Source organism: Meleagris gallopavo, chromosome 14 (assembly GCF_905368555.1).
Source record: "Meleagris gallopavo chromosome 14, MGAL_WU_HG_1.1, whole genome shotgun sequence".
In the NCBI taxonomy this organism is placed as follows: Eukaryota; Metazoa; Chordata; class Aves; order Galliformes; family Phasianidae; genus Meleagris; species Meleagris gallopavo.
Window position 1 is genome coordinate 9,204,697 of NC_139417.1, and position 121,246 is coordinate 9,325,942.

General features: G+C 40.1%; 1 protein-coding gene across 3 annotated transcripts; it reads right to left on the bottom strand.

Moving 5' to 3' along the window:
* Positions 1 to 988: 988 nt before the first annotated feature.
* On the bottom strand, positions 989 to 115,955 carry EEFSEC (eukaryotic elongation factor, selenocysteine-tRNA specific). 3 transcript variants are annotated; one of them, XR_014886431.1, is made up of 8 exons: positions 115,616 to 115,955; positions 85,763 to 85,970; positions 82,919 to 83,015; positions 80,134 to 80,298; positions 53,296 to 53,934; positions 41,503 to 41,659; positions 2,474 to 2,590; positions 1,618 to 1,754 (listed from the first exon to the last, which is right to left on the bottom strand). XR_014886431.1 is itself a non-coding variant. In XM_031555571.2 (7 exons), the coding sequence occupies exons 1-7, from the start codon at positions 115,899 to 115,901 to the stop codon at positions 1,570 to 1,572; spliced, it is 1,737 nt and encodes a 578-aa protein (XP_031411431.2). In that variant the 5' UTR covers positions 115,902 to 115,955; the 3' UTR covers positions 989 to 1,569. The 3 variants fall into 3 exon arrangements, 2 of the variants coding, with proteins under 2 accessions (XP_031411431.2, XP_085092228.1); XM_031555571.2 differs by lacking the exon at positions 2,474 to 2,590 and having other exon boundaries at positions 989 to 1,754; XM_085236102.1 differs by lacking the exons at positions 1,618 to 1,754; positions 2,474 to 2,590 and adding an exon at positions 4,845 to 40,716.
* Positions 115,956 to 121,246: the final 5,291 nt, after the last annotated feature.

Below are 121,246 nucleotides of genomic sequence, written 5' to 3' on the forward strand. Positions count from 1 at the left end.
AGCCATAGCTGAAGTTGTCTGCCTAATTCCTCTGGGATCACAGTGAAAGCATACCCCATAATCTTATGGGATGTGCTAAAGCTTTGCTGGGACTCACTCAGCAGAAACTGTTTGGGATTATTCCACAAAGCACTAATTCTGTCCTGACTTAAAGGGGCACCATCAACCTAGTCTGAACACCTGACTTGCTCCGTCTCAATGCTATCCAGTTGTAAACACCTTCACACAATAACCGAGATTTTTGCCATGTGTCCACTTTGGTTACCTGAATATTAAAAGGAAATGAAAAAAGGGGAAAAATAGGATTATGTTAGTAAAATGGATTCACACCCAACAACGGGTATTTGATTAACAACACTGATAAACAAGCAAAATGATCCATTACCATTACTTTGCTCCACGTACAGCTAACTCACATTATCGCCCATGGCTGGCACCACTGAAGGTGGCCACAGGCTGCCATTTAACACCAACAAGTACTCATCCTGTTCAACATACAGGCACTAGTACCTTCTGTGCTGCCAGACCCAGAGTCCAATTTCTGTTCAAGATGTCCATCTCTGGGGAATTATTGTTAGTTTTTACATTATGGTGCTCTATGTTTTGTAAATTTTGTAAAAACAAAGAAGGGATACCACCAGTGTTCTCCTCCACATGAGCCTAGGACATGAAATTGAGAGGAAGAACTAAAGCAGCCATGAAATCCCTAAACAACTAATGGTTTCTAAAGCATCTTGGAGATATTCATTTTACAAGGTTTATGCTGCAATCTTCTATCATTATTTCAATGAAAGAAAGCCCCTGACTATTTCCAGAGGCAACTTTTTCTTTCAAACACCGAAGGCATTTTGGTTACAAAAAAAGAAAACAATTCCGGAGTAGGATTCAGCACAGAACCAGCAGGAGATTCAAAAAAAGCTATATAAAAAGTCACCAAAAATAGGTTCTGAGCCTTTGGAACAGCAGACAGAACAATTAAGACTCTCAGTTATACGCATCATTATGTTTAATATGAAAAACATTTCTAGATAGAAATCATCTATAACAAAGATCCATACCAACTCTCAGATAACATCTTACATAGTTGCAGCTGAAGGCATCTGAAATATCCATTCTAGGTTCCACCTATTATATCATGTGCTTTTTGTCCCTCGCTTCACTTGGGGAAGAAAACTTAGGCAAATCAGCTTCACTTTGTAAGTCGCATGAAATTTACATCTTGACTGCATTTAGATCAGTATTGGTGGCACACTTTCAGATTATGTGAAACCTTGAAACAATCCAGCAGAAAAGCACTGCTATTAGAATGCACGCCCCAACGCTGCCATTTGACAGGTGGCAGCCTTCTAGAGGCCATAAAGATTGACATCACTAAGATGGCAAGATAAGTAGATCTTAACTGAATAAAACCAGATCGCAGGGATCTCAGAAGTGGACACAGAGTCAGCAGGAGCTTCCAAGCTCTGCAAGGAAGGAACAGGTCTAATGCACTCAGGCAAGCAACACATTCCATCTGAATTCATTCCAGAGTCTGGTCTTTCTGGTGGGCTCAGAGGCCTCTTTGCTTTCTCAGGATTGAATCATTTTCTTCTGTGTGTCAAAGACATATCTTTTAAAAAGAAGAGTGATGGTAACAGGTTGAGCTGAATCATTCTTGCTGCTTTCATCCTCTTTGTTTGCATCCCCCTTCCCTGCCTTAGATTTTTTCTTGGAGGCAGCACTGAGAAGCATCTTGGTTTCTGGCTTCAGCCCACCTGTTAAAAAAAACACAAACAAACAAGGACATACATGACCAAAGAGATCAACTACACATTGCAGCGTGTCTGGAAAAAATGAACAGGCAACTTTACTTCTGAAATCAACCGAGGAAAATATGAAAATGCATCTGGTACAATAGGAAAGTTACATTCCTGTATCACGCTCCTGGACTACATTAAGTTACGTGACAAGAGAGGTGCTCAGACACAGTTCACACCAGCAGTACCCCAAATCCAGTGCAGTCTCTTCCGTGATCACCCCCAGACCCATTCATTCCCACACCCACGACCTGAAACTCATCTCCCTAAACTGGACCAAGGTTTTCAAGTATTAAGTACAGACCAAAATGTAACCAGGTCAGAATAACTTACCTGGTTGAGGTAAGCTTTCGCCCAGCAGACTTTCCCTATTATTTGCACACATTTCCCAGAGTTTCTTCTCGTTACTGAGAACATTTATAGAAATGTAGGTCACAAATGAAAAATAACAGCTAAATTACTGAAGTACACAGCCCTAAGACTAAGGTGCTTTAGTATCTTGAGTTTATTTCCCAGACCTGCCACTGGTTGCTTTTACTGAATGATGCTCTCCTTTCTATAGTTTGGCCTAAAGCGCAGCTCAGGGTTACAGCTCACTTCTTAAGGGAACTGGAATTAACCTGTGTAAGATTCTGGGATCTGAACTCCAAAAAATAAGCCTTTCCCCAGATACTCACGTGCAAACAAACATTTGTCTTTTCCCTCCTAAATGGATAGAGTTGATTTAAACTTTTATCTTTTCACTCGATGGCGTCATTTTAAAGAAAAGTAAGATGCAGGAACCTGAAGGAACACTGTAAAATAAGAGATGCGGCCGCTAAAAGACCACTCCTGAGGATCTGCCTCTTTAAAGCAGAAGATAGCACGCTCTTTGGGAGCGCATTCAGCACCACCTGAGCACACCGAGACGTGGTTTTCAGGCATCTGGCCAACTTCAGTTCAGGTATTTTTAACCCGCGGTGTCACATAACCTTATCTCAAACACTTAATCGGCTTCTCTCCCCTCGTACTGAAATTCAGATGCGGATTCTCATATCACAGCATGACAAAAAGCTCGAGATGCTTATGATTTGCTGGAGACAGGAGGTCTACGCTCGCAGGTGATCAGCTCTGCTCCAGACACGCAGAGCACTTCCAGCTGGCTGCGGGGACACGGCTCCACAGCCTGGGCACTTACCCTGCAGGGCAGCAGCTAACTGCTCCAACAGCATCCCACCCACACTGAGGGAAGGTGGGAAGCAGGCAAGCACTGAAGCACCACCAGGGAGCTGCCCGTTTGCATTTCATAAAGACGGCTTCTGAGAGCAGCCCTGCAGCACAGCCACGTGGGGATCTGCAGAGTCTCTCAAAAAAAAGGACCCAAAAAACCCCACAGGACAGCACAAAAGAAAAGCAACACAATGCAAGTGACTCGAAGTACGACTTACAGTAAGGCTGCAGAAGGCCAACATTGGGAAGAACTGACATTGTCCTGTGGGGTCTTGTATCCTGCAGCCAAGTCAGCAGCAGATTTCTCTTTTCAGATGGTACACAAAAAAGCAATGATTGTTTCATTGTGGAAATAATTGAGATGGTTTTTCCTTGATGGTTGAGAACTTTGATAATAACCATTTTGCATGTGTAAGGTTCAATTAATCAAACTAGATAATATGATGTGGCTTGAGCACATTTATTATTTGGTTTTATTACACTGTATAGTCATGTTTGATGCAGCTGCTTCAATTTTTTTTTTTAATTGGACGCTTTCATATAAATCCCATTAATATCATTAGCCTTACCACCGCTCCATCTTCATTACACAAAATTATTTATCATTACACGAAGAGCAACATAGTTCCTATTTGAGAAGCTCAAACAACACCTTGGGTGCTGCTAGAAAAAAACAGCAACAGTCAGAACTAAGCAAAACGGAACAAAAACAGCATAAGGAGTGAACCCTTACTGTCCTAATCTCTACCTTTGCAGGTACATTTTCTACTGCTTTGACCAACCTCACCGCAGTGTCCCTGAGCAGTATCTCCTCCACTTTCCCAAGATGACCATTAACTTTTTTTGGACAAAAACACTGCATTTTGCTTGCTGGTTTCCCTTTCCGGGTCTTGTTATTGCTGTATTGCTGTTACTGGCACAGTGCTGTTTAAGAAAGATGTTTAACTCTAAATCCTCTCAGTGAGAGGCACTTTAAATTAATTAAAGCAAACAAATTCTAAAACGCTTCAATTCATGTTAGCGGGCTTTGCGACACTAATTTCCAAAAACATTAATTGATGGAAAGGAGAAAGGAAGGGAGGAGGTGAGACATTGACACGGCAGCCTGGGGTTTCTCTTTTGGGTGCATGGAGCTGAGTACCTGCTGCTGTTGAGATCCCCCATGGGCTGAGCATCTGCATCCCAGTGCTCAGCACAGCCACTCGAGTGGATAAATGAGGAATCCCACGCTGGAAAAAAAAATCCATTTCCAAGAAGATCAGCATACGCTGTGTGTGGAACTGCATCGGGGAAAACACGTAAAGCCACGTGATCTCACCTCCTGCAAGCCATCACCTCAACTTCCAAACGTGAGGAAGTAAAAGTACCCCACCTACAGCTGTTAACACCCAGTTGGATTTGAACACAATATTCCGGGCAAGAAGTTTACAAAAGAAATGGAAGAACGCAGTGGTTCCTATGAGCGAAATTATGGGCTGGCAGCCAAAGGCAGCTCAGGTATTATTAAATTCACAAGGTATCTAAATTACCTAATCAGATCCCACGGCCCTCATTCTGCAAACAGATTAGGTGGCTGGCATCCCACCTAACAAACGGCGTTCTCTGTTTTCCTGCCGCGGTGCCAGGAGGTCTCGGGGCTGGCGAGGCTGTGCACAAAGGAGCAGGCAGTGGCAGACAGGCGCTGTAATCGCGGGCTCATCTGCCTCCGCGCGTCTCTCGCGTTACACACAATGCACGCTTTGCATTTTACAAAACCAAGGAAATGAAGGGAAATATATCTGTCACCAAAGAAGACATCAGACCTTTAATAGCTGAAATGACGGATATTTTTAGATGGAGGTCTAGTTTAACTTACTTACATTAAGGGTCTAATCTCTGCTGAACAATGGCTGTGTTAGCTTGAATACATAGTGAGAAATCTGTTCCATTAATTAAGTGCTGCCTGTACTACTCGGATTCGTAGCAAATGTTAATAGATTTTTTTTTCTTCCTGTGTTGGACAATTACTTTATTTTGCCAAGTTGCTAATGGATTAAATTGAAAAGGCCCGCGTGTTAAGAAAGACTTCAGCTTCAAAGTTCTAAGAAATGCCTCGCATACAACAGTGGGAAATACCTATATATTAGTATTATTAATGGGCAGTCCTCAGAGGCATAGAAAATATCTGAAAGCTTAGCAAATTCATTCCCACCCATCGTAACCATGTCTGTAACAAGAAGCGCCCAGGTCTTATGTAAAATATACTCATAGCATCAGCTAACGCACATTAGATACAATATCTGCAGGAAAATAATTTAATGCTGCATGCTTTTAGTTTTAACTGTTAGTAATAATTACTAAATAAGACCACAGACTCTGATCCTTAGTCTCAGCACAGTCTCAGAGATTGCTCTAAACAGAGGTATTCACAAAACGTACATTTTTAAAACTCAAATGAAAAGCAACGCCACACCAGGAAAATGTTTTCCAAGTTTAAGAACAATTCCACATGCAAAAAACACAAGATAAAGACAATATTTTAAACAGTTTTTGCAAATAAAAGCAAATTTCCTAATGATTAGCAGTATCTTACATTCAAACACTTCACCGTGCTCTGGAGCTCTGCTGTTATTCTGGTATAGCCTGATATAGTTTCAATGGAAACACACAGATTTTAGCAATTCAGTGTAAATTTCACATTGTTTATAAATACTGGCTATCAATTTTTGACTTTCTCTTTTTCTTACGTCTTAAGCGAAGACAGCCTTATCTATGCAAGTTTTAAGGTTTCTCTAATGCTTCACATTCTCTTTACATTAAAGTTGCCCAGACCTCCCTGTAACGGAGGATATATGGTGACAACCACCTCGTGCTGACACCCAAGGTCCCCACTCTGTGCCCAGGGGACCACCTCTACACCTGGTTGCTGGCAGCGTCAGCCAGAACACAAACCACAGCCAATGCATACGAAACTTAACAGCCACAGGCACCAAGGTTTACTTGTGCTTTGTTTTTACCACTGCTGCTTCAGTTCAGCAGAAAGCTGGTGCATTCCCATTCCTTTTTCTAATCCAACTGCAGGTTGAGGTACCATTGCTGTGTTTTTCCCCTATGTATATTTTTATTTCCTTGTCATTTACAAGCTTAATACTAGTTTCCTTTTGTGTTATTTCCTCACTACACATTCTCCTTCACTTCACGTGAGCATAGCTTATAAAGGCCATCCTTTTTTCCCCTTTGCCCCTTCTGCTCCTTGAAAGGACCTCCAAGAGTGACCTCAGCTATTTCTCTTAACATCCAGCTCCTTCTGCTGACCCCCAATTCAGCACTTCAGCAGTTGCATCTCTTTCCTTTTTCAACTTTAATCTTCAGATTTCCCATCTCCAAATTTCTACTTCCTACTTCCACAGATCATCTTCTCTCTTTAATATTCAAGAATAGTCCCACCTCCTTCAAAAATAAAGAAATACTTGAATGGAAGATTCTGAAGGCAGAATGCTAGGCCCACTGTGGATGAGAAGCCAGATAATAACAACTCCTTGTAGCCCTGCCAGAACAGAAGTAATTTTTAAGCGACTGATAAACGCATCATTGAAAACAGGTGCAATAATAAAGGTACTGGGCATGCTCTCCCGCACAGCCAAGAAGAATAATTTATTTCACTGAACAGCTCCCATCTCAGATGCACAGAGGTAGAAAAAAGCTAAGTGCACTGGTTAGTGCTAAGGAACACGAAGGCATTAGCTAGCATGGATGACTGCAGTTTTCTTACAGAACTGAGAACTGTAATGGTAAAAATATATATATTAAAAGATTTCAAGCCTCCTGATTCGTGAAAAGTTGGCTTCCCTATCAAAATGAAGAAACCATCCCATTGACAGCAATATGAAAATCAGTCAGTGCATCTCAGTAAGTACCAGCAGTGGTACTTGCCATGCTTTGCTGGGAAGGCGTTGGCCCAGAGAAAACTCACGATTCTTAGGGAAAAGGCTGAAGCTGTATCAGTAGCTATCTCTGAAATGGAAAATATTCCAGTATGCACTCACTGTTAAAAAAAAAAAATATCCTAGACTGTTCTTGCTGTTATTTGCAAACCTCCCATCCATCCAGGAACACTGAGCCAACCTTGTTTCTCACTTTTGGAAAGAAAATACCTAATTTCCTTCCTTCTACCACTGCAGCCGAAGACAAGAACTTGCAATTTCTTGTCTCCTGTCAACATTCAATGTTAAAAATTGACAGAAAATCAGAGAACAAGTTAGCATAGCACACAGCACAAGTCAAAAATAATTTTCAGTCAAGGCAAACGTAACCTTTTATTATGACAAGCAGACATTTTTCTTTCTTCCTGAGGGAAGTAAAGAAAAGAGCAAAACTTGAAAGAGGCAAAGGTTTGGGGATAATCCTCCCTCACAATGGATTTTGTAACAGCCGGTCTTCACAATTTCAGGATTTCCTTAACTGGAATCCTCAGAGCCTGAGCCCTCATTACACCGTTAAGGAGTGTGTGCCTGCCCCAACGCTCCTGCTAACAGGGAGTACAAAACGCAGATGACCTGAAAATCAGAAAAGATCAGAGCCTCAGGTGGGGGTCAGTCGGCTGTGCTGGGGATGGAACAGACCGGGCTCCCATCGAGCTTAATGCAGTGACTGACCACTGAAAGGAAAACTTTCTGCTGGTACTGTGGAACTTTAGAATCCAGTAAAAACACATATTTGTTTTTTCTTTTCTTGCAACTGTATTTACACCTTAAAATCCCACTTCTTTCCTATGTTCTAAACCAAAGAGGGGTAGAAGGTTCAAGCAATGCAGCACTTGTATCAGTATCAGATTCGGATTACCTTTAAAAGTAGGAAAGAGGTATATTCTGTTTCCAGCAAATGAAGGGAAGTACCAGTGATACAAAAATTGCCTCTTGGAATCCTACAAAACACTAAGCAAGCACACAGGTGTTCTTCACCTAGTTCCAAAGCATTTCAGCACTGCTACAAAACACATCAGTGATCTGCAGCCTATAAACATAGAAAGCTCGTGCAATTATCCCTAAAGTAATTATCTGCTGTTTTGAATAAAAAGGAGAAGGACACACACACACACAAAAAAAATAATAATCAGAGGATCAATTTACCCAAATCCTTCCTCTTAAACTTTTCTTTACAGTCAGACAGAAAAGACAATAGAAACGTCATATCTCTTTGCCTGAATTCTTCATATTACATTAGCAGAAAATCAGAGTTGCTACCCAGCAAAGATATCCAATACTCTAACTTCTCATTTTATTGCAACCAAGGTGGCCATTTTTCTTCATCGGTATCCAGCTAAGAAAACTTGAGCTGGTCAGGAAGAGGACATCTTTCTAAGCCTTCCAAGAACAACACTACTATATTGCTCTGCCCGTAAATCCTGTATTAGGAACATCAGATATGCCACATCAAGACTAGTAGACTAGATTAGTGGCAATCTAGAGGCTGCTGGCCCTAACAGAAAGGACAAGCATCCCATCTGCTTGTCATTAATATATGGTGCTTCAGAAAAAGCAGGGATGAAAACTGGGTCCTAAACTAATTAGAGCCCAGAACCAGGCAGGAATTCTCTACCTGACGTCAGAGTCAGCACCCATCAGCCCAGCTAATCAAAAGGTTTGAGCAGAGTGATCCTATTGGAGCTGGTCTGCTCTACTCCTAAGCATTAATCAGCATGATAACAACTGTAATACAATCACCTAGACAATTTTGATGTAATAGTAGACCATCACTCAAGAAACAAGGGATATTCCTGCTGCCACCCTCAGGAGCTCAGGATTTGAACTTCAATTACATCCACAGATCAGGCAACAAATTTTGCTTATGTAAATCCCTTCACAATTCTCCAGTAATTCTCTTTTGAATTCACACCTTTTCCAACATCTCATCAGCTCTCTTCAGAAACATTCTGCTGGGGTTTCAAACTTCAGGATAGATCCACTTTTCTCTTTTGGCTGGTACAGGATCTGTTATTATCATCTTGCCTGGCTTGTGAATATTAACAGAAAAACAGCATGAAGGTGGACAGGGAGAGCATCAGCTTCCAAGGAGAACAGAAAGTGCACTCCCTCCTTCCAAACAGGAATTAAACTAGTGCCTTGGGATCTACACAAAATATCTGTGTTCACTGTGTGATGACAAAGATCTGAAAGTCTTACAGCCATTTCAAGCAGCATACTGCTCATGTACTGCCCAAACTCTGCTGTGTCAGCCTGCAGAACCATCCCTGAAGGTTTTGCCTGGTGGGCTCTGGATGGAAATCCTTAACTACCAAAACCTTTTCCCATAAATTAGGGAACAGCTGCCCTGTGCCACATCCCAGATGGCTGCAGTTCAGTGCTGAACTGACTTGAGTCTTGTGTATCAATTTAAGTTTATACAGGCTTTTGGACTAAGAAACATTATTGTAAGAAGTGATAATCTAGAAATAACATGGATTTCATTATGGGCTCCTACTTAGTAGGGAAAGAGCTAATCTTCCTTGATGAGGAAGACAGAAGCTGTTTTAATTCGAGAGGCTGACCTAAGTGAAGCTGGGGCCAAAGCTGTATTTGGAAAACTCTCACGTCAGTTGGACACAGCCCTTTCAAGCTCAGTGCCAGCTCCACACAATGGCTTGAGCTGCGCTCTCCGGCAGCCCTTAAAGGCACATTTTGTATCTTGGCTTTTGCTGCAAGCAATCAAGAAAGAATGCAAGAAAACAAAACTGTTTCCCAAGCACTGTTTGCTGGTGCCATAATTAATATAATCAAACAATTCCACAAATTGCTTCCAATTGCTGGCGTCACTTTCATGTGCAGAGCCAAGCTTTCAAAGAAGGGCCCTTCTTGTCCTACATCCTTACACTGGTAACCCTTGCTTCACACAATAGTAAACAAGCCCTCGCTAAATAGTACAGGGTAATTTGTACTGTAATAGGTCCCCAAGGCACCATGGACACAATTTGAAACGCCATCTAATTTTTCTTTTTAATTAAAAAAGCAGTTACTATATTTAAGCACCAACACAAAAAAGTTCAGAGGGGACGGTCTGGAGTTTCCCACAGCTCTCTGGGACTTTTCTCAAGGTCAGGAAGAGTTTTATAGGCTCCATTGGTACAGATTTTTTTCGTTAATTAGTCTGCCATACCCTCTGCATGAAGTCAGCGTATTGATTTTCAGTCTGATATTCTTTGTATTGCTAAACAGAGCTCAAGCTCCAGTGACACACAGAATCTATCAGCAACCGAACGGTTATCAATACCATCCGTCCCCATACATACCTTGACTGTCTCTCCCTTTCCATCATCCCACACTTGCTATCCACACTGAGGACACTCAATGTACTGCAGTGCTGAGAGCACGTATCGTTCATTTTGTTTTATGTCTCCCATTTTACAGCAAGATGCTCAGGCTATATTACCCATTTCGCAAATCTACATCGTGTAACTGTATTTTCACCTGTTTTTTTTTTTGTCAAAATCTATGACAAATGATTACTGTCACCTGAAGCCATGGTGCACCATACATATACCCAGTCTATCATAGCCTTGCTTCACAATCACTTCATTAAGTACGCAGACCCAAACACACTTTAGAAGCCTACTTGCAGTTCCCACTGTGAGTTTTCCAAAACACATCCTACCCCAACATACTCTTCCGCCCCGAAGCCCTAAAAAGTAGCCCTAAATTGCAGTGACACTTGGGATCTTCATTTCTTGGCTAGCTGGCCATACTGCAACACACATCAGTTGAGAATACAAACCTGAGCTTGTCTTACAAGGCCGGCGTGTATTTCAGTTGCAGTTACACTGCATGTCAGCAACATTTGTTGGCTAAACCCTTCTAGGGCAATCTCCTAAAGAAGTCTTCACAATTCACGTTCCTGGAACATAGCCATGGTTTATATGCATCCTGCTATTTGTTGTTTCTGTTTGCCAAACATTAACACAGGGTACATCAGAGACTCCAAGGCACTGCAATTACAAGGTCTTGGCTGTGCAAATTACATGTACACACACCACGGGAACCAACTCGCAGGAGCTACAGGACAGCCACCATGGTAATCTTTTGATCTTCACACTGTCCCATTAGCCTCAGGGAGAGGATTTTCAAAGTAATATTCACAGCAGTTATATATGTACTTTCAGAGCATTAACAAGGCTGCAATTATGTCAGCTAATTACTAGATCAGCAATTATTCATAAACTGTTTTCACTGGATGGTCACTCAAAGTCCATGCAGTCACTGAGATCACGTCCAAGTGCTACTTCAGCCACTGCCTCAGCATGCCAGCTGGAAGAGCTCTCCCATAAAGAGGGAACAGGCAGAGCTGGTTATGTTATTGATAATGTGCTTTTAGTCTACACATTCCTCAAACTCCCTGAAACAAAATAAAGGCTGCCTTGAGTGCATGGGAAATGCCCAGCACAGAGCAAGAACAGCTGTGAAAAAACTGAAGTAATAAGAATATTAAATTATTAATACAAATATATGTAATGGGAATTTACACAGGCTCCTGGTTCAATTCAACAATTTAAAAATTACAGGTAGGTCAGCATTAATATCCATGACCATTCAAAACACTCCAAGAGAGAAGTGCCTTAAAATCACAGTTACTTGGACCAGGAGGGGAGGAAGTTTGCTTGTTTTTAGAATTGAGCATTCCCTCTAGGAACAACAGGCATTTGGTGCTCTGCAGTTGTTGGGGATCAGGACTCTGCTAAAGCAGAGCTGACCTCATGATAGATTCCATTTTATCAAAGGGAACTCACCCTCTCTTTCAGAGAATCTCAGCCCCCCAGGATTACATGAGCGCAATAAACACTGACAGTTAAACAGCCATACTGGACTGTAATGTGTCCTTCATTGCTCACTACTCAGCATGGCGTACTTTTGTTCTTGCACACAGCTTTGTGTTCCCTTGCATGACTCCTGGCAGGAATACTTAGTATAAAGTCACGATCTCCAGTGGCACTTTTACATAGCCAGCTTGACAAGAAATCTCTTTCATCAGATCCCATCACTAATTTGATTCACAGGAGTCTGGATATTCATGTATTCTGCTGTACATACAGCCCTGCCAGCACTGTCCATTCTCATCACACGGCTCCAGCTACTAGGCCTGGGGACCAGGCACATCCATGTCACTGGACCGATATGAAGTATTCAGCCAGGATGTGAGAGAGGGAAAGAAACACACAGACATCCACACAACAAATGACATCTGGGACACTGTAGTCCAAGACACACTTTAACAAGTTTAGTCCTTGCTAATTAAATATTCAAGTCAGGGGGGAGAAAAATCTCCAAAATGTCCTAAAGAATACAGCCACATTATCTAGAAGTAGTTCAAGGAACAAGTAGGAAGGGAACTTCCCTAATTCTAAAATCCACGGAGCATCAAGCTAAATTTATCTGAGGTGTGGGAGCTCTTGGGTCAGAGTCAGGCAGCGGTGCCCCAGAAGACAGTTATTATCAGTACCCTGGTTCCTACAAAACAGTAAATAAACAAGATGAACAACACTCATGCTCTGAAACAAAATATGTTCTGAATCCAACACAGGGGACTAAAATCCCATCCACGCAGTGAAAAGGCAACAACTACAGTAACACCACCAATACAGAATTTCCGAGAGCAGCCTTCAAAAAGGCACACAGTGTGGAAAAAGTTCAGGTTAGCAGATGTGACAGAATCAAAGGCAATTCATTACAAAGCAGCTTCAGACCGCAGTGCCAGATCTGCAGCCGGGCTGTAATCCTCCCATCTTGATGTGCACGAGGCACCCGAGAAGCCCACTAAGCTGGACCAACTCCGCCGACTTATCCCAGGCATCTGCTGCTCGTGCGGGTCCAGAGTTTAAGTTGGTGATATTCATCTTCCCCTGGGCTGCCTTTATAAAGCAATCCTAAACAATGGGACTTCAGAATAAAGAATAAAACATTTAATTTTTGTGGGCCTCTTTTTTTTTTTTTTTTAAACTTCTAGGCAAGGGCCTTTAATGCGATTAGAAGGGGGAGGGGGATTGGATAGCAGCTTTTTTCTTTTTTTATGTTATGTATATTGTGTGTAAACAAATATGCAATTTGCTTTAAAAAGATAAGGTGATTAAATTTTTATCGGGCTTGTACTCTGTTGTCACCACAACAAAGAGAATTAGGAGGAGGAAAGAAAGGCCTTTTTATTTGAATTATGCTCTTACCAGAGGTTCTCTACAGCACAGCTGTAAAGCCACTCAATGTTCTCCAAACAGGCCCTTTGATTGCATTTTATTCAACTTGTTTGCATTTGGAGCAATCGAAAGGAAAAGAACGCTCCACATTTTGATGTCTTAATGTTCCTTAATACCTTCTTTAATTTATATTAAGCTTCTTAACTAGGGTGATGAATTCTTCAAAAACAATAAAGACCTAGCGCAGAAATCTCTCACACACCATGAAAATTGAAATTATAATGTATTCATGGCTTTTTTTGTTATTAAAAAAAACATTATTTAGAAGAAAGATTTTAAAGCAGAGAAAAAAATCCTGAAGTTGCACGAAAATTACTTGATCCACAGAAACAGATGAAAGTTCAAACTAATTATTACAAGGGAAATAAAATGTTGTCTGAGGTGGAATAGAAGAAATAGTATGAGAACGTTGGGTTATTGTGAAGTTTTTAGTCTTTTAATAACCTATAAATTCCTTCTCCACAACTTCCTACAAAAAAGAACTCTGGAATATGTTTAGTTTTGTTTTACCAAGGCCAATTTGACGATTTTTCTTTTTCTTATTCCCAGTTTTCTTCCCTAAAACAGCTCTTCAGGTTCACATCCCATGGTGCATTTTCCCTCCAGCCGTCCTTCACAGTCTGCCATCACCAACAGCTCACACCGAGACTGGTGATGGCCAACAGGGCACTGCAACTCCCACAGACACAGCAGCTTCAGGGGGCACACGGTCACTAGATGAGGTTCCCAGGAACACCATTCACAGGTGGATCATCCTCCAACGGAGCCCAGATGAGGAAAGCTGACCACAGCTAGGAATTCTGTAAGCAGAGCCTGGTGCCAGGAGGCACACTGCGGTGATGGGTGTGTGGGCACCACTGAGTGATGAACGAGCTTCCAAAGAGGCATTCAAAATATCCCTGAACTAACACGTTACTAAAAGAAAACATATTTTCATCTGGATTTGCATATTGTTATTTTCTGTTAACATTCACTGACTGCTCACCTCCTTTCCCGAAGTCACATTTTTAAGCAAGTCTCCAAATGCAAATCTTGTGATGAAGCCTGCTCCATTTACAAAATGCTCGTGAAAAAGCTCGCCCAGCTGTCCCAGTAAACAACGGGCCACAACGATTAAAGCAAATCATAAAACAACACAGTGTGCTGCACTGACTACGAAGTAAAACAATACTGATCTTAATCTAATCCAAACGGACCGTGGGTGAAAACAACACCTCCCTGTCCTGAACAGGGTCACACCATGCAGGCACAGAAGCATCAAACCCAACAGTTTAAGAGTGCAGATAGATGACTACAGCAAAACTGAAGTACTGAGAAACAGCAGACTGTCAAAGGCAGCAGGGCTTTGTAAGGTAGCTCTCTACAAAGGGATTTACATCACCACCCCCTACCACAGCATCAGGTCTTCTTCACATACATCTGCCCTACAACTAATCCCTGCTTTTGCAGCAAACAGAGCAATGCCAAAATGGAAAATAAGTGCAGGGCAATATTAATCTTTTAAACTGCTATGTCTAACGTGTCCCACCTATTCCAAAACTTTGCATTTTCGTAAGTACATAATTTGCATGTGCAACACAGTATGTAACCACTTAGAAGCCTTAGTGGTTGTATCTATGAGAGTTTGTGCCTTTAAGCAGAAATGATTCATGAATTTTAATTTGTTTTAAATGTTGAAAAATTCCATCCAAGTAAATTGAGTCAACAAGCCAGCAAAGGATGAAGACATGGATCTGCTTTTTATTTAAAAGAAACTCAAGTCTATACATTTCTTAGTCACCCACAAATCCTCCAGCAGTGAAAAAATACTTTACAATAACTAAGTCTCCTACATTTGTTCTAATTAAGACACTCTGCTTCTCCCCCTTCAGCACATGCTAGTTGAGCAACACTGAGCCTTACCCGATTTTCTTTGTGTTATGTATCTACTACTATTTTAAAGCGTTCTTAGGGAATTGAGTCAGTCAAAGATCCCGCGGTTTACCAAAAGTGAACAAGATTTGCAGAACAAGAACTTTGCATAAGCTGCTTCAGCATCATGAATCTCAAAAACATGGGAAGTCATCACCCTGCCCTCCAAATGAAGGCATTTAAAACAAATATTAGCATTATTTTTGAAGGCATAACTGTTATTTGTATTTACTTTCTCAGTATCAACAGTCTCAGTTCAAGTTCTTAATGCTTTTTTTCCCCCCCCTCAGAAATTACAAAGCCCAGAAATAAACCTTTGAATCCCAAATTAATGTTGTTTAAAAGCTATTTTACAGTACTTGTGCTCCAAATAAACAGCAACACAAAGTTCTACACAGCTACACAGTGATACGTTTATAGAGAAGCTGACATACTAAGTCAGACCTTAACTGAGATAGCAGAAGTTGCAGAGATAGTGACAGATGGAGCACACAGTAACAACTGAATACATCCATCCATGCCACAGCAATACTTCCATTTTTCTAGGCAAGCACCCAAGGGCTGGGTTTCCTTCCTCAGCACACTCCTCCTGGGGCACAGACTGTTCTAAAAGCTAGTGAAATAAAACAAAATGCAGGTACAGCTCCTGTCCAAGACTATGGGAAGCTGATTTAAAGCTTGAAGCAGATTAGTGCTCCTGAGCCATCCCCCAAAAAAGATTCTGCTCTTCTTTTTGCACTTTCCAGCCACTGACATTGCTTGGGCATAAGATGTAGGCAGTTTACAAAGCTCAGAAGTAGAAATTATCAACTGTCCTCATGTCAGGTGACTGGCTACAGGAAAAAAGTTACAGCTGCTTAACTGAAGATTCCTACCAGCAGTGCCAACCTGCTTCAGTGCCTGGGTCCATAGCTGGAAGTGCGAGGGGAAAGGTCCACCACTTGTATTTCAATCAGCTCTGTGGACTGCTGACCTTCCCCAAGAGCCAATGCACACTGCCAAAACACCAACTCATCTTGCACTGCAAACTTCCCCCAAAAACTTGGTGTTTCCAAAGAGTACAGCATAATGCAGCACTGAACGAGAGGAACGTTAAATTATAGAAGATGCAATACGACCAGCCAAAAAACACAAACAAGTTAAAAATAAATTAACCCCATTACCACAACCCCAAAGGCAGCATCTTGTACGATGAGTGCTGATTTCATTAAGCTTGGGTTCCAGTACAGTCCATTTCAGGAGCAAGAGTTCCCACGCTTCAAAATTTATTTTCCTTGACAAGTAACTGCTAAACACGTGCCTTATGCTAACAACGTTTGTGATATACTATGTTATTCAGTGACAACACAGAGATACAGCTTAACCTATTAACCTGAATTACCTGCAAATGACCCCAACAAAGCATGGAATATCTTTCACCCACTTGTCCTGACAGAGGTTTTCCTCTGATGTTGGACTTTTTGAAGGGGAACAGAGTGGAGATGAGACAAATTCACATTAAGTTTTCTCCGAAACTTATTCTGCATTTTCCTACAAGCTCCTCCTGCTCACTTCATGATTCTACTCCAGTCAGCTCTGTACTTCAGCCTACACAGAGGCCCAATAAAAGGAAACAGTGTCCCTTTGAATACCCATCTGCAACTGTGTTCCCTATTCAGCCCCCTGCCTCAGGGTTACAACTCCACCAGCCCTGACTCCCCAGCTATAACCTCAAGTGTTCCTGATGTCTCCACTTATCGTTGGGGACAGAGCTGATCAACTGCAGGTTCTGTGACTGCAACCAAGAAGCCATTTACGATCCCAACAGCTGGTAATGATTTTGCAGCAGAATCATGTCAAATCTGTGGTTCAAATTCACTCTCCTTTTGCAGAGGGGGAAAACAACCAGTTGGGGAAAAAAGAAAAAAAAGAAAAAGAAAAGGGAAAGACTGGGAAAGCATCATGGAAAAAACATTAGCAGCATAGGAACCACTGTAGCACCCTAAGCCAAGCCTGAGGTCCTGTCTTACTCAGGTTCCTTCCTTAACAAAGGATGCTGGAGGAGGAGGAACTGTGCAGTGCATGACAACATCAAGCCACGTTCTCCTATCAGAGATCTATGCTCCATGCAGACAGCAGCATGAGGCAGAACTACCTCAGGTGCCTGCATAGGTCAGCATGCCCACCCCACACTTCATTAGGCTAGCTCAGTCTTCACAGGGCTAAAAAGAAGCAGCCAGCATTCCCTCATCATCTTTATTGAGGATGAGAGAACTCCAAGTGTTCACAAACTGTTTGTTTTACATGCAGTTCATTGAGGCTGCTGATCTACAGTAAGTTTACATTAACGTTTACACTGCTGGAATTCATGCTCTAGTAAAAACTAAGCGAGGAAAGGAAAAGCTGGGTCTCTGTAAAACATACCAGATGCTGCTCCCTTCCAAACAGGTTCCAACAACATGTCCTAGAGAGCTGTTCTCAAGATGGCTGTCCTTTTTCCCTTTGAAGGAAGGTCTTCCCCATGGTCTTCTGTGCCAAGAGTCTGGCTCTTGGAAGGAACGCGGATACCTCACCTGAAACTCACGAGTGGTTGGAACAATGGCAGCACCTTGACTCCCTCTCAAGCAGAAATCAGCCTTTGGATCTTAAGTGAACATATTTAAGACCACATGGTATCCATGTCTACTGCAGGCACAACAAAAATCAGTTTGCAAACAGGAATTATTGAGTCTTTTTTCCCTGCGTTGGGCAAAAACATATAAGTAAGGAGAGGTAAGTCAAAAGTGAGAAGTACAGAGCAACTCTTACTTTCAGGATTTGGTTTCATGCGTACACGCATCTTTCATCTACCAACACCGCTTCCCTAGAAGAGACAGCAGAGGATACGAGTATCCAGATGAGAGCTGCTAGACTTCCAACTCCAAAGTATACTTCTAGTTAATTTCATGGGAACAAAAGAAAAACAGCCATAACATTAGAAGAAGACTGTGCTGACTTCTAATGGAAGTTAGTTTGTACTTCACAATCTAAAATTATAATGGACAGACCGCTCTATTCCCACCTTTTATTCAGTCCTATTTTACTACTCCAAATATATACTACCTAAATTTGTATACTCTTTAACAGTAGTTAATCTTCAATTAAAATACCTAGAGCAGAAACTTAGATAACTGGTTTAAAAGGTAAAAGCTTATTGACAAAAACGTATTCTTCATATTGCCTTTTTTTTTTTAATTCTGCATATTAAAAATGTCATTTTTGTGACTTGAAAAAAAAAATCTTCAGGAATAATGAAGGCTAACAAAAGACTGAAGAGCAGTAATTTAAAAAGCTCCATATGTAGCATCCTGATTACTGTATCTGTCCCCTTTCCATAACGAAGGGAGAAGTCACCAAACTGCCGCCTGTCCTTTCTGGTGACAAGGAAGGGCGAAGAGGACAGAGCGCGTTCAAGGCATCATCCTTCAGGCTGTAGGAAAGAACTAGAAGCCTCCTGCAGCACAGTATGTGGGTGTCAGTGTCCGGCACTTTCTTGGAATACGGTAACCCCAGCTCTGGTGGTCCCTTGCACATGTACTTAATTTGGGAACAGCTGGGTTCAAAAGTTTATCCTCACTTTTTGACCTGCAAAGGTTTAGCGTGTGGGCTGCACAGGAGTGTGCACATCATACCACACAAGCTGAAGATGTGCAGCCACAATACACACTGTGTTTACGTGTATGGTTCTGCACACAGAACACACTGCACTTATTTTAAAATAACATAATACTCTTCAGCTTGCATTGGACCAATGTGCATTTTATGCATGGTCAGCCTTCCCAACTCAAACATGGTGAGACTGCATTTTAAAATTCAGTAAGCTTCTGGAACAGTCTGGCATAATTTCAAAAGGGCACATTAATGAAAGAATTTGTTAATTGCAATACTACTTACTTTGATTCAACATACTTCTTAGAAAAATACAATCACCAAACTCACAAGCCTGACCAGATTAACGTCACCTACAAGCTCATCACTGGTATACCTGAGTAACAGATACAGTGGCCAGAGAGTCGTATTTATAGCTTTACATCACTGTCACAATGAGCTGAAAACAGGAGTGAAGTAAGAGATGCCAGGAGACCTGAAAGCACAAGAGAGCTTCTTGGTATTGGTGAAGGTTGTGAATTTATAGCACATTTGTGATAGGGTTTGAACATTCCAGCAACCACTATGACTGAGATAAATGGCAACTCATTAATCCATGGAAATGTGACAGTACAGTTGAGAGCAACAGTTTTCACTGCACTTGTGTTATTCTGCAATCTTGAATCGATTGTTTACAGAGGCTCTTCACTTGTGCTGATAGCAATAAGTGCTCCACGTACCAGTGAATCTTCCATTCGTAACATGCAGCATGTATGAAATAGTGGATTGTTTTATTTAAAAGATAAAAGCAGCACACAATGGATAAATATTCCACAAACGGAAAATAATTTTTCAAATGAAACAAGCACTTTGTTGATAAAAGTTGTAATTTTCAGTCAGAATTACACAACAGGACTTTTATTACAAATCAGCTCCAAATACAACACGGGAAAAACACTGTGTGTAACACAAATCAAGTAAAGTGCGTAGGCATAATGGCACAGAAAATAAAAGCTTCTTAACAGAGGAGCCCATACATCAGCAACTGAAACTGTAAATTAAAACACAGGACGGTGCCCGGAGGGAAAACTCTGCACAAAGACACTACAGATGGCCGGTCTATGAAGACCAGACTACTTGGCCAATGCCAAAAAACGCAAGCCTCCCTTCAAAAGTTGCAGGGACAAAAAGTGAAAAGTTAATGATCAGAGCGATTGTGCATTTCAAACTTTCTTACAACCTAAAAACCAGTATGGCTTTCCATGGACATTTTCAGTTTTCAACAGAAATGTTTTACACAATGCATTAACTTCAGATTCGATCCCTCAAAAGGTGAAAAACAATGGCAAAAACTTCAAGAAAATGAAAATTGTATTTTCATTGTCATACAGTAGTTGCATGTAGTGTCACAAAGGAAACACTTGTGAATGGCTTTAATTCCAGTGCAGAATACCCAACTACTTTTTCTTTTTAAACAATAAATAACTGGAATGTTTTACTAAAGAAGAGAAATAAAATAAAATTCACTGAGCAATAAAAGGACAATGAGAGAAGAATAGGCTCTCCAATGCCATGCAAGCCTCAGGGCTGAGGGCTCTATGCAGGGAAGACCACCGCTTGCCGCTACGCGTGGCAGGGACAGCACATCTATTCTCTCATAAGTAAACTGGATTCTGCTTGCTTTTTTATGCATAAATCTGGAGAGACTCTAGGCATTCAACGATTGAAATGAGAATACAATTGAACCAGTAACCGTTGGTTATTTCAATGAAAAATTGAGGAACAAATACTGCCTTAGTGATGCCCAAAAATTGCAATATAACATGCTCTCGAGGCATTAAAGCCTATGGGCAGACATTTGGGTTGAGAGTTAAGAAACCTAGACCTAGTAAAAGTTTTATGTAACTTATTACTTCATAAATTTTGAAAGTTTGAATTTTGTTTCAATGCTCCATGTACAAAAAAGGGTTGAGAATGCAGCAATTCTCTATGCAGTATCTTGAAATATACGGTCCTTTCTTGTTAAGTTACATAACATCATTAAGTTTGGAGAGTACCACTGTTGATAAAACTGCCAGTTCCTTTTAATTTCATGTTTAAACAACTCAACTGAGGTCTGAAGATTGTGATTTATTTCCAATTCTATTTTCTTTTAAAAAGACTTTTCTTGGAAATGTAATTCATGAGTTCAGTGTTTCATCAAATATGCTTTTGTTAAGTGCTGTTGAACAGGCACATTACTCAAGGTCACAAACTTTAAGTCAAATCACAAGCAACTCCTGTCTGTTTTCTGTGGCTTCCATGCCTACCACAAAAGGCTAATTATTTTACAACAAAACTTGAGAAGTGTATTTTCTCCCCTAGAGCTGTATTTGTTCATTGTTTCAGAAAGTTTTGTGTTCCCAGAGCATGAATACATGTCTGCAGTTCATATTTTCCCACCAAAACCACAGGGCTAGATCCATCCACATACCATCAAGAATAGTCACGTTGAAGGTAAATTACATACTTTAGCAGCATTAACTTATAATCAATGGCAAATTTAAACCACAGTGAAAGAAAACAGAGTTCAAAAGTCAATTAAGAATCAGAAGCATCTCTTAATTTGCCTAAGCTGTAGGTCTTCCGAGGTTACTGGTTAAAAAAACCAAAAAACAACAAACTCTAAGTTCTTCATAATTGTTCAAGAAAAATACAAGTAATGCCTACTACCAATTTTGGTACTTGTAACCTTATTACAGCAGGGTTTGGACCATTCTGTCCTTAGAAAATAATTCACCTCTCTGTACCCATTTCTTCAACAACCTATACATAATAGTGAGAGAAAAAAAAAATCTCCTTTTTTTGCCTGATTTTGGAAAGATTCTATAAGCAGCTCTGGTCCGTGTACATTTGCTATTCCAATACTTCTCTTAAATTGTTCAAAAGACACAATTCTACCACAGTTTTTTTTTAAACCTCAATAGAAGTAATATCAATGTAAAATAGGATGTGACATGAGCCAACAACTGCCACTTTCAATGCATTAAGCGTTAGAAACAACCTTTTAGGCTTTTAACCAAAAAAGACAAAACCAAAGCCAACCATCACCATGCAGCCTTCACTTGCAGCACGCAGGGATGAATTGATGAAGCAGGCCCAGGTCAGAGTAGGCAGCACCAGTGCCCTACACTCTCATAGGTCATGAACCTATGAGACTTTACAGCATCTCCTAAGGCTGGAGCAAGCTCTGCTGCTGGTAGGAAGGCACTGACAAGCAGAAGCAACACTGGAGCAGAATAGCATACTTATTTCTTATTAGGATACTTGAAAAATACACACAAGCCCTGATGTGCGTACAGACACACTAACAAAAGGACACGCTCTTCAGAATGTCTTTGTTAGTACAGTTCTACAAGATACTCTTCCCTTATAAAGCCAAAGACCAAATGTCACAAATGGCACCAGAGAACCAGAACTCCTCAGTCCTCAGTCACTGCACTGCCACAGACCTGCTGGCACTTTAATCCCTCTGCATCTCTTCTCTACGTCTTTGGAACATGGACAATATCTTAATTCACTGGGTAAATGGAGTAGATGAACTTCCACCTGCTTGTGAGAAGTTCAGGCGCTAGCAAGAAGACTAGTGCTACAATATATCTGGGAAAAGGACTTGAGACAATTGCTAGCCATTACATTCACACTTAGGTAAGGAATACAATAATAAAATTCACATACAAATATCAAAAATTCAAAGAACTCTACATGCAATTCCAGAACCGGACAGTCTTTTGCAAAAAGCCATGCTTTACCCCCTTTGCCTCATATTGAGATAGACACAGAGTCTGGTAAATTGAGTACTTAGTTTTTCCACACCTGTGGGTTTTTGTTGTTTTTTTTTTTTTCCCCTCATTTGTTTTTCTATTTTTAATTTATGTAACATTTGCAGAAAAACAGTTTCACAGTAGTTTCCTCATCTAAACAACAGATTAGATGGCTAGGAGTGGTGAGGATCTAAATGTCTAGAGAGCTGTGATGATTATGTCAGTTCCATTTTTAGCACAACTTCCAAAACATGCTGACAAAAATGACAGAAATCATAGAAATACAGGAACAAAAGTCTCAGGGCATTGTTTCTTACCAAAATAGACATTTCTATTTTTAGGAATAAAAACAAACCAGAATATTAATTGCTGTACAGTGTCTCGCCTGGAAAGGGGAGTTTCCAGACTATGCAAGACTTGTGAACCTCACCCAAAAACAAAGAAAAATGGGATCTGAAGTTCTTAAAAATCGGTTAAAACCAAGTGACTCCGTTAAAGGAGTTAGAAGTTTGTTCTAGTTCCCACACTAATGCAGTCTAGTCTTTCCCCAAAGCTCCAAAGCCCACTGTTACTTCCTAGCACATGCTCTCTTCTACAGATACAAGTGTAGGGCCAGTCCTCGCACTGTGTAGAAAGAGCCTTATTCCCTGAAAAACTTGAGATAAGAAAGAAGTTGCTATATATAATCTCCTATGACAGAAACTTCTTGTTTGGGAAAATCAGTGATCAAAAGTAGCATCATCATATACACCCAAGTAAATGAAAAAAATAAAGACTACATTTTGCATTTGGCAATTACAAACATGCCCAGAGAAACAAACATGGGGCATGAGCAACTGCACTGGGACAAAAAGAGCCAGTAATGGGGAATACCGTGTCAGATGATAAAAAGTCATATAGATAATAAAAAAATCCACTTTCCAAGATCTGGAAATTATGTGGATCATACACAGCTCTCTCAAACAGCAGCCAAAAATGTACTCGTAGTCTCAGGTCAGCGTTTAGCAAAAGCCCACAATGAAATTCATGAAACCTCTTTGGACACAAAGCAGTGAAATCAAAAAGCATGGATGTTCAAATTGCAACTCGGTCTTCCTGCAAGCACTACACACAGCATTCCTTTGTATAACCTTGGCTGCAAGCCCACTGGTTTCACCACTGAATGCGGAGACGCACTGTAAAGCTTTTATATTTGTGGAAGCATGTTGAGAAACTGCCTGAGAAGTGCCAGCACATCTGAAATGCCACCAGGCTGTACCATCTTCAAACCACATGCCACATTAAGGAGAGATTAATAATTAAGATGGGAATAAAACAGGTCTAACGAGCCCAACTGAATAAAGGAAATAAAATTATAACTACTGCAACCTCTCTCCTTTCACAATGACCAAATACGGTGCACTGGATCAGCTTTCAGCTCTGTGCAAGGCCGGGGGGAAGGGGAAAGGCTCATTTAACAGTTGGTCCCATTTAGCTATACAGAGCTGGAAGGAGGCAAAAGGGTAGTAATTTAGTGATGAAGAAACTCCAAAGACCACGAAAAGCATGGTAGCCTCCTGAGATGGGGTTTGCCAAAAGGCTATTTTGGGGACGGATAGGGCTACAAAGCTGCTATTAAGCTTCAATCCTTAAAATAAGCCCATAAACTCAGAAAATATTTATCTGGAAGGGTGGCAGCCCAATAAAAGTTTTATGAATGTTTTAAAGCTGCCCTGTCAAGGGGCTGGCCACTCAGTCACCTCCCTCCCTCCCAAAAAACAACACATGCAAGAAAGCGGGCCCGTGTGTCAGGTTCCCAAGCAGGAATAGCAGGACAGCCTGACAAACGGCCTCCTGCAATCCTGCACAGAGGCTCACAGCACACAGGCCTCACTGCCTCCACCATGGGGAGCAGGGCCTCCACCCCAGCAGGGAATAGGATCCTCTGGAAGCCATCGCCTGGGCCTCTCAGGGACCTTCTCCTCTGTAGCCATCACCTGTTGGGAAGGTCAGCATACATCAATAAGGGACATCACAGAGAAACAAGAAAAATCCCTCAGAGGTGGACAGCAGGACAGAGGTGAAGGAATAGGGAAAGCCCACTCTGCACTTCCATGCTTCTCATTATTGTTAACACTTAGGGCTGTACACTGAAAAAGGAAAATCAAGCTGATGCCACGCAGGTAAAAATGCTAACTTGGTTTAAGAAGATACAATTCATTTGTTAAACTGTACGTGAAGCCTGGCAATTCCAGACAGAAGAGAGATGCTGTTTCTTCCTCTTGCTACACATTTTCTCCTTTCCAGTGTTCCCATAATTACCAAGTCTAAAATCCCATTCAAAGCTAGACTGGAGCAAATTTGGCACTTCCTCAAAATCCAAGGGAGACAGCCATCCGAAGTGCCTCCTTTCATTTTGTCACATAATACATACATGAACTTGAAAAAGTTGAGCAGAAATTAACCAGCCAACTCCTAACCACCCCAGGCTTGTGGCAGAATGAGCCACCCACCCTGAATCATGGAATCAGTAAGACTGGAAAAGACCTAAGATCACCTAAGTCCAACTGTCCACTTCCCATCAATACTCCCCACTAACCACGTTCCTCAGCAATACGTCTCTTGACGTTTCTTGAACACCTCCAGGATGCTAACATGACCATAGTAACAGCAGCTCCCTGGGCAGCTCCTAATACTCAACCTGAACTTCCCTGGTGCAGCCTGAGGCTGAGGTGTGATGCCCACATACACAACAGAGCACATGCAGACTTCCCTGGGCCACAGTGGAGATGTATGGCTGTGGCCAGTCCAGGGGATGGTTGGCAAGACAGATGTTTCCTGTCAGTGTGATGTTTGCACTGTCACAGATATATTTTTTTTAATGTATTGTGTTATTCCAGCTATCTTAGTGAATTGCCCATCTTGTAAAATTCTTTTAATTATGTTATTTTCTTCTTATCTGCATTATCTAAAATTATTTATAGTATTATCATCTTAGTTTCAAACACTGGTTATAAACACTGCTGCAGACGTTATTAGGTGGGGATCCATATACATACATACACACACAAAGACATACAATTTACTTTACAACCGCCCTGAAATGCTGTAACATGATTTTGTTTTCTCAACTTGCTTTTCCACCAAAAAGACTAGACTGAGAAGATCCAATCTGCCTTCCCCTGGGATCCCTAAGCAGCAATCTTCCCCCGATGGCACAGCACTGTCCTGTACTTGAAGCCTTGTTGGCTGCTTCTTTCTGGGGGAGCAGCAGAGTCGCTGAGCCAGAGTTTGGCAGGAGTAAGTGCTCTGTTAGATTAAATTTCAGCATAATGTTCTCGATAGGAATCGGAGCACCATCCCTAAAGTGCAACGGGAGGGTAAAACGCCAACCATCAAGACGGATGGTTTGTTTTTATTTTTATAGAGATTTTCTAAACCTCAACTTTCACCTCTTAGCCCCCACCCCCTCCTGTTCTCAGTCACCTCCAATCGCTCATCTGTCTGCTTCATTTAATAGAAACCTATATTTCCTTGCTAATGGATGCATTTGGCTAAGAAGATAATCTCTTTGTGTTCGCTTCAGTTGTCACATTCCTGTTATCATATTAATACTGATTAAATACAAAACCCGAAGTTTAAGTCAGACCCCACACATTATTTAAAAGCGACAAGACGTTCATATTTTGGCACTTTGAAAACCTCAGCCAGCATGGAAGTGGCCTCCCACTCCAAACACCTCCTCACTTTTGAGCCAGAATACCACCCATATGGATTTTTACAGGACAGGATACTTTAATAGTGACTTCCTATTTGAGATCAGTGAACAAAGTTCAGGTTTCCTGGAAAGCTCTAGGACTAATACAAACCTCTCCCAGGAAAAGTGACACCGCAGGTCAAGCAGCATGACTCCGGGGGTCACAAGACAGGAATGGTCAGCACAGATCTTAGTGGCCTCCAAAACATCCAGTGACAACAGCCCCCATTTGTGCCTCAGTTCCCCCAAGTTGTACGTGAGCATATTTCACAGTGAGGCTAGTTTTAATGTCTGTTTTGGTTCTTCATGACTACATACCCGTGGCACAACAGAAAAACAAAGTACAAATTGCCAGGCATCACATCAGCCAAAAGCAATTCAACAAAGACAGGGATTTAAGACATCTTTGTAATATATCACATGCATAAAAGCATATTTCCAACCCCGAGCAAAGTCATCCTCAAATTCTAGACAGCTCTACACATCAGAACTATGAAGGGTGCTCTGAAAGTAATGCCTCTTATTATATTGGTGGGATGGCAGCAGAGGCTGAACATTCCCACCAATATTCCATTATATTGTATTGCTATGGAACAGATGGCAGCAGAAGAGCAGTCTGGTAAAATGGTGATTGACACTGGAGTGCATATGAAGCAAAGGAGGGTAACTGAATTCCTCCACGTGGGAAAAAATGGCACCCACTGATGTGCTTGCTGAATGTTTATGGAGACCAAACAGTGGATGTGAACACAGTGAGGCAGTGGGTGGTGAACGTCAGCAGTAGTGACATGGGTCACCTCTGCTGGTGCAGAGGGTTTTTTCCTTTACAAGCACAACATGCAGGCTTTTGTTCATTGCTGGTGAAAACATATACCACTGATGGTAGTGACTATGTTGAAAAAGAATGCTTTGTGGATGAGAATTTGCTGCATCAAATAGTGTTATTATGCTCTTTGGATCTGTTGCAGTTTCCATGGAAATAAATAAGAGGTACTACTTTCAGAGCAATTTACATATAGTGCAGCAGAACTCAGTCAAATTCCCTTCTCACTTCTCATACAACAGTCACCAATCTCTGTAGAAGGAGGCTGAAATGGGAAAGCTACTGAAATGAACAAGTGAAATGTAGGGTCTAACTCATAGCACTATTCAACATGTAACCATCACTTACTTTTTAAATAAAAGGTAGTAACATGGCTACTTATTTATTATTTAGGATTTATCTCCCTTAATTTAAGAACTACCATTGCCAAGTGAACAGAAGCAAAAATCAGACAACTTCAAAGTTCTGGTGAAATGAGGTATATATTTTGCTGTTTTTCAAAACTGCAATTCACTAAGAGCCTAAGTTACATGCACTACTAATTTTTGTGTGCAAATGTCAAATCTATGTAAGCACATTAATTAGTCACATGCACTACACGTGCAAAGTATTTCTGAGTTACTGAAGGCAGACTCACAGTGTTCCACTCCCTCCAGTTACATCCACTGTTCCTAGAGACCAGGTACAATTACAGATGCTCCACTCAGCCCACACCCTTCTGAAGAAGGGACGCAACACCTCCTGAACAACTCTGGAGCAGATGAGGTTATACCATGGTCAGGAAAGCTCCCCTGAGATGTCAAGAAGGCTAACCTAACCTTCTGAGATCCGTACAAACAAACAATTGAACATGGAGAGCCTTGAACCGAGGGACTGCTGTTTACCTAACCCCTGAACTGCAAGAGACATCAATCCCTGCCTTATTAAAGAAATGCGGACGCTAGCCAGGCATGCCTGCTTGATCAGCTCTCTCCTGTTCACAGCTTCTCCGGGGTCGGAGGAAGTTCCAACAGGCCCTGGTCCATAAATAAAATCCTTCTGGCTGGCGATAACTAAATTGTATTAAGACTGGCTCAGACAGCTTCAATTAGAAATAATCGACAGGGGTGGACTGAAATACCCTGTATCAATTTGCTTACAGCTGGTCTTCTCCTTTTCCATCTCCAACAAATTTTAACTACCTGATTCAATGAAAGCAGCAGGGAATACATAACATGCTTCCACATACTATGTATGTAATCCACGTGCACATGTTCTGAAATCAAAGGCACTTCAGATAATATATGAATAAAAGCTTGAAGTAAAGAAAGTCAACAGGTCTCAAACTGGAAATTCCCAACTATCAGCAAGCAGAATCTGGGCATTTCAGATTCTGAACGCATATCCTTCCTCCACGAGCATTTCTCTTTATTTAAGGCTCAGGAATCATCATTCAAGTATATTGCAAATCTCTGCTTCCTTTATGAAAATTAGAGAAAGTTATTCAATCAAATTAATTTGCAACAGAAAACTCTATAACAACCTCTTTATGAATACCACTATTAAGATCTACAGCTTTATTAAAGACATTTAAAATCTTTATGTTAAGCTACCTGCATTTTTTTCCCCAAAATCCGAAATAAAATTGCTTTTTCCCCCACACTTTTTAAGACATGCGACCTAAATGAGAATCACTCCTGCTTTTGTTCCAGCATGTTTACTCTGAAACTTAGTAATATATTTAAAAATACCAGCAAAATGTATGATGATCAACTGAACAGAAATAGTCAAGTTATTTTATTTTCACAGGTGTAAGAAATTAACGAGATTTTGGCAGGTAGTAAAAAGATATAAATATCTTATTATTCGCTCCAAAATCTTTTATTTCTATTTGGCCATCATCATGGCTGAGTCAATAGAAAAGTGTTCTGAAAATATTCAAATTTTTAAAAAAGAAAAAGGGAAACAGAAAGGCAGAGGCTGAGTCATTAACTCAAACTTAAGTTTCACTCAAAGTAACAAATAAAACCAGCAGCAATTTACTGAATAAATTTAGTTTTTCCAAGCCACTTGGCATTGTCTCCACTTTGCTGATGCCTATACAACCTGCACAGCTTTTCATAGACAAAATCCACAGATGTGGCTCAAGTTCTCCTTAAACTTCCCTTTTACAATAAGGCTGCATGGACATACTGAGGTTGTTCACCTCCAGCTCAAAACAGGAGCCATAACTCAGCATTCAGCCTCTGAAGTGCACACAGCAAAGATCCGGAGCGTGGAACACGTGCTGTGGGGCAGAAAGCACAGCTAAGAGGAGCTGCACCTATTTGAAATTGGTGCTTATTAGAAAAGGCAGACTCCCCTTTCACATACTTATTCAAAATTAATTATTCAATTAACATGACAATCTTTTTTTTTTTTTTTTTCCTTTTTTTTTTTTTTTTTCCCTCCTGTCCTTCTGAACAGTTCTGGAGCAACAGTTAACACCTTTTTTCCTCCCCCCATCAATCAGAATGTCAATCCTGCCCTGAATGTGCACAAACTCAATACAAAAAAAAAAACCCACCATATCACAGGACTAAAACCAATTACATTATGTCCTCAAAATATTTACTTAGAGCATAACAAGGAAAACATGAAGAAAAAGTATGGAAAAAAGTCAGGGATCAGGGAACCAGGCATCCATTTCCACACCAGCTCCAAAGGGACTATAATCTCCGTACATCTTCTCAGGAGCTACTTGTCAGAACAGTCGATTGTAATGAGCCATGAAAAGAAAATCTCCAGTTCATGACATACAGCCTGCTTCTGTCAGCGGGAACTCTCATTTTTTAGCACATTTTCAGTCCTTGAAAACGTCTTCTTTCCCTTGTGCCAGTACTGCTGCACCTGGCACACTCTGCTTGGCATAGCCCATGTTACCATTATGCTAGCTTGAAAAGATAATTCATTGCAATCAAAAAACAAATGCATATTCTTCATGTTGTATTCATATTGCTACACCAATCCTGATGAGCTGATACTTTACAACTGCACAAACGGTCCCCAGCCTAACGCATCCATACATTAACTGGTCAAAATTGAGAAAGGGAATGTTATTCTTATTTCACAGACTGAAAACTGAGAAAGTAAACAAATGCATTCAGAAGTAAATACGTAGCTGGCAGCAAAGCCATGTACTGAATTAAAAATCCTTAGGTGCACAGCAAAAGACTGCACCACACAAACAATGTTGTTCATTTATATACAAAGACAATTTTGGATGAAACAACAAAGTAATTGAGGGGCTGGCACAGCTCCATTTTCTTGGTTTAGGGTTCTATAGTTGTCAATATATTTATTTCATAAAAACAAAAACCAGCTGAGGTTGTTCAGGGCTGCGTGGGCAAGGACAGCTGGCACAGGGAAGGATTGCTGGAGTCAGAAGAGATACGTAGCCAAATAATGAGGGAATTGGGTGGGAAAGGGAGCAAGTACAGAGAGACGGGGGTAACAAAAAAAAAAATGGAATTGTGTAGCTAATCAGCTGCAACAGCAAGGAACAGGTTCTCTGAATTACCAAATCATCTTGATTTCCTAACCTGGAAGAGTTGGAGGACCAAGAGGAAGAGGGGCAGAGGGATTCGAGGGCTCAAAGGTTTAAGAAGCTGTTATGATAAAAACCCCAGTACAAACATATGCAACATGGAATTTTTGTGATTGAAGTTACAAGCTCAGATATTAGAAGAAAGGCTTTTCTAGGCAGGATGATGGTTTTTCTTCTTTATGTATACCTTTTATTCCAGCTTGAAGGACTTTCCACAGCTTTTTAATGGAATAATACTGTAGTTGGAGGCAGGAAATGCTTCTGTCACTTATGCAGAGTATTACACAAAATCATGTTGCAGCAGACCCCCCATCAAAGCAAGTCTGTTGAAGCTCCAGTTATTTCCCATTCTTTATTAAACACTGAAATCTCTTTGTGAAAACACAAACCAAAGGACTGCTTTACACAGTCTTCCTTGAAATCAATGCACACTATTAAAAAAAGCTATTTCTTGTCCCCAGCCTCAAAACACGGATCAGCCTCGTAAGGTTAGCGTCCTTGTCACATGCCAGTTCCCATATCCACTAAGCACCGGCCACTGTTCCAAGTCAGCACTTCAAATAGCCTACAATCTGCAAACCACAAAGCTCCAGGAAGCCCTCGTGGTGTGTTTTTACTCAGACTTCAAATAGATATTGGAACAAACACTTGTGGAAAGGGAAGGTGAAAGGCCCAAGGGACAAACGATCAAAATCGAGTAAATAAGCACAAACACTCTACAGAATGGTAAAGAAATTTCATTCTAAGAGAGCGTGTGAATGCATGATCTATCCTTGTGGAGATATTTAGCAGGATCAAAGTTAAGTTATGTAAATATTCGGAATACATGCATTTTCCACTGCAAAGCTGTGAGTGAGGACTAACACCCAGAGATGGTAGCATCCTAACTTGCACATGAGAAAACAGAAAAAGATGAGGAAAATAATTCCCCCTTTAATAGTGAATAGGCTACAGCCCTGGGAATACAAGCTGGCTCTCATGGATTTCACAAGTGGAAGAGCTCCTGGAGATACCTGGTCACTTGAGGAAGGGCAGAAGGAGTTCCTCATGAGCAGCTTGTCAGGAAAATCCCATGTGCTGCCTGGGCACAGAGGGTTGCACAGTTGCCTCACTTGTACTTGTAACCCTCCAAAACTAAACTCCATGTTAGGCATCTCAAAAAGCAGGGGCAGCAATTATAAAATGTGCAAGTCTCCAACGTGTTTTGGGGGCATCATTCTGAAAGTCTTGGGATTTTGGCAGTCCTCTGTATGGACACTAGTCCTGTAACTGAACCCCCAGGGATCCTCTGTATTGCTCACATTCAGCTGCTCTGACATCAACTGAGTTCCAGGGAGGTTGGGGAGCCACCATGAGATGTGGCACTGAGGGATGCGGTCAGTGGGCATGGCAGGGGTGGGCTGGGGTTGGACTTAGTGATCTTAGTGGTTTTCTCCAACCTTAAAATGCTATGATTCTTAGTGAGAAAAAGGGCTTTTTTCCTCCCACTGCTGCACTTATCTGAGCAGCAGTGAACTTCTATCAAAGTTAACATCAGAAATGCTAATTTTACTTCCATCAGACACAGACATTTAGTTACATTTTTGAAGAAAACGTGTCTGGTCCCTTCAGTATGTTTTCTAAGGCATCCACTGAAGCATCCCAAATCTGCACTGCAAAGCATAAGGGTTCCTAAGCTGAACTAGATGAGAATTCAACTAAAAATGGCTATTTCCACTTGCTCAGGAGATGATATAAGATATCACAGGATTCTTTTATTATTATTTATTGGTGCCCTAAGGTTGCCTAGCCAAGCTGTACACTTAATAATAAAAAAAAAAACAGTAAGCTATTCTTAAGAGTAAAATGTTTTTACACTTGAAATTACAGTAAAAGAGTATTGAAACTGCAAAATGAAACACCTAAGGAGGACAACAAAAAAAAAAAAACCAACAGAAAATAACACACTACCTGCTCTTGTGCATCTAGTATGCCACCAAATGAGACTTCGGCAGTATTTCATCAAAGTAAGAGCCATTGTGTTGTTCCATGCCATGGTCTAATATGAATTGTTTGCAACTTTGGCAGTGTAAGTCCAGCAAAGTCAAAATTAAGTGCAGAACTGATTTATACAGAACAGTATATTTGGTCTGCAGTGACTATAGCAAGGCTTCTCCATTTCAACAGTACAAAATCTTAGATGACAGTGCTGCTAAAATTTTCCAACTTAAATATAGCTTCATTCAGCAGTTGTCCATTTATGGAACTTAACAACTATTAGACAAGCTAAATAGGATAGGATTCCTTTTAGAGGGGAAATCAACTTAGTCATTTCTGAGTTTGAATATTTAATTTTGGCAGCCTTCAACACGATCATTTTCTCCACTTTTTTCTTTGAAAAACGTAACCTACTGCAAAAGAACTCCATGAACAGAGGGTTCCCTCAGCATACTAAGCAAGGCTCATGACAGCCAGATATTGGCATACATCAGCAATATGAAGCAGAAAGATAGTAGATAATTTGGAGAAGGTCACTGGATAGATTAGTGGCAATGCGGTGGCAAGCAGGAGCTCAGAACACAGCAGCTGGCTCAGCTACATCAATTACAGATGCATCCTGCCAATGATCTAGACTATGCAATAGAGTCCAAGTAGCTTGCAGTTGCTTTCGTAATTATTCAAGGACCAGCAAAGTAGAAGCCATAAATACTCAAGTTGCTTTTCTCCCAGGGAATACAATTGTCCACAATAGCTACATCCCCCAAAATAATAAAGCCTGGATTAACTGGGAAGACTTGTGACCACAAGAGACCCTACACAGAAGTAAGGTTATAACAAGCAGCAGCACTACCAGCTCTCAGTTTTACCACAAATCTCAAGATATGTGTACTTCTTTTGAAATCCCTAACCACATGCAATGGAGTGCAAATCTCAGTTTAAGTTAAGTATCAAGCTCTTGTGGCTTAGGAGAATCTCATATATATGACTTGAGCTTATCTAAGAAAAGAAATAATCTTTACCTAATTTCTTTTTCTTTTTTAATCATTCATCGGAGGCTTACCATTATGAGTACTTTGGACAGCTGACTACCAGTGTCATTGCCAACTGAAATAACAACTGCTCAGTTTCAGAATACTTGTAAAACCTCACAATGTGGGGAGTGCTTGGGAGATGTCTAACTGATCTACATTTTATCCTCAAATTAAGATAAACAAATTCAACTATAGCGCCCTTCTATTTTGCAATGGGATTTTTCCAGTAACATCACTAGAGTATCTACAGGTCAGAAACAAATCCTTTCTCCCTTGCACATCACTACAAAAAAGTCTGAAACTGCTGGCAGAAATATTTGATAGCAATAGATGGTGTTACTGGCATAAGACCTCGGAGACCAAGAAAGATGGGCAAGATGGACAGCAGAAGTAAACTGGAATAAAGAACAGAGGGATGGGAGAGACAGCAAAGAATATTACCAAAAAAAAAAAATCAAAAAGTAAATGGAGACTGGATAGAGATCTGCAGATAATCAGAGAGGAAAACAAATGTATACAGGTAATCTCCAAGGATTAAAAAAATACAGTAATTCCAAGTGGCTCATGTCCTATAAAGATAACCATTCTGTGGTCAAACAAATGCCATCTACTGGAGTTTTTTTTCTTATTAGGATTTCCCCCCCCATCAATCACAGAAATGTTACATTTACAGCAGGACTTCAATGAGGTGCAAAAAGTAAAGGCACTGATTACTCAAGGAGAAAAAACAGCACATGTCAAAAGGTCAATTGCTAAGCATCACCCAAACACAGCAACATTTTACTTGTTTCTTAAGTGTAGGGAATGCAATTGCACAACTGGAGCTTGTATCAGAATGCCTGTGCACAGAGAGTAATGAAAATACTTTTTCTTTAAATCTAGTTTAAAAGTCACAAAGTAAAATGCTTAATATCATCTTTTGAAAGCAATTTTCTTTGAGACAACACCTACATCTTTACTGCTTTCAGAATACAAGCTGAAGGGTCACAAATGCACGTTTTGCATAAAAAAAACCTAAAATTGAAGCTGGGCTTGCTTGTTTGCTAAGCTCACACCAGTGCAAGTGTAAGATGCTTTGTCAGTCAGGGCAGGAAACAGGATTCCAGCCACACTACTCCTTAGCTTGATTTCAGGATTGGTCACCGAGCAGTGCTACTTTTTCCTAAAGACCACTAACAGTGCTGCCTTCAAGAAGAATCTGATGGTCAAAGCCATAAATAGCGGAGAAGGGGGGAAAATTGCTCCATTTCACTCTTTTCAGTTACGTTGCAAGACTAGCCTTTGGGATACTCAACACAGGGGCTTATACTGGACCTGGGCCTTTTTCTTCCCCAGAAGCGCTCGTATTGATAACTTACCCATACCTGATAATTTCATCATCAGTACCTGCAGGATCCCAGGAGATCAACCTGCTGAGTATACACTCCAATGGCAATTTAATACTCAAAGATGAGCCCAAACTTCCCCTGGGCGCCCTATTTATGCTAACGTACAATTACCAACTAACATCTCAAACCAATACTGCAATCAACAAATCACCTTTCAAAGCTCTATGATAAGTCTGTAATGACTGAATTTTAAGACAAGATCAAGATCTACTGATATTGCCTTCAAAGAAGCAGGCACTTAGTTAATAAATTAACACTCCCTTGACTTCTGTTTTCATTCAGAAGGAATGTGCACAAATCTTGACTTTGATTCTGCAAAAACCACTTAAAGGTCAATAAATCTGGACATCCAACACTGGAGGTCAATGTGGGCTTGCAGGCTGTCACTGCTTACAAGGTAGGGTTGATTCCATCAGCCCAACCTATTATACAAATGCAAACTCCCAGCTCCTATGTGGTCACCAAGACTTTACACTGCTACAGTTTAATCCGCTCAAGAGAGGATCATGCAGGGAAGTGATGCTTCCCTGGCAGCAATCCTCTCCCAGCCTCTGCCCATGCTGCACCAGCCAACTCCCACAAAAAGGAAAGACGGAGATTTATGCTTGAAGTACCCCTTAAGGATTTTAGGTTTTGTTTGTTTTAGAGAGTAGGAGAAGAGAGACTGTGAAAGAACAAGCAGAGCTAATCTCTAGCTTTTAAATAAAACACAGCTACACAGATTTCTTTGCCCTTGGGCTTTTGTTTTTCCTCTCGACTAAAATCCTGCTCAGTCTCACCTGATACTGACAGGGATGGCAACCCACCAGACCCTTGCAGCCAACATTTTTTTTTTCTTTTATTAAAAGAGGAGCCAGGCTGGGCAAGCGTGGACATTAAATGTACCTAAATTTCATTTGGCCTAAGAGAAGAAGATTATCCTATTTTAATGCAACACAAGCAAAGAATTCCAAATGTCAAGATCTCCCACAATAAAAAAAAAAGTATGCTGCTTAGTGACAGGATGTTTAATTATTCTCAGTGCAAAGAAAAGCCTTAGCTTTTTTGGAGTAGCTTAGCCTACTCCACTCCTGTTGATGTCAGTAAGGACTGCCCTCCATATCACAAAGCTGGGAAATGACATTTACTTACAGTTGACTACTTAAAGCTTCTTTCCAAAAACTATTTAAAAGCAGGAACTGCAATAACACTCCACAAGGGCCAGGTGCATAGGTGTGCTGAGAGCTACCTGAAGTGAGAAAACACCGCCATGAAAAAAAATACATAAAAGCACAACACAATTGAGATATTTCTTAAAGTGAAAATATGGGAAAATGCATTGTATGCATTGTTTTCCTGTTGCCTTTTTCCATCTTGGCACAATTCCCGTTTCCCTAATATTATTTAGCCTCTACCTGATTTCATTAAGTGGAATATTGAAAAAACAAACTGATTTGAGTCCAACTTTTCAACTCATGTTTTTCAACCAGAACTAAAACTTTGCAGAGCAGAGCTGCTGAGCTGCAGTTCTGACACCAAAACTTTCCTCTGACATTAACTACTTCAGAAGGTAGCATGGGATCATATCCAGTGACCCCAGCATTCAGCAAAATGGAAAGACACTAAACTACAAATACTATTCTCTGCGATACACCAAGGGGGAAACATTAGCATTTCTGCCCCTACTTCCACATAAGAGTATGATGGATTCTCAAGACAAGACATTGGTTTATTACCATTTACACCAGCACTGCAGGACCCCAGAACCATCATGCCTCTGGAATTCAGAAACACATCCATACTATTACTGCACACTGATAGCACATCCAACTCTTCCACCAAGGCAAACAACAGAAACAGTGGGAAAAAAAACTCATTCTCTCATATACAATAAGACAAATGAAAGGCAGAAAAGTTTTTTACAACAAAAGACATGGTCACTAACAGGTTTGTCTTCACCTGTTATAAGAAACTTAAAACCACTATTGTCACGTACAGGTAAGAACAGCAAAGTAAAAAAAAACTTGTATTCTAATTTTCTCATTCATATCTCTTCCTAGGAAAGTGTGCATTTTATTATATTTAAATTTGCTCAATTCAAAACTGCATTCAGCTCTTATGAATTTCTTTGATATGCACTGCTTCTTTCACATTAAGAAATAACGCAGCTTAACTCATTTCATGTACGGCAATTTTCACTGCATTGAGTCAGAGAGAGAGACACGAACTGGAGCCAAACACTGCAGTGCATCAGAAAGGCAAACGGTTTACTGGCACCTAGACAGTAGGGACAGACAGACAGACAGAGACCTATACCTGAGATATCACATATTCCAGTAGACTGAAGTCACTACATTTTACAACAATTAAACACAAGACAAACACAACTTGTCAGAACGAACAAAATGAGCATATCTGGAGACAATCTTTTTAAAAGATGTCGTGAGGCTTATCCAACCACATTATGATTTTGCAGACCAAGCAGAGTTTTACAGGGTCAGTTCCTGGGTGAGAGACAGTTAAACAAAATCCACAATTAGCAATAAGTTATTCAAACCATTCAGTGAGCTTTCTTCAGAATTCATCTAATGGCATGACATTCCTAGGTGCAACATATGTTGAAATAAGTGTATTTCAAAGTATGTTTTGCTAGCTTTTGTATTCCTTAGCATACCTAAGCATATAGCTCCTGCCTCTCCAAACTTGTTCTTGATCTCAAAGGTGAACAATGCTTTTCACTCATTTACCTTGACTGTATAATGAAGGGCTCCCATTTACAAATAAAACAGCTGCCACATATCACCCACCTCAGTAAGAACCTCATAAATAGCTCACTTTTATACACAAACACACGTACTAGCATTACTTACAGAGCACGGTGCTTTACATTTGCTTTTAAATTGTTTGTTTTTTAAGCAGCTTGTTAAACTAGACAAAAATCTCTTGTTAGTTTAGAAATTATGTCTCTCTCTTTATGTACTTGATCACACAACTGGTCTGGAAAGCAAGCGTCTCCCTGTCGACTGGCATGCCTTAGAAGTTATCTCACAGTTAGAACACTGACAGCCCTACAGAATGGCAGGTCTGCCAGCAAACACAGGAGGAGAATAACAAACAAAAACAAACAAGCAGTAAAAAATCCACAACACAACAAGGAACAACCAGATGCTGCTGCTAAGAGTCTCTTCATTCAGGTAGTAGTAGAACACAACATAAGTTATATCTTTTCATTGAGGTAATAGAAGCGTGTCCCAATAAGACCAGAAACCAGCTGAAAAAAAAATATATTGTTCTACTTCCCACCATCTTCTTGTTTGTGTTTTACCATGAAACAGGCACTAGCAAACATCCAGGCTTATTTACACAAGTACTCTCCAAGTAAAACATTATCTTCCTCTGCTGAGATAATTTGGCAGTGCAAGAAATATCAGTCAAGTGACATCTCTCAACAGTCAAGTTACTCTGTGCTTTGTTTTATTTCATGTTTTCAGCTTTACTTCTACCTCCCTGGACCACCCTACGGGATTTCTCTTCACTGTGTTCTTCAAATACTTGCAGATAACCGTATCTCCCACTTAGAAATCATTTAGCCAAGTTTCATGCATTTCTTTTCATCTTCTTTCCCCCATAAATCAATCCCTTCAACCTCTTCAGGATTCTTGCTGCTCTTCCCTGAACTTCCTCCAAACTGCTGACATCTTTCAGAGACTGAGGAACTTCCAGTTGCATGCTGTACTCTAGATGTGCTTTTTGTGCTCTGCAGAAAGACAGTTAAGCCTTTTCAAGAAATATTAATGCCTCAACTCTGGAATAAGTCTAAATCAGATTTCATAACATTTTAATAGTACAAATAGCAATTATTCCCATTTTACAGAAAAGCAGAGAAGTATCCTAATCACTGCTGCGCACAAGCGGTGCCAGAATAAGAAACTGAGCTGCGCTCTGCCATTCCCAGCTGTGAGGTCTGCCAAGTTTCAGCCCACAGATGACGTAACACAGCGTTCCCAAGCTCTGATCCACAAGCAAACATAAGCGGTGCCCAAGGGACAAGGAACAACACCAAGGGCCAACGCGTCCCTCACAAGTGGGCACCAATGGGACCGGAGCAGCTCCCCAAGGTGCCACGCTGTACTGCCACCTCAAGCCAACAGGGCACAGCTTTCTGATGCATCTATCTGATTTTGATTGCTTTGTTTCTAAAAGCAGCCCCCAGCTGCCATGAGGTTAACTCCCTGAACAAGCTCTTCAATTCCAGAGGTTAAGGCTAGTTTTAAAGACAAGACGGACCAGACTGCGGCAATTCAAGGCAGTTTCCAACTTGCACGTTTCTTTCCCTTCCCTCCCACTCCCCGACACACATTTGTGAAAGGACTGCAGAGAAATAAGTTCAGAACAACTGGAAGGAGCTCTTCACAAAAGCAGTGTGTAACAGACTATGAAGGGAGGCACAGCCGAAGGATGAGGGAGAGGGAAGAACTGGACCAGTTAAATTTAATAAGACTCGAAAACCCACAAACAGGATGCAGACACATTAAAAAAGCAACACTGACCTAACAATGGAATGTGAACTGCAGTTGACTTAAACAGCATCACAGCAACAGCCCTCCCCCTACACACATCCCTGTAACTCTTAAAGAAACAGTTATTTAAACCCTTCCAAATTTTGTTTTCTCCCGTTAGGCTTGAGTTCATATGATCTTATTGCCTCTTCCTTCCAGATAGCAAAGTACCCATATTTGACCCAAACTGCAGAAAAGCAAGCTAAGTTGTATTATTCTGCCCATCTTACTGAGGTGTTAATTCTAGCATCCTGTCTGCACATCGATGGTTTGCTGTTAAATGCCAGAAAAGTACAACCATGTTTAGATATGAACACCTTGGCGAAAGGTATCGTTTCTTCCTACTCCATAGGCAGAGCAAAATTCTGTAACGCTGTGTACAATTTTCTTAACATGACTGCTGATTTGCAACTCCAGTTCCTGCTCACCATCCACAAAGATGACAGCCACAAGAGTCCTTTTTAGGCTTCTCCCTTTCTCACGAAGAATAGTTTCACCAAAATACGAAAATGCCACTGTAAATGGCATCCTCCCATTGTTCTTCTCTTTCAGTACATTTATGTCTTCAGGGGAGAGAAGCTACTAAGAACACCACTACGCTTTTTAAAGAAAAACTTCAGCTTGAATCCCTGTCAGTGTTAAGGTCACTTGCACATCATTTCACCACCTGACTGAAAGTAGGAAGCTCAACGAACGCTTAAATGCTTTTCCATATTAGAAAACCCAAAACATACATATGCTAGGCATAGCCTCTTTCTTTAAACATGCAGTGTGCCTGTTAATTAGGCTTACAAAACTATTTGGAAAGTCTAGCACTTGGTGACAAAGCTACTACTACAGATAGGTTAGAAAACAGGAGTCTTCACCTAGTCAGAAATTCTTATTTCCAAGGCAAAAGAAAGGAAATTTGCTCGGAGTCAAAATTAGCACATTTACATCAATCTGAAGTTAAACTTTAAATATTCCATCTTTAGAAAGAAATCAGTTTTCTCTGCAGATCAACTGTTATGCGACTGTTTGGTGCCACAGAACAACACAATTTCTTTTTTCCAGTTGTACAGCAGAATAATTTTGTCCATCTCTCTAAAAAGGGTGGTAGATTAACAGCAACGAAGGGCTGCAAATATGAGAGAAATTAAGTGTTACTAGTATATTTAAAACCATATCCCATGATTTGAGTTAAATGCAGCCCCTATTATTACCTGTTGAAAAGGTTTGGAGCCATTTTTTCTACTAAGAAAATAGTAACGACACTTAAACTCCAGCACCCATCATTTCTGATGCTCTAAGCTAAGGAGGCATAAATCCTTGCTGCAACTCACCAAGTATGAAAAAATACAGTACTGTGTAATACCATAAAACTAGATGCAATAAAAAAAACAAACCTCAAGATCTCTAAAAACTCATTTATCAAAGCACTTGTAGTTTTTGCTTGAAGGGAAGATGGACAACAACATGCAGAATGAAATTGAGTTAAGTAACTTGCGTCCAGTACGCTCTGTTTAATAAGTATCTACAGGTAAAAATGATTGCAAGTTTGTTTTCCTTTATTTGCTCAGAAGGGCTGTGGAGAAAGTTATACAATATATTAAGAGAAGAGAGATTTCTAAAATCCATTTTGGGCAGAGCATGATTTCCACGTTACTGACACTTAAAGAAGTCATTTTGAGACCTGAGTTTATTCATACGCAGACGTGCCTGCTGGCCACTGAGTCTCATAACGCAAGTCATAGTCCCCAGCACTTAATTAGAGGTGGTAAAATCCACCTCAAACAGTGATCCAGCTGGTTTGGAGATGATGCCACAGAATTTCAAGGAACTATTGGAGACATTCCGGCTTAAAATATGAAAAAATCCTCTATACTTGACATAGATTAGAGCATATCAGTTAATGAGCACCTACCTGGAATTCGGATTTTAAATTTACCACTCTGTCCAAAACCTCCATCTATTATTCCTTCTTCTCCTGTAGATAGTTTGACTTTTAAACCCACAAAAATCTGGATGTTTGTTTCCTTTTTAAACAACGAACGACCAATCACACTGTAATCATCAATCACCTGCAAAAGAAAAGAGCATTATGAATTTACAATCTGAAGTGACAAGAAAAATTAACGTATGAGATACACTGGTGACTTCCATTGCCCTGCCCTTGGAAAGCCATTTATCCCCAAATGAATAAAAAACTCTAATGACTCATCTGAACTGCTGAGTTTAAGATAATTAGCGTCCAAAAGTAGAGAAGACTATGTGCATTCACGTATTTCTGCTTTTACCTCCTTCCTTTTCATACAGGAAGACTAAAACATGCATCAGAACATGCTCTAAAGGTCAGTCAACTAAAATCTTTCCTGCTTTGAAACCCTTCTGTAAAAGTCACTTAAGTACCTACGCTCACAAAAAGTTTATTCCATTACTTATCCTAGAGCTAAATACATTATCTCCTACATAAGCATTTCTCTCTCTTAGCTCCAGAACTGCATTCCAACAGCCACACTTTAAACTAAATGACAATTACTTAGAATTTCTAAATACAGCCTTTTAAATATTCACCTTTATGCACCCATTGATCTGTTAAAGTAAAAACCTTATGACCATTGTATCCGATTTTAATTTCAAGGTTTGTGACCCAGTGGGAAGAACCATTCCAAGCCTGGATTCTTAATTAAGCTATCAGGAACAAGAGGCAGCAAGGTTGGCAGGTGAGGCAAGATAAACAGCCCTCCCTAAGGCATTACCAAGTATAAGGTGCAGCCAAGTGAGCCTAATCCCGTAGGTGTGAATATCCTTGTATACCTAATGTCTGGAGTTACTGTACCTCAGAGCAGCAGCAAGAACCTTTATTTACTTATCAAAAGAAATAAGAATGTATTGCTTAAATCTCCTCATGATTATTTCTTTTTGGTAGCAATAGTTGCTGCTCTTCCTCAGATCTTAGGAGTAACTTCCACCCGCAGGGCAGGCACGGGCCGGGAGCTGCCTGCAGCCCTTCTCTCACCCCGATAAGGGAAGCACAGAGCTCTGCTTCCAGCAGCCAGAGCCATTCGGTGCCTCAATGCCCACTGCCTGATGTGCACCAGGGGGTTCTGGTTCCTCTTCTTTTGGTATCTCCCTGCTCCAAAATACTTTGTGAACCCGTAGCAGTACTATCACCGCTTGGCAACCTCTGGCTTAAATTTGAAACAGAACAATGTCTTTTCCTTAAGCGACCAGTGGAGGTAGCGGGAGATAAGCTTCAGGCATGCTGGCCTTTCTTTGGGTCTGAAGCAGCAGACTATCAGAAGCTGTTCATTCCAACCTGAAGCTGCACTTACATTCTCAAAACATTCATCCTTTTTCTATTGTATAAGCTGGTCCAATCAAAATACTATTTCTTCCTATTCTACTTTTGTTCCTACAACAAGGATCCGAGACCCGAACACCCCCCCCGCAGGCTATGTACTTCTTCCCTTGTGTTTCAGCCTCTCACATTCCACCCATACACCCACTATTTCGGTTGCTCTCCCTCACAATGGCCTGGGAGTCCAACTTCAGACAATTTAAACATATTTTACTTTTCCAGGAGTGCTTCAAACTTACTTTTAACTTAATTGAAAACCTGTATGGCTTAGAGAACAATTGTACTCTGCCAGCATGGTTTGGTTCAGCAAAGCTGTCCTAAGAACTGAGCAACCCCTTACAAACGTGTGCTACAGGCATCAAGGACTTCCAAGTAAAGCAGCAGTGATAACCACAATCAACACAATTTTTTTTTTTTAAGCACCTTTTCTTCCCCATAAGGAGATGTGATTTTATGGCACATACCCCTCCTTTGCCAATCGTTCACCTTCTGCCTGTATTCCCATTATTCTCTGAACATCTACATTTGCCATCAGAAGATGAATCTCCTTAGCAGTGCTTAGCAACTGTTGGAATAAAACCTTCACAGGCTGAAGACAGCCCCACACATGAAGTACAACAGTGCCCCAGCCCCAAATCAGCCTGTCACCGATTTACCCCTGAAGACAACTTAGAGACAGATTGCTGACACAAGAGCTATGGTAGTTAATCAGTCTTTGCAGTAAAATCAATCGGTAAAGGGGTACAGCCTGGAAGTAACTGCTGCAAAGGAAACCTCATTTATCTCAAACTTTACGACAATTTTACAAAAATAATAGAAAAAAATAGTTTTTAGTCTTCATTTGTTAAAAGCCACAGAAAGGTGTGTCGTTCTCTCCAGTTGAAACTCACCACTTCCAATTACTTTACCAGCAATTTACCTCGGATCACTGGATTTTAAGTTAATCCCCTCTGAGTTTTCAGAGCATCTACAGCAGCAACCACTCTGCCTGTTAGCTGAATGGCCTTTTGGGAGATCTCTGCCTCTCTCTCAAACACTTTTTTGTTATAAAATATTATTAACTTAAAAAGCCAAGCGCCGCAAAGACAGTAAGGGATATGCAGTCTGCTCCGAAGCAGCAGCAAGGGGCCTAGCAATGAGGGCAGACTAATTTTATTAACTTCAGGGAAACTTCAAAAAGCTTTAGGGCTTTAATGCCAGACAGAGACGACCCCGAAAGTCAGTTTAAGTGCTGCATAAACAAAGGATTAGGGCAAGAAAAAGCTGAAGGCTCCTTGCATTTCTTGTTTATATTGTCATATGACCTAGTGGGAGTGGGAGAGGGCTGCCTCTCTGACTTTAATCCCCCGTGGTGTACAGTGGCGTTTCAGTTCACTGACCTACATTACGATAATATTTTTATAAATTTATGGGCAGAGGTGCAGCATCAAACTCACTTAAGGACTTTAGAAAAAGAAAAGGGGTAGGAGGGAAGAGAAATACCCAGAAGAGAACATTTTCTGGCTGGTGTAGTCTCCCCCTCTCCCTTAGGTTAGATCAGCAGCTTAGAGAGGGATTTCAAGTTCAAAGGGAACGTCTCTGTTACTCTTGTTTTATGGCTTAGACCAGAGGACACAATAGCACTGAGTTTATGAAATATCCCTTCCCACTTGGCTTTTGTGTTTGCAAGAGAAAAGTAAATAGCACTTTATAACCATAGGTGAAGTATGTGCATCTCTGGCATGTAACACTTTTGCTAATACCAAGAAGTTCACCGAAAAAATAAAGCACCTCCTCACACTCCCCACCAAGCAGGACTTACACTGCAGTATACTGCCTGCAAAACTGCAGTTAACGTTACATCTGTCAGCACAGCGTGAATCACAGCATAACAGTAAGGACAAATAACGATGGGATTTCCCTTCGAGCAAGGATAGGGAGCTATACTGCCTACCCTGTTAAACCACCATTTTAAAGAAAACTAACTACTGTCCTCCGAACACCCTCTAAACAATCCATATTTTGCGTGAGAGTAACTCCATGTCTTAATACAACTGAGAAAAAATACGGGGATCAGAACCAAAGCACACGCCTGCAAAGGGAACAGCCCTGTGCCAGAGTGAACTGGGAAATAAAGATTTGAGACAGAAAAAGTAAAATATTGTTCATATAATATAAACATATAGAAATAGCTAGAAAAAGATGGAACAAGAATAAGCTTAAGTTAAATCAGAAAAGATTATACTGCTTTCAATCAGATAGCAAAAGAAAATTATTTAAAAGTGATAAAAACAGGTCTGATGAAACTTAGTAAATTGAAAACATTATCCATTGAAACCAAAGCATAAAACAGGAATGGAAAAAGAACAAAGAATGTAAGATTAAATCCGAAAATACCAGGTAGTATTACATTTTGTTCTTTAGAAGAAGTACACTTGAGACATCTTCATCATGATCAGTAACAGCTCATTAGTTACTAGAACACTTTCAGAACACTTTCCATTTCTGCATAGACACAGGAATGTTTTGGAGGCTGCAAAATTCCTGTTCTCCCTCTTTAAAACGTGGGTTTGTGTGTTTAGGGAACACGGCTGCACATGAGGCCGGAAAAGGGCAAAGCTGAAAGGAACTGACAGGATTTCAGTGACGACTGAGTTTGCAGCTTTTTTTAATTCTCCAAAGACTGTTTTTGCTTTTAGTTCTTTACCAAGACCTAGGTGAAGGACTTGGCACAAATAAAGATTTGGTCAGTTACGTTGTTTCCTCAAGAGCTTACATCAGCGTGAAAGAATTAGAGGCTTTTCTTTCTGGAATTCCCTCTGGCACCACAGGCCTGTAGTTGTGTGCAGGGCTCCCTCTGAAGACCTTCTTCTCATCATCTTCCAAGCAAACAAACTAAGCTTCTGCCTTTGAACATGCATCCAGGATGCATGAGAAGAAAAGTTCAGCTCCTTCAACGCTTCACGTCTCATTACTGCTGCTTTAACAGAGCAGGAACCCACCACAGGGCCATTAGCTTTGGCTTTCAGATGTTTGCCCCTTCTCTCCAAAGCCAATGTTTCTTGGATGCAAGAGATATCTTCCTTTCTTTGCCTTTTTTTCTCTGTAGAAGTGCAACAGCATTTGAGAATTTCTAAGAGCCAAAAACAAACAAACAAAAAAACCACCCCCCCCAAAAAAACACACACCCTTGCTTTTCCCAAACATTCTCCCATCACTGTAACCTGGTTAAAAGCAGTACAGTAGTAAAAAGGATTCTTCATTATTGAGCCATGTAAACAAGGCCTGACTGAACTTTAAAGCTCCGTGCATACCAGTTCAAGTCTCCAGGCATGCACAGGTAGAAACAGAGCACTAATATGCTTATGTACACCTTCACAGTGCAAATTTCATTCAACTCTATTTAGATTTCTGAAAGGTAGAATTCCAGCAAGCCACAGGTGCTGAATTCCCAGCATGGCCTAGTTAAGAACACATTCATTTTACCAAGAGAAGAAAACAGCTGACAGCATGATTTTAAGGTTCACAACAACCTGCACTGTTTCCTTTATGTAAGAAACGACAACATCTTCTGGGAGGGAAAGAAGAGGTCTACATTGCTCAGGATTTCCAGCCCCAGAGAAAACAGCTCTGTCTGGAAGTTATGATAAAACTGAAAACCTGTAATGCTCACAGACCAAGCAGGGAAGGGGTGAGCTGTTGTGCAGAAGTCCTGACCCTGGCTTGCAGGAAGGCCAAAGTAGTCTCCCGGCCCATGCTTCTGATCAACCAGAAAGACTCATGATATCATCACAACAGAAGACCCTCAGGCAGCTTTCTTCACCTATTTAGTAAAGTTCTGTGGTCTTAAACACTCAAAAAGAAATATCAGACACAGCAAAGTTCTCTTTGGACAATGCATGACTCCAGTGCACAGCAGCAGATCAACAGGCATGATGACAGTAATTTGAATTGTTTGTAAAGGAAACTGTCTAGATATGACTTGGGGAGGTCGACAAGAACCAAGAAGAGGTTTACAAACTCCTCACTGGAAATGAAGTGGGACAGGACAACAAAAGTCTGCCCAGAGCAACCAGAGGCAAGAGAGAGGGCAGACATACCCCCGCAAAGACACCACACAGATGTACATGTGTCCCAAGTCTGTCCTCTCTCCTTATGCCCCCAACCTGCATACGAGCCCCCTGCCCAAGCCCAGCATCTGCCACCATGCTTGGAGAGGCTTCCTCCTGATGTCTGGTTAACAGCCTACAGCACTGAGCTGTACGAATCTGTGCTACGCTGCTGACTACCTCCAGTCCTAATGAAGGCATACAGTAGAGGGATTGTTACAGTTCAGGAATACATGGTTTTAGTTTCACTTTACCTTTTGACTTTTAAAAATGCCTAGGAAATCACATTTATATAAAACTTAAGTTATTTAAGTTGCAGAATTGGGCACTTAAGTTAAGAAATGCCAGATGTCCATACAGTCTTACTCCTGTCCCTCTTTGATACGGCCCACTACACAGTCTTCACATGACCACATCCAAAAACCCCCGCCTTATTAAGAACACAGTGCGGAGACTCAGGGGAACAGAATTAATGTTGCATAGGCAACTGTAAATCTGGTATTTCCTAACTTTTAAGTGCTTTCAAGTGATTTCGCAACCTAAGTAACATTCTAAATTTATTTTCGTATCCAATAAATAAAATGGTGCATTGGTTGCCTTGCTGACAAACCGATTCCCCCACAGGTGACTCTTACACAACCTCAGAAAAATCAAGACCAGCTGTCCATACACTTGCAAGACCCAAAAGCATGTCTGCATTTTAAATTTAATAATATAAATAACAAGCTTAGGTGTTACTCAAACCTTGCAAAATTATACTAGCCAGTCATGTGGAGCACGCCATTCTTTCTTTGGTGAGTGAACAAAATAGCAAGATTATGTATGAGTAAGCAAGCAGATTCTATGACTTAACTGGTACACTTATGACAAATTTATTAAACTCTATTAATCTATACATTGTGTCAATCTAATATCAACTCTTGGTGCTATTTAATGGAGATGGTACCTCTGCTTAAAGAGCATACAGTCCTCCCTTTCCCCACTCAGCTTCACAAAATCTCTTACTCAAAACCAGAACACGAGCCAATAAATAAATGCATCTTTTATATAACTATTTATATACCTACAGTGCGTTTTAACTAGTGAATGTGCTGTGCACTTTTATTCACCTGATTGCCTTCATCTCTGTATTATTACTGTATTTAGCATACCATCAGCAGCCAAGCAGAACCAAACAAACTCATGTTCAGACTTCAAAGCAGGAAAAATATTAATTGTGGCGTCTGCATGTTTACAGTAGATGGAGTGGCATCCACCATTTCTCCCGGTTGGACTCACAGAGGTTCTGCAGCTAGCCCAGCTCACTGCCCGCAGGCAGCACCCAATTCATTTTCACTGTTCAATTTGGTCCTTGCTACGCTCTGCAGGCAGGTATGGCACAGATAGATCAGACACCCACATTCTCTTTTTACAAAGTGCCATTGCCTGGCTGCTGGAGTGTTTTACTCACTATCCTGCTAGAACTACAGCACAGCTGTAAGTAAATAACGGCTGAAGCATTAGCCCTAGTAAACCAAAGAAATGGCCTTTGTCTAGAAATAAGTTGGATATAAAGAATCAAAGTACCTGAGCAGACAAAATGTACTTTTCTTCAATCTGAGCAGCACTGAAACCATGCAACAGAAAGCGCAAGGAACTGTATTTCTGTGACAAAGACTTCACGTGCAAGGCGTGGGCACAACTTTGTGAAACATTCTGCTATTACTGATACCTGCAAAGTACTTGGTGAAAAAAAGCACTACTTTTTTTCTCTCACATGACCTCCTCCTTGGGAATCTTCCCAGACAGGGATACTCTGCTTTACTCTCTCCGAGCAAAGTCATTCTCCCCAGCGTGTGGCCTCATTCCCTCAGCAACCCACACTGGACATTCCCCCTTCATTCATGGTCGAGTTTATTTTTCCTCCTTCAAAAGTCAAAGTGTGTGGCTGAGCTACTATCAACTTGACACGTACTTGGTAAATTTTATGTTGGTATTTGCACTCACAAAAAACCATATGGAATTAGAGAAAATACTGCTGCTAACTGTTAAAGCAAAGTTTAAAAATGCCATTTTCACAACTGCTCCATTTCAAGATGTCTGCTTGGGAATACCAACTTGATAAATAGTCTGGGTCATTGCTAGTAGTCAACAAATTCAAATGTTTCCTGCAGCTGCTCACCAGTACTCATCTCCAGTCTCACCCATTCTTCAGGAAGGCCAGAATATCTGCTAAGTGATGCCAATGAAACCTTTCAGGTGACCACTCACTACAGTGTTCTCTGACACAGCTCTTGTTATTCTACTGTAAGAAGAGGAGAGATGCCAGCACTATTAAAAGATAACCTTTTTATCTTCCATTCAGATGCTCTGTCACCCTGATAAAAATCTCAGTAACCTACCGTGCTTTCACATCCCACTCCTGCAACAATACTTTTCTCCCTGGGGACAGATGTTTAGATCTCACCAATATTCAGACAATTAGCAACAGCTTGTTATGAAGCAATAAGTGACCTGTGCAGCCCATGAGAACAAGTTCAGTAAAGTCACTATCCAGCAAGCACAAAATTTCGGAACACCACAGATGTGAATAAAAACCACAACAGCCCATGGCGGTGACACATGAAAGGAAATTGCTGAAGAAACAACTCTATTACCTTCAAGTAAGCAAAGCCTGAAAGCAAGGCAGATAATGAGTAAAAGCACATGAAATTTTTTAAATACACAGAATTCATTCTTCTTAATGTCAGATAATATTCAAAAAACTATCTTTAGGAAGGAAAAGACCATTCCCAAAGAAAAACATGGTTATGTTCAAAATGGGAAACAATCACAGCTGAGGTATGCTTTTACTTTCCTTTACCGGGCTTAAAAGTGCAGTTTGTGCTCTACAAACAAGGCAGAGTTTTCCTTCTCCTTTTGTTTCTTGCACAGAGCTACAGATTTACGAGCATCCTCCACAATAAGACCCTGCGACAGCCATCCTAAGATAAATCCTGCTTGTGCAAACACTTCTGAAAACAGGCAGAATTTCTGAGTCACACAGGAAAGCACGATGCATTTCTAAAGTTCACCTTTCAGCCGAAGCTCACTGCATTCAACCTGCATATCCAGGGAAGCCAGAGAGCAAATAACACGATAAACACAAAGGGTTTATCCCAGGAACTGAGTAACAGCTCCGTGACTCACACTGGAATTAAGCTGTGATGCCTCACAGAAACAAAGTTCAGAGAGGGAGATATTTCAGAGTCAGTTAGGATGAATAGAAGCCTCCTTCCCCTGTAGAACTGAGCACCCAACCAGGATCAGCAGTTGCTGTTAACCCTCATTAATTCCTTGTCTGCCTCTGGGGGCTGCTGGCCTGCTGCAGTTCCCCAAGCCCACCCCACAACCACCATTCCAAGGGACAAACTTTCTCAGCACATCATCTGCTAATTATTTTTGCCAAGCCTCTCACATCACTGTCCTTAAACTAATGCTGCTGTTTGCAATAGCACTTTCAGCCCTGTGTCTTACTTTAAGTAAGTACAAGCCAGCTGTTGCCAGCCTAGCACTTTTTCCTATTTAAAGTACATCTGTCAGCCAAAGTTCTGCAAAGTTGCCCATTGGGCAGGTGTCTGCTCCCACAGCCACAGAAGCACCCAACGAATCGGAGTAAGAACAAGAACCAACCACAGCTGCCTGATTTCTCCCGAGTCAATCAGCTGACTCCAATCCCAGCAGTGGGCAGGGGGCTGCAGACCCCATGGAGCAGCTGGGAGGCACTGCCCACTCCCCTCTCTCACAGCCTCTCAGGCAGCCATGCCACAGCACATTTTTCCCAGCAGCATTCTCTGGAGGAGTTGACTTCTCATGAAGGTAATGTGTAATTTTTAGTTTTACATTTTTAATGCCTCCCCAGGGAAGGTGTGTGGGGAGGAAGGCTTCCCTGCTCAACAGAGAGAATGAAATTTTCCTGCATCAGTGCCAAGAATAGACACCCTAAATTCAGCGATCCTAATCTCCAGCCATCCAGCAGCCATTCAGCAGCAGGGTGGGCCCAGCTGATTCAGATTTTCTATTAGCTAGTGACTTTGTGTACTAAAAAAAGTCGCTGTACCACCCAATTGTTCCCACTGCTCTCTGCTCACGAAAGCACAGACATTAGAGGAGCTACCACAAGTGCCCTCAGTACCTCCCCAGCACGCCTCGGTAACCGGCACAGCCCTCTCCCCACTAGCCCTCCCCAGTCCCTGCATGCCCCTGAATTTCCAGCACCAGTTTTTGTCTGTTGCCCTGTTGTGCAAGAGGGGAAACACCTCCAAGCTGAGCAGTAGCACAGGAGCCAGAACCTGAGAACAAACCCAACCCACAGACAGACAGATGGCTTGGTGGCAGCTACCCAAACACACCATCTGTCAGTATTCATACAGACTGACAGGGGCCCATATGCAGGGAATACCATGCAACACTTAAGGAAAGGATAAGGTAACCTCCAAAGCTCTTTAAAGGGCAAGGGAAGATAATGGGATCATTCACTGTACTCAGTAAATTACTGTCTTGGCAAAATATTCAACCTACATTCACTAGTTACTTTATCAACATGAAATTCACATATGAATAATCAGATTGTTATTCTACTATTTACACACCAAAATCAATAGCAGAAGTAACCGATAAAGGATTTGAAGATTACGCAAAAAAAGAAAGCCACTGAAAGCACATGACCAAGGCTAAGTGCAAAGCCAGTAAATTCACAGCACAAGTTTTGCACTCCCTTATACACGTGTCTTACTTAGGAGCAAAAATAAAGAAAGAAGCTGAGACTGGTTCATTTCAGTTAAACAAGAACCAGACAGCATGTGCCTCCATGGTCACACCAACTTTTGTTCCTATTCATATTCCCAAAGAGAAACAACAGCACTTGGTAAGCCAGGTCTCTCTGGATATTGGTAGCATGGTCTGAGCACATTTTTAGTAGAGATGAAGGGAAATGTTTCATGAGTTCAGATTAGAGCAATCAGAATAATAAAAAGAAAAATGAGTAGAATTGAGATCCAGACATTTACATTTGGTCTTTCTTCTCTGCAGCTCAGAGGACAGACTACCTGCAATTTGGTGTTCTAGTTCAGTATCACCAGCCAAAGAGAAAGGTAGCCAGCCATTTTGAACGGGGGAAATACAATACAGCTAACACAAAGAGTAACTACTGATTCTGGCATCTCTTACAACCCATCTTAACAAATAAAAGATTCTAGAAAGTTACAGATTCCCTCCTCTGCTAGCTACTTTTCTAGTGACAAGATTAGCATCCAAAAAGAAATGGTTTTGGAATTTTGACAATGAAGTCTTCTCATTCATTTGAGAAGAATGGCCTCTGAAATCAGCAGTGGAAACACGAAGGAGTAACTGTGCTTGAAAAAGCAAAAACACAGATTCCTCTGAGAGAGAGGGAGGGAAACATACATAGCCTATTTAATTAATATAGCAAAGCATTTAGAAAAACGAACCTCGCTAATACAAAATCATGCTGAGAAGGAACATGATTTATTTTTACTGTTATATTAGTAAAACAAACATAAAAGTACTCAAAGAAGTCTGCACTATAAATTGCAAATGTGATAAGCTATGTTGACAATTGTTTAGTCTCCTATAGCAAAGTAAGGACAGACCTTATTCAATACTCAAAACAGTTTCAATGGAATTTTGAAAAGAAGCAGTGAGATTGCCAAATGTTTTGTTCAAATAATCGGATTTGGATTAGGAAAATAAAAATTAATAGGTTCTTACCCAGAAGTTAATAAAACACCTGGAATACTAACTAATCAAGTAAAAATTTGCTAAAATTTTCATCAGTTATTTTCATCTAGGGGTAAGCAATTAAGTTATTTATATAGGCAGATGTATTTACATGTAGCATATATATTTTCAATGTACTGCTAACTGTGTTAAAAAAAAAAAATCAGTGGAAAAGTGGAGGCTTTGTCAAGTGGGACAAGAACAACAAGCTGACCCACTTAGGAAGGCACACAAACAAGGCAAGTTTGCAGGAAGAACATAATGGCTAGACCATCAAATGGATCAATGAAAAAACAATATCAAATTACTTGGTGCTGTACTGACCTAAATAAATTTGTCAGTCTTGAGAAATCATCTCCAACTCTTTGGAAACAGGAAATACATAATACACTAGGTATATAAACGTAAGAAAATGGTACAATCTCGACTATAATAATGAAAATTCCCCAGCACATCAATATATGAACAAAGATTCCCCTCTCCAATGAACAGCATTGAAAGGACAGCTTACCCTCTCTACTTGTCCTTCTTTGTGCTTTTGTTTGTACACTTTCAGCTTTGGAAGGAAAGTCTCTGCGTAGTTCTTGTCTTCCGTGCCTTGGAGCAGCACCCCATGGAACGCCAGCCTGCAGGTATTTGCATGAATATCCGTATCCAGCTTGGAGCCGATCACAAGGCACAGCTCAGGGCAAGTGACAGGTTTTTCAAACTCTAGCAAAGCCCACTGTTGTTTTGGCAGCTGGACTTCTGATTGACCATTTTCTTTATTCTCCTCTGAAGGCTTTGAGTCATTGGACAAATACTCCTCTTGATAAAGATAGTCTTTATCAAAGTCAAAAGCATTTTCTTGAATTTCTTCATTGAAGTCAGCAGGAGCCGGACTGAAAAACATCACTCTTCCCATGACTGTTTCATGACCAACTGTGATATGAAACTTAGCCTTTGTCTGAAGCGCTCCTCGAAAATACTGGATTTTCTTCAGGGAAATTATTGCAGCATGGATGGTGTGAAGTGATTCTGGGGTACAGATCAGGCCTCGTTCCAGTAGTTTGGGATCAAACTGGGTCACACAGATACCTACTCTGTCACCCTGCATGGCGTATGTCACAGGAGTATGGAACATCTGCATAGACTTGACTTTCTTTGTCACCTGTCAATGAAAGAAAGAAAATGAAATAGAATTGCACACGAGCACATCACAAGCATAAAGCCACATGTCACACCATTCTCACTTCTAAGGAGATTGCCCTTCTGGAAGAATCCAAAATTCAAAACTTAGGAAGTGAACAGACTGAGAATATGCCTCTATCGATCATTTAAAAATACTCAGAATTTGAGCCTCTTAATGTATTTTATGAGTGTTTCTGCCCATCAAACTCTAGAATTATCATGACTGCAATTATTTGTTCCATCTCTGCTGCCACACCTACACACTATCTACTCTCACCACAGGCTTACTTAACGTATTCTCCCCTTAAGCATCTATACCAGCAAAAACACAGCAGTACTGTATCTAGCACATATCTGCCTCACTGCTTTCTCATTCCTTCCACAAAATCCTTTTCAGTCACTTTTTTTTGACTTGGTTAAAAACCATCAAGTGCTCAGAAAAAAGTGGTTTTCCTCAGTGTTTGTACAACACTGAGCACCATTACATGTTGTAAAGTATCACATCAAAATAATCAGTAATACAAGCATCTAAGACTGCATAGCCCATTCAATTCTAGACATTACAAAAAAGAAAAAAGGAAGAGAGTTTTCCTGCAAATATCTGTGTGTTTATAAATTAGGTTTGCATCACCTGCCACTAAAATCTGGGGTTCCATCTGTGATGATTCTTTATATGAAAAGTACACTATTGTCCACTGATTGAAATGATTAAAATATCTGTCTATACTAAAATCTAATAAGCTTGCTATTCTATTCTTTATTTAAAGGAGTTCTTCAGCATAAAAATGGAATCAGCTTTTAAAGGTCAGTCTTGGCTCTAATCAATCAGACTGGGGCAATTTAGTTTAACAAGACTTCATTTTGGCTTCTCTTTCACTTCTGCAAACCATTCTTCAAGAATTTCTCTGGTCTGTGTGAAACCAAATGTTTTTCTTCTGATAATTTGCCTACGTTGCCACCTGTTGCATTCCTACTAATGGATGTTGGATAGGTAACCACTCTGCCTGAAGTTCCTACATTAGATAGCAAGCTTTCAATACTGAAATGGTATTTTTGGCAACAAAAAAAAATACTTTTCTCCTAAATAAACATCAAGTACTTGGATAACAGCCTTCAGCACAGAAAAGTTACACACATCATTTGTGAAGGGCTGAAACCTCAAAATTCAGATCCAAGAACTGAATTCTCCATGGGAATGCTCTGTTCCAGAGATCATTTCTGTAGTGTTTTTTGTCAATATACAATAGATTTTATTGTGAATATGCACAGAACAGAATTGGTAGCAGATCTCCACTTTCAGTATCATTTTCTTTTCTGCTCTCTTCCCTTTTGACAGATATGGAATTGGTACTAAGAAAAGCTTTACTCCAAATGCTACTGTGCAATTCTCAGCGTTCAAGCCATTATTATGTCTTACTCAGCTGTAACTATTCCCAAATCAGTCCTCAACCACTGCGTGCCCCTTAGCAATCCATCTTTTAATCCTTGCACATTGCTTTATTTTCTATTCCTGAAAGTCAGAGTCCAAAATAGACGAGCAGCAATGCAGAGAACTCCAAATTAACGATTTAAGGATAAAACTCAGCAGATCTGGGCTTCATTCTCAGTATGCCGCACAACTTTAAGGACCTCATTTAGGTTAGACTACTCAGAACAGCCTAGAAAAGTTATTAACCATAGAATTATTTACTGTCTGGATAATACTGAAAATCTCCACTTCTTCACATCTTTGCCTTGGATGCAGTGTCTCAGTAGAAATGGTTTTTCACCTTTTCCTTTTTCTGCAAAGTCTGCCAACCCAATATGAAGGGCACAAATATTTGGCTTCCCAACATCACCGAAATAAGCAACATTAAGAGAAGACTGTAGAACAGAAGGAAGAAAAAGAGTAATCGGGGAACTAATTGCAGGAACTTAGATCAAAGTAGAGTAGATGAAAAGTTTATTGGCTGAACTATAATATTTTTTAGCTGGAATATAAAAGCTCTCAAAAGTAGCTAGGAAAAAGTGGTCAAAAACAACGTACAGAAAGTTTTGTTTCTTTTTTAAAAATAATCTAGCAGATATACAGCTTCTGGAAACATTGGTAATACCAGAAATAATTATTAAGGATTTATTTAGAAAAAAAGGATATTGTAAATATATGGTTCAAAAAAAAATAAGCAAATCCAACAGTACTGAAACTTCCATATGAAAAAACACCAGACCAAACAATATGGAAAGACCGTGTTGTATGTGATAACACTGATGATTAAACTTTCCATCTTCAACAACCATGGACGGAGTGAATAAACAATAAACCAACACAGACTACAGAACCTTCTATCCCTCCAAAAGGAACTGAAATACCAGAGATCTACAGTGTCTTCTAGCTTGAATGTAAACAGAAAGATTCTTCTTCTTTGTGAACATTCTGGTTTATACTACTACTTTTTAGAAACATTTCAACACTTCGGTGAGTAGCTAAAATGTTACTGAAAACATTTGTTGGTCTCTGAAATAACCTTTATATATCCATAATCATGTTATTAGAAATTAATGAAAGATATTAACAACACCTGTGTTTAAAAACAACCCACAGATGTACATATATACTCAGGAGAAATCTTAGCTTTAAATTCAAAGAACAGGCATCTATGGAACATTCCTCAAACATGTTATGCCTACACACTTCCTTACATTAATGCAAATGATTAGGATACATGCGTTTTGATGTGCAACTCAAAAATAACAACCACAATTAATAAGTAACCTTAGAATATTCATTTCATGTGATTAAGCCTTTACAGAAAGTTTTAATTCTCAGCTATGGCTTAGAAAGGTGGCTCGTATCAGAACCAGTCTCCTTCTTCCATGTCTCTGCTGAACCACATTAAAAGGGGAATAAATGTCTTGTCTTTCCCATGACAAACACCTGCTGCCATTCCTACACACAGTGGACTACAATACAGGAGCATTTTCCAGAGCTCTCTAAAGCTTCAGCAGTGTGGTTCCCCTGAACACATTTGCTGATGGTTCACTTAGCACAAACTCCAACACAAAACCAAGAAAAGTTTTGGATCCTGACTAATTCTTTCAGAAAATGGCACCTGAAATAAAAATCACTGAGAATTTTTAGAAGAATGTAATGCAAAGCTTTTCCTCCAACCCCAAACTGATGATCTGTGCTCACCCAACACAGTAAGCATGCTCCCAACCCTTGCTAGACTCACCCAGAACTTAAACACATCATTTCTTTATACCTGGGTCCAGTTTGCAGGCAAGTCTGGCCATCCTCTGACACACCAGGAGACAAGTACTGCATTATTCAACCTAGAGAAAATCAGCTGTTTGTATTGACTATGCCTACTCTCTTGCAATCTGAGTAATCAGCCCATCAATATTTGTTTTTAAAAGCATTCGGTTTTTCCTTTATATTCAGCATCTAACATTCCTATACATGTTAGAGGATGGAAGAAAAGAATGGTAAGAACCATTCTTCTTCCTTTATTTCTTACTCACTCTCAATACTAGAATCAACTGGGGAAAGGGTCATATAGCACAGTATAAGTTTCAAGAGTATAATGCATAAAGGAATTAAAATCCGAGCAAAACAAGGTGATTTCAGGGAGAGGTTAGCGCACACAAGACCTGATTTGGAATTGCATCTCCTCCAAAAGGTCAGACTCAGAAGCAGCAGCAAAGTGAATTGCTGAGTTGATCTGCAACCACTGGATCAAATCACAGCAGCTCTACATCAGCAGCTTCGTGTTTTCTAAGCACATAATGAACAATATCGAGCATAACTCCACAGTGATAGACCTTAGTGGATACAAACAATGTAGGTAAACATGGAATCGATTACATCTCATCACTTAGATCAAAAGCCACATGTAGAAATCTTATATTTAGTGAATTTAGTTTACCTTTCATTTTTGTTGTTATTTTAAATTTGTATAATCACTTTAACATTCTTAAAACATCACATAAAGGACTATAAAAAGGATGAGGGAGAAGAAGCTCATGTGTTCAAATGCAGTTAAAAAAAAAAAAGCAAAACAGAAAGACTACCCAAAGTTCAGCCCTTGCGATAAACAAACACATTCAATGTAAAAGAATCTGTTACTTGAAGACCAAAGCAAAAGCCCACTAAGATTTTCAGAGCAGTTCAGTAGACTAATAGAAAACAAGATACAGGAAAAAGTCCGCTAATGACTTTTCTGCAATATATCAGAGCTTCTTTTCCTTTATTTATCCATCTTGCATTAAGTTATCAGCCACATGCCATTGCTCCTAGCTTCTTCAGATAAGAACCTAGTCATCCTGCTGCCTCCCAGTGCTGCAAGTGCATCTTTCTGATACTAAAGATACAGCAATCCATATTTCCCTGAAATACTGATGAAAAAGTGCAAAGTTGCAACAGTTAGCATCCATATTCTAGTAGAGAAAAGACAGGATTAAAAAGCAGTGTTTATAAAAGGAGTATGATGTCCATATCACAAAAAGGGACCCCAGCTCAAGAGCAGAGATCTCCAGCTCATTGCTTTATAATTGAAGGATGACCATCCACAGAGTCCTACAGATGGGTGTGCAGTGTTTTAGGTAAGGCAAACCACTCCTGCTTGAGAAGCACCAAAAGGATCCCTGGGCTGAGTACAGGACAGCAGCAACAAGCATTCAAAAATAAAAAAATAAAAAATAAAAATCACAATTCAAGGCCCTCACACTACTCCATGCACATCCTCCTCCTAAATCAATGTTTTAAAAAACAATGATATACTTTCTTAATGTTCTGAGTCTTTGAGGTTCATGTCACAAACGAATAAGCATCAAGAGTCCCACAGATCTTCAGCCAGGACTTCAGAAAAGCTGAAAGGTAAGAAAGGTATTGAGAGTTGTCAGTAGCACATTGCTGAACAACAATAACAGACACTGCTCCATGATCAGGCTGTGGAAAGCCATCTATTCCAAGTCAACATCCCCATGGCAGCTAGGACCAACTGCAAACAGCAGCAGCCTTGATAAGAAATAATTCCAAGACATGCAGATGTCACCCAGATGCTGTGACTCAGTAACATCTTTCTGAAAGGTCTGGAATATTTCTAGAACCTACTTTTTGTCTGTAGCCTCACTTTGGCTCCAAGAAAGAAACATCTTTTTCTTCCACATGCTATATATTTCACATGCAATGGTTCTTTTGCCTAAATTCTTAACTGAAGTTTTAAGTGCACCACTAAACGATCGCTGTGGTACTTATGTAATGCCACACACATGCTATCAGATTTTATTTAATATACTCCTCCTCCTGTTAAAATAACTCCACAGCCTGAGTAGCCTGCACTGCAGTATAGGAATAAAGCAGTATAAAAGGGGATGGGAAAACCTCCTCAGCTTAATTCCTTTCACAGCATCTAAAATATGTCCATACACTCAGTAAATAAAGATGCGGGTCAATGATCATACTCTCACGCTGCTCTGCTTTAATGTTATATTTTTAAATTAAATTACATGCATGTTATATTAATTCAGACAATCACAAATCAAAAATTAGCAAGTGTCAAGATTAAAATTTGGCACACGATGTTAAGCGACCTTTTGTGCGTAGGCATTCTCCTGTAGCTTTTGAGCATATGATCTCAAACTTTTTCAGAGCTTGATCTATCCAGTGCACAGGCTGAATGAAGCTCACTGAGTAAGAAACTGTCCTCCATTTCTTTTCTTCTGACTGGACGGCCCTGAATTTATTATTTGCTGTAAACTATCAAACCCATACTGTGCTGTATGCATTCCATCTTCCTGCAATATTTGTTTAATAAAGTTCAGTCAGCATCTCACCCTTGTGATATAACATGGCATTGCCTCTCACCTGCAAATAGAAAATTTCACCGCATCATTTCTCATGGTCTTAATTCTCAAGAAAAAAAACACAGTGTGCAGTTTTTGAAAGCAGAAGGCTGATTTTTCAAAGTATTTAGCATTTCATAGCATTTTCAGGCAAAATAGCATTGTAACAGCCATATGGGACTGGACTTTAGGCAGGGAAGCGATCCCCATGCTCCACGGATGTGACAAAGGAACAAGCGGTCAGATGTCTAATGTACATCCTCTCACCTAAAGAAGACCAAGACCTCTCAAAGGTTGTAACAAAAAAAAAAAAGAAAAGGAATATTAAGATGCCAAGTAACCTTAACTGTAAGCAGCACTGCGTGTGCAGGCAGTCACTCAGATAGCAAGGTATGCATTTTAAGAGTATATACAGTGCTATTGAATTTAGCCATTAAGTATCTACACAAAGAACATCAGACTCATAGTAAAACTGTAGCATGGAATAAGCTTAAAATTTACATACCAATTAAAATTTCTGCAACTTATCAAAATATATTTCAATAAATATTTTTCAAAGACAAAAAATCCAAGAAGAACTCAAGAACAGTACAAAATGATAGGTTAAAAGAAAGGCCGTCTGGAATTTTCTTCCAACAAAATGAAGTGAATTCTTTTTTCTCCTCCAAATAGATTTTGGTTTAGAACAATAATAATACTTTTATCTGAAGACTTCAAAGTCACATGCAAAAGAATATATCACAGTAAACACAGGGTTGAAGGTTTTATAGAAGAGCTTCCACTGGGATTTTTTTCCCTTCTTCTTTAAAAGAAATTTGTTTACTGCCAGACTTTGAAAAGCATAAAAGGGGGAAACTATAGGCTAAAGAAGTAAAACTTTTACGTGTAAGGAACATTTGGAGCTTTGTGAGAAGGCTGGTTTTGGTAGAATGTGTGACATATAGCCCAATGTGAGTAATATTATATCTCAAATAAAAATCAGCCCATGAATATACATAATCCAAAAGGTAATTCTCCCAATCTCTGAAATGTAATGGAGCCACTCTAGATCACTGAGGCATGAATATTTACCGTATTCAGGCTTTACTGCTCTCGATCTGGGTTCAATTTTGCAAATTAAAACGAAGGCTCTGTGGATAGAGAGATTAAAGAAGAGCATCCCAAAGCCTGCCTGTTTCCTTGGTGTGGTAGCAGTGATCTGGTTACCCTTCTGTTAGGTTATTTCTTTTTACTTAATGGAGTAGGTCAAAAGCAATTGCGAGTGGAAAGAGGAGGTCATTATTAGGTCACAACCTTGGAGTTAAAGGCTCACTAAAGAAAACAAACACAAAGTGAACATAAAGCTGAATTTAAAAATAAAACCTGTAATGAAAAATAATATTTTCAGGTCTTTTCACTTCTGTTTTGACAGGTTAAGTGAAAAAAAGTAGAACAAGGTCATTTTTTGTGAACAAAATTCTCCTGTCCCTCCTCTAAAATAAGTTTGCTTATAGAAGAGTGATTTACACAAAATGAAACAAAAGTAATGAATAATTACTAACGGATCTGGTAGGCTCCATTAATTGTGGCAAACGCTAGTACAAGTCATGGAGTTAGTGTATTTTCCTCTGAACTACTTGGAATGGAAACAACAGCACTCTAGTGCAATGCACCAACAGACGAGCAACAAGTACGCACATCTAACAAATCAAATGACATGGTTCCACTCCCAGTGAATTCCTTGTACTAATTACAATCAAAACAAAGGCTACCTCTGCTATGTGAAGAAGAAAAGAAATTAATTACTATTTGTAAAAGTGGTTTTTGCAAAAAAATCCTTTTTAGTTTGCGAAATTAAAAACAATTGGTGTACAAAATCTTTATGCTTTTCCTTGAGAAAGGAATTTTAGGCGGTAAATTTTAAAGAGCTGGACTGCAAATCAGTTTCTAATCCAAGACAGTAACAGTGATTAAGATTAGATGAGTAAACTTATATTGCATATTGTATACTTTCAAAATCTGAGCATTTGAATCTCCAGTAAAGAACAAATGCTTTATCCCTGCCACCTCAGCAAACAATTCTAAGCTATTCAAGGAAGAAAGCAGTGCAAAGTTTGGCACAGCAAAATCAAATCCTAATGCATAGATGCATGGCAAAAACAAAAGTCAGGTTTCCAGTAGTGATCCTGATGAACCCATCCATATGTAGCTGTGGTAAGAAAGGGGACAGAAAGACAGAAATGTAAGGGAAAGATGGCATGGAGGAGATGAAGTGACCATTTTATCTTATGACATTGGAAATTAAGCCAAAACACAGTGGTGCTTTGCTAGCAAAACCAGCATCAAAGCATGTGGAGGTGCCACGCGCTTACAAAATAACAATTCACAGTTTTTTTGCACCTCTGAGCTACATCCTGGTACCAAAGGGTTACTGTACTTTGAAATCTCTACCAACGGCCTTACTAAACATTTAATATTTTTCTTTCTGCTTTCTTAAAGGCCCCAGATGTGTTCTTGCAGATCAAAAGAGACCAACTTATAAAGTTAAACGAAATGAAGGGCTTTTGTTCCTAGGCATCGTTGCTGAACTAATTATTCCTAGATGTTGTTTAATGAAATAGTGGTGCTATATATTAAAACATTTAACAGGATGAGTTGCATGAGTTATAGGAAAGGTCTGATCTGGGATTATAAATTTAAGTTTTTCTTCAAAGGAGATGAAACAAACTATTCACAACTCCCCAGTACTTTCTGTCACAGGAAGACTGAAATAAAGGAACCCAAAAATGTATGAAAGCTGAAATATCATTCTACATATTTACCCTTCCTTGAATGATAGAGAGCAAAAGATGGGGGAGTTGAAAGAACCCCCGAGATTCTTTGAGGTGGGGAAATGAAGATCTAAGTTATCCTGTTTATTCCCTGAATGCTACAAAGCACAAGTTAAAGTAAATATTGGTAAAGTCTTGGAAGAAACTTCATTTCAGAAGTACCCACGCAAAACAAGAAAGGACCCCCATCATAAACTCCTGTGTTCAAAACAAACTGCTACAGAGCAATTCAGCATTCTTATAAACAGGAAAAAAAGGCAAAGAGAGAGAGAGTGAAGGCAAAGGACTATCCTAACAACCAATTATTAAAATTTTATATTATACTGTACATTTATTATTAGAACTGGATTTTTTTTTTTTTTTAATAGCACCCAACCATGCCATATCTTTGACAAAATGTTTATTTAATCCTCCATTTACCTCTGAGAGAAGCAAGAGAGACTAGAGATCCCTGAGGACTTCTCAGGCTAAGAAGGCAGCTTTGCAGAACCATGGCTCTTACACATTCAGACAATAAACACTTCGCTTCCCTACGGATAGTCTCTCCTGTGTTTGTATTTTACAGCCTGACACCGGCCAGCCCAACACTTGACACCTAATTAACAGGCCTAGGAGCTGGAGGTCCCTATATTGATCACACTAAATGGGATTAGTGTGAAATAAAAAGTTCAAAGGGTCTTGACCAAACTTCACCACAGCCCAGCTGTGACAGCTGCTACGAATTTGTGCATCCAGAGCCCCACGTTTTTATTAAGGGGTCCAGCCCACGAGAGCAGGCCGCAGCCTACGAGATCACGAAGGTTCACCGAACAATGTCAGGCTCTGTACTGAGGACTAAAATCCCCCTGCTTGTTTGCATAGATCTTTTTGATTAACTCCTGAAAAGGGTCCCTCACCTCTGATACAACAAGCTTTTACAACAGACGTGAAGTTGTGACTTCTTTGCCTCTCAAGGATTTGTTAGCTTGCTACAGGAAAGCTGTCCAACTTCAGAAAATCTAGGTTTGAATATAAAAGAAGTAATTCTGGTACATGCTGCAAAGCACACTTAGGATATTTTGACAGTGACAGTCAGGAGGCTGTCAAATGGATTCAAATGACAGAACTCCAAACTATTATCTTTTAAACACGCTTCTTACTCACCTAGGCCTTTCAGTTGTGATCAGGTGAATAAATATTTCTGTATTTTACACCTCACACCTCAGCATGGTGTAACAAGCAGATGTGCAGTGCCACCAAGGCATGGTCAGCGTACAGCAAGATTCTCTGGGATAGTGTCCTGTTTGCTATTTGGGGTAAATAAACCAAATGGTTTTCTTTTTGTTGCTTATTTTATTCATAGATTCACTGTGTCAAGATTTTATTATTATTACATATGTATTTTTTCATCCTCAAGGAATAACTACTCATCGAACTTACGTATCAAGGAAATAGACAACACAAGAGCCAGCACACAAGGACTTCTGACAGCAGATCACTGCCAAAGACAGAAGCTTGGTTAAATTAAGGGAGGAACTAAAGCCTATGAGAGAGGGGACTTAACACCAGCATGTAATGGTATTTACACTTACAGAGGAAATAAACCTTTTAGCATTTTATACAGTCCTAGGGCACACCAAAACCAGCTTTTCTTGCTTTTTCTCTTCTCTATGCATGCATCTCTTCTACTACATTTCTTTCCTGGAGCCACTTTTCACTTCCATCTTTGGGTTTTGCATTTGCTCTACATCCTGCTGAGAAAGCCTTCAGTGACATGGCCAATGGTATTTTGATGTACTGCAACCAGGCCTCAGAGTTAACTCTGCAAGAATTGAGGAAGGCTTCCCATGTCCCTGTCTGCAGAGCTGGGGCTGTAACACTGCAAAAAGCTGGAATCTTTTCTTTTTAAATTAAAGCTGAAGTTACAGGTAATCCAAGAGGCGCAGAACAGAAGAAATTCTTTAAGATGACGAAGCAGTCCAAAGGAAGCTTACCAACCTTAACAACCAGTTTTTGTTTTTCCCCTTCCGTATTCACTATATTCTTTAAGATTTTTTTTTTTTTGAAACAGTATCTTTTAAAAGTTCCAGATTTTAGTAGTATTCCTCTACAATCAGATCTCCTCCACAGCTTTTTCCACAGTAATTATGAGCTTCCAAAGCTTCCATCAACCAAAATTCTGGGACTAAGTTGCTTCCTAAATAGTGCAAAACCTCATAACCACTTTCTCTCTTGATGCATTACGTGTTATACCTTCCCAGTTTTAAACAATTGAGAAATACTTAAGAGTACATCTCCCACAAGTACTATGGAGATAATACCTCTGGAAAAAAGTACAAATTACAAGTATGCCATTAGGTCTGCTTTCTGCTAAAAGTATAGGCAAGACAACTGGTATCAGAAAAGTATTTTCAAAGACAACAAAAGCAAGAACTCTCAACTGAAAACACACCTTGCTGTAACACCACAAAGTCTCTGCTGCCTTTCAGTGTCCCTGCTAAGCAGACCCCACTTCACCAGCCACTACATCTACCAACTGGTCTTCATTAGCCAAAGCATTCTCTCAAAAATCAAAACAGCATTTGCTCTTATCTTTGACAGCAACATGACACAGAGGATATCAGCCTTTATCTCAGCACAAATCACTGCTAACGTTGGACTGTATATCCAGAAGGCTCGCTTTAATACAGCAATATGCACTGTCTTCCTATGTCATGAATTTATGTGGCCTTTATTTCAAAAACACATTGAAATTCTTCCACAGTACATATGGACATAAAAGATACCCATCAGCGCAAGAAGATTTGGTGACTTGCAATTTTAGGACACTGGACTAAGATAAAACATAGAACTATATGGTGCATCTCTGAGTTGAATGACTTCTTTCGCACAACTGATATGGCTTGAATAAGATATGGTTTTATTGGAAGAGACTGTTCTCCTTAAGTAAAGGTATCTAATGTATGACTGGAAAGGCCCGCAGTAAGTTAGGATTGAATCCAAAACTAGGAACTGATCACAGCACTCAAAAGAAAAACTTCTATGTTAGAAACTCCTACTATAACCAGCGGCAATCAGAGAAAATTGAGCACCAGCTTGCGGGTACAACGGGCTGAAGCTTTATTGCTATGTCTCGACAGGAGGAGTGGGATAAGGATAATTTAAGCATAGATGAGGACAAGAGGGAATAAGAAATTAAGAAAAGCCTTTTACCTTGCTCAGTAATCCAAGTAATCCAAGTTTCCAAAGTTACTGGTTGCTCCGGACTAGAGACCTAGCTTCAAGGATCATCAAAGCAAAGAGGAGGAGAAAGTACGTGCAATATTTAACTATATATATATATAATATATATATTCTGTATTCTATGTAGCATGTATACCTTCCCATATTCTTTCAGATGTACAGATTAAGTGTACAAATTTTTTAAATGAAACTTAGTGGTTTGATGAAACTGCCACCACTGATCACTAAAACCTTTTTTCATCTTTTCTAAAAAGTAAAACAATACTGAGCCACTACAGTACAGCTCAGTTTTACTGTTTCTTGTTCTCGCATATATATCCTTTGGGTATCATTTTATAACTATAGCAGATTTTTTTCTGTTCTTTTCCAGCAAAGGGCAGGTACCACTTAGTGCTTCAGGTTTTTATTTTAGTCAAGTGGGATACATGACATACTGTTTGGAAAACAGTTCAACCCCTTACTTCCCCAAATACACTATTCAAAACCCCAAAAGGATGTTAATATTTTTCAAAAGCATTGGGTTAGCCTATTAGAATATCAAGCCTGACATGTTATCTAAGGCAAAAGCTTATTTCAATTGCTTCAGTGGAAAAACATGAAACCTCAGTACCTTACCAACTGCACAATAATGAAAATGATGTTGTAATGAATTCCAACCTAACCCTCAATAGTAGGTTCCAATTACTGTGCTCAGAGGAAAAGTAGAAATATTGACAAAATATAACACAGTTTCACTGATTAACTGGTGAACAATGCTGCAGAAAACCTTACACAGATATAACTCCACAAAGAAAATCAGGTTCCCACTTATCTTTTTAAGCTTTTTTGGTTCCCAGTATACAAAGGAGTGAACTCTCCCGCTGCACAGAAACACGGCTCAGAAAAGAGGATGCTGCTATGAGGTTTAGCAGTGCTGCTGTATGTTTCAGTAGAAGCATTATTAAACATAGTGGGCTTTGTGGTTTAATATATGTCAAGACAAGTAATTTTTCTACAAGCCTTTGGCTCCATCTGCTGACTTTAATATTAAAAAATAATTGATGAGACTGAAGGCATTTATACTTTCAAAACACAAAGTCTTCTACATTTTGGTAAGTGCAGTTCTAAAGGTACAACACAGAACAGCTCAAGTGTTTGGTCCAGAAATTTTATCAGTTAAAAAAGAAACAGCGAGGAACCAGCTTTGAAAAGGTACCTGAGCAAGCCCAGGATGCACAAGAGGTAAACGAATGTTTGTTTTGAAGACTGTGGGATTGGATCTAAGCAACAGGTACATATCTGGATATTTGTAACTGAATCACCCAACAATTAAGTCCAAAAAGAGTAAAGAACTTTACCACAACCATGGTGAAAGCTCACTGGAGACATTTGCTCAACACCTGCCTGGGCAGATTTGGACTTCTCCTGTTTTCATCGAGCCATCTGCTTCACAGAAACTAAAGCTTGCTGTATTTACGAATAAAAATATGATAAATTCCTCTGAAGGTTCAAAAGCCCCAGTACTTGCCTGTTCCAGCACTGATGCATTTTTCATTATTGCAGAATTCTGATTGTTATCAGAGTGTTACAAACTCCAGCTAGATAGAATTTACACGCACACACACACAGCGTACATGAGAAATAGATTTAATATGCTCTTAAATATAGCAGGGAGAAGTCAGACATAATTGTAACTGGATAAGGGGAGACGGGGGGGAGTTAAAGCCTTCACAAGCATCAAAAAGAGTCACTTCAACACTACGCATACAAAGTTTCAATACTTCGTAGACTTTTTATCTTTAAATAAAACCTTCCTGATTAACATGAACACTGAGCTCTGATGGCTGCAAATGGTACCATGTGGTACCAAGGATAACCAGCAGCTACAGAAATCTGCTTTTTCCCATTTCAGTCCTAACTGAACAAAAAAAACCCAACACTCCTAACTCGGAAGACCTATGCCCTCTCAGGAGTGCTTCCCTCTTATTATTAGTGATGCAGCCATCTCACACAAAATCCCACTAAACTTGCTAGATGTGGTGAAAGGTTTTATTGTATTATTCATGCCTTCTGAGTCCAGCAACCAAAATCTTAATATTTCATTTACAGGCAGATTAAACAACAGATAAAACCCAGTATTGTTGCTAATAGGAGAGGTGGGAGGGGAATTAACACAAAATGAAGCTAACTCCATTAAAGCAGAATCTGAACCAAAACCTAAAGCTAACTCTATCACAAAAGGTGAAGGAAACTCATGTTTATAGCTTTTCCTATATACAGGGATGTATATATATACTTTTATATAAATATTTATATAAAATAATATTTTTATATATATACACACACACATGAATATATATTCACACACATATACTATTAAATATTATATTAAATATTTTCTGAAAATATTAGAAATAAACACCTCCCACATAGCTTACACGCCACAGGTACGGCAGTTTCCAGCAAGCTTTTTTAATGCTATTAAATTCTTACAGTTTTCCTCACCAGAGCTGAGACTAAAGCTACAGAATCCATTACAAGTGCCCGCGTTTAAAAACTGACAGCAAAACAGATGAATTAAAAATCTGAATAAAGGCTCCCAAGAAGTGTCCACAGCATATGAAACATTAGGAAGACAAAAGAGTCATTTTTACATGGTCATTTTCAAATATAGACATGGGCCCAACAAGTTCCAAAAGATACCTGTGCTAAGGTTAACTTTGGGAAAATTCTCGCATCACACACCTAGAGATTTAGACATATTAATGTTAAAAAACTTAAAAATATAGTCACATTTAAACTTAAAAACAACATTGTTTTGATTTTCAACATGCTGGGAAATAGAAAACAAACATGCATATTGTAGAGCATTGTGCATAATTATAAAAAAATTAAATCACATCACTGTATTCTGCTGAAGCCTAGCCACGTCCTGACTCAAGTAAAAAGCACCAGCTGGTGACACTGCAGCTAGATGAAACCGAATAAAGAAAAGGCAGGTTTAAAACTTCACTGCTGAACTAATCACCTTGCCCAGCAGGGAGAATAACTGAATGCAGAACAGAACGCAGTACAGATTTATGGAGTTAACTCAGCACGTCAGATAACTCCAACATCACAGACTTTAACTCAGTCCACCACAGACTGCAAATATCTAATGCCTGTTTTTACAACTGTTTATAATGTATACGTCAGCTGAATTTTCTGCTGTGAGTTACACCATAACCAGAAAGTTATGCTTAAATGTTAACGTCTTTTTTTTCCCCTTTTCAATCTGACATAGATGCTTTGCCCATCTCTTCTTGTACCTGAACCTTTAAAACATGAGCAACATTAAAGTAAACACAACCCAATAGATGAAAATTGGAATTTCCCTTATGAAAAAAATTGATCATGTTTTTGCTTTTTTCTTAATCAAATTACAACAGAAAGCTTGTATACAGCAGGGGGAACAACCCCAAAACAAATTAAAAACCCAAACTAAAACAGTTCTATCCCATGGATAGAACCCTTGCCTTCACATTCTCATTTCTATGTTTTAAATAGTGTTGTTACAAAGCTCTTTAGCTTCCTCCCAATAACATCCATCCTTTAAAGAAAAAAAAAAAAAAAGAAAACAACACAGGAAGCCACATTGATGGAAACATCATTAATTTTTCTGGGAATCCACAAAGTGAAAAACATTCAGCTTTGACATGTTTTAAAGATAATATATAAGCTGAGACAACTGAAGACAACTGTCTTCCTTCAATATTTTCTTGCTAATCCCATTAGCTCTAAATGCTTTCTACTATTCCAAAACAAATCTGAAGCTTGCAGCAAAGATATTTTTTTCAGAGTGATCTCATAGAAGACCACGATTTATCTGCATACAGTAAAGCACGTTTGGATGTAGAAGCCTAATAACACAAGCAACAAGTTTGGGTGGGCAGTATAAGTGAAAAGCAGAGATGGCATAGAAGTGGTAAGAAGGACTTGAAAGCAATGAGAGCTGCTCTAATTCCTAACGCTTGCTGCAAGGAGGAAGAACAGACATCTTGATTCTTACCATCTTGGACATTTCCATCATTTTCCTACTACTTAGGGAACCACATGCCTGAGAAATATTAATATATCAGAACAAATTACATTAAACTTCAACCTTATGTAGCATCTCAAGGTCACTTTAAGCCTCTTGGGAGGGCTCCAAGCAAGGTAGGACCCCACCACATCACAGAACTTCCGTCACCCACAAGAGATTAAAGACAACCCAAGTTACCTAAGGCAAACACAAATACTTAATAGGCTCCTCTAGAGCCCCAGCAATCAAGGAGCATTTCATAACACTGGAACGAAACATAATTGGTTACATTCAGTAGAAACAACTGTTTCCCCTCAAACAAGGGCATTGAGTCAACAATAGAAAATCTGAAATAGCAACACCAGTACCTTGTGCAAAGCACTGTTCTTTGTCAATCACTACACACCTTCAGCTCTCTTCTAAAACACACACAGGGCAAAACAGTTCAGGTTGGGATTTTGTGTTTTAGTATTGTACAAAGACTTGTGTGCTACTTATATTAAATTAACAAGTGTCACGTCGTGCTGACTGAAGAGCAAACTGCATTTACTGTAGCCTTACTGGGCATTTATTTCAATCTTGTATAAAAATTCATATTTTCAATATTCCTTATAAAATCCTCTTTTCTGTGGTTCCACGTTTGAGTGTGGTATACCTGCATATTCCTCATTCACTAAAGACTTCAAATTATTGTCAAGTAATCTTTACAAGTAGGATCAGTGTCTTCTAGACAAAGCAAACAGCACATGAATAATACCCACCTCTCAAAACTGAACTGAGTTTTAATAGCATATTTTCTTCCTAAGCTATCATTTAACGTGTTGCAGTCCCACATACTAGGACACATAAGACAGAAACAGCTCTTCCAGGAATGATGAGAAGTCTATTGAAATTACTTACATAGTGAATATGATATTAAGAAAAAGTAAATAGAACATACTGATTGAAATGGAAAAAAAAAAAAAAGCCAACAAAACCAAACTGTGTGGTCATATGAGTATTGGTGAAAGAGCAAAGAAACTTCAAAAGCTGAAGGTTTACACTGATCTTAAGTGACAAAAAAAAAAAACAAACACCAAAACGTTGGCATAATTTTCAGTACTTCTATCCCTTTTTCACTGAAGAAAAGATATTGATGTCTCCACACGTAACAGGATCCTTATTTCCAATGAGTTAATCCGTTCTAATTGCTGATTTCTACTACCTGAACTAAACTAGCAATAACACCATCTCCAGCATTCCTTGGCAGGATCTGTTACTCACCATGCACATGTATTTAAAAAAATAAAAAATAAAACAAGTTATCTACATAGAAAACAGGTCAACTATTGGAGCTATGGATGAAAGCTTTCACAAAGGCCTTCTAGGTTATGTCCACAATTCATGTATTTAAAGATGTACTAGTTACTGTGACTCCTTAAAAAAAAAATGTTATTTGACCTTCTCATGATTCCTTCAGTGTGAAACATTTATATTTGATTATTTACTCTTTAGAAGAGGAAGAGAAACCAACCAAGTTTTACTGCACACGCTTTCCAGCTAATCTTTATAACCAAGATCCTGAGAGTTTGTAGTTTTCATTCCAGCAAGCTGCAAATGAAAATCTGTATCTAGGCTTTTGTATCGTGTTCATCACAGTACTATCTGGGCAGCACATATAATTATATTATTCCAGCAGATACTGCAAATATTGGCTTTCTCCAGTATTACTTTTTCTTTCAAAGTGCATGGACTATTACAATTTAGTATTATGAGAATGCCAAAGAGATGTCTTACATTTATTTTCAACAATACGTGTTATTGTCACAAGACAACAGATTCATCTGATGAGCTGAACAAATGTTTAAAGAGCAAAGTCAATTCTCATGCAATTTTCACAGCAATAACAGAATATGATTTACTCTTCTGAAGGAGGAGGAAATCTGCAATCTCAGGAAGACAGTACAAGGCAAGAAATCCATAGGACTTCCTATAGTGTAATAACATTTCATGTTACGTCTTTGGCTGGGATAGAGTTAATTTTTTTTCATGGAGACTCACATGATGTTGTACTGTGGATTTCTGATGAAAATAGTGGTGATAACACTGATGGTTCAGTTGCTGCAGAGCAGGCCTTACACAGAGCCAAGGACTTTTCAGCTTCTCACACTGCCACAACAGCAAGGAGCTGGGAGGGGACACAGCAGCAGGACAGCTGTCCCAAACTGGCAACAGGGATGTTTCATATCATGTGGCATCATGCTCAGCAATAAGAACTGGGGGAAAGTAGGAGGACGAGGGGACATTTGGAGTGATGGTGTCTGATTTCCCAAGAAACCACTATGCATAGTGAGCCCTGCTTACCTGAGGTGGCTGAACACCTGCCTGCCAATGGGAAGGAGTGAATTAATCGCTTGATTTGCTTGGACACACAGCTCCATCTCAACCCATGAATCCTCACATCTATACATTTCCAATTCTCTCCCCCATCCCACCTGGAGAGAGTGAGCAAGGCTGGGTGGTGCTTAGCTGCCAGCTGGATTCCATCACACTTCATCAAGAAAACACTCTGATGATAGACATGTTAGATTCCTGGGTACTAACTCCCCAGCCCATATTGTTCTATCTGTAGGTCAAATCTAGCAGAAGTTTACCTTCAAGGGCATTGGTTAAGTCAGATTTTCAATACTCAAATCCACTTTTTTTTGGTCACTGTTCAGATCTGATGACAACTTCACAACACACAGAGCATGATTACTTAACACAGCATTGCTGAGTAGCTCTACTTCTTAACAACCCGATCAAATGAGGAATTGCACCGTATATGGATGACCAAGGAAGAACAAAAAGTGACATTCCTTCCATCAATTCTGGTTACTGAAATTCTGCCAAAGCCTCCAGCACTGGAAATTAAAAATTTAAAACATGACAGTTACTCCATGCTTTTACTAAGTCTTCTCCAACTAAAGTGACATTTGCAGCAGGAACTCCAGGTGAAAGCTATGTTTCCCACGCAGGAGGTTACCTTTCCCACTACTACTCAAGCATTCCAATAGAACTACTGCTCAAACAAAATACGTACATGCATGTGTGGGTCTGTTTTCAATTGAATTGCACAGAGAACAATTCTATTCGATAAATTAAGAGAAATAAAGTTAATGACCCAGCAGAAGCAATGCTTAAGCAAAGACATATGTAAACAGAACAATCATTCCTTGCTTTAAAAAGTTACTAAAAGCTTTAAACAAAAAGGCATTTGGATTTTAGTTTGTGATTGCTAGCATCACGTCCATTAACTTATTTTCAAACTAACCTTGAACTCCAGGGTACACAAACACCAGAACACAACACCTGATCATTGGACTAGCAACTGTTACACAGGAAACATCCTACAAAGTCCCATGATAAAAGCAGGTTTTTATTAGTTACATCCCAGACTGAAGCCATCTTAATGCCTTCCTCCTCCTGTACACAGCTTACAGGACATTGCTTAGAGCTTTGGACAGCTGCAGGGCTTCTTTTTAACAGAAAATAAAAGACTTTAGTCCTAGGATCAACAGCTGGCATATCCTTTAGAGGAAGTACTGGAACTTACTCGTTCATCATCAGAAACTGCTCTTTAAAAAAAAAAAAAAAAAGCGTTCACTATTTATTCACATCTCATCAGACTCCAACTGAGGACAGGTGAGAAACCTTGGGACGGCGTTTTTGAACTCGTTTCCATCAACCTTGATTGGTATTGGTTTCAGACAGAGCAGTGAGAAAAAGGATGGGGGAAAAAAAAAGGTTTCCTCAAGCAGTGGTGAAAGTGGAAAAGATCAGTGATCCTAAAGAACAAACAGATTGGAAAAGACAACAATGAGATGGAAATTAGTTGGGGAAAAAAAGGAGAATAAGTATGTGAAGGAAGTTAAAGCAGTAAATCTAAATGTCAGGTACCATCTTAAAAGCTGAGACATTCAGTTTTCTTTTTGACTTTGTTCTATGGTCGCAAACCTGCACATTTGTTCCATATTTAGCTGAGCTGAAACTGATTCACTCACTAACACGGTATACAAGAACCTATTCCATTTCTGCAATCGTGGCACTTCTGTATTTGGACGCCGAGCTTTTGCCACAGATCCAGCAACTCAGTACATGGATAACCCCCGGAAAGATGCAAAATACTGACCAGAGATGGCACAGTAGCCAGCTGGGCTCATACCACCCACTAGTGAAACGAGTGCACCGCAGTGCCAAGATCAACCTCAGGAAAGTTCGACCTGGATAGTTTTCCTTGCAGTCTGTGGGTTTCCTCTTATTCAGTTCAGTTACTTTCCTGCCTTGTATTCCTATAACAGCATTTTTAAGCCTTTTTCTGAGCTTTTTAAATTTTTTTGAGACAAATGGCCTACTAAAATTTGAACAGAAGAAACAAAATTTGATTTACCCAAGAAAATGAGTCATGGTACCCAAGGACAAACGTAAGGTTCACCTACTCAGACACAGCCAAGACAATCCTATATTTCATTTTCATTTTGAATCCCACTGAAGGGAATACCAGTTTTATGACAGTAGTAGATCTCTACACTTTCCAACTACTAAGGTAAAATTATCTGTGTGGTGGTAGCACGAGCACCGCACTTTAAATCATGTCATCAGTTAACCACAACCAGTCAACACTGCAGATATTCCGTAACAAGCAATTAGCATCACAGAAATACTGCAGAACTTAGATATCAGAAAACAGCACTGTTTTCATCAAGGCTGCACTTTCTTGTGAATCCCAATCATTTGCAGACGTTGTAGGTGGACAGATGCAACATGAGTTCATTCTTTTTCAGCTCCATTGGAGGAAGAAACACAAATAACTTCCCGGATAATTTTTCCTCGTACATTAGAAGGCAATCTGCAGCCAAACTGTATTTATCTGGCAGGGAGCACAGGGTACAATCTAGACCCTCCACCAAGAAAAACTGTGCTGAAAATGAGTTTCAGTACTTGAAGAGTTAATTGGCCAACAATGACCAGGCCACTTTCCTGCCTACAGAGATCACATTAGACACACAAGCTCCAAAAATACAGTGCGTGGTTTGGATTAGCGCTGCTCAGGTTGGCTGCTCTCCCTCTGGCTGCCTTCCCTTCTGCTCTGACAAAACTGAAAAAATAAAAATTAAACCCCATGATATGCACCCAATTCCCTCTGTTATGTCTTATCCCTGGTCCTGAATAGAATATGCCTGACACAAAGTCCTGATCTTACTCTCTCATTTTACTATACTCATACTATACTCAATAAAAATCACAAGAGATATGAGCTACTGTACTTCACTATTGAGTAGTTAAAGAATAGATAGATACAAGTCTCTCTTTAGGCATTTTCAAAGCCTGAGGTTCATTACGAATTTTTCTTTCACAATTAAAATGCATTCCTTTCTTTTAGGGTGTTGTCCCTTTCCTTTTGTTTGCTGTTTTTTTTTTTTTTTTTTTTTTTTTAAGTTTAAATAATGATAAACAGCAAAACATTATAAAAATATACATTGAAAATGAGGGAACTGATCTTTAAAAGAGCTCAGCATCTGCTCTTTCTATTCTCTCAAGAGATCAAGCCAAGAAGATTTGAGAAGTTTTTATTGCCAGATCTAAATTTTATTCCACAGGCACCGGATCAGGTCTTTAATCCTTTACTTAACCACAAAGAACTGTGCTGAGGAGTTTAATTCTTCCAAAACAACTGATAATATCCTTAAACGTCAAAAGAATACTTTCCAATATAAGCCAAATCCCGCATGTTTTGCTTTCAAGTAAATGCCACAGCAGACACAAAACCAGTAGGATTCACTCTGATCTTTTCTAGGAAAGGAGAAAATCTCCAACAAACACAATCCATGCTTTAGAAGTGCCAGACAATTAAAGAAACAGTTCAATACTTGTACTGAATTAAATTGCATGTATAACATTATGTGTATGTTTAATTTATTGATTTAGGATTTGAGATTCTTATATTTTATTACCCACATATTTTAATATGTATTACAAACTGCCTTCTCACCAGGAGAGAATTTTACAAGTTACATTTCATTCTTTCCCCCCAGATACTTGCAGATTTTTCTGAACTGCCCTTCCCCACAGCATTTCAATGAGAAGGAAAGTTGGCTGAGAAGTTTAACAGAACAAAAATAAGTTATAGCCAAGTTTCAAGGGAAAAAACGGAGTGGAAATTGAGACATTTCACACCATCAGAGAAACTCTGTTCCAGAATAGGTTCCCAAGAACAGTGAAATAAAACAAGTAGCTCTCATTAACTTATTGCATTATTTGACACAACCGCTACGTAGTTAGTGAACTGCATTCAGTGACAAGGTACTTTTCTATCAAAACTTTGAGGAAGGGGAATGGAAGAGATTTTACAAACAAGCCACGTCCAAGGCGAGGCTTCTCACCTCACATCTTAAAGGCCAGTTCTGGCCTCACTGTGTAAGCAAGGAAAATCCCAGAAGCCTCAGAAGAAGCAGGTACACAAACAGAAGTCACATACATTTAACAGAAAACACAACAGTGGCTCCTACTTGCAGTATGAAATGAAAGACAATCAAGGTATCATGAACTTTGGATGAGGTATGCTTTGAGGGCTGCAGAATAGAAGATGAAAGTAGTAAACACACACCTAAAATGTCACCACGAAATTTTACATACATGCATCTTTGTGATACTATTCAGTGGCTTTTGAACCAACCTCATTTTCTGAGATTTAAATACTGGAATGCGTTCTCTGACAAGACTTCAATAGCGCAACTCTGTATGATCTTGCAAAAAAAAAAAAAAAAGTCCTTAAATACATTGACATTAGAAGACCTCTGCTCATTGAGCTTTAATATGTAGATGTAGTAAGAACTAGTTTCAGTTAGGCTGAAGTAATAAAAAAAAGCTGAAGTAGTAAAAAAAGCTGAATTATCTTTTACAGTTTGAATAACTATGGTGGTTTAGCTATTTGAGTTATTTTATCAGACACGGGAGAACTTCTTTGTTGGTTGGGCCATAAAGCTACAGAACATCTGCCAGAAAACGGACCAATGTTATTTCGCCAACAAAGAAACTTGAAAAGATCTTTTCGTATCATAGAAGCATATGAAGCCATGAAGCTATTCCAAGTATCACACTTGGAAAATGATACTTCTTACAAGTTCATAAAGTCAGTAGAGTCTGACAGCAGACAGGCCCTTGTGAAGACAAGATCTACTACTGGCTTATACTGATACTCATTTACCACAAGATTTGACTAGAAAACAGAAACAAGTGTCTCATTTTGTTCATACTTGATATCTCAGGTGACCTCTTAAAAGTATATCAAAGTACCAAAACACCTGGATGACAGATCTCCAGCTACAGAGGAGCACTTCATAAACATTCTTGCCACTTTTGAGAAATAGTACAGCAATGGTGCAAAAATGAGGGACTGAAGGTTGGACTCAGCATGAACATTCCTCTTCCTGTTAATGGTAACAGCTCAGTCACACCTAGCAGATCAGAAATCTGACATCAAAGATGCACATCTGAGATGCACCTCCCAAGGACAGTCCTTTACTGGCAGCCCACAATTTTATTACACAAGAAATAACCTTGTATTCTATTAAGCCAGACACATTATTCAGCTGCAGTGCACAGCAAAAATCCCCAAATGATCCCCTACAGATAGGCACCAATCATTTACCAGTAAACTCAGCTCCTTAGTTGTCAAATCACTCACAAACTTCTGACAAAAGGCATTACAAAATGGCAGCACACTTTACTTTCATATATGTTCCAGTGAAGCTGTTAACATTCACGACACGCAGCCTGGATCAACTTGCAATAACACTAATCACTAATTACATTAAACAGAACAGATGGAAACTTGAATATAAAGTAGAAAGCAAGTTTTTGCTACTTAGAATTCCCAGGAATAAAAAAAAAGTGGTTTTGTACCTAGCTCCCACATACATGCTTTGTGACTGCTACATACCTATGGCAGCCAATCACAGCTAAGACAACACTGAATTAACACTTTCAGGATATAACCAACTGATCAAGATGCAATTCTCTTGCTTTTAAGCAAGCATTCCTACAAACTGACTTCAGCCTACCTCCCTGACTTAGATCCATTTACTGTGAACGTGCACCCCCAACTCCTCACTTACTTCAATTTGACCTCTTCTACAATTTATCACAACTTCTTGTTGTGATTCTTATTTCCTAATCTGGAACCTCAACTCTTTAAAGGAATACTAGCATATGACCATCTGTTTTATGCAGTCTTCTAGTACTTTTATCAAGCCTATGACTGCACAGTCCAAAACTAGAATCACTAACACTGGGCAGAAAGAAAACTACATCCCACTCATTTTACATTACTTTTCACACACATTTTTATTCCTTTAAGACAATCAGTAAGAACAAAAGTCTCAGGTTTTGTCTCTTTTGCATTTGTTTTGTGTTGGCTTTTTACATGGCTCCCTTTCTAAAGCTTCTATTGTTCTTTTCAACTGTAAGGAAGACAAAGATTCTTCCCCCCCAGCTGAAAAGAACTCTTTCCTTTTTCAATTAATGAATGCTACAAAATACACAAACTCACAAACTACGTTCATTAAACACAGTATACATAGCTCAGTATTTTCAAATCTATGAGTAAAATAGAGATCTATCAGTAAAATAAAATGAATCTGTATTGCAAAAAAAAAAACAACCCATACCTTAATATTTAACTCCAGGAAGTTTTATAAAAGAGAAATAAAAATGTCGTAACTTGTTACAGTTTATAAACTGGAAGACTGTAGACATTGAAAGACCACTGAAGTAATCTTAATGGACGTTCAGAATTCTGCCAGCACTGTGTTTTTGCTGCAGAAATCCTGGGTTCATGCTCTTCAAGGTGGATTTCAAGCGCTAGTGCGCAAATACTACTAACTCAATCGGATAGTGAACTGTTTGCTGTGTCAAAGCTTTTTGCCAAACACACATATATAATTTTTCTTTTTTGCTGTATGGATAATCAACCCCAGATGGCAATTTACATAGGCAACAGCATAAAGGAATCCATGCACTGCTGGTGCTCTCAGCCTCAATCAGAGCAAGCACGGGCGTTTGAGAATGTCACTGTTTATTTTTAATTGCTGTGTCCCTCCTTTGTGCAGGTTCAAGCGGTCAAAGATGTCGAAGTCCATTAGTAGAACTGGAAGATGATGCCACTTCATTTGGTGAGAGGGTTCCTCAAATTTAAAAAGCAGATGGTTTGTAATGTCCCTAAATGCCCAGTGGGCACCAGCTGTCAATCTCAGTTACCATAGGGTCAGGGCAAAAAAAGGTCAGAGAGAGTCATAAACCACAATGTGTTGTGAAATGTGCTTCCTCCATTACGTTGTAGGCCTGAGAAAGGTTTGACCTTTCATAGGTATCCTAACCTAACTCTGCATGATGCTAGCAGGGGTAAGTACAACACACAATTCAAACTTACAAAAGTTGCTTCCTTTAACTGTGCCTTGGTTACCTGCACACCATGAACGGTCACATTCACAAACTGCTCATGGCAAAAAGCAAAATCCTGCTCACCACTATTATCACTGAGATGCATGGCACGTCTGCTATTTCACACAGGGCAGTGGAAGGATAAGTTCATCTACAGCAACTGAAAATAACAAACTTTTAGGCAAACTGCTAATGCTATGAGAATCGAATAATCTGCCCTTTTTCTGTCAAAGACTCCTTTATCTGCTAACTTAGGCTTTCACTTCTCTAGAAATAAACAACTTACCTGTTGTTACTAAGCCTACTGACTCTCTTATAAATCCAACTACAGCAAGTAGCAGCTCTTCCAGAACATGCTGACATCAATTAAACTCCCCAGCAAACAAAGAGAATGTGCATCAAGCATTTGGATGCCCTCTTCTTGTCATTTCCTTCACTTGCATACATCTCAGGGAGCCCACCTAGTCAGACTCCTTTGCAAGCCTTCTCATTGATGCATGTCTCAAATAAACATAACCTCACCTAAACCTCGTTTAGTCCTTCAGCACATCCCATCTTGGAAATGTGCTCACTTTGCTTTCCTGAAGTTGAAAATCTAACACACTAATCTAAGACAGCCTTCTTTCTTCTTCATTCAACTAAAATAGAGCAGGTGGCTTCACTGGCTGTGTTAACTAAAAAAAAATCTCCAAGTCTCTCACTATTATTAGCTCAGGTTATATTTGAGTATCAGAAAAATAATGGAAGAATTTCAGATTGGAGAACACAATCTTCTTTGTTGAGCACCTCTTTCTATTAGGAAAATTGAGGGGAGTGAGAGACTCACCTTCAGGGCAGGAATCTCCACATTGTCACCAAGGCTAACAGAGCCAGAAAGAATAGTCCCTGTCATCACCGTGCCTTGACCCTTGATAGAGAAGCAGTGGTCGACTGCCATAAGGAAGTGTCCCGAGGGGTCTCTCGATGGCAGGTAAGCCTGAGACTTCAGGACCTGAATAAAAGATAAAAGCAGAACCATGCCTGGGTAAAAAGCCATGACAGCCATACAGCAAAAGGAAGGCAAGCGGATGATTGATTGAACAGGCTTGCAGCTTTACTGACTTCAAGCATCTCCCAATAAGCTCAGAACACACCAATGTCAAATTAATAGTGCGTGCCATAGAGGAGATGCACAATTAGCAGCAGGAACAGTTCGATTTTCTGCCTTAGAAAGATTTGGTGCTGCACATTTAGCTTGGTTAGCAAAACTGTGCTGGCAACAAAGTTGCTGCCAAACTCAATATAGACACTGCAGCAAAGTAAATCAAAAAAACAACTCTGTACCCTTGTCTTCCCCCTTCCCATGTGTCCCAAAGTACAGGTTCATAGTGCATTTTGCTACTTCAGCTTTTTTGATTTAGTGCAAATTAACTTATGTAAAGATACTAGTGCCCCATCCCTGCCTCCCTCCCAGAAAAAACTATTACATTCAGATAAGTTCTCTAAGTCAATTTCCCTTTCAGATTTATGTTAACATTTCATGGAGGATCAAGCCACTAAGAAAAATAGCTAAACATTTTTTACGGAAATTCTCCAAGTTCGGGATTTCTTTTTTTGCTGACGAATAACTTTCTTAAAATACATCATCATAGATATCAGACGTTAATGATAGAAGTGCAGTCACATACTAACAGTGGTTCAGAGGAGCTGGTTCATCTCTGCCTCTGTTACAATATTCGCATATAGACTTGGCACTGCTTTCAATGTCTGTTTTTAAGGTCAAAATCTGTAGGTTAAGTCAGAGTCTTAATGGCAGAACAATGGAGAGGGAACCTCATCAGTGAGACAAAGGGCAATTCCCTGAAGCTCAATGGCAAGGCTCCCATAGCATTTGCCAGCTCTACTAATACCTCCCAATGTTTATTCACAGAAGAGATGACAATTCTGGAACAAGCCGAACCCCTCATCTACCTCAAACAGCACTCCTAACCATCCTGCCCTTCCTTGTATAAACTACACGTCAAATAACATATAATCCATTTTTCTGAAAGCCTCAAGAATTATTCTCACAAAAAATAGAAATTCAGCACTGCTAGAACTAATGATACCTCTGAAGCATTAGCTTACTTTACAACCTTCTCTTGGTCACATGCATTTGATATAGTGCTAGTTTCACCATTAAACAGCTTTTTCCATCTATCTTTTTTCTATCTCATTCAGTTTTAAGACAAACCCAAGCGATGCATTTTATCTTTTCCAGAAGCACAAGGCATACAGTAAACAAGTCACAGCATCACAAAGAAAGATGGTTTCATTCTAAGGGCAGGTGGGGCTGCTCCAGGAAACAGATTTTACAGTTACTAATGCCACAACCTCCACATATCGTCATGTTCCTACAAATGAAACTTGCCACAGGTAATCATTGGTTGTATACCTCAGATGGTTCAAATGGAAACCTCAAACCTTGGTAAGCACTCACAATTGCAATCAAAATTGGCAAGCACGTCCCAGAAGAGTTCCTAGCTGCTTTAAATTTGGCAAGCAGTATTAGTAAACTCATTGGACTTAACTCCTCTATCCCTCAGCATCCCAATCTAAATTCAGATCAGTCACCTCTGCACTTCCTATAGGTCTTTTGGAAGTAAATTAACTATTTGCCAAGTGTTCAAATCATCACTGATAAGTGCCAAAGAAAAGTCCAGAAGGAAATTAATTATTCTAACTGCAGAGCAGCATTTGAATGGAGTTATGAAGCCACACAGAGAATAATGAGAATTAAAACAAAATGCTGACTGTCTCCTCAGGAGTTCAGTTCTGTCTGTCCTCCACAATGAGGCAGGGGTTGTTTAGAATAAAGGATCACACACTTAAACCTCTACCGTAGCACTCGTGTGAAGGAAGGAGACACTCAGCTATGCATGATTTCTGAGTGAACAAATTCAAACTTTGTTATTTTCCTAACTGCGGTGCATAGGAAAAGGCAATGGCAGATAACCAGCTCTAAATTACCAAAAAAGAGTGATAGCTATAACCTAGTTAAAGAACAAAAGTTTTGCTTACTCATCCCAAGGATAGGATGCCAAATACTTCAAAAGGATGGATCCTTCAGGTAGAGAACCTTCCGTGGAGGCACCCAGCCCTTAAATGAGGCTTAGGGAGCCCTTAAATGAGGTTTAGGGAGGCAGTTGCACAGGTGAATTGCTTTCATCTGTGCTCTCAGGGCTGGCTGTGTTCCTTCCTCAGGTGCTCAATCATTGGTTCAGGTCATGACTTAGCAATTCCCATACATGGTGTAATTCGAAAATAACACCTAGCAATGATTAGGCAGAATTTTAAAGCAATTTTTATTTATTATGCTTTGTAATTCCTGGCAACTTTAAAACACTTCACCATGTGTGACAGTGGCTTCTTAAGACAGCTATCCAAAGAATTTGAGGTTAGAAAAGAAGATCCATTTTTGGGGCACAGATCTGTAACTCTTCCACTCACTGGAAGGAATCCTGATGAGTTAAGTCCCACCAAACAGACATTAAGGCAGTACTTCTTCAGTCCTAGATACTAGTACAGTGTCACTTCAAAAGATTTAAAGATGCTCAAGCACATTTTACAGCATTAAGTTCTTCAGCAGGTACCTCAATTAATTCAGAAACACCAAGTGGATTCTCAGACTCTGGAGCTTCCGGTCCACCAGGCTTTGCTGCAACGGCAACAATAGGGCACCCAGAGAATCTGAAAGAGAGAAAGACTCCCAAATTAGACCACAGATCTCTCACGTCTGTAAACCAGACTGTGAAGGCAAAGCTACTGTCTGAGAATCTAATTTATCTGTTCTTCCCTCTTAGTGAATAACGGGCAGTTTTATTTTATTTTTTTTAACTACTGGAATTTGTGCTAACGAACTTCACCATCAAATCTTTAACTATGTTCAGCATTAGGCACAGATTCAACTTTTGAGTGACACTGAAAGCAAGACATCATTTCTGAAGCAAGGACGTATTACCCAGTTTTATCATAGTGGTTCTGAATTCAATCTAGCTTACCTGGAGACCAGCTCAGTTTTCAACTTTCACTAGAACAATTACAGTCCTGGCTGTACAGTCATAACCTTCCAACCAGGAGCCAAATGCAAGATGGCACGATATCTACCTGAGTGTGCAGACAGTCTGTAAGATTTGCAGACAGTGGAAAGGTCCATTTCTACTGAAATGAAAATTTATAAAACAATCTCAAACATGCAAAGCTTCTGAAAAGAGCAGCACAGCTGACCCCACTTTAGCTTTTCTCTTGCACTGAATTTTATTCTTCAAGCCCTTAATATTCAGCAGCTGCTTTGTTATTTTTTAAAGTCTGCTGACTGAATTTGTGACATTTGCTCCCTATAGAACACAACCTATAGTTCAGCTGATGTGATAGCTTGCATTGCCTACATTTTGGACAGAGAAATCAGATTGTAAGTCAGGTTATTACTGCATTTTTTCAAAATTCAGGATTAACCACATTAAATACACATATTTGTTCAAGTAATGGAACAATAATCAACAGTAAAAATAAAAATAAGAATTGCTTGGCTCTGAAAGATGATTCTGATTCAATACATTCAGACCAAAAGTCGTGAGTGCTGTCAACCTTGTGATTCTCCTTCACCCCAAATCATAGATTTCATCTCAAAAAGGGAATGAACTACAGTAAAGAAAAAACACTAAATTCTGTACAGTGAGCTCATTTAGTAGCAAAAGAGAATCCAGTACATTTTCTCTGCAGCATCTGGAAACAAAGGGTAAAAAAATGTGCACGGAAAATTTCTGTGATTAACCAGTGAGACTTTCAGAACTCTTATTTTCGTGGAAATTCTTTAGGACAACATATTACAATAAATAAAGATTTATGTGGAACCAAATGCTTCACTCTGTTTCCCCTATGCCAGAATAAACTGAAGTAATCATATGCTGACATTGGAGGTACTTCCAAATATGATTAGGACCTACTAAAATTGTCACTCCACAACACGGATTTCTTGTCAGCAGTGTTTAGACCCGGTTGAACAAAGACACAAGATAGCACATGCCAGAACTTACAATTAAATAGAAATTCCATTTGTAGGAACACTTTGCATTTACTTACAGTATCACAAGATTAGGTCAAATTTTCAAATTACAACAAGTTACTTTCCTCTGCCTATAATAATAATCAGCAAGTGAACTAGTCCTGGAAAACACCCTATTGACAAGTGTCTGTAGTTCTGAGGCAGCTGTCAGATGGTCTCAGCATGCGCCCTGCTGTTCAAAGTAGTTTAGAAATACAAAAACAGTTAAGCATGTGTTTGGAAGTTTAAAGATGAGTGGAAAGGAGGCTGTCAAGAAACAAAATGTGCCCAACATACAATGCAATAGGCACTTTGCAATCAGCCCAGGGTAGCAAGCATCATAAAGCACAGATTGCTCTTGCAAAAAAGGAATGTTAGTTATGGGAACAATACACAGGCACATCCGATTGAAGAGCATTTCTACGATCCAGAGTTCAAATGAATAATTAAAACATCACGACAGACCAGTTCTCTCCATGTGGAAGCACAGCTGTTGTTATCAACTGATGTACATCCTTGTTTTAAAAGAGAGATGGCAGAAAGGACCTCGCAGTTAACATGTCCCATACTTCAAAAACTCACTTTCCCTTCATTTCTGAGTCTGCTCATTTTCAAGACATACCTGTGGGACTCATCTGTACTTCATTCCCTCAATTCTCAAAATCAAAATGTGACCTCCAAGCTATGAACCTTGGAGTCATAATGTCCCCTCACAACCCTGGACAAAGTAAGCTCTGCTTCTATTTGTATAAACCACTAAATTGTGTAACCACTCTAAGAGTTTCTGTTTTATTGTCCCACTTCATAACAGCTACATTTTCAATTGCAAATCTCCCTGCACTTTGTTCATTATTTTCCTCAATTAATTTATGCACAAAGACTGAAATACCAATCCAGCCAGTCACACTGCATTACAGGAAACTTCAGGAACACTGTCAATCAGATTCTTGTCCATCCTGATCTGTCCCAGGTAGAAGCTGCCTTTATTTCCCTACTTAGGGCAATCGCATCTTTCACCTTGGGTTAAGGAAAAGCTCTAAGTCTTTCTTGTCATTAAAGTAGAAAAAGAATTCTGGAAAATAACAAAATTTACAAGCTCACGAACTAAGAAGTTCTCCTTCATCCAGACTTTCTGGCTTGGTTTTATGCAATCTGAATTCAAAGCAGTCCTTTAAACTGAAAAGTTTAATCGCACTAAGAAATTTCTATGTACATGATACTTCCAAATCCAGGGCCGAGTTTGAATTTCTGGTAATCTTTCCACTCTTCTCCTCATCTACATCTATGACTCATCTAAAGGAGCCAGACAGATGAATTCAGAAAAATGTTGGAAGTGAAATGTGGTTAAAGTATTTATGTTACAAGTTAACTGTTAATGTGACTGTTAACTTACTTTGTATTTTCCAAGGTCTTCTGCATTTTCTTAGTCATCTTCTCAATGGCACTTTGTCTCTTGGCCTCTGGAAGGAGATCTATTTTGTTCAGAACTACCACCATCTTCTGGCAGGCAATCTGCCCGATCACCAAGCACTCCGCTGACTGCGTCTGCATCCCCTTTGTCACGTCGATGACAAGCATCATCAGATCGATAATCTGGGCACCTGGAGAAGAATTCACAGTCAGAACTGCAGCAGCATAAAGAGGCTCGGCATCATTTTCTCAAATAGCTTCCATAAAAACTGTCTGGATATGTACACGTGCCCAGAATTATGAACAAAGTACAAATTAATGCAAGCATCGAATGCCTGGCTGTGTTTGAAAATAGGACTTAAGGAATGTAAGCCCTTATATACTCCTATCAGATTATAAAAATATTCTAGCCTATGATTGTTTACATGTTCCCCTACATTAACAGTGCAAAGACACTATTGCTGCATTTAAAAATAAGGGTCAGATTTACTACAAATCAAAGGAAATTCATAAAAGCCTTCAATATGAAGAAGAGCTGATTTAAACCCTTCGATACATCAGCATTCACTCCCAGTTCATTTCTACATCAGCGAAAAGCATATTTCATATCACAGCCATAAACAGAACAGATTCTTAGATCTGCTTTACCTGAAAAAACTCCTAAATTTCAGGCTACTTTTACCAATTGTGCTCATGGATTATTTTTTAAATATTGTTTTCATGAGCTTTTTAACCTCTGACTAAAGCAACTCAAATTTCATGAATTTAACTTCATTTTCAAGGAGCTTTTGGTGAGTGTTGGGCCTCCACTAATAGCATTCAGGAACTGCCTCACTCCAGGGAACTGAAATACTCTGAACAACCAAAACGAAGCTGCAACAACTTCAGTGTAAGAAAGTTTAAGTATGAAGCAGAAAAAGAAATGTAAAGCCGAACTATCAGGAAGTTATGTTAGTCAAAAAACACCCAACACATTAAGAAATGTAGTAGAAGAAATCATGTAAAACTGCAGCATTTGGAACATAAGTGCTTTTAATATTTGTCTCAAGCTTTTGATCAGAAGAACACGAGATCGATGCGACGGTTCCTTGTTCTTTTGCCCTCTCCAACCCACTTTATTTTTTTCCCAGTCTTTATAATGGCAGTCACAACAGCTACCCTTGTTTCTAGTTCCCATGAACTCTTGGGATAGGAAATCATTCTGAGGCTGAAGTGCATGGGTGAACGAGTGGGTGGGAACGACGACAAGAAAAAAGTTATGGTTACAAAATGACTATTTTCAACCTACCGAAGCTTTCATCTTGGAATAATGAATGCTAAATGTAAATAATGGATGCCTCAGAGGGCTGGCTGGCTTACGATGACATCTGCAAAGCTCCTGCACAACTTTTCAGCAGCCATTGCAAAGAACTCTCCAAGACAAACTGAAGATAAAGTTTATCTCTTCAAAAGTATTTGTATTTTCATTGTTTCAAGAATGCTATTAATTTAGAACTCGCTTAAATTATAACAGCTCTCACCAGGGCTGCACGAAAGGCTGGGATGTTCCACGCCACGCTGAAGCACAGAGCTGGAGAACAGCAAACAAGGGGAACCAACAGCATGAAAATTGTTCAAGTGGAACAAAACACCAAACAATCAGCATGCACGCACTGCTGTGAGCGTATCCAGCAGGGGTTGGGTTTTTTGTATGTAAAACTTAATGCCCATGTTCTGTATTAAAACTACTCCGCATGGTAATTCTTCCTGCACAGATGACACCTTTAAAAATGAAAGGGAGTTAATAACTAAAATCAAACCATGAAGTTAAATAACATTAATACCATAAAAAGACAGCTCATTCGTTCAGTGAAATAACAATATTGCAGCTTAAGTTTTAGCTAAGCCTTATGACTGCTAGGGCATGGCACTCTGTGCTCTGTAATGAAGTCAAAGCAACCAGATCTGATTCTGGTCCTGCAAAGGGAGGCTCGTGTGATGCATTATGTATGGTGCAATATCTCTTCCCTCCAACAGGAGACAAAATCTGTACTGAAGCTGTTACATGCAGTTTCAGTACAAGGGCCCCTTTATCTTGAAACACTAAATTAACTGCTTTGAATACATTTGTTACAAAGCAAATACTTGTAATTGCTGTATTTATGAATCTATTAGTAACACTTGAAAAGAGCGACAAAACTCATCAGCCCTGTTGCTAGAGGGTCAAGAATGTCTACCTCGGGGCATTTCACAGCAAAGAAAAGATGAACACAGGAAAAATAACTGCACAGCCCATGGAGAAACTCCAAAACCACCAGAAAATGCATCAAGACACTCAGCATGAAAGCACATTACAGCCAAGGAAACAGCAACATACTCAAACTAGCAAGTATATGGCTTAGTACAGCTATTGTGAATTTTGTTTTAGTCTATAACCCATTTCCTTAGTCGCCCTTCATCCATGCATAATAGTTCATTAAACACTTAAAAGTGAAGTAACCCAGGGAGATCAAAACAAAGTATATGGGGATTCTTGGGGGCAAAGTCCCTAATGGTGAAAGTTAACAAATCACTTAAAGGAAGGTGACAAAGCCACAGCCTCAGCACGCATATAACCTCTCCAGAGCATCAAATACCTCGTTCAGAACAGCTTTTCCTTTAGGATGTAAATAATTATAGGAGACGCCTACAATATGTTTTAATTAAATTGCAAATATGAAGTTCTCTTTCAGACTATTAAATCAACTTACCACCATGTTGGATTTTGGTCAAGAAAAGGAACAATGCTCCTGAAGAATAAGATAAGAATAAGCAGAAGATTGAACTAAGAAAAGCTACAGTAAGAATGGATTATATAAATGTGTTGTTGTGTATACAATCTGACTTGGAACGACCTTTTAATTGAAGCTTAAAAACATTACAGCCATACCAAGTAGAGGCTCCACAACTGAGAAGAATAAAACAAGGTGATGGTATCACGCCATAAACCTGCACTATCTGACCACAGAAGGCCTGCCATGGGTCCTGTGTGTCAAATGGAACTACAAGGAAATGAAGCACATTCTCTCTCAAAGCAGGACAGAATATCAGCCTACACTGTCAAGATGAAGAACAGTCATTGCTTCCATACCGAGCCCTCAAAGCAGGCAAGCAGGACTGGAAATAAACCTGACTGAAGGAGAGATGCATGCAAAGGATGAGTCTGCATACTAGGAAGCACAGCAATAAGAGAATCTTCATTGCACTGAAGTAGGTGACATAGAATCTACAATTCAGCTGAATTACGGTATTCAAATGACCTCCCCTATAGGAAGAAAAACCAGACACGTGTTTCATCCATGAAAGTGGTGTTGAAGAGCATTAAGGAAGACAGTTCTCATGAAGTATGATTTCTCACTCAGTTTGAAAACCATCCACCATCAGGGTATCCTTCTTGTGATGACAGCACTCAGCTACAGCCCTGCAAGAAGGAAGTGAAACAAACTAGTTGTCACCAGAAAACACAAGGGAGAAGGAAAGATGGGAATTATATTGCACAATAAGAAGCTAAACCACAGTGGAAAAACAAAGTAAAGAAGTAGATGGTCTGCTGAGTGAAGGAAAACAAACACAGAGATAACACAAACAGAGGGAGATTGGGTGACAGCCAGATATGGGGACAAGCAACAAGGCTGGCAGCACTGCATCAGAGAACAGCCTGCAAGAGCTGTGCCAGCTGGGCTCGGGAGCACCAGCACTCATCTATACCACAACACTGACAAGAATCACACAACTAAGAGGTTAACAAAATATTTTCAGAGAAGAGAAAGAAAATGTCTACCCTAGCTTCGAATACTCAAGTCCAATCCACTCTGGCTTTTGAATTCTGGGGAATATCTGACAGCGATCATCATCGAGGAAGTAACTCCTTACTGCCACTGCCTGCACATCAAATAGGATCCATGCTGCCAGTGGGACCGCAGGCGAGCCCCCACATCAGGCTGCGTTCCTGTCTGGCACAGTGGGCTCCTGAGTAGGCTTTCACAATGTGAATGGCTTATTGTTTCAGAAAGCCAAAACCAAAAAGTATTAAAACCAGATCTGTCATACCATATTCACAGGGAAACATCACAGGAGTACCCAATCCATAGACTGTACTTTTTATAACTGCAAAGCACTGTAATTGCTGTGTTTATTTTGGCACAGAATATCGTGTCTTACATGGCAAATCCCTTTCAGCCTCTGTCATGGAAGCCGTAGCAACTCTGCAAGTTCAGGAACTCAAAAACCTTCCTGTTGGTGCATCCTCCTGCACAACACCTGTATGTTACCTGAATACCTGAGCTCCAGTATTGAGCTGCATGGAGATGGAGCCCTACAGCACATTCGCAGCAAGTTAACAAAGGCATTTTTAAACCTAAGGGGTGTGTGGGGGGAAATAAATAAATACAATACAGTCAATTACCTCCTCTATATGTGCACACTACACCCACATTAGTTATAAACTGCAAGCACTAAACTAACTGGCAATTTCAGTATCGCTGAAAAAGAAAAAACTTGAAGACATCTGGGACAGTTTGAATGGTTGTTTTTTTTTGTTTTTTTTTTCTTTCAACAAAAGATTAAGAATATTAGAGTATCTAAAACCACTACTACTTTAGCAAGCAGAAGCTCAGTACTACATTAGATTCCTCATCATCTATCCCTACAAAGCCATATGGACTGCAGTCAGACCCAGGCAGTGCAGAGCAGGACAGAAGGGCTCCCAGTGTGAGCCAGCACAGGGTCCCATGGGCACGCGGGCACCAAACCTGAGCACAGCTGACTTGGGGCTTCTTTAAGCTACTGCATCCTTCTCCATTTGTTGTCATCTCGTTAGCTGACTTTGCACCAGCAGTCCAACTCCTGTTTGCAGACACCGAAAGGAAGCAGAAAGCGGAATTTGAAATGTAAAAATAAAATAATTGCGGGCCACGGGCTATAATTTGATTTCATGCTTTACAAGGAAATGAAAGAGGACTTCCTTTTTTTTTTCTTTTTTCCCCCCCCAATATGTTTTTACCATGTTAGGATTTCCTCTAGTGCTGAAGAGAAAATCGGATTGTAGAAAATGTGCTGTTCTCAAGTATCATTGCTACTCAGGGGCAAAGCTCTGTTCTAATGTGCACTTCCCATTCTGGGGAAGAGGAAATTCTTCAATTAATAAACCGGGTGGACTGAGGCGAGTTTTTAAGGTTTAATCAATTTCATCTGCACAGAGGATAAAAAGAGCAACTATTCTAACCATTTTTGCCTCCCCTATTCCCCTTAAAAAAGTAAAAAAGATCAATGTTTTATTTTAAATTCTTTGAGGTTAGTATCTCCTGTCTCAGGAAATATTGTCTGTATCATGCAGCCAGTATGAAACTTCCCCTTTCCCAGCCCCCCCTCCTTGTAAGGAATCTATTTCAGAAAGGACTACATTCTTCCCTGCTTTCATACACAGTGACACCTCGGGAGATGCCACGAGTTGGGCTAGGTGCCGTGGGGGGAGGCACTGAGCTGAATAAGGGAGATGTTTTGCAGGATATGAAATCTTCCAAACTTTAAGCAGAAAAAAAGAGGCAGGGAGAGATGTGCACACAACCGGAGCGCATGAATTATCCATGAAGCGATCCTCTGCAAAGCAATGCAAATCGTGGATCAAAACTGATACACCAACTTGCATTAGGAACCGCTTTGAAAAGAACAGGAACTCGTGGAGCTCGAGCATCCCACCACCCTTTCCCAGGCACGCTGTTCCTGAAGGCTTCAGCAGCTGGAAACACAAACAGACTGCACGGCTTCTATCTCTGGATAGCTTGGCGCATCTCCGATAGCAGGGGTCAGACCAGCAACCCGCAGCCTGCTTTCTGAATACACAGTAAAGCTTAGAATTATACGCATATTTCTTTTTTTTTTTTTTCCCTAACAATAAAGAAACCGCTGGTTGCACAAATTCCCCTTAAATGAAAACCAGGCACCAAGCTCCTTCCTAAAACGAGAGTTACAAAGAGAAAGCAGGACGGCTACACGAGCACGCTTCTAGGAACAACTTTTCTGATATGCCAAATAACCTTTTGGTTATTTACTGTAATCTCGAATTCAACTCAAATATAAACAGTAAGTGATGGAAAGAGATAACTGCTAACGAGGAATAGAAGGATTCTCCTGGAGAAAAAAAAACATCACACAAGAATATACTTTATGGTTTATTTGGAATATGAAATAGAGTGCAACACTGTCCTGACGATGTTAAAAGACCTATGGGCCTTCACCCTTCCTTTTGTCTAGTATGTCAGAGACAAGCCTGTGTTCTTCAAAGGGACAAATAACATAATTAGAATACATCAATAAGCTCGATTGTCCATGCGGAGGAAGCACAGAAGCGATAATGTCTCCGTGAAGGTTATGATGAGAAACACTGAGGGACGTCATCTAATAATTAACGATATATGCAGATCCTGCTGCTGCAGTAGTGTCCATATGAGTAAGCTTAAACAGATTACTTTTGCTGCAAAAATAAACCTGAAAGTAAAGACCACCCCCAAAAGATATTACAATACAGGCAAAGGAAGGTCATCGCGAGACCTTTAGCAAGACTTCACAGAGAAAGTAAGGAGCCCCACATTGCTGTCAGCCTCTTTGGAGAAGGAGTGGATGCCGGGCTGCCCATGGAGCCAAGGAACACACTTCCCAAGACCACACAAATTCAACTCACAACAGGCAAGTGCAGGAGGGCTGGACACAGAATCAAGGTGCTCAGAAAGGGAACCGAGAATGCAGATACACTCAATGATCCTGCGACACAGGCAGGAATCTAGCACGGGGTTGTTGACATCTGTGTATTACTTTCAAGGACTTGATTATTCAGAAAACAATAAGGGCTCACCCTGAGCAACCAGCAGCACTGCTTACAGAGATGAACGTGAAAACTTTGCTCTTTTTTTGCTTTTGCTAAGGAGTTCAAAAGCACCAGGCCAAGAAGCTTTGGAACAGCAGCACAGTGGAGTACCCTCCAAATGCTGTGGTCTCCTTCTGCAGCCTTATGCTACAATGGGAAAGGACAGCATGAAATGAAGAAAAACATTCAAGGTCAAAAAAATATAAATAGCTTTTCCAGAAAGCAAAGATCTCTTGAATTGCTATCTCTATGCTAAGGGAAAAAGGTTTTCTGTAAAAAAGATTTTGTTTATAATAGGGGAGAGACAATTCCAAAACAAGGCAAGTATGGGAAGCTCTCATTACGATCTAAATAAATTCACTTGTCAAGCACATTAAAATTTTACATAGTTTGTAAAATAAATAAATAGAAAACACCACACACACAGACACAAAGTTCTTCCTTCAAAGGCTCCCAAATACACATCACTACCAATAAAAGAAACTGCTATGCAACTTCTCAATTTTGGCAGCACGGAATCATTTCCTGTGCTTTTCCTTCCTTACGCAACATACCAGAAGACAACAGCACCCAACCTCTGCCTCACCTGCACCTAAAGCAGGAGCAGCACAGGAAGGGCTGTAGCTGAGGATGCACACTTGCAGACAAGCAAAGGCCCAGCTGCTCAGGACTGCTGACTGAAGCTCAGTCAGCAGTCAGTGTGTTGCTAAAAAGTTGGATGACATTCATCAGCCAGTATGCAAGTATTTACAGCAAATAAATGCTGTTCTTTTCAGAATCTGCCGACACATTTATGTTCAATGCAAAATTGTTTTTATTTTTAGAAGCAGTGAAGAAAGGTAGAGTAGTGGACTGCACAAGGGATGTAATATTCAGTGCTACTCTTACATCTAAGCATGTTCTGAAAAAGGAATCTGAAAGATAAGTGGCCTCAAAAACAGGAAATAAGACAAATGCAGCAAGTACTTCATGTTCAAATTTTTATAGAGAAAATTCCACATAACGGCATACAGTGACAAAAGCATATGAAGTTAAGCAAGAGAAGGAAATCAAAATCCCTCTAAAAAGAGCACAATGAGTCACATAATGGGGAAGTGCTAATCTCTTAATTAGTGCTGCTAGATACTGTGTGGCTTCAGCCAAATGGAAAGGCAGATTTGATATTTGCACAACTAAGATTTAAGTTAGCTCTAGTTGGATTTCAAGACATTTATGTTTACATCCTTTATTAAAGGCACTGTGATGAAGCTTATAGCAAAGGACATTTATGCCATCATTGACTTTCTTGCTTTTACCCCCTGAAACCTCCACTTGTTTCCAGAGAAAATGCAGTAAATGTGATGAGTAACACTACTGGGGTCTGACATTTCAATTCCTGTTCAAAATTTCAACGACTGAAGAAAACCAGAAACATCACCATAAATGAGAATGTTCTCTCTACAGTCTATAGGAAAGTTAATAATCCCACCTTATAATGAGAAATGCCCAATAGTGTATAGCACAGGTAAAAATAGAGATAAATAGTAACGAAAGAGAAGACATCAGAGGGTGGTGAGGCACTGGAACAGGTTGCCCAAGGAGGCTGTGGATGCCCCATCCCTGCAGGCATTCAAGGCCAGGCTGGATGTGGCTCTGGGCAGCCTGGTCTGGTGGTTGGTGACCCTGCACATAGCAGGGGGTTGAAACTAGATGATCATCATGGTCCTTTTCAACCATGGCCACTCTATGATTCTATGATCCTTCTTCCATACACTGCAATGCCCTCTTCTGTAATACTACACGTTAACACATCTGAATTTCTGTATCGACGAACACGGCACAAACTGGACAGAATCCAAAAAGAACCTCTACTTAATTTAGGGCTGAAAACATTAACTATGGAAGGGGTTAAAAACGCCTACATATCTTAAACATTCAACAGTCATACTGAGTAGACACAGATGACTGCTACAAAAAAAGTGAACGTTCCCTGAATTACACAACACCTTGGTATTTCAGCCGCATTAATTTCTTTCTTGGCTTGAAAAAGAGAGTGCATAAATTGTGAATTAGTTAGCAAACATTAACTTTTTAAAGTGTCATTCATATATACGCATATGCAAATGCAGACACAAATGAAGCTGGGAAGTTAAATATTCAGGATATTGCATAAAACTAAAGCAAAAGTTAGCTAACATTTCAGCCTGAATGTCATTATACCGCTCATCATTCTTGAAGCACAATCTATGACATTACAAAAAAAAAAAAAAAAAGGCAATTTCATACACTTGAAAGCAAAACAAAGCACAAGAAAAGAAAACAATTGGGCTATTACCATTTGCATTGCCACTTTTTTTTGGCACTATGTGTTTGTATTGCATAGAGTATGGAAAGTTTTGGTCCCTTAATTTGGTATTTGAACTACAAGAAAAAGTCATGTCAGATTTCTAGGTTCTCATCTGACATAGGAAAATGGCACCTATAATCCACTGATATTCTCACAGGCTCAAGAACAGGTTTGCAGCCAAGTGCCTACTTCTGCGTAGGGCTGAGTTCATGAAAGAACATCTCTGAAACAACGTGATAATAAGCTGAACAGTAAATCAACCAGCACTATGGTTATGATTTGGAAAGAAAGGAAGGGACAATAAATAAATAAATAAATAAATAAATCAAGACACATCTGAAACCCTGCTGTAACCTCCTCAGATGGCACTGCGTGCCCAATATTCTAGTAAGCCTTCCTGGAACCTCATGAGCAATTATTTGAGGTTTCAGTCTTTTTCAGAGGTATTTTGCCATATGTGTTTCTGGACTGCTCTGGGAATTAATGGACCATTACACTTGGGCCTTAAACAGCTGATCATAAATGGATCCTGGTAGTCCGTAAAGTCTTTAAGGTAAATGCTGGAAAGGAAACAGGTGAGAAGAGACCAGATAAAAAGGAGCCTTTTTATTGACTCATGCCAGCTTTACTTATACTCTCCACAAGATTGCCAATCATGTGTCAGATTAAAATGATAAATATACTTGACTAGCAAAGCTAAATATATATTGTACACTAAACAAAGTGCAAAGAAAAAAAACAACACGAGTACAAGATGTGGTCATGCTGCTCCCTCTTTCCAACAGGGCAGACTGGCAGTATTTGAAGACATTTCTTAGATCAAAAAGCAGCAGCAAAAAGCAGAAAAGGCATCAGGCATCCCAAAAAGTTACCAATCACGAGGCTGCCTGAACGAGGACACAGCTCCATCCTCAGCTCCCAGGCTGCACACAGCCTCCAGTCTTCTGCTCTGTCTCTAAAGAGTCAGTTCTCATCAAGCAGAAGTGAACAGACAACTCCCAGCTTCAGGAATGTTACACGTGAGGTTTATGAGATGCTTCACTAATAATATAAAGTAGGGAGAAGACAACGTGGGTGCCCCTGCAGCACCTCCAGCTCTGGGAATGCCCATAATTCTAGAAGTATGTGAATAAATTATTATATACAGGGACTCCAAGTAGAAAAGAAGATATTTACAAAACACATAAACATTTTTTTGTATATAGTATTCTGTATCAGTAATATTTCAATCAGCTCTTCATCTTTTCAAGTTCTTTTACAATTTTTACAAGATTATATAGTCACATTAGCATATCTAGGATTCAATCACATCTGTGCCTGTGTTTCAATGCAAGAAATAGCACATTTCAGAAATCCTTACAAAAGCAATACACAACTGAAGTACTTGGTTATCTCAGGATAAAGAGAAATGTACTATGGTTAATGACCAACTTTTTTTTCCCCCTAAGGACTGGAGAATCATTACTGAAGAGTATCTATTGCCTCCATCTGGGTGCTTACAAGTATTACTGCACTGCAACATCTTGGACTGTTAGAATTTTTTAACTTATTTTCCCTGCAAGACTTACTGTCAATATTAGATTCTAGTACCATTAATGACAGCAAAAATAAAATAAAATAAAAAAATCCTAACTTCTTAAAGACCCACCTGGCCAAAGGATGCTCTATTCTTCTGCATCCCTAAGTGGTATCTTTGAAAGAGCAATCTAACAAGAAGCTCTGGGCAGCAATCACAAAGGAAGAACTGCTATCATACAACACCTGGAGCCAGAGAGACCAACCTGAATGCACATTTACATGAGTAACATTTACATGAGTAACTCTGAACATGCACAACGCCTGAACAGCAGTCTGCATGTAGTGGGAAAGCAGATACAGGCATGAAAGTTGTGTCTCTGAGATTCTGAGGAAGAACCCAGAAACTCATAGTCCCATTAAACTATTCTCCACTTACATTCGAGGCTTTAGGCCAAATACCTGAGAGATAGTGAAATGCACAAAGATCCCCAAGGAAAGTGCAAAGCTAACACCTTAGATTTGCTACTCGTTCTACCTCTATCAGTTCAAGGACACGTATCCTACCATGCACCTGCAGCCTTAGAAGTTCCAGAAACACCAGGGAGAAACAGATTTTAAACCTCTTACAGATCGAGAGTATCTCTCTACAAAGTCCCCACGAGACTAATAAAAATAAGCCTCCTTGAACAATTCTGCAAGTCACCAATCCAAAAGTAAATCATTAATTCAGCAGATTCTAAATCATTCCTCTATTAAAAACAAAACAAAACAATCTGGTTTCCATGCAGAGCTAGAAATAAATTAGCGTGATTCAAACTCCAAGTATTTTGAGTCTTAAGCTGCCTTATTTCTGTCTTAGAAATAAAGTATTGCAGAGGTCATGGACCCCACAGCAAGGAGCTCGTTCTGTGCTACAGCCCAGTATGAGATACGTTTCACAACACCGTGTGAAACACACCGTCCCTACAGAAGAGTTATGGTTGGCTACTGGAACGCTCAAGCATTTTTCATCCAAGGTCAATGAAAAAGATTATTTTTTTTTTTAATAAAAGCAATTAAAAAGCATACAATTTATTAAGCCTCCTCTAAAAAATAAAAATAAAAAAATATTTTTTTTCTAAAAAAAGGCTGCAAGGGGCAAAGAAAAAAAAATTTAAAGCATTTTTAAATTTTCTCTTCACCCTCACAATACTGAAATAACATCAGTCAGGGTTATAAACATCTGTAATTGCCAAGGGAACGTACAATACATTCAGAAAGTGCGGGCCCACGTATCCTGTAGCCCTGCACTTCACAAACAAAAGGTTGGGGAAAGAAAGAGGGGGTGGGGTACGGGGAATAAAGGCTTAAAGATTAAAGTCACAGGCAGAGACAGACGGCTCCGTTTTTTAATAACTGAAAACACGAGTTGTGCCTGAATGTGCTCATTGTTTTATGGCGGGGGGAGCGTCTACGCGTGCTGGACTGGCTGGCGACAGAACTGCCCTTGCATCAAAAATAAGATTTACCAAAAGCAAGGAAGAAAAAAAAAAAGAAAAAGAAAAAGACACCAACCCCATGCCCTAATTTCCCCTCTTGCAATGTTTAACGATGCATTCAGGTAGAAATCAAGACGTTACCCCAACTTCCCTTAATTATGTGGGGAACTTCATGCTGAGGTGGAGTACCTGACTGCAGCGGCCAAGCACAGGACTGAAGGGCTCTGAAGGCTTTCTGCTGGGAAGGAACACATACCTAACAAACAGGCATGTCCATGAAGCACTGCTAGATTATAAATCAATTTCTGGTGCTTTATTTGCACAATAAAAGCAACCCCGTGTGGCTAAACGTTATGACCTAAGCAGATTTTTGTATGGAATCAAGGAGTTCAGATGTAAGGGGGAAGTTCTTGAACCCATCTGAAAAAAGTGTCCAGCAGCCACACCGTTAGCGAGCAAACAGCATCCCAAGCAGCCTTCTCTTCAGGCATTTCCCAAACTAACCAGTAACTTCAAGTGCTGCACCAGACTATTAAAATAAAGACATTCCTGCTTTAGGATTTAAAAACTGCTTTCAAAAAAACTAGCTTCTCGAGATGTAAGATCCTGATGGCTCCTCCAGACCCATGATCGTACATTTAAATCATTTTAAAATTCCATTGTATACCATTCCCAAAGACATTCATAACATCTAGGGGAAATGACTTATTTCAGTGGACAGACTTCTGTGCAGGAAGCTCCTCTGAGCCCCATTCTGCTGCTAGGTGGGTAACAGACAACAGGTCTAAAACTAAATGAAATACAAAGTTTTACTCAAATCTAGCTTACGATGTTACTATAACAGAGCTTTTGTTCTGTTGTTTCGTTTTCGAGATAATTCAACAAGACAACAGGCTCTTTCATCTCAAACCGTACGACTCCAGCCATGACTTTTTGGGGAAGCCCACAGAAAGGCGAGGGGAGGCACACAACAGGAGTCAATGGAAGGCAGCCGCCTGCCCGCAGCTCACACGCTGTGCTGGGAGGAACCAGTGGCCGCAAGAACCGATCTGCAGCCAAAAACGTCTGATGTGGAATGCTGCAGCCATCATCCCACCTCTGTTGGTGCAACACTTGCGCATCATCAGCCGCTGGACGTCTTGTTGAGATTAAAAATATTGTGGAGAGTTACTGCCTGCTTAGCAAAGGGAAAAAAAAAAAGAAAAAGAAAGAAAGAGTCCATGGCAGAAAGGGAGGGGAAAGGAAAAGCCGAAACATGAGCTTGTAAGCCTGTTATGGAGGATAAAGGCAGGCTTTGTTTTACTTTACTCAAACCAAGTATGAACAAGAGGCTCATCACTATTTGGAGCTTCAACTGCAAGATTGGTTTTATATGCAGCAATACTGCCAACTTTTTACCCCTCACAAAAGTAAACTATTCCTCTTTCTCCAAACTAGCTGCAGCTGATGCTCAGATGGAAACCCATACGGTAGGAAAGACTTCTTTCTGCTCTTCCAAGAAACAAGGACACTTTTGAAGTACACAGAAACGTATTCACATAGAGTAAGAACAAACCTTGGGAATAGCTGACTCTGTCCTGAAACAAGCAAATTAAATATTGTTTTACAAAAGTATCACTTGGAGGACACATTGGATATCCAGCCAGGCTAGGCAGAGTTAGGCAACAGATACTAAACTGGAGATGCGTATTTGGACAAGACCTGACAATCCCACCTCCATTTCCAACTGCAAAAGTCCATCCAAAATCACAACGTTAAAAGACAGTCTGTAAGATTAGAGGAAAAATACCAGTCAAAAGCTCTGTCCTCCTACAGAAACACTACCCAGCAGTGCTGCCTCTGAAAGACCTCAGGGGCAACAGTAAAAGGCAGCAAGGGGAAGCGCAGCCTGGATTGCAGTTTCTTGCTCTTCAGAAAAGGCGAAGAGGGTGGTAATTTACCGTGTACGACGAAATTGTACATGAAAGTTTAAAAACAGCCAATTAAAGCTAACATTATGGAACGGAACGGCAGGTCCAAGTGGAACGCGTTAGCTACGCATTCCAAACACGGGCTGGAGCCCGGCCGCAAGGCGGATACTGTATGCAAAGTACAAAGGGTCAAGGAGTGCTTCTCCAGGGAAGCCCAGCACTGCCCGGAGGAGCGAGTCGAGTCGCCCACGCTCTCACAGCAGGGGACAGTGCCAATGCTGCAGGGCCCCTAAGTCATCACTGGCACAGAATGCTACGGGCAGACACCATGCGAGGAAAGCGTTGGCCAAGGAAGGGCAGATCTAGCTAAGAATCAAGTTCACCACCTCCAAATGCCAACAGAAGAAATCTCTCTCTTAGAGTGCTGGATCAAGGAAGGAAAATAAATCCATACAGAAAAAGTGGCCCTCAAGACTCAGTTCACTCTAACCAGGTTTTCAGCAATCACAAACGCTCCAACACCTATTTGTTTTAGAATATGGATTTGACTCAAAACTCAAATTCTAAAGGAGAGTCATTCAGTACTCTGGCCTACCACATGAGGAACACACAGGTGCTCTCTGTGGCTCAGCATTCCATCAAGCCACACCACACTGGACCAGGGGATCTTCTCCTGGGAAGCCATCAGCAGATGTACGGAACTACTGCATGCTTTCTGCCAGGGCGTTGGAAGGGCTTTTGATGGTGCATTTATTTTTATTTAAAATCTTGCTGAGTAGCATTGCTCAAGATAAACAGCTCATTTCAGAATAGTCCCAAGGGGTCAGCAGTCAGGTAAATCTCATTCCCAGTACTTCAGGATGAAATAAACTCTCATGCCAGATACGCTATCCAAACTGACAACGCTACAAAGCAATCCAGATGCTGTAGGTGCTGTGCTATTTGCTTCACTTTAATACATTTTTCATATAATTAATAAAAACCGACGGCAATGAAGAAGGTGATGTAAAGGAGGAAAGCAGTTAAGAGTTTAACTACTAAATAAACCGGACAATAGTTGCCAAGTTTTGAATTCATACTGGATTAAACAGCCTGACGTGCAACCACAGAAAGAGACTATAGCAGTTCTTTAATTTTTTGTTCCATCAGGAGGAAAGGTAAAACTGCTTTCATTAACTGGGAAAGCTAAGACATTGTGACTACATAAAGATGTCTTAACTGACAGCAGAATAAGCATCCTAAGAAGATATTCATATTTTCACTGGTTGAATAATAATTCAAATAATCTGGAAAGATTACTTAAATGACCTACCTAATTATTTTAAAAGACTTACTGGTGCAAACGACCCAGTCCAAGTACAAACTGCTCCGGACCCCAGTGCTGCAGGGCCTCCTTTTGGCTGGAGGGCTGCACGAGTGTGAATGGCCCAGGTGGGCTCTGAACTGCTGCTTCCATACAAAGCCATAAGTGTGCAGGGCACCTCACAGATACACACAAGGATCCCTGCTTTAGAAAGCTTACAGGCTGAGCTACCACTTGCCCCCTACAAACGGTTTAATCCTGGACACAGCCAGGTCTCTCTATTGCTTCAACTTCTATGCATAGAAAAGCATGCATCTCGTAAGGTGAACGTACAGAAACCTATTTACAGAAAAAGTACTTTCATCTCACAAATTCATAATTGAAAAGGTTTTCTTTTAGTTATTTTGAAGAATCTTCAGAGGTGCTATGCTTCAACACAGCCCTGCAAAGTAATTTCATAGTCCAACTGAAATCCTATATAAAGCAGAACATGCTGAGATTGTCATAGATATGTCAGAATAATTCAGAACAAGTTCCTTAGCATTTTCTCTAGAACTGAATAAAACAAAATCAGTGACTTGGGAGGGCAGGCACTTCATGTAAATGAAGTCTGTAAGCAGCCACATCTGTTGGTTAAGTAAAATACCAATCAAGATGAAAACTTTCACTGAGGCCAGAGCTGTGACCAAGAAGAGCCAGCAGAAGAAAAAGCACAACAGATCTCCCTCCCAGCAATTCATCCCACACACATTCACTTTCCTATGTTTCACTTGCTAATTAAGGACTGCTTTCCCAAAACTACATTCTAGAGCTAGAACAGAGGCTGAAAACATCCCCAGGGAAGTGGGAAACAAGCCTCCAGCAAACAAAGTCTGCTCAGAATGCACGCTGCTCTGCCCAGTTCATGTGATCACCCCTCAGGAATGCTGGCACTGCTGAAGTTATTTCATGGAAATATGAACAGACTAAGAATGCTAGATAAACAAGAAAGTAGCATCGACTGCAAAGCAGTAATTTTTCTACCGTACCTGTAAATTTACATTTTCATTGCTAAGGAAAGGAATGAGGTAACCAGGACACAACACTGGTCACTGCAAAACTCACCAAGCAGCAAGTACCAGCACTGAGCCACCCCAAGCCAGTTCAGATGCTAGAAGTGCCATGCCTGATGTCCAGCTAAATACTCCACACTTGCTAAGCTGTCCTCTGTGATACAGCTCCTCAGGAGACCAAGAGAAGCAACTCCTAAACACAATTTGGTACAAACCAGCATCTGAAGCACATCAAGAATATCCAAACCTTTGCGGGAAGCAGTTTTCAGATGCTTTTGCCTTGTACAAGTTTCTGTATGCTCTTACCTGTTACCTTCGACACATTGTTAGGTCTTGTTTCACACTCAAGTCTTCTATGCTCAAAACAATAGATTCCAAATTAAACAACAGAAACTAGATTGACAGAACAAGGGATGGAGGACTCAGCATGTAAACTTCACTATCAGTGGACTCTAGCAAATATGCCTCATTTGTTATCTAATCACTTTGGCATTCACATAAATGATGGAGACAACTGTTGTTGAAGAACCACATAATAACAGAAGATGAGAAGTACAAAGGAAATTTATTAAATATATTCTTACTGACAATTTACTGTAGATTTGAAAATTAAATACTGTTGGAAGAATTCATGGAAGTACTCACAATAAATTAATTTTATTAATTATCTTTAAAATGCCACAGTTGATCTGCTTTTGAGGAAAAAATTACCTCACTGTACTGTAAAAATATGAAGTTGAAATAGTATATAAAGAGAGAAAAAAACAAGTAATTTGGGTAAAGAAAGTGAAATCATCTTTAATGACTAGTTTGCATGGAAGTGAAAAAAAACCAACAGATAAGTATCACATAAATGGGTATTTAGGTTTTTTTTTTTTTTCTTTCACATGTTTACATTATTTTCAACTCTGGAATGTAAAAAAAAAATAATAAAAAAAAGCAAGGTAGGCATTACATGGGGAAGAGAACCTGAAGGTCCACAGCTGTGGGGGGATAACTTCTAAAAACAGCTATTCGTTTGGTAGCAACCATGTTTTAAACAACACACGTTCTCTTCAGCTTAGAAAAATTAGTTAAATTTCCAATGAGAAGATTTGCTGCCTCTCTTAAAGAGCTAGATTTAAAACTCTGTTTTCCCAGGAAAGAAAGAAATCAACATCCAAGAGAACACACGGTGTCGGATGGGATTTACCCGCAAAATGAAATCTTTGACGTTTGCAGTGCCAAGAGACAGCAGTGACAATCTGCCCTCTGCCAACAGCACTGGGCAGGCAGAGAAGCCTATTGCACTACAGGAGTATCACTGAAGTAGAATTCAAGCTTCCATACTGCTAAATCTGGAAGCAAACGGAATACATGGTAATGTAAAAACATCCAAACAGACAACATCAAATATACAGAAACGCAGCAAGATAGCAGCAACCCTGAACCCCTGCCAAAAACCATTCTACATCACAGACCACCAGGGCTCCCTTAAGTTTAATTCCTATCCCATCATGACAAAACAACCAAGGTGAGCTTTTAATAGTACAGACGCCCTTTTCTCATCTCTCCCTCTTACATAGGAAAATAGGAATTAGTAAAGAAACTGCTTTTCGGCTGTTTCCCACTGCACTGTCCTCCTCCCCATTCCCCCTCTCCTCACTGCTTTTAAAGAAAAAAATATTTATTTTTCTTCATGTGTGGAACTGCCCTGCTTATGAACATCGAGAAATAAAACATTCCAGTTCCAAGCTGTAAGATCAACCTGCTGCGTGGTTCATTTCCAAACATCCAAGATGTGCACAGGGGAAAAAGGTCTCACATCTTCCACTTTCCTCCAAAAAACAGGTAAGACCAACACTAAAAACAAAGCCAAGGCTATGAATGTCTCTCTATTGCCAGCCTCAGTGCTCTGGCACAGCAAGAAAATAAAACCTGCTGCAATAGCCAGGCATCAGCCGAATTCAATAAGCCAACAATGCATCACTAAGATAAACTAATGCATAATGAAAGAGTACTAATCACTGCTTAATTCAATGCTGAAAGCGCTGAGAAAGAATACAGCCTTGATGACTAAAGCTCAACGTTTTGGGAACAGAGGTAGAGATAGCACAACTCAGGCACTTAGAATATTTTGTAGTGATTGCTATTACTACTTAGCAGCAAACCATCTTTTCCAGAACACGTAATTTTGGAAAATTCTCCTGATGGGCTGTTTTGCTGGCTGAGTACAAAGCTGTCTGCCACCTTCCTACTGCCCAATCACCCCTCATTTCAGCAAGGACTGATGTTATGCAATGTTCTGCTTCTTATGACAAGCTGTACTCGGTGCAGTATTTCAACCAAGCTGATCTGGGTCACTTTTACTGTGTCTACACAGTACCACCTTAATAAGAGATTGCAAAAGCGCTTAAAACAGTATGTGAAAGCTTTGGAAGGAATATGATCAACTAATTTAAATGTCACATTAACTAATTCCGTATTTACCCCGGGTTGACTCAATTATATGCAAGAAAACAGGAAAAAGATTCCATACACCTGACATCACTTTACATGTGGTCTACAGTTTTCCTATCTAAGGCCTACAGTTTTCTTAACAGGACAAAACTAAAAATCTTGAAAATGTAAAGGAAAAAGAACATAAAAAGCAACAGTGTTCAACCACTGCATTAATTTCAGTAAAGCATTCTTTAAAAAAAAAAAAAAAAGTGCTCATTTTTGGTACAGGATTGGGTTGAAAAACGAACAGCAGGGCTTCTGTTTGAGAATAAATATTAAATATAGATAAATACATACACACACCACACACACTTAGAGATACGTAATGAAAAAACACACAATACTCCCTCCCCCCTCCAAACCTATTGGTGAATACAGTTTCGTGATGAAAACATCCAGAAATGTAATTTCAATAAAAATGGGGCTGTCAGCCACTGATCAAATGAAAAATAAACGGATCAGGCAATTTCAGTTCAGAACTTTTTGCTGCCCTTAACCATAAGAACACTTTATCTGAGAAAAGTTTGGTACAGCTCAATTTTGCCAAAACGCGTTTCTCATATTGTCCTTAAATGGAATAAATAACACCACAAAGACAGAAGTGAACCTCTTCCCACAAGAGATTCCACAGAAATACCAATTTTGGACAGAATGAGACAGCATTACTGGAAATCCTAATACACACTACAGAGCAAAGGGTGAGCTCAATGACAAACATCACCAAGCATCACAGCTTCATCAGAAAGCCTGAAAAAAACAGGAGGATCTCAGATGCTGGTCAGGTGAAAAGGACAAGAAATGAACATGTTGGTCTCCTATTATAAGGTAAAAACCTCAAAGTCAGCAAATCAAAAGAAGAAAACTTTCTTAGGGATGCCCAGTTCATCACTTTCGAACATTAAGCAATACTGAGTATGTCACTCTCTAGGATAAATACAATCAACAATTGTTTCAAGCTTTTTCTTTATGCATTCACACATATACACATATATGTAATATACACAATTTTAGTGCGAAAGTTTGCTTTTGAGGCATTTTTTTTAATATGAGGAAGGAGAAAAGGGGATAAGCCATTCTTGATTTGTTATTTCAAGCTGTAACTTTGCCAGACACCGGACCAAGTGTCAGTGCCAGGTGCTCAGAGCTGACTGCTCAGGTGAGCAGCACCACTGCAGCGGGCATTTCTCTGTCGTACTTTTCCTTATCCCACTGAGGTCAGGAAAAGATCCTGACACTGAGTGCTTTCTAAATCACTTCATCACAGCCCTACCGCAGTGCCAGACACCAGCACCAGCACCCAGGCTAACACCGACTGAGCCACTGTGCTCTGAGCACTCCCCAGCTGGGCAGCCAAACCCAGCACCAGCTCACTGCTGTAGTATGCTGGGAATTGGCTCTGGCACATGATTCAGACACCTGCCCTGTGCCACGCTTACTGCTTTCTATGACCAAGACACCAGAGCAGCTCCCCACCCTACACGGTAGCAGCAGCCCAGCAGGACGTGATGGCCAAAGGACTGGGACGTGCCGCTGCTACCTTACACGTGCACCCTTCTGTGTACACCCTAAGTCACTCTTTAAATCATTTCACATACTAGAATGTCAGTGTGGATAACCACTGCCAGAACACAACACAGAATCCCCTAAGTCAACCACAGGTTCAGGTAATCGTGACCTCCCTTTTTACAACATAAATGCATAATTTCCGCACCACTCTTTGATGAAGGGACCACAGACTTGAAAAGAGGAAACAATTACAGTCATTAGAATTTCATCCAAGCATGAGATTTAATCTCGGGCCATAGCCTTGCCAATGGCTGTGGGGGTCTCAATGGAGACAAAATTGCTCTGTGGGAGAAAAAAATGCCTCGATGATGACATTAGTCAGCAAGAGAGACCGAGCTTTGTCTTCCATCCAACAGCACGGTTAAATACAAGGAAACCATTTTCCCTCTCCCTCTTCATCCCCCCAAAAAGAAAAATACAACTATTTTGTTTCCTTCTCTGAAATGCAGCTTTTGCATACTTTGGAAACTTTCTTCTCCGAAGCAGTAATGCTGGAAGGGAAGTGTTTAATACAACAAGAGGAGTTTTAAGCGTGAATAAACGTCTGCAACAAAAGACATTTTCCCTTGCTGACCCTGGTTAATGTAAGCGGACAGTCCTACCAATAGTTATCGAGTATTCCTATAGCTTTCCTTGCCCAACAGGTTCCCAAAGACTACTTCAAATTTTACAGATACAGGAATCATTTCCAGAATATGCCCACCTGTTCTACCATGCACACACTGGAAATAAAAGAAATGTGAAATGACACTACAGATGGAGGCAAAATTCCACAATACAAAAGATCAACTAAGATCTAAGAGTACCAATTGCCATTATATGTCAACCACATGTTGCACCCCAAATAAGAAGTAAAAGCAAGGGAAAACTTTGACATAGAAGACAAGAAAGCACTGCAAGGGACTGCATTAAATTCACTTTTATGGCACTGTAGAAAAAGCAGATCTACAGTCAGCTAAACATATTCATGATCCTTCTGTGGCAAGAACTGAAAGAAAATAGCTTTTTAAACAAGCAAATCATTAACCCAAAATGAAGCATCTCATCTCTCCAAGCTGGGCTGAGGGGCCTGCTTTCTCACCTGGGCAAACTCTAAAATTCTCAAGATCCAAACTTAGTACAGAAGAGTGTAAAAATAAATAAATAAAGAATCATCCTTTACCCTTAAGGTACTGCTGAATACAGCCAGCTCAGTTGTGTTTAAATTCTCCTTTATTTCCTTTTTTTCCTGCTCTGCTGTCATATCCCACACATATTGGCTACTTGAAGCCACCCCTAGTGCTGGTAATGCTGATAATTACAATCTAATGTAGAATTAATCAGCTTAAGTTTGAAACAGAGATCGTAATTCAAATTGGAAGCCAACACTAACAATTTCATGTACACTTGAAGAGATTAGATAGGCTGTGCAAGAACATTTTGGTAGAATAACTGATAAGGAGATGGGAAATAAGAACTATTGGTATTTACTTAGCCTGCAACGCTTCTGGAAGCAAACAGTTTAAAGGAAGCACTTCAGAATGGCTATTTAATCTGAATTTTACAGATAGCACTGAGAACATTTCCTCACAGAACGCATGGTATCTTTACAATCAGTTACCACGCAAGCTGTTCAACTCCTCCTTTGCGGGAGCTCTCACTCCATTTTTCTGTGTTACAAGCTGTGACACAATGCATTCAAGAACCAGCTGGAAGTTACCACCGCTGAAGATGTGCCTCACTCTTCAGCTTGCTAGGCCAGCCTTGGGGTTACAGAGAGAAAACAGCTCTCTGCCACACCACAGGAACAACTTCTTATTCCACTCACGGACTTCAGCAATGACTTCAGTGTGCAGCTTCGGTTTGCTTTCTTATCTTCCAGCTTTCCATCTGCATTTTGGTTTTGTAAAGGTTTTGAAAAACAGTACAACAGTCATGCAAGAACGCACGTTATTACTACTAGTAAAAGAAAAAAAAAATTAAGGAAGCTAAGATCCTGGTTCTGTCAAGCTAAACTGTTAAAAGTGGGTTCTATACATAAGCAATGTGTCATTCAACTTGTGCCTACCATCTACTATTTAAGGACAGCTTCTAAATCAAGCTGTACAACAAATACAGTAGTACCTAATCAGCAAGCTGGTTTAATAAGTAGACCACTGTGAATTGCTAAACTGGACTATTTAGCAAGGAAATGTTTCCATCATCAGTAAAAATACTGCTTTGAAAAATATGCTTTAAATTTGTGTTGACAACGGCAACTCTAATTACAAACATATTCCATATCCGTCAGTAAGTTGAAATAGGTTTTATGCAGGTATTTCTAGGACTTGATGAGAATAGTATTTTAAAACATCTGAAAAAGGATTAATAAAGCTTGATTGCTATCCCAAACAGCTCACAGAAACTCAAGTTAGAATGAGAGAAAAATGAAATGAAAGGGCACGTAGTTATTTGATGAATGCTAGCACACAGCATGATGGAACAAAGAAATTCTGTTTTTAAATCAATAGGGAAAATGATCAAACAGAACCAGTCAGCACCATTACAGGACGTGGTTATTATCTTTTCCTGAGAAGCTGTCAAATTTTTGTGTCAAAAACTGAAGTGTGAATTAGCCCGATTTTGTTGTATACAAGCAACTGTGTGCAAAACCACTCAACAGCTTTGTAGAAAAGTTATCCTATATTAGGAAAAGAATTTCGAGACTCAAACAAGTTTCAGTAAAGCCACTCCTTTACAATCTATATTTAAGACGGAGAATGAAACTATAAATCACACCTTCAGAACAAGATATGCACCTTTTCAAAGCAGAGTACAACTGAATACTACATCTCTTATGGAATTCTAAAGTGAAGCAGAAGAGAATGCAATTACTCAATATAGCTTATAAGATCAGAAGGTGATGGCTTTCTTTTAACCTTTCCAACCCATAAGTCAAAAGGAAGACTGCTTTTTCCTCTGTTACTACTTAACAGTTGATGCATGGTTTAGAAGCACATTGAATCTATTGTAAATAATAGGGAAGTTAGCTCCAAGCCAAAAATGCAGAAGAGAGCATTAACACAGAAATCATAGCATATCGTGGTAGGCTGGTCTCACTGTCACCACACTCAAAAAAACATTACTATGAACAGAAATGAGAAATAATGTATAATCAGTGGAAAAGTAGAATAATTAGTTATGATACCGATTAAAATTCCACCTGTAGACCACGATTCTGGTACACACAAGCAAAAAGAAATTTGATTCTACTCCTGATGTCACATAAGCTCTACACAGCACAGAGACAATTCTAAGTAGATTTAGTACAACCACCTTGCTTTTACTGAGCTAAATAATGTGGGAAAACAGAGAAAACAGAGAAGAAGAAGTAGCTGTGTACACTAAATTTCACAGCTCTGACATTCTCAATTGCTTTACAAGTTCAATGAGGTGAGAGCCATCCCCCCCTACACATTCAACTTCTATGAAACCCAGTTGTTTTGTCCCATCTGTGTCATGTAATGCAAGACTACAATTTTTATTGCTTAAAAAATGCTATCCAAGTTGTAAATGAAGTAAGACTAACCTTCCTTAAAACACAGAGGTCATTTTCTTTAGGAAGGGAAAATTAAGCCCCAGTTGAGTTTCACATCTTCTACTTAATGTTGGTTAGTTTCAAAGTAAGGTCATTTCATCCTACCTACCCTACCTACTTACCATCAGGATCCTACATTGTAAGCAAATGCTGCCCTCTTGTGCACTGTGATATCCTGTAGAAAAAGTTGTGTTTTGGGGGGTTGGGAGGAGGGCATTGTAGGCCAGCCCTGTTTCTACACTGGCTGCCTCTTCTTTACACGTAGCTCCGTAATAGGGAAATAAAAGAGCTTTAATTTAAGAAATTTCAATGAAAATACTCCTTTAATTTGTCAGAGGAGTATCAGGCTCTAAACAAATTCCTGAAAGCGAGTTAAAAAATGGACACTGTTTCAGTTTCAAGAGAAAAGTTTTTCATTCACAGAAACAACGTTGATTGGCATTTCTAACACAATGTCCGCAGTTTACAAGCACCACGAATCCAAACAACTTAACAGATCATTCACATTAGTGATAGTTCCAAATGCTGAACTCTCTTGACTCACAAGTATTTCCACTGTATCAGACTTCAGGAATACAAAATACTGGTCACATGGGACCAATAGCTTAATAATTTCAACAAGGTTCATTATTGCATTGTTCTCAGCTCAAGCTGGCAGCCCAGTCCTCAAATCGCCTCACTGACCCTTCTGACCACGACTGCATCCACTGAACACCACAAAGCGCTCTGTCCTCAGAGAACAAGTTTCCACTCAGCATTATTAATCAAGAGCAAAAGTCCTCTACACAAATTTATAGTCATGCATACACACAAACACCTTAAAACCATGAAACCCTATTTTTTTTTCTTTTCCATTCTGTGTGAGCAAAGAACTGATGCATCTTCACAGAGGTGTCAACAAGCAAAAGTTCATGCTGATGGCAGTGTATTTTCTTAACAACCACACAAGAATAATGCTGAGTTTGCAAATCCTCTTACAAGCTTACAACCAACCCATCATAACAACAAATCTGTTGTAAAAGTACTTTCCTTTGCCGCCGTGTTAATCTTACAAATAATCTGCATCTGACAGAATGTGAATGCTGGTAGCAAGCCCACATTTCCCTTGATCTCCCAAGACTGTTTTCATTGTACTCATTTGCATCAGCAAGACATGCTTTCGCTATGCTCATTTCCCCATCCCCAAGCTCTTGGGCAAGTTCAAAAGTCTTGGCCCCTCCGATGTATCAGGTATGAATTAATACCCTTCCTTAACAGAACACAGCAGCAAAGTGGAAACAGACACTTGCGAGGCAGTTTTCTTTGAAAGGAACTGCAGGGACAAATGGTGACAATGAAGCTCCAGTTATAAAGTAAAAAGGTCAAAGGTTCAGCCAGGCATAAGGATTACGAAACTACAAGTTTGCCAGAATTCCCCCCACAGGTTTAGACAACCAGGGTCAAGGAGTAGCTTTCCAATTAAAGCCTGCTTTAAGGCTGCTCTGTCCTTTGAACTTCGTAGGGTAAAAAAAGATAACTTTCTTTTGTAGAAGTTCTTTTGAGAACCCATCTCAAAACTGAACAGAAAGGGCACCCGACAACAGCTCCCACAAAACAAACACTGCAGGATCCCCTCGCTGCGTGCGTGTGGGGGAAGCTGGGGTGAAGTAATCATGTTCTTCTGTATTAGTGTGCTGACCCTTTGTAGGGCATGAAATTAACCATCAGCAAGTAAAAAATCTGCTACTGGTTAAACTACTTTGCTACGCAAAGTGGTCTTAAAATGAAATATGGGGATTGAATTTCTCCTGGAAGATTAACTTGTGTAACCTCTCTGCAGGCATCCCCTACTGCTGAACTCATATGAGACCCTTCTGGATGCACGGGTCTGCGGCAAACAAATGTTAAAGCAAATCTCCTTTTACTATGATGAAGGCAACATCAGCTTCGGGGAATGCTGGAGAGCTGAGATTCAACACAAGAACAGAAGCTTTAAAATCACACACAAAACCCATAGCACTGCAACAGAAACAACCTAATTTCAGCATGAAGTTCTGTGAAAACATCACTTAGATCTCTATAGCAATAGAGGAAAAACAGCCCCGATAGAATAAGCAGTGCTACATTTTGCAGTCATTTCTTCAGGGCAGAAGGCAAGCACAAGACTAATGCTGATGCAGATGCTTCGTGTCACTTGTGACAAGCCAAAGAATTGACCATTAAAATTCAGTTATTCAGATTTGTTTTCTGTTAAGCAAACTGACTTCCAACCGCTATAAATACAAACATTTTGCTTGTTGCGCTGCTTATTATGTGTAAGATAATCCTCTGCTGCAACCTTGAAATTATTATAAACTACCAGGAAAAACACTGTGTTCCTGCTGTTCAGAAGAACAGTGCAAATAAATGAAGTACGTGGCACAGTCCAAACCATACAGCTATCCACAGTACACCTTCCTGCAGCACCAAACCCACAAAAGTTGAGGAATAAACCAGCATGGCTTAAATACAAGTGAAGACTACAATGTAGTGAGTCAAGTATCGCTTATTCCATTCCAGCCTTTGACTATCATCTTTCAGATAACAAGAAAGCACTTTGGGCAGAACTGTCTGCAGCATTTCCAATTCCTAGCATGCAGGTTAACAAACAAACAAACAAAAAAAAGAGAGAGAAAGAAAACAAAAAGAAAACCCCCAAAAAACCCTACTTTTGATTTAACATTTGATATGTTGTTTGTTTGTTTTTTTTCCAAGGGCAGGCTTTGTAAGAAAAATGCAGCCACAGAGAATGAAATATGACTTCCATTTTCCATTCCATCTGGTTACTGTTCAAATATTCTGCACTCTGAATCCTAAGGTACTGTCTCCATGTAAGCATCCTGTGAATGACTGTGAGAAGTATTCGCAAGGTCAAGTGCTACCTAGTGCAGCATGACCAAAATGCAATACTAGATTCAGCCATAAAAATGCCCTTCAAGAATTAGCTAGAGACAAAAACACGTTAAAGAAGAGTAGTTTCAGTGAGTCTGTGAGTGGATTTATCAGCTTTGAACAGCAGAGGAATTAACCCTTAAGAGTATCTTGGGTGCACAGAAGAGATGGCAGTTATATGGCTGCCACTAGGACACAACCAGGGAGAGCAGGCAAACAAAAAAAAAAAAAAAGAGAGAGAAGGGCAGAGATGACACCACTGCTTTCTCCCTTTCCCAAGAAGGAACCTCCTGACCTTGTCTGGTGGTAGATTGGACAAAATGAATAAACCCAGAGCTACCCAGTAATCCCATAGGGTGGGGCCAGTCAATGGTTTATAAAGCCTTCAGAGAGTAGAAGGCTTCAAATACAAGCATGCAGTTGCATATTTTCACACTTGTAGCTTCAACATTAAAAGCTGCATGCACGAGGGGTAACAAAGAAGAAAATGCTGCTACAGGGCCCTCCCATCAGCCTTCCAGCTCCTCACAGCCTTCACATCTCCCATTTTTCTGCAGGCTAACTCACATCTACAGCTATCTCAGGACACAGCAAAGAGCACTATTTTCAAGAGCTGTGAAAAATCCAAAGTGCAGAATAAAGACGGGAAGATGAAGCACTTCGCTCTTATATTTTATTTAAAAGCTTTCAATACAGAAAATTTATGATAAAAGGAAAAAATAGATTAAAAAAAAAACAAAACACCACCACAGCCTCCATGATTGTAATGAAAACGGAACAGCAAACTGTTTCCACCTATTTCCTAATCACGACCGTTCAGACTAAATTTTAAAGTACCAGGATTGGGCAGCCTGGCTTTCTGTTTCAGACAAGGTGGCAATACTGAAATAGTGATGCCTAAACGCTGAAGGATGTATCCTGTTACACAGGACATGCTATACTTCAGTTTGAATTTCACCAAAACATACTAAAATTGCAAGTGTCCTGAATAGTTCCCACCAGCACAGATCAGGTTTTAACAACAAGGTCTCACTTTTTAAACCTGGTAGTAAAAAATATAGGAGCATCCAATATCAAGATTTATGTGTATGCTACCAAGCGCAGGCAGCTGAAATTTCTAGCTCTAAGTATTAACACAATGCTGCATTTGCTCTGCCATTCTGTTTCTTAACATATAGAATCGCATTAAGTCACACTAATCAAACAATCAAGAGTTTTCGCTAGAATATGTAAACTGCTATAATTGGAACTATGCAAGTTTGACACACTTTGTGTCTGAATTGCTACCTGCACAGAATCACTTTTGGTGGGAAGAAAACCACCATTCAACTAGTCTAGCCCACATCCTTTCCCAGCACAGCCTTACAGTGACATAAATTGAATTACTTACTCTACCAGTGTGGGTAGCAGTGACTAAATGCTCTAGCATCTTCATAAAAACAATTAATAGGAAGCAATTAAAAAAAAAAAAAAAAGATGTATTAAACAACACCCCAAACAAGCGATAACAAAAGCTATTTTTCCCCAAGCTTTCAAAGACCTCTTCACAAGGAAAGTTTAGCCCTCAGAGCAGTTGTTTCCTGAAGAAAGGAATGCCTGTCTACCAGTCATTCTGTCAGTCCATCCAAGAAAAGCTACCATTTGCCAAAATACACTTTGTTCATCAGAAGATAATCAGGTGCTTACAAGCACTTAAGATTGGTAACTGATTGTAAAGCACAAAAGACGACCGCAGATCTCTGGAATTCAGCACTGAGCCACTCCTCCCTTGCAGCCACAGAGCACACATTACTGACGCTGCTGCAGAAATCAAGAAATGAATGAAATGTTTATTGTTCTATCCAAAAGAAATGCAAACAGTACCGTGTTATCACTGCTAACACCACTCACACGTCTGCTCTGACAGGGTTAGTTCATACACCAAGAGGAGAGAACAAGTCAGAACCTCAGTCCAGCTGCCAATAAACACACACTGCAATTGCAGAACTACCTCCTCCTTGGTACTAACGGGACAGTAGCAAGAAAATGCATGGGAAATAAATTTTCAGAACTTCTTATACTTCAACTGACCAACCTGTGGCTACTCTACATTCCCTGTGACTGCAGTTCCTGCTGTACCTTTGGGCACAGGATCACTGAACCACTAAGGTTGGAAAAGACCACTAAGATCACTAAGTCCAGCTGTCAGCCCACTTGAACCTCCCACGGAGCATCTAGATGACACTCATTACCACTTGTCCTGCTGCTAGTTACCTGTGAGGCTCATACCCGGCACTAAGGAAACACCAGCACAGAAGATGCATGGGAAATGACTTTTCAGAAGTCTCTGTACTTCAGCTGACCAACCTGTGCCTACTTCACACTGCCTGCAGCCACTATCCTTGCTGTGCCCCTAGCCACTCACAGCCACCTCCCAGCTTCGGGCAAGACACACAAGAGCAGGTCCTATTTTTCATCAAACAATGTGAACTTGCCTTAAACGAGCTCTAAAGCAAGCCAGAATCAACTCCACGTATCATATACAAAGTCTGAAGTGGAGCAAGTTCTACTTAACACTTCCAGCGCTCCTGTGTCAGAGCTCAGAGCAGAAGAGCTCGCCATGTGCACGTCCAGCAGGTGCAGCACAGCTCCAACCACAGGGCGCAGCACACTGCGGCACGGGGAAAAGCAGCAGCTGCCCTTACAAACTGCAGGCGGGGTCTCACACACACAGGCAGGAAAACTTTCGTTCCAGCGATGTGAGCAGAGCCGGCCCGAAGGAAGTCGCGCTTATCTGCGAGCGTAGCGTTAATCTAAGGGGCGACGGGGGGCGGTGGGGGCAGCCCCGAGTCCCACCCTTAGCGGGGAGCCCCTTACCGCCGATGATGGTGCGGATGAGGGAGGCGTGCCCCGGGCAGTCGACCAACGTGAACTGCAGCTCGCCGGGCCCCGGGCCCAGCTGCGGCGGCAGCGCGGTGCGCAGGCAGGAGAAGCCCAGGTCCAGCGTGATGCCCCGCGCCCGGCTCTGCGGCGCCCGGTCGAAGGCGGCGGTGGAGCCGGTGGTGCTCAGCGCCCGCGCCAGAGCCGTCTTGCCGCTGTCGATGTGGCCCAGCACTCCCACGTTCACGTTGAGGACGCGGGGCGGCGCGGAGCCGGCGGCCATGGCGGCGCTGCACCCGGGCGGTCCGTCCGCACAGCGCCCCTGCGGCAACGCGCGTCCCGCCGCCGCCGTTCCGCGCTGGCCCGGCCCGAGCCTTCAGCTGCAGCTTCAGCCTTCCTCAGCCTTCAGCCTTAGCCGGCCCTAGCCCCTGCGGCCAAGGATAGCCACGCACAGCTGCCACTCGGGCTGAAATTTGGCTTCACAGTTGCACAGACATTGTGAAGTCAAACGCAAAAAGCAGGTCAAGAGCTGGGTAATTCTCTTCCTTCTTTTTTTAAAAGGGAGAGAATTATGCAGATCTTGACCTGCTTGACCTTAACTTGCTCACTGATTTCTGGATTTGTGTAATTCCTCTTCCTGTAAGCATATTGTGTAGGGTGCTCCCTGAAAAGCATACTTTGATGGGATTAAGAATGATCAAGATGAGTAACTGCACCAAACAGTTTCTCCTGCAAATCACCACCACCAATTACACAACCCACCAATGAGTTTGACAAGCATCCGAGTCCTAAAAGCAGTAAAATTGAGCCGGAACAGGCAGCCCAGGGAAGTGGTGGAATCACTGTCCCTGGAGGTGTTCGAGAACCATGAATATGTGGTACTGAGAGACGTGGTTATGGACATGGTGGGGGTGGGTTAGCATTGGACTTGGTGATCTCAGGGGTCTTTTCCAGCCTTGATTCTATGATTCTGTGGTTCTGTGGCTTTCCCAAGGTTATTCTCAGCATTGTGGACTTAGCTGAAGCTTTCACTCTAAACACCAGGCTATCCTACGCAGAAAATTCCTCTATATAACAACACTTTTGTTACAGAAGGGTCTGCAGAGCTTTTAATCCAGGTACAAATTACTCCTTGTCAAGCACACAGAAGTCTAGATGCTAGTCAATGACTCAACGATGGGCGGGGGGAGGTGGGGAAGGGAGTGAGGAAAAAAAAAAAAGCAAACATTCCTAGTGCACAGTGCTATTTGAAAAACAACCATCTCCCTAAGGAAAGACATGAATTCACAAAACTCACAAGGAGGGCTGCCAATATACTGAGCTAACCAGGTTAATCGGTTTTGTTAGCAGCATAGTTCAGCTTGATGGGAGCTCTGTCATGGGAACTGAATCAAGCATAATGTCACTTTTCAGACGAAGTTCCCAGGCTTTGAATAGTTTCCTGTTAATCATAAGGCTTCTTAGCTTATGTACATTTCACTGCCCTAAAAGTCTCAAGCTGTTATATCAATACATACTTGAAAAGTTAATGGAAAGTATACTTCTATTCCCACAAGAAAAGGCTCTACACTGTCATAATCCACAAAGATATCCCTACATAATATTACATACAATTTAATTCTTTTCTAACATTAACTATTAGATAAGTTGAGAAGAAAAAGGTGCAAAGAGGTCCATTTCCCAACCAGACGATATATTATCCAGAATGGCATTATCCAGCAGTCCTCCCAACACATCTAAAATACCAGCTATTTTTCAACAAGCTTTGACAAAGCACAGAAATCTTAAAAGTTTCTACAATTCCTGTAAACCTGGGAGTGAGATAAAGGAAATGCCCATTTCAATGGCCCACATAATCTAACAGGCTATAGCAAGAGCTCAGGCATGACCATTTTGCTTGGACTGCCAACTTACCAATAAAACAAAGAGCTTTTGCTTTTGGTTTTGCTTTGACAGTAACCAAAGGGATACTGGACAAAAACTCATGGGGAAAAAATTGGTTTTGCTAAGATGTAATGAGGAAAGATAAAAAAAAATCTGACCTGCAAGTAAGAGGGATATCAGGTGGGAATTGTGGCTTATTCTTTTCCTTCCTCTAGATACAGAAAAGACTTGTAACTCACTAGACAGAGAAGGCATTTGTCCTTGTATAGAAGGGAAATAATGTGTAAAGAACAAGCACTTTAGTGGCGAAAAAAAGATAAGTTTGCTCCAGTGTCCACAGTTTTGTTATCACTCAGAACATGCCTCTGTCTCCAGGAATTTATAGTCTGTAGTTCAGATTTGGCTATATATCACCTGAAGGCACAGCTTTTTGCAAGATCGCGGTGCACATGGTACCTGTAAAATACACCAATAGCAAGGAGGAGGTATGACAGAGGTACGAACAATTTTATTCAGTGGTAAGAACCGTCCATTCTAGTTGCTTATAAAGTCTGCAGAATTAATTAAGGATTTGGGGATTAAGAGATGTCATTTGTTAGGAGTCATTACTCCTTTTGCTTCGATGACAGGTAGGAAAAACCTTTCAGCGTCATTTGCAGGAAAGCAAACAAAATGCACAGACTGATATTGACCTTACTAAGACAGAAAGGGGATAATGGCAAAATTAAAGAATCTCAACTTCTTCATGTTTCTCAATATCATCACAAAGCAATCAGCATTTCTCTGTTCTTCTTGCTTTCTCCTCAAAATTCCATTCCCCTTTCCAGTTCTTCCCTTCTGCACTGAATTTCTTCCTTAAAAAGTGTTCAGTTTAATTGCTAAAGTTTATGGACTCATGGGAGAAAGGGCAGGAAGTCAGGCTTTTGGGATAGGGTAAAAATGTAAAGGTCATTCACACACTTACATACACGTACTCTCTCTCACTCCAAAAATAATACACTATTTGACAGTTTCAGGATTCGGCATGTCCCACTGAAATTTGAAAGCTTATGTGAAACTAGGCCACGTCCTGTAACCTCAAACATTTAGACTAGGAAAACAGCTCTCCAGTCTCCAGCTCCCACTTCGGGTATCACATGACGTCTGTGCCAAACAGGAGACCTCAAACAGGGGGGGAAAAGAAACGTTGGTAAAATGAGTTGATTAAACCTGGGGAATAACAGTTCAGACCTTTAGTGACAGGTATTATTTTTTCTGGTTAACTGGCTAGTGAAATATTAAATTATACTTAAAGCACTCATAACATGGGTAGATGGGCAGAATGGTCTAACAACCAACTTATGTTCCACCTGGTGGCATGGGCAAAGGAGAAAGGTGACTCAAGATTTGCAGCAAAGTGTTATCCTTCCCCTGCAACAGATGTGTTAACTATTCAAAATCACAAAAACCATGTTGAGGTTCAGTATTTCCTCAGACCGATGCATCATAACACATCAGACATCAATTATCACAGATTATTTAATCTATTTCAGTTCAGTCCTAAACTTTCCAGTAGTTCTACTTTACTCTTTCTGACAAATAAACAACTGATCCTGGGTGGTCTAAAGAATTGTTGTTTATTTTCCTTCACCCAAACGTACTTTCCTCTCTGCAACTGCAATTTCAGTACAATGTTCAAAGAACATGTGGAATGAGTAAAACAGTCAACACAATGAGATGTGCCAAACCATTCAGAGTTTATGAACAGCGATACTAATTTGAGCAAGTAAGAAGAAAGCTCTGCATCTGTCATGTAAACAATTGTTTACTTTTTAACACGTATATAGACAGAGAGAGAAATACCCACTTCTACTGCAAATACAAATCCAACTCATTTTCATAATGATTTCTGTGTATCAGTTAAAACTGTATCTTCACCACAGCAGCAGATGATGAGCAAAGATGGTCCCTACAAGGTTGAAGTTTTAGGCTCCAGTTCTATCTTTAAGACACCATATTGCTGTAGAGAAACAATTAGACAGAAAAGCTCCCAGTTTTGTTTCCTCTCAGATAAGTAAGTGCTACTCACTTTTATCAGAAAATCTCTAAATAAATCAGTGTTTCTTATGCAGCGTATCTGACCTTTACATCTCCTCTAAATTATAATGACCACTAAATTATAATGACCATAATTTTCTATTTCTGCCATCCATATTCCTCTACACTGACTTTCACCAAAGAGAAATATATGTAACTATATCACTGCCCTAGAGCTCCTCCAAGCCTTGTTAATTATTCTTCCAGAACTGGCAGAAACTTGAACTCTGACCAGACATACCCACAGCACTTGTGGCAGCACAATGCACTAGAGAAATCAAAGTTGTATATTTGCTCTTTTACAGAAAAAAAAATGTGTGCAGCTCAGTACATATTAGGCATTTGTATTCTGTGACTAATATGACCCTGTAAGGATGTATAGGGTCCAACAGTATACATACTTTTTTAATTATTTAAAGGATAGCTTGTATTTATTAGATTCAAAAATTCTTAGCTACAAGAGTTGAAATGAGAGGATACCCTTACAAAGGTGTTGAACTACATATGTCTACAATTATATTGTGATTAGTTTTAAACTAGATTATGTAAATATAAACTGACAGAACAAGTTAGCAGAAAAAAAACAAATAGCATTCTTTGCTGAATGACATTTAAATCAAAACTAATAGAAGCTCTGAGATGAAAAGGGAATGAATGGCACATAACAGTCTTCACCAGACTTCTGTGACCTGAGACACGACGCCCACCCTTCCTTCCCAAAAGCCCTTCTGCTGTTTTGGATCACTGCACAACTGCTTTGCAGCTCTCCCTGGCAGCCTGCGGCAGAATTGTGGCAGCAGCTCCAGCAGCACCACACCACGTTAGCCCATTAATACTGAGCATTAGGACATGGACACAGCTTTTATCATCAAACATGATGTATTAGCAGGAAAATATTAAAATTAGCAGGTTTCTTCTTCTTAGAAAGAGCGGTGATGCACTATCACAGGCTGCCCAGGCAGTGGTAGAGCCGTTGTCCCTGGAGGTGCCCCCGAACTGTGCAGATGTGGCATGGAGGGATGTGGTCAGCGGGCATGGTGGTGGGTCAGTTGTTGGATTAGATGACCTTAGAGGTCTTTTCCAATCTTCACTATTCTATGGGTAACTCCAAAATCTACCAACAAGCCACTGGAGCAGCCAGCTCTGAAACCCTCTGAGATTTGGCAGCATTTTCACCCCAAGCACTGATGTACCATGTTAAGAGGTGCAGCAGCACTGCGGAGGAGCCCACAGCTGGCTGCCAGCGATGGTGGTGGGCAAACTGTTACATGAGGGAGCTCTGAGGGCGTGGAGCTGCCTGCTGAGATGATGCCTTTGAAAAGGTAGATAACGGCAGAACAAGGGGAAATGGTTTTAATTTGAGGGAGGGGAGATTTAGGTTGGATGTTAGGGAGAAGTTCTCTACAGAGAGAGTGGTGAAATGCTGGAACAGCTGCCCAGAGAGGTTGTGGATGCCCTGTCCCTGGAGGTGATCAAGGCCAGATTGGATGGGGCCCTGGGGAGCCTGGTCTGGTATTAAATGTGGAGGTTGGTGGCCCTGCATGTGGCAGGGGGGTTGGAGATTCATGATCCTTGAGGTCCCTTCCAACCCTGATCATTCTGTGATTCGATGATTCTGTGATTCTGTGATGTGCTTTTTCCCTCAGTTCAGCAGCTTGGGAGGAAGCT

Excerpts from the sequence above, each read along its gene's own strand:
- EEFSEC (XM_031555571.2), bottom strand. The coding sequence starts at position 115,901 with ATGGCCGCCGGCTCCGCGCCGCCCCGCGTCCTCAACGTGAACGTGGGA. Across the intron at positions 85,971-115,615 it reads CATCCGCACCATCATCGGCG|GTGCCCAGATTATCGATCTG; the intron begins GTAAGGGGCTCC and ends ATTCTTCTCCAG. Across the intron at positions 83,016-85,762 it reads AAGACCTTGGAAAATACAAA|ATTCTCTGGGTGCCCTATTG; the intron begins GTAAGTTAACAG and ends TCTCTCTTTCAG.